Source organism: Bombina bombina, chromosome 5, assembly GCF_027579735.1.
Source record: "Bombina bombina isolate aBomBom1 chromosome 5, aBomBom1.pri, whole genome shotgun sequence".
In the NCBI taxonomy this organism is placed as follows: Eukaryota; Metazoa; Chordata; class Amphibia; order Anura; family Bombinatoridae; genus Bombina; species Bombina bombina.
The window spans coordinates 1124611119-1124755297 of NC_069503.1; the positions used below are offsets into that span (position 1 = coordinate 1124611119).

At 39.3% G+C, this 144179-nt stretch overlaps 1 protein-coding gene across 1 annotated transcript; it reads right to left on the minus strand.

The window, feature by feature from the left end:
• Positions 1 to 6355: 6355 nt before the first annotated feature.
• LOC128661738 (uncharacterized) lies at positions 6356 to 89033 on the minus strand. The gene is made up of 4 exons (XM_053715957.1): positions 88848 to 89033; positions 85421 to 88096; positions 32406 to 32491; positions 6356 to 8779 (listed from the first exon to the last, which is right to left on the minus strand). Exons 1-4 carry the CDS (start codon positions 88906 to 88908, stop codon positions 8678 to 8680), a joined length of 2925 nt encoding a protein of 974 aa, XP_053571932.1. The 5' UTR covers positions 88909 to 89033; the 3' UTR covers positions 6356 to 8677.
• Between the last annotated feature and the right edge of the window lie 55146 nt (positions 89034 to 144179).

Sequence of the window (144179 nt, forward strand, 5' to 3'; positions counted from 1 at the left end):
ATCCTACACAACCAACACGTTTAATACTTCAAAATTCATTTAACACGCCACCTAGTGACTAGAAATTGCACACCACATTGGTTCTTTATCCATTTATATATATATATATATATATATATATATATATATATATATATATATATATATATATATATATATATATATATATATATATATATATATACACAGAGGAAAAGCTATATTAAAGAAAAACAGATGTATCATAATCCTTATTCATCCTATTAGGTTTGAGTGCATTTAATGTTGATATTCAATATAACTCCCTTCTCTTAAGCAATAACTCTCTGTTAGCTCCCCTCCTTGGTCTTTTTACTTGATCTATTATCTGCCATCTTAACTCACTAACAGAATAATTAGCCTATAAGAAATGAGAAGATGCAGGTGCTTCTCTATTCCCACATCTAATATTATACTTACGTTCCCTTATATAATCACTGGCTTTCCTTGTAGTCTCTCCAATGTACATTTTGGAAAACTGCACTTGATTGAATAAATAACATAACTACAGCTACATGTTAAATAATCTGTAATCTTGTATATTTTACAGAGTCTTGGGTGTATAAAAGCACCTTTGACCATGGAATTGCAACTTGAGCAACCAAATCAGGGATAACACCCTATATTCTTATCAGTTATGTAAACCCCTTCCTGTTTTCTTATTGCCCCCGTTGTCTGTCTGTACAAGTAATCCTTTAGGGTATGATTCCTATTTAAATTCCATCATTGGAAGCTGATGAAAACTAGTAATATTGGGATTTTACTCTCAAAATATACCAATGTCTGTTGATTATTTTTCTAAATTCCTTACTGTGATGGCCATACTTTGAGACTAACAACAACCAGTTATCTTTAGGTCTTAGCTTATCTTTAGCGCTGCAGAATCTGTTGGCGCTCTACAAATAACCGATAATAATAATAATAATCTTTGCTAAGCAAAGCTACCCTTGGGATCCTGTTCACCTCCTCAATTTCCCTAGTTACTAAAGTTTTAGGATAAGCAATTTCTTCTCCTGATTCACAATTCTTTTGACTCGTATTAACTGTCTCCTGGGTAAAGAATGTAATAACCTTTCAGAATGAAAACTATCATAATGAAGCAAATTATTTGTATCAGTGGCCTTAGTGTGAATATAACATACTAAATGGTTGCCTTCTCTTACCACCCTACTATCCAGAAAAAATACAGATGTTTCATGCCAAGTCAAAGTAAATTTAACACTGCTTGTGGCCTTATTTCATTCAGTCACAAATTTATGAAGAGAGTCAATGCTGTCCCCTCCCAAAGACAAACACATTGTCAATAACGCGCCACCATGTGGCACCAAACTGCATATACAACTGGTTCTCCTAAACAAATTTCTCCTTAAAGTTCCCCATGGAGATGTTGGCATAAGATGGGACATTATTTGACCTTTTGTAGTTCCTTGCTTTTGAATATACCAGGTGTCCTCAAACAAAAAGTAGTTATTAAACAAAACCAATCTAAGTAATTCCTCCAAAAATCCAATCTGTTGAGGATTATATTTTCCAATGTTGCATAATATGTTCATGTGTGTGTATGTGTGTGTGTGTGGTGTGTATATACTGTATATGTGTGTGTGTATGTACATGTGTGTGTATGTGTGTGTGTGGTGTGTATATACTGTATATGTGTGTGTGTATGTACATGTGTGTGTATGTGTGTGTGTGTGGTGTGTATATACTGTATATGTGTGTGTGTATGTACATGTGTGTGTATGTGTGTGTGTGGTGTGTATATACTGTATATGTGTGTGTGTATGTACATGTGTGTGTATGTGTGTGTGTGTGGTGTGTATATACTGTATATGTGTGTGTGTATGTACATGTGTGTGTATGTGTGTGTGTGGTGTGTATATACTGTATATATGTGTGTGTATGTACATGTGTGTGTATGTGTGTGTGTGGTGTGTATATAATGTATATGTGTGTGTATGTACATGTGTGTGTATGTGTGTGTGTGTGGTGTGTATATACTGTATATGTGTGTGTGTATGTACATGTGTGTGTATGTGTGTGTGTGGTGTGTATATACTGTATATGTGTGTGTGTATGTACATGTGTGTGTATGTGTGTGTGTGTGGTGTGTATATACTGTATATGTGTGTGTGTATGTACATGTGTGTGTATGTGTGTGTGTGTGTGTGTGTGTGTGGTGTATATACTGTATATGTGTGTGTGTATGTACATGTGTGTGTATGTGTGTGTGTGGTGTGTATATACTGTATATGTGTGTGTGTATGTACATGTGTGTGTATGTGTGTGTGTGGTGTGTATATACTGTATATGTGTGTGTGTATGTACATGTGTGTGTATGTGTGTGTGTGGTGTGTATATACTGTATATGTGTGTGTGTATGTACATGTGTGTGTATGTGTGTGTGTGGTGTGTATATACTGTATATGTGTGTGTGTATGTACATGTGTGTGTATGTGTGTGTGTGGTGTGTATATACTGTATATGTTTGTGTGTGTATGTACATGTGTGTGTATGTGTGTGTGTGGTGTGTATATACTGTATATGTGTGTGTGTATGTACATGTGTGTGTATGTGTGTGTGTGGTGTGTATATACTGTATATGTGTGTGTGTATGTACATGTGTGTGTATGTGTGTGTGTGGTGTGTATATACTGTATATGTGTGTGTATGTACATGTGTGTGTATGTGTGTGTGTGGTGTGTATATACTGTATATGTGTGTGTGTATGTACATGTGTGTGTATGTGTGTGTGTGGTGTGTATATACTGTATATGTGTGTGTGTATGTACATGTGTGTGTATGTGTGTGTGTGGTGTGTATATACTGTATATGTGTGTATGTTCATGTGTGTGTATGTGTGTGTGTGGTGTGTATATACTGTAACTGTGTGTGTATGTACATGTGTGTGTATGTGTGTGTGGTGTGTATATACTGTATATGTGTGTGTATGTACATGTGTGTGTATGTGTGTTTGTGTGGTGTGTATATACTGTATATGTGTGTGTGTATGTTCATGTGTGTGTATGTGTGTGTGTGGTGTGTATATACTGTATATGTGTGTGTGTATGTTCATGTGTGTGTATGTGTGTGTGTGTGGTGTGTATATACTGTATATGTGTGTGTGTATGTACATGTGTGTATGTGTGTGTGTGGTGTGTATATACTGTATATGTGTGTGTATGTACATGTGTGTGTATGTGTGTGTGTGGTGTGTATATACTGTATATGTGTGTGTGTATGTACATGTGTGTGTATGTGTGTGTGTGTGGTGTGTATATACTGTATATGTGTGTGTGTATGTTCATGTGTGTGTATGTGTGTGTGTGGTGTGTATATACTGTATATGTGTGTGTGTATGTTCATGTGTGTGTATGTGTGTGTGTGGTGTGTATATACTGTATATGTGTGTGTGTATGTACATGTGTGTGTGTGTGGTGTGTATATACTGTATATGTGTGTGTGTATGTTCATGTGTGTGTATGTGTGTGTGTGTGGTGTGTATATACTGTATATGTGTGTGTGTGTGTATGTACATGTGTGTGTATGTGTGTGTGTGGTGTGTATATACTGTATATGTGTGTGTATGTACATGTGTGTGTATGTGTGTGTGTGTGTGGTGTGTATATACTGTATATGTGTGTGTGTGTATGTACATGTGTGTGTATGTGTGTGTGTGGTGTGTATATACTGTATATGTGTGTGTGTATGTTCATGTGTGTGTATGTGTGTGTGTGGTGTGTATATACTGTATATGTGTGTGTATGTACATGTGTGTGTAGGTGTGTGTGTGGTGTGTATATACTGTATATGTGTGTGTGTATGTACATGTGTGTGTATGTGTGTGTGTGGTGTGTATATACTGTATATGTGTGTGTGTATGTACATGTGTGTGTGTGGTGTGTATATAATGTATATGTGTGTGTGTATGTACATGTGTGTGTATGTGTGTGTGTGGTATGTGTATATACTGTATATGTGTGTGTGTATGTTCATGTGTGTGTATGTGTGTGTGTGGTGTGTATATACTGTATATGTGTGTGTGTATGTACATGTGTGTGTATGTGTGTGTGTGGTGTGTATATACTGTATATGTGTGTGTATGTACATGTGTGTGTATGTGTGTTTGTGTGGTGTGAATATACTGTATATGTGTGTGTGTATGTTCATGTGTGTGTATGTGTGTGTGTGTGTGGTGTGTATATACTGTATATGTGTGTGTATGTTCATGTGTGTGTATGTGTGTGTGTGGTGTGTATATACTGTGTATGTGTGTGTGTATGTACATGTGTGTGTATGTGTGTGTGTGGTGTGTATATACTGTATATGTGTGTGTATGTACATGTGTGTGTATGTGTGTGTGTGGTGTGTATATACTGTATATGTGTGTGTGTATGTACATGTGTGTGTATGTGTGTGTGTGTGTGGTGTGTATATACTGTATATGTGTGTGTGTGTATGTTCATGTGTGTGTATGTGTGTGTGTGGTGTGTATATACTGTATATGTGTGTGTATGTTCATGTGTGTGTATGTGTGTGTGTGGTGTGTATATACTGTATATGTGTGTGTGTATGTTCATGTGTGTGTATGTGTGTGTGTGGTGTGTATATACTGTATATGTGTGTGTGTATGTACATGTGTGTGTATGTGTGTGTGTGGTGTGTATATACTGTATATGTGTGTGTGTATGTACATGTGTGTGTATGTGTGTGTGTGGTGTGTATTTACTGTATATGTGTGTGTGTATGTACATGTGTGTGTATGTGTGTGTGTGGTGTGTATATACTGTATATGTGTGTGTGTATGTACATGTGTGTGTATGTGTGTGTGTGGTGTGTATATACTGTATATGTGTGTGTGTATGTACATGTGTGTGTATGTGTGTAGGTGTGCGTGTGTGTATGCTTAATTGGTAGTAGAGGTTTAGATGTTGGGGTGAAGATCACAAAAGGGGAGATTTTTAGAGGGATCACTTAGATATATGAGAGTTATAGACAGGTTTTTTACTGTGAGGGGGGAATTTGTTTACTGGGGTATTTATTGTAAGGGCAATCTTGTATAATGTGGATTTATGTTTGGGGAGGTTGTTACAGTTTGTGAGTCTTGTTGACAGGTAGGGGGAACAATAAACTTGTGTTATGGGATAGGATCATGTTAGGGGGCTGGGTCAGAATAAGGTTTTGTTGGGTGGGTCCTGCTGTGACACTGGGTATGGTATGAGACAGAATAACATAGAGGAAAAGTCACAACCAGAGTTAATTATGGTTGTTTTGGTTAAATTTGGTGTCAGGGTGCCAAGATTAGCTTTATTCAGTTTGAGGGGGGTTTACACAATTTGAAGCACCCTCTCTCTTTAATATACCCCATTAAGGACTGGGCTGCATTAGTGCCATTGTGTCATTGTCCCTGCTCAGCTGCACATACTTGGTATAATCAAGATACTGACACTTTAGTGCTCTAACAGATATCCTGGAAAATATTGCGGCTCCCACTGAACCTTTCATTTTATGTCTGTTCCACCACTACTGATGTCAACAAGGCTCTTGTTATGCTGCGTTCTGTTACTATAAACAAAGTCAAGCACAGGACCTAGGTCCTACTGTTAGTGATGTATAGATTCTTATATAATTTGTTTATTTGTACGGCCTTTACCTACTTTACATCCCTTCTAGATCCTGATATCTTTTTAAACACAATTTCTACGTATATTCTGGGCACATTGCTGAATGTGTCTGCAGATAAGGAGAGCTGAAACATTACTTATGCATTGCTTTCTATTTAATGCTAAAGAGCTTTCTATCCTAAATCTATATTCTGGATCTTAGGTTATTTTCTTAAAATATGAATTCAAATTTAGTTTTTAAGGAGGGAAAAAGTAATTCAATCTTTTTAATTATGTTCATTAACTTTACATTCTATATTTTGCAGCCTTCAAATTTCATTTCAACAGAATAATAAGCTCGAAAAAGATGTGTATAATGTCTCTCACTGCTGTATATATGCTCTGCCAAACTGCAAAGGAATTCCTAGAGAATTCAATAATGCGCTTTATGTGTTCCATTCATCTGTATGCTAATAACAAAAATCATTTTAATTTTTTTTGTCTCAGTCACTGACTAGTGTGTAATCAAATGAAACCTGAACAAATTCCATTAAAATTTAGAGGAAGGGTGTGATGGTTTATGTTTTAAGAGTTAACCTTTACTAAAACAAAATATGATTGAAAAAAAAGAATGAAAAAAAACTACAAAGTGCACCTCTGCAGCAAGCCCACACAGAATGTAATACAACAGAGAATGTTCAGCAATTAGCAAAATGACAGAAAGAATGCCAAACACATTTCAGAGTCTTTGGAGTTCTGTGGATTTTATATAAACACCAGTTTAATACAAATTTAGGAAGCCCAGCATTTTGTGTGTAGGGAAGATCAGTAATACAACAGCGCCATCTAGTGCAAGTTAATTATACAGAAATTAGACAAAGGTTTTCTTTCTCTGAGTTAACCTATTGGCTACAAATAGGAGGCTGCATAAAATATCTATGGATGTGAGAGGGAATTTTATTCTATTTTAAAAACGTTCTGGGTATCTGTCTCATATATTTGTTTCAATAACCCTGAGTCATTCATCTTCTGGGTTGATGTTGCCTGGACCTACAATTTATATCAGTTTTTTCTCTGTAACCTCTTCCCTGGTATCCAGTTCTTGCTCCATTTCCTCTATTCTCTTTCTTTCTTTCTTTCTTTCTTTCTTTCTCTCTCTCTTTCTCTCTCTCTGTCTCTTTCTTCTTACTATAAGTATTTCACATTCCAATGTTCTGTACATGCATTTAAAAAATAGATATTCATATATATATATATATATATATATATATATATATATATATATATATATATATATATATATATATATATATATATATATGTGTGTGTGTGTGTGTGTGTGTGTGTATCTATACCTATATATAAATAGATGTAGATAGATAGATAGATAGATAGATAGATAGATAGATAGATGATAGATATTATAGATATATTGTACCAAAATACCATCAGATATATGTAAAAAAAAGTGTATTTATGAATAAATAGAACAGATTCTTGTATGTGAAGAACATTTGAATCTGAAATATTCTTATTTTCATGTTTGGTTAGCGCCCATGAGAATATGCAATTGGGGTTTTTTTCTACTTATTTCTCCATTGACTTTTATAGGGGAATACGTGAAAGTGCATGCGATATTCTTTTCATCTTTTTGCTCTCGTCAGGTTAACAGTTTACTATTAACTCATAATACGAGCAAACTCGATAAATGCAAATAGCTTACTTCTAGGGCAATAAACAAGCATTAATTTGCTCTCCACTTGTAATTTGGCCCTAAATATCTACAAATATCTCTGAAATACCTTAGTACAAATGAATATCTATCATCTCTGCTGGATAGTGATTTAACCCTTTTTGTTAGTGTGTGTTTCATCATTAATAAAGTTCTGTCCTACTAATGTCTATATTTACTTTAGGGTAAATATAATTGCACGCATTGTATATTAAAATATAATCTACTGAACAACATTTAATGTGCAGGTCATGTGACCAAACCATTACGCTATAAATTCTAGCTTATAAGAATCTCAATACAGCTTAAACCCATACAATTATTGGCAATTACAACATCTAGGCGTTTCCCCAGAAGTACTCTGTATACATTGTTACCAAAGCACCAGAGGATCCTGGGTAAGATATGCAAAGCCATCATAGCTTAAAAGAATATGGCTTACAAAATGAAACCAATCATCTGTGTATACATTATAATAGTTTAGCTACCTGCTGCCAGACATTAAAGGGACATTAAACACTTTGAGATGGTAATATAAAATGATAAATTGTATATAATAAAACAACTCTGCAATATACTTTCATTATTTATTTTGTCCTCTTTGCCTGTAATTCCATTCTGAAATTGTGAGCTTTTCAGTTCCTGTTAGAAATGTAAGTGCAGAACACTGTTAAATCCAGCACAACCATTGGCTGCACACTCTAGTGACCTATGTATAACTGATCCTAATTGGCCACAGCAGAGAAGGTAACACAAGTTACAACATGGCAGCTCCCACTTTACACTTATTTTGTCAACTAATGAACTTTAAAAAATACATCTACATGTTACTCATGGACTAATCTTTTCTTTGAATGCATCATTCTATCTAGCATGTATTTAGTGTTTAATGTCCCTTTAAGCGCAGCTTCCTAGTTGGCTTTCAATTAAAGCTGTTAAACCTAAATAACTTTACATCTTTGATTCACCTAATTTGATTGGGTTTAAAAGGAGACTTCTTATTTTACTATCATGTATGTGAAAGAGCCCTGTTCTACAGATCATGCCAGTCTGTTTAGTAAAGTGATTCAAGCATTTTATTTTATTTGAATCTTTTGAAAATAATTTGTTGTTTTGATCGCGTAGAGTGCAACTAACTCACTCATTTTGCTGCCTCGTGCCTACATACCTGTATTCTGTTGAAAGTAGAACTTAAGCAAATAGATTTGTTTAGAGAAATGGGATAACAAAAAAATAGGCAGAGGCACAGGCGGATAAATTGGATGTTTTGAGGGGGGGTAGTTATGATTCTGAATCTTGTTATAAATACTTAGACACTTTTTCTTCTTTAAATCAGTGGAAGAGAGGAACAGTTTATTGTAGATCGACGTTCTCCCCAGGTCAGTTTCACATCTTGAATGTGAAGTTTTAAATGCAAGAAAGAACAAGTCTAGGAAACAAAATAATTTTAGAGATATTAAGAGAGAATGGATAGACCAGCATGGAAGACTTTAAAATACACAGTAGGTTATTAGTTGAAATGGTATTTAGTTGAAATGATTTTTATTGAGTGTAAAACATCACAACAGGATAAATATACATGGAACAAATCTGGGCCACCAGTGACCCAACCCACACCGGGTTGACAATGTGTGATAACATAGAAAGATTTGAACAAAAGTAAGAGATCCAGTACGCAGCTGGGTCCTCGGCAGTCCAGTTGCACATTTCTTTTCCTCTTTTTTTTTGTGAAAAACAATACAAAAATAAGACAATGGAATGTAAAAATAACAAAAATAAAAGCATGTGTAATTTTAACATTAATAACAATAAACCTGTCAGAATGCTATATGTTTAATTTTCGACCTTTTGTTTCTCGTCATCTCAGACGTATCTTTGTTTGTGTTATGCTTTATGTCTGTTGCTCCCCCTCAACCCCACCCTGTTGTATAGATTGGCAGGGATTCCCATCATCTCCCCCCATTATCCAGTAAAACCAGATTTTCCCAAAAGTGTCCATCTTGTTTTGTAGGTGGGCAGCTGTCTCATGCATAGCGTACACACCAGCCATTTTGTTGGTTACCTCCGACCATGTCGGTACCCCTGTCTTCCAGTGTTTGGCTATTGTGGTCCTAACTGTAGTGAAGATTATTCTAAGGAAAGTGTTTATGTGGGAATTGTACCCCTGGGTTCTAGTATTTAATAAAGCTTGGGAGGCACTGATGGTTATTCGGTCTCCAAGAAGGTTAGACAAGAGGTCTGAGGTCTGATCCCATATGTTTTTAACCTTGGGACATTCCCACCACATATGTATGTATGTACCTTTGGTCTTACACCCTCTATAACAGAGACTGGAGTTCCCCTTTACCGAGTATGCTACTCTCTCCGGAGTTAAGTACCACCGAAACACTGATTTCAGGCTATTTTCTCTGAGGTCTGCGCTCAATAAACCCCTACTTGCCTCAAATGTCAGGGTGTACCAATCTTCTGTGGTTAGATGTATGTTCAAGTCTCTCTCCCATCTATTAATGATGGGTGGTCTGTATTTTGTTTTGGCTGATTGTATCGCGTGGTACATATGTGAGATAGCTTGTTTGGGTCTGTGATGTGCGCTACACTGCTTCCCAAGTGTTGTGGAGCGACCTTCCCTCCTATCATAGGTGTAAGAATGGACAGCTGAGGAAATCTGCAAATACACAAACCATTGTAAGGAACTTGGTTCAAATCTTTCCTGCAGTTGTGTGAATGTGATCATAGAGCCTTGTTGTAGGAAATCTGCTACTCTATATAGGCCTTTGTTCTCCCATTTGTCTATATGTATATGGCAGTCTCTTGGGATTATATATTTTAGTGGTTTTTCAAGAGCGTATTGTGATATCAACTTGTGAGAGTGTATTGATTTGTGCCATTGTCGGCAAGAGATCAATAGAGCACGTGGTTTGAAACCTTTTGTGGTCGTCAGTGATTCTCTCCTCCACAATATGTCTTCTGGCGAGCTGAGTCCCCCCATGGTGGCTTCTAAAGCCGGCCATATAATATCACAGTTTCGTCTCCCTAATGTCGCTGTCTGGGTCAGTCTGGCAGCTTGGTAATAGTCTCTTAAATTAGGGAGGCCCACTCCTCCCAACTGTCTATGTCTCGTGAGTATGATTTCGGGTATTCTAGCATGTTTACCTCCTCTTAGATAAGAGATCAATTTGGATTGGATAGTATCTAAATCTTTGTTGGGGACCTCAATTGGCAATGTTCTAAAGAGGTAGAGGAGTCTGGGTAAGATATTCATTTTGATCGATGATAATCGTCCATACCATGAAAAGCTATGCTGTTGCCATCTCGTGATATCGTGTTTTATAGTTTTGTATAAAGGAAGGTAATTAGTTTGGTAAAGTTTATCAAATTCTGGTGTCAGCTTGACCCCCAAATACTTCACATGGTCTTGTACCCAGGAAAAATCAAAATTTATCTCCAGTAGCTTGATAGTGGGCTTAGGGACTGCTATGGGGAGGGCCTCACATTTATCCACATTAATTTTATATCCCGAGATCTTGGAGAATTTATCTAGGATGTCATAGACAATGGGTAGGGAGCTGGTTGGCTTCGTCAGGGTAAGGAGGACATCGTCCGCGAATAGTGTCAATTTATGGGATTTTCCCCCTATCTCAAGACCCTCGACCCCTGTTTCTCCCCGGATGAACTCTGCTAGCGGCTCTATGCATATTGCAAAAAGCAGGGGCGACAGTGGGCATCCCTGTCGGGTGCCATTTAGAATGCTGAAAGTATTAGATTGGTGGCCGATCGCCCTTACATATGCTGTGGGGTTGGAGTACAGTGTGTTTATTGCAGAGATGAAGGATCCCCTGAAGCCCATTTTTTTTAGTACTGCCCCCATGTATCCCCAATCCACCCTGTCGAATGCCTTCTCTGCATCCAGGGATAGGAGCAGAGAAGGCACTCCATGACTAGTAAGATAGTCCATTACCGACACCATCCTTCTGATGTTGTCCGGGGCTTCCCTCTCTTTAATGAAGCCAACCTGATCTGGGTGTATTATAGTGGGAAGAATATGTTTTAACCTATTAGCTAAGATTTTTGTGATTATTTTAACATCTTGGTTAATGAGGGATATTGGCCTATAGCTGGCACAGAATTTAGGGTCTTTCCCTTGTTTGGGGATGACTACTATTTTAGCTTGTAGTAAGTCTTTAGGTAGCTCCTTGCCCTCCAGCACGTGATTTGCTAATTGTGTAAGATGTGGGGTTAAGAGGCCAGCAAACATCTTATAGTATTCGCTCGGTAAGCCATCAGGCCCCGGGGCTTTGCCTGGTTTAAGTTCTTTAATGACCTGTGCTACTTCTATTGTGGTAATTTTGGAATTGAGGGAGTCTCTATCTGTCTCTGTAATTGTCTTCAGATTTGCTTTGGTGAGAAAGTTATTGAGTAAGGTTTCAGTGGACCTGCATTGGTCAACTTTTTTGCCATTATATAACTCCTGATAAAATGAGGCAAAGGCATCCACAATCTCCTGGGGATGCCCAGTCTCTCCGCCCCCTTCCTTACAAATGAGGGGTATAGACACCACCGTATAGTTATCTCTGATCTTTTTGGCTAAGTATTTGTCTGGCTTGTTGGCATAAAGAAAGTATTGTGTCTTCAGTCTATGGGCATATTTTATTGACTGGTTATTGAGGATCTCGTTAAGCTGGTTTCGTTTTTGGTTTAATTGTTTCAGGATGGACCCGGATAGTGTTAATTTGTGTTCCCTCTCTAGGTTTCCAATGTCCTTAGTCAGTTTCTCCATAGCTAGATTTGCTGCCTTTTTAATCTGTGCTTTTTCTTTTATTAACATGCCCCTAATTACAGTTTTATGGGCGGCCCAAACTGATGTTGGATTGTATGTAGAGTTCTGGTTAAGAGTCCAGTACTCTTCCATTGCTCGGGTCAGTTTTTCTTTTGTCAGTGGGTTTTGAAGGCATGATGGGTCAAATGTCCAGGTCTGTGTCCTATTGGGATTTTTTATACCTTGGAGTGATATCTGTGTGATTGAACGGTCTGACCAGGTGCACGGGTGGATTTTAGCTGACAAGAGTAATGGGTTTAATATTTGGCTGATCATAATGTAGTCTAGTTTGGAGTAAGTATTGTGTGCTGTCGAGTAGAATGTTGTGTCTGTTGTGACCCCATATAAAGATTTCCAAGAGTCCACTAGGGTGTGTGGGGATAACGAGTTTAAAACTGTGTCGGCTACCTTTCTTAGGTGATTTAATTTTTTAGAAGAGTGTGGGGCCCCAACATATCTGAGCGCCTGAAGGTCAATATTGAAATCCCCCGCTAGGACTATTCTAATTTGTGACCAACCCGTTAGTAGTCTTGTAATTTCCTTGAAAAAAGCATCCTGCTTCTCGTTTGGGGCATATATATTGCAAAACAGGACTTCTACTCCCTGAATCTGGCCTCTCACCAACAAATACCTCCCCTCTCTGTCAGTAGTCGAGTCTATGTGTACGAAGTGTAGTGAGGAATGGAGTAGTATCGACACCCCTCTTTTTTTCTCCCCTGCAGTAGAATGATAGTGTTGATGAAAGCCACTAGACCAATATTTGGGAAGTTGTGGTTTAGTGAAATGTGTCTCCTGTAAAAAGATCACATTTGCTCGGAGGCGTTTGTAGTGATTAAATGCTGTGCGTCTTTTAGTGTCTGAGTTTAGTCCTCTCACATTGTGTGAGACTAGATTAATTGTTGGTAGGGCCATTAAAGTTTTCTAGGGTGTGTGTGTGACCTAACACCTGGAGGCCATAGAAGGCGTGAGTGTGAAGGGGGCACACATGAGGGCCTTAGGTCTGGGCAGGAAGTGGTCATTATAAGGTTTGCATTAGACAGGTTAGAGATGACTCTTCTATCGCATCTGACAGTTGCATAAAAACAGGTTAGCAGTAGATAAAACAAAAATTTAACTCTAAATTGAATAGAAATAACATTATAAACATTATAGTAACTAAGCATGTGTCTATTAGTAACAACGGGTTGTGCAGTAGTTCTAATGGAAACATGTCTAGAGCTTACAGATTATAGATATGGGTAATACAAGCATTTATTAGAACGGTTATCTAGGGTGGGCTCGTAAACCCGCTCCTGGATAAGCAATAGGCAGAGATTGTGACAATATTACCTAGCAGTCCAGTTCATGGTTTCACTTTTTTCTTCTTCGCCACTCTGGACCACCTGGATCTATTTGCCGGGGTCCGTGGCTCTTTACCTGTAGCGTGTAGTGATGAGACAGGTTCCTCGGGGAGTACTGGAGTCTCTACATTTAAATATTGGCATATTTCTGGAATGTCCTGTGCTGATTTAATGGTGAGCATCTTTTGGTTGTGGGAGATGTGTAGTGCAAAAGGATAACCCCACCTGTATGAAATATTTTGCTTCCGCAACAAAGATGTCAGGGGGCGAAGGGCATATCTTCTTTGTAGGGTGCGGGCACAAAGGTCTTGAAAAAATTGAATAATTTGACCTTGAAACTTGAAAGGTTGGTGTTTCCTGGCCGCCGACATGATGCTTTCTCTGTCAGGGAACTGCAGCATTCTGACTATGACATCTCTGGGTGGGAGTCCCTCTTTTGGTCTTGGTTTCAGGGCTCTGTGAGCTCTCTCCATCACAAAGTTTGTTTCACCCTCTCCGCCTGTGACAGCTTTGAAAAGGCGTAGTAGGCATGAGGGTAGATCTGTGGCTTCTACTGTCTCTGGGATCCCTTTTAGCCTGATGTTGTTCCTTCTGTTTCTATTTTCTAGATCATCCATTTTGTCTTGGAGGTCTAGAAGCTGTTGTTGGTGGGATGTAATAGATTCAGAGTTGGATGTTATATTTTCAGTCAGAGATTCATATTCAGTCTCTACCGCCTCCACTCTATCTCCCAGCTCAGATAAATCTTGCTTTATCTCTGCTAAGCTGTTCGTGACTGAGGAGTGCAAACTATCAATTTTGTTCATCAGTTTCTCCAGGCCCACAGCCTTTGGAGACCAGGGTGTGGAGATCAGCTTTTGTCATGCTCCCACCTTCCCTTGGAGGTTCCATTATGTTTAATGTGTGTGTCTGGTGTCCCTCTTCTGTTTCATCATCAATCTCCCCTGTAACCAGATTTTTAGTAGATCTTAGGTAATTGTCCAGTGCAGTGGATTTTAGGTTTTTATCAGATTTGTTAGGCTTTTTAGCTGTCATAGTGGCACAGTTCTGGTTGGCAATATGAGGCCTTTGTTAACACACTAGCAGCCTGGGTTGTTATGTAGGAAGCTCTCGCAAACCCCAGTAAAGGTGGCAGGCTTATTTTCAATTCAAAGGCCCCCCTGTTTACTTGGCAATAAGGATTATAACAGTCTGAGATCAAGCCTGTGGCGGTATTAATGTGGGGCCTTTTTGGTTCTTTAAAGTCATGTGCACTGTTTTCTCGGGCGTTATGTGCGGCCTGGAGGTTAATGCCTAGTATTTACATACCCCTTCTATCAGGCGTTGCGATCGCTGTTACCGATGGAGCTGCAGGGGAGGTAGTGGCCTCCTAGTCGCTTCCACTTTCACCCACTGATCGACTGGAGCTTAATGGCGGCTGTGAGTGCGGCCGGAATATGGCCGTTTGCCAGGCCTTACTGTGTGCTGCTTTATTCTCTGCTTTCCGGTCTCCTCTGAGTATCGTGGCGGGAGGTCTCGGCTACCGCTCACCAGTTGGCCCACATAGAGCAGGTAATGGGTTCTGGTCTGGGTCACAGGCAGTCTCCTTGCTCCCTTGTTTCGTGATGGCGTGTGTGCTGTGGCGCGGTAATGGGAGATTGTGTGCCGCGGTTCTCAGTCTGGATTGTTGTCTTCTCTGCCAATATTTTTGACGGCACTCTGCCAGAAGTATCTGCTTGCTTTAGTAATCATCCATGGATACTTTTAGACTTTGTTTGAAGTCTCCAGACATGCTTTTCTTCCTCATAGCTTTTATTACTGCAGGGAGCTGCCAAGTTATGCTGCCATCTTAGAGCTTGGCTAAACTCCGCCCCCTGAAATGGTATTTAAAGGGACATGAAACCCCAAATGTTTCTTTCATGATTAAGGTAGATCATACAATTTTAAACTAATTTTCATTTACTTCTATTATTCTATTTGCTTTACTTTCTTTTGTATCCTTTGATGAAGGAGCAGAATTGCTCTATTGGGAGCTACCTTTACACATTGGGTGAGTCAATGATATGAGGCATATATGTGCAGCCACCAATTAGCAACTAATTCCCAGTATTGCATATCTGCTCTATTACCTAGTTATGCTTTTCAACAAATAATACCAAGATAAGGAAGCAAACCAGATAATAAAAGTAAGTTTTTTTTAAATGTCTTGTTCTAACTGAATCGTGAATGTTTAATTTTGATTATACTGTCTCTTTAACTATGGAAATAGAAGACAAGCAATGTTTTTGTGTCTTCATACAACAACCAGTTTTGTCACTATACTGACAGAGCAGTAAAAAAACAGGTTTTGCAGAACATATTTCACTATCATTTTATGTGCAAAAATGTTGAATAAGCATGTTAAGATGTATGGATATATATAAGACAAAATTATTAGTGACATTTAAAACAAAATGTATGCTTACCTGATAACAATGTTTTTTTTCATGGTGATGAGAGTCCATGAGCCATTTCTCCTGGGACTCAAATATTAGAAACAGGAGATAGGAATAGAAAGGAATGCATCCAAATTAAACATTGACAAAACTTTTCCCTGTTGTATAAGGGGTAGAATTTCCCAGATTGTTATTTTCTTTCATGTAATTAGCAAGAGTCCATGAGCTAGTGACGTATGGGATATACATTCCTACCAGGAGGGGCAAAGTTTCCCAAACCTTAAAATGCCTATAAATACACCCCTCACCACACCCACAATTCAGTTTTACAAACTTTGCCTCCCATGGAGGTGGTGAAGTAAGTTTGTGCTTAGATTCTACGTTGATATGCGCTTCGCAACAGGTTGAAGCCCGGTTTTCCTCTCAGAGTGCAGCGAATGTCAGAGGGATGTGAGGAGAGTATTGCCTATTCGAGAACAATGGTCTTCCTCTAGGGGATCTATTTCATAGGTTCTCTGTTATCGGTCGTAGAGATTTCTTCTCCTACCTCTCTTTTCAGATCGACGATATACTCTTATATACCGTTATCTCTACTGATTCTCGTTTCAGTACTGGTTTGGCTATCTGCTTTATGTAGAGGAGTGTCCTGGGGTAAGTAAGTCTTATTTTTTGTGACACTCTAAGCTATGGTTGGGCACTTTATATGTAAAGTTCTAAATATATGTCTATAAACTTATATTTGCCTTGATTCAGGATAAACGGTATTCCTTATTTTCAGACTGTCAGTTTCATTATTGGGATAATGCATTTAATTATTTTTTCTTACCTTGAAAAATTTTCATTTGGCCATTTTTCCTGCGTGCTGTTAAGCTTGCGGGGGCGGGAAATTTTTCTTTTTATTTCGTTATTTTTTGGCACGTTCTTTTTTTGGCGCTAAAAATTTAGTCACTTCCGGCGTGGTAATTTTTCACCGGAAGTTGTATTATATTACGCATGCGTATTCAGACATTTTTTTGCGCCAAAAAAATGGGGCGTCTCTTTTACTCACATTATTTAAACATTTCTCTTCATTGCTTCTGGTTGCTAGAAGCTTATTATTTTGCATTCTTTCCCATTCCTGAAACTGTCATTTAAGGAATTTGATAATTTTGCTTTATATGTTGTTTTTTCTATTACATATTGCAAGATGTCTCATCCCGACCCTGGATCAAAATCCACTAATGAACAGACGCTGCCTGATGCTGGTTCTACCAAAGTTAAGTGCATATGTTTTAAACTTGTGGTAACTGTTCCTCCAGCTGTAGTTTGTGAAAGCTGTCATGATAAACTTTCCAATGCTGATTGTGTCTCCATTAGTAATAATCCTTTACCTGTTGTTGTTCCTTCAACATCTAACGTTCAGGATGTTCCTGTTAATGTAAAAGAATTTGTTTCTAATTCTATTAGGAAGGCTCTGTCTGTTATTCCTCCTTCCAGTAAACGTAAAAGGTCTTTCAAAACTTCTCACATTTCAGATGAATTTTTAGGTGACCGTCATCATTCTGACTATTCTGATTCTGATGAGGTTTTTTTCTGGTTCAGAAGATTCTACTACAGATATTGATTCTGATAAATCCTCATATTTATTTAAAATGGAGTTTATTCGTTCATTGCTAAAAGAAGTTTTGATTGCATTAGATATGGAGGAATCCAGTCCTCCTGATACTAAAACTGCTAAACGTTTAAATTCGGTTTATAAGCCTCATGTATTAATTCCGGAAGTTTTTCTAGTTCCTGATGCTATCTCAGATGTGATTGCTAGGGAATGGGATAGTTTGGGTACTTCATTTACTCCTTCTCCAAGGTTTAAGAAATTGTACCCTGTGCCATCTGATAGATTGGAGTTTTGGGATAAAATCCCTAAGGTCGATGGAGCTATCTCTACCCTTGCTAAATGTACTGCTATTCCTACGGCAGATAGCACTTCGTTTAAAGATCCTTTGGATATAAAGATTGAATCTTTTTTAAGAAAAGCTTATTTATGTTCAGGTAATTTATTTAGACCTGCTATATCTTTGGCTGATGTTGCTGCAGCTTCAACTTTTTGGTTGGAGGCTTTAGCGCAACAAGTGACAGATCATAATGCATATAGCATTGTTAAACTTCTTCAACATGCTAATAACTTTGTCTGTGATGCCATTTTTTATATCATTAGAGTTGATGTCCGGTATATGTCTTTAGCTATTTTAGCCAGAAGAGCTTTGTGGCTTAAATCTTGGAATGTAGATATGACTTCTAAGTCAACTTTGCTTTCTCTCTCTTTCCAAGGTAATAAGTTGTTTGGTTCTTAGTTGGATTCTATAATTTCAACTGTTACTGGAGGGAAGGGAGCTTTTTTGCCCCAGGACAAAAAATCTAAAGGTAATTTTAGGGCTACTAATCGTTTTCGTTCCTTTCGTCAAAATAGAGAGCAGAAGCCCGACCCTTCTCCTAAAGGAACGGTTTCCGGTTGGAAACCTAATCCAGTCTGGAATAAATCCAAGCCTTCCAGAAAGTCAAAACCTGCTCCTAAATCCGCATGAAGGTGCGGCCCTCATTCCAGAGCAGCTGGTAGGGGGCAGGTTATGATTTTTCAAAGATGTTTGGATCAATTCGATTCACAATCTTTGGATTCAGAACATTGTTTCACTAGGGTACAGAATAGGTTTCAAGGTAAGGCCACCTGTGAGAAGATTTTTTCTCTCACGCATTCCAGTAAATCCAGTGAAGGCTCAGGCATTTCTGAAATGTGTTTCAGACCTAGAGTTAGCTGGGGTAATTATGCCAGTTCCAGTTCTGGAACGGGGTCTGGGGTTTTATTCAAATCTATTCATTGTGCCAAAGAAAGAGAATTCTTTCAGACCAGTTCTGAATCTAAAAATATTGAATCGTTATGTAAGGATACCAACATTCAAAATGGTGACTATAAGAACTATTCTGCCTTTTGTTCAGCAAGGGCATTATATGTCTACAATAGACTTACAGGATGCATACCTGCATATTCCTATTCACTCAGATCACTATCAGTTTCTGATATTCTCTTTTCTAGACAAGCATTACCAGTTTATTGCTCTTCCATTTTTTCTAGCAACTGCGCCAAGGATCTTTTCAAAGGTTCTAGGTGTCCCTCTCTCTGTAATCAGAGAACAGGGTATTGCGGTATTTCCTTATTTGGACGATATTTTGGTACTTGCTCAGTCTTTACATTCTGCAGAATCTTACACAAATCAACTTGTGTTGTTTCTTCAAAGACATGGTTGGAGGATCAATTTACCAAAAAGTTCTTTGATTCCTCAGACAAGAGTAACCTTTTTAGGTTTCCAAATAGATTCAGTGTCCATGACTTTGTCTCTGACAGAAAAGAGACGTCTGAAATTGGTTTCGGCCTGTCGAAACCTTCAGTCTCAATTGTTCCCTTCGGTAGCATTATGCATGGAGATTTTAGGTCTCATGACTGCTGCTTCGGACGCGATCCCTTTTGCTCGTTTTCACACGAGACCACTTCAGCTTTGTATGCTGAACCAGTGGTGCAGGGATTATACAAGGATATCACAAATAATATCCTTAAATCCCAATGTTCGATCATCTCTAACTTGGTGGATGGATCACCATCGTTTAATTCAAGGGGCCTCTTTTGTTCGTCCAACCTGGACTGTGATCTCAACAGATGCGAGTCTTTCAGGTTGGGGAGCTGTATGGGGATCTCTGACGGCGCAGGGGGTTTGGGAATCTCAGGAGGCGAGATTACCAATCAACATTTTGGAACTCTGTGCGATTTTCAGAGCTCTTCATTTCTGGCCTCTTCTAAAGAGAGAATTGTTAATTTGTTTTCAAACAGACAATGTCACGACCGTGGCATATGTCAATCATCAAGGTGGGACTCACAGTCCTCAAGCTATGAAAGAAGTATCTCGGATACTTGTATGGGCGGAATCCAGCTCCTGTCTAATTTCTGCGGTTCACATCCCAGGTGTAGACAATTGGGAAGCGGATTATCTCAATCGCCAGAAGTTACATCCGGGCAAATGGTCTCTTCCTCCAGAGGTTTTTCTACAGATTGTACAAATCTGGGGTCTTCCAGAAATAGATCTGATGGCCTCTCATCTGAGCAAGTAACTTCCCAGGTATCTATCCAGATCCTGGGATCCTCAGGCGGAAGCAGTGGATGCGTTGTCAATTCCTTGGAATTATCATCCTGCTTATATCTTCCGCCTCTAGTTCTTCTTCCGAAAGTAATCTCCAAAATTCTAATGGAGCGCTCATGTGTACTGCTGGTGGCTCCAGCATGGCCTCACAGGTTTTGGTTTGCGGATCTCGTTTGGATGGCCAGTTGTCAACCTTGGACACTTCCGTTAAGGCCAGACCTTCTATCTCAAGGTCCTTTTTCCATCAGGATCTCAAATCATTAAATTTGAAGGTATGGAAATTGAACGCTTAATTCTTAGTCATAGAGGTTTCTCTGACTCAGTGATTAATACTATGTTACAGGCTCGAAAATCTGTCTCTAGAAAGATTTATTATCGGGTTTGGAAGACTTACATCTCTTGGTGTTCTTCTCATAAATATTCCTGGAATTCTTTCAGAATTCCTAGAATTTTACAATTTCTTCAGGATGGTTTGGATAAAGGTTTGTCTGCAAATTCCTTGAAAGGACAAATATCTGCTCTTTCTGTTCTTTTTCACAGAAAGATTGCTCATCTTCCTGATATTCGTTGTTTTGTACAGGCTTTGGTACGTATCAAACCTGTCATTAAGCCAATCTCTCCTCCTTGGAGTCTTAATTTGGTTTTCTCAGCTTTACAGGCTCCTCCGTTTGAGCCTATGCATTCTCTGGACATTAAATTACTTTCCTGGAAAGTATTGTTCCTTTTAGCTATCTCTTCTGCTAGAAGAGCTTCTGAGTTATATGCTCTTTCTTGTGAATCTCCTTTTCTGATTTTTCATCAGGATAAGGCGGTGTTGCGGACTTCATTTAAATTTTTGCCTAAGGTTGTGAATTCTAACAACATTAGTAGAGAAATTGTTGTCCCTTCATTATGTCCTAATCCTAAGAATTCTAAGGAAAGGTCGTTACATTCTTTGGATGTAGTTAGAGCTTTAAAATATTATGTTGAAGCTACTAAAGATTTTAGAAAGACTTCTAGTCTATTTGTTATCTTTTCTGGTTCCAGGAAAGGTCAGAAGGCTTCTGCCATTTCTTTGGCGTCTTGGTTAAAGTCTTTGATTCATCATGCTTATGTGGAGTCGGGTAAGTCCCCGCCTCAAAGAATTACGGCTCATTCTACTAGGTCAGTCTCTACTTCCTGGGATTTTAGGAATGAAGCTTCTGTTGATCAGATTTGCAAAGCAGAAACTTGGTCTTCTTTGCATACTTTTACTAAATTCTACCATTTTGATGTGTTTTCTTCTTCTGAAGCAGTTTTTGGTAGAAAAGTACTTCAGGCAGCTGTCTCTGTTTGATTCGTCTGCTTATAATTTCATTTTTTTTCATTATAAGATTAAAACTTTTGATTTGGGTTGTGGATTATTTTTTTCAGCGGAATTGGCTGTCTTTATTTTATCCCTCCCTCTCTAGTGACTCTTGCGTGGAAGTTCCACATCTTGGGTATCTGCTATCCCATACGTCACTAGCTCATGGACTCTTGCTAATTACATGAAAGAAAACATAATTTATGTAAGAACTTACCTGATAAATTCCTTTCTTTCATATTAGCAAGAGTCCATGAGACCCACCCTTTTTTTGTGGTGGTTATTATTTTTTTTTGTATAAAGCACAATTATTCCAATTCCTTATTTTTTTATGCTTTCGCTCCTTTTTCACCCCACTTCTTAGCTATTCATTAAACTGAATTGTGGGTGTGGTGAGGGGTGTATTTATATGCATTTTAAGGTTTGGGAAACTTTGCCCTTCCTGGTAGGAATGTATATCCCATACGTCACTAGCTCATGGACTCTTGCTAATATGAAAGAAAGGAATTTATCAGGTAAGTTCTTAAATAAATTATGTTATTTTGAAAATAAGACCTGTGAGAATATTGGTTAAAGTCATTAAGTAAATAATTTGTCCGAAATTCTCCCTTTCTTGGGAATTATGGAAAAGATAAAAAAAAATCCTTATCTTTGTTTCAAAATTTAAACTGCAGCTAGTAAAATTCAGAAAGTATTTTGGAACATTAGACAGAAGACACCTTCCTTGAGTAGGCCTTAATTTGAAACCTAATCTGTAATCCTGGGAAAAAATGTTTGGACCCAGAGATCTTGGACAGACTGCGATAGGCCTTCTAAAAAAGGCGTAAACATCCCCCTACCAGAAAAGAAACTGTATTCAGGCTGTACCATCATGCTCATTTGGAAAAGGAAAAGGCTCATAGAATGCTTAGCCTTATTTCAACTGGATTAAAAATGACTATTTGTTCTATTTTTCCCTTAGACTTCTTGTCCTGATGGAGAAAAGTTCATTTTCCTCCAGTCAATGTGAACATTATAATGTCAAGATGAGTTCCAAATACATTTTTCCTTAAAAGGAGAAATAAAAGTCTATCTTTGAACACACTGTTTGCTGACCTAAATCATAAAACCCTTGTAATCAGCACTGCAAAGGACACAACTGCTACAGAAGCAATGTTTGCTGAAAACATTCTTTCAATGAAAGATTAACTATTTCATGTCCATATAGTTCCTGAAAAATGTATTATCCTCTAAGGGAATAGTAGTGCGTTTAGCAAAATCAAATAGCGCTATCCACCACTGGAAAAGCTTCCCAAAGCTCTACATTAAAATTGGGTAAAGGAAACATCCTATTAAATTTAGAGGGCCAATTAAAAGAGAAGACCTGGTTTGGTTCACTCTCTAAACAGAAAAAAACTCTTGTGCCTTAGCAAAAGGTTTAAAACTAAAATCCAGTAATTTGGTGTGTGCTTCTCTTTCTGTATTTATTTAGTCTCCCTAAGGGAAAAGGGGAAACCAGACGTGGACTCCTTGATCAATCTGCTTAGAGGAATATGGCTGAACCTCACTGACAAGACCCAATGATGGCCGAAACGATTGCCTGGGATTGCAATGTTTCTTGCTCAGAGAGGGATTGCCTGGTATTTTGGGTCTGGATTGACCTTGCTGGGCGGAATCAGACTGATATACTTCAGAAAAGTTATTTTCTGTGAAAAGCATTATTGGGTTAAAACAAACTGCACCTAGGTGGTAAATTGCCAAAGAATAAGATAACAAGTTATTGAGCTGGTGTTCGTTCCTGAGCGTGCCCTTCTCTTTCTGTTCCTTTGCTACAGGTAAAATAGGTCACCTACAGCCATATACTTATCTATAAGCACACTGAGAGAGCTGTGCTAATCGCAAACCTTCTTCACAGAGTCCAGGGCCGTGCTAATAGGCTTTAACGCAGGCTCTGCCGCTCTAAGACACCTATTAGAGCATTTCACTCAGCGTGCTTATAGGTAAGTATAAGGCTATAGGTGAACTTTTTGACCTGGAGCAGAGGAGCATTTACATTTACACAGACACTAATTGGACAGCGCTAACTACCAAATAGGGCAAGAGTTCACAATCTATATTGTTAACCAAAACACAATCCTCCTATTGGATCAACCTATACATACACAATAGTGGTCTTATAGCTCGAATGAACCTAGACATATACTATATCTAAACTGAAAACAACAAGACATTCACATCGATAATCCACTAGCTAAAATATAAAAAGCAGATTGTTTGATAAGAACAAATACAATAAAAGCAAATAAACACAATAAAAAATGTATTGATAAAGATAATTACGAGACCTGATGCAGCTGCTTTGCCGGTGGTGTCCTGCATGCCTCCCAGAGTACAATAGAATCCAAAAATCTGTAGAAAAAAAGTGCAAACAGACTCAAGTGTAGATGTATAACATAGACACACCACACTAATGAATTGCACTTACAATGTAAAATACTTTATTGGGCGTTATAGCAAATCCTCATCATCCAAGGTAAAATATAAACAGGAATAGAAAACCGTCCATATACTGTTAAAATCACTTCTTTCCTCCAAATATGTCTCAGTGCAGTCCTCACTGCGTGATTTGTTAGTCCCTCATGAGCTTCCGTACCCGCAGCTTGAAGTGCTAATAGCCGTGCTGAAAGATAGATGCCGATGACTCTGTGTAAAGCACTATGGGTCCTCAGGGAACTGAAAATTAGCCTCAACGCGTTTCAACCGCCACCGTGCGGTCTTTTTCAAGAGGTAATGTGTGTATCTCGTCCCCGATGGATTCTGCTATATAGCAACAGATCTCTTCTCATTAGTACGAGAAGTTCAAGACGTACCTTAGGATACATGTTAGTTAGAAACAAATAACTATAAAACATACATATTTTTATCAAATGAATATGTATGTTTTATAGTTATTTGTTTTTAACTAACATGTATCCTAAGGTACGTCTTGAGCTATAACAAATTGAGGCGTAATGTCCAATTAACACTAAAGACTAACAGGCAATTCGTACCAATGAGAAGAGATCTGTTGCTATATAGCAGCATCCATCGGGAACGAGATACATACAGAATCATCGGCATCTATCTTTCAGCACGGCTATTAGCACTTCAAGCTGCGGGTAAGGAAGCTCGTGAGGGACTAACAAATCTTGCAGTGAGGACTGCACTGAGACATATTTGGAGGAAAGAAGTGATTTTAACAGTATATGGACGGTTTTCTATTCCTGTTTATATTTTACCTTGGATGATGAGGATTTGCTATAACGCCCAATAAAGTATTTTACATTGTAAGTGCAATGGGAATTGAAGGGACGCCATCTTGGATGAGGTCATTTAAAGGAACCGTCATTCAGTAAGAAGACTCCGGATGAAGAGAATGCTCTGCGTCGGATGTCTTGAAGATGGAGCCGCTCCGCGTCGCATGGATGAAGATAGAAGATGCCGTCTGGATGAAGACTTCTGCCCATCTGGAGGACCACTTCGCCCGGCTTGGATGAAGACTTCTCCCAGCTTTGTTGAAGACTTCGGCCCGGTTAGATGAAGACTTCTGCCGCTTCCTTGAGTATGGATGTCTGGTCTTCAGAACAGTAAGTCGATCTTCAGGGGGCTAGTGTTAGGTTTTTTTAAGGGTGTATTGGGTGGGTTTTATTTTTTAGATTAGGGTTTGGGCCGCAAAAGTGCTAACTGCCCTTTTAAGGGCAATGTCCATCCAAATGCCCTTTTCAGGACAATGGGGAACTTAGTTTTTTTTAGATAGTATTTTATTTGGGGAGTTGGTTGTGTGGGAGGTGAGTTTTACTGTTGGGGGTTGTTTGTATTTTTTTTTACAGGTAAAAGAGCTGATTACTTTGGGGCAATGCCCCACAAAAGGCCCTTTTAAGGGCTATTGATAGTTTAGTTTAGTTTAGGCTAGGGTTTTTTTTATTTTGGGGGGGCTTTTTTATTTTTATAGGGCTCTTAGATTAGGTGTAATTAGTTTAAAGATCTGTAATTTGTTTTTTATTTTCTGTAATATAGTGTTGTTTTTTGTGATTTAGCTAATTTAATTTATTTAATTGTTTTTAATTTAGTTAATTTATTTAATTGTAGGGTAGTGTTAGGTGTTAGTGTAACCTAGGTTAGGTTTTATTTTACAGGTAAATTTGTCTTTATTTTAGCTAGGTAGTTATTACATAGTTAATAACTATTTGGTAACTATTCTACCTAGTTAAAATAAATACAAACTTGCCTGTAAAATAAAAATAAACCCTAAACTAGATACAATGTAACTATTAGTTATATTGTAGCTAGCTTAGGGTTTATTTTATAGGTAAGTATTTAGTTTTAAATAGGAAAAATTTAGTTAATGATAGTAATTTTATTTAGATTTATTTAAATTATATTTAAGTTAGGGGGTGTTAGGGTTAGGATTAGACTTAGGTTTAGGGGTTAATAAATTTAGAATAGTGGCGGCGATGTTGGGGGTGGCAGATTAGGGGTTAATAAGTGTAGGTAGGTTGCAGCAACATTGGGTGCGGCAAATTAGGGGTTAATAAAAATAATGTAGGTGTCAGCGATGTTGGGGGCATCAGATTAGGGGTTAATAAGTATAATGTAGGTGGCGGCGATGTCCAGAGCGGAAGATTAGGGGTTAATAAATGTAGGTAGGTGGCGGCAATGTTAGGGGTTAATAATATTTAACTAGTGTTTGCGAGGCGGGAGTGCGGCGATTTAGGGGTTAAAATGTTTATTCTAGTGGCGGCGATGTCCGGAGAGGCAGATTAGGGGTTAAAAAATTTATTTTAGTGTTTGCGATGCGGGAGGGCCTCAGTTTAGGGGTTAGTAGGTAGTTTATGGGTGTTAGTGTTCTTTTTAGCACTTTAGTTATGAGTTTTATGCTACAGCGTTGTACCTTAAAACACTTAACTACTGACTTTTAAATGCGTTAGGACTCTTGACAGGGTAGGGTGTACCACTCACTTTTTGGCCTCCCAGGACAGACTCATAATACCGGCGCTATGGAAGTCCCATAGAAAAAATACTTTACAAAGTTTACGTAAGTCGTTTTGCGGTATGGCCAAAAAAGTGTGCAGTGCCTCTAAACCTGCAAGACTCGTAATACCACCGGTAGTGAAAAAGCAGCGTTAGGACCTGTTAACGCTGCTTTTTCAGCCTAACGCAAAACTCGTAATCTAGCTGATAGGCTTTCCGTTGGAGTTTTAAGGTTTTTCAGTGGAAGTAACTTGTATTTTAATGGGGAAACATTGCTGTGGGTTTCTAATATTCAAAACACTGTCCTCAATTTTAGTTATACCTATTCAGCCATATTAGTCTCGCCTAATTTTCCGTGACAAGATTTCCCAGTGTGAAAAATCTAATCAAACTGAATTTACGCATGCATATTTGTTTTTTTTTTTCGCAAACACACAGTCTATTTTGTGCAAACACACTTTAAAGATAGCCCCCCTCGCGACTTTTGCTGAAGTTGTGATCCCCACTCGTCAGTGCAATGAGGTTCAGCCCATTTTTTTTTTTTAATATATCAGAAGACCAACAGACTGTGACTCTGGTGAACCCAAACAGGCAATTTATTGTTGGTCTAATAATGTTTTGAATATCGGGGCCACAATAGCAGCTCTCAGAAGGGAAAATGGGCATCAAATCGGTTTGAGGAGCCCTTTCAGCTTTTAGAGCTTTGGGAATATGTGTGTTCTTCTAGTGGCCAGGAGTTAAATCACAGGAATAATGGCACATGAACTCTCACCACCTTATGAATGAAATTAAACTTCTCTAAATGTAGATGCCAATTAAATATACTTACTACAATAAAATGCTATTTTTATTTTTTTAGGCTAATTCTTTTGCTTCTTAATATTAAGGAAGATAATCTTGGTTACTAAATATGTAGTATAAAACAGAGGAAGAAGATAAAAGAGGAAGGTTGATAAAGAGGAGGGGGGGGGGGACTGGTGATTTTAAAGGTGTGATGGGGCAAAAACACCCAATTTATACAGTTGCACCCCAATTTTCACCTAGCTACACCAACAAAACACCTAGGCACAACCTGAGCTAGCCAGTAATGCCCACCGACCACCCATCCCTGCCAACAGAACACCCATGATTCTGCCTCTGCCTACACTGACTCTGCGAACATTCACAACAATGCCCATGGTACAACTACAAAACTGCCTACAAACATCTCTGATTAAGTCAAGATAAGTGCTTGCACTTCCAAACTAATTTATTAAAAATGCCGCTGGGCAGAGGATGAGGGGGGAGGGGGATGGAGAGGAGGAGGGGCTGGGGGTAGATAAAGGGTAAACATAGGAGGGAGATGAAGAAGAGGGAGGGAAGGGGACAGGATGAGATTGAAGAGGGGAGAGGAGAAGAAGGGGGTTATGTTAATAATCAACTCATTCTCATTTAATCCGTGAGATATAGTAATAATGACTGTGCACAGAAAATCTCTGGATCGTATTGCTGTTGTTATTCTGTATTGAGGATGAGTCACTAAACCTGGCCAGATGCTGCAATTGTTTTACCATATATTGCATCATCTTACCTAACTAGGCCTAAACAATGTAAATAATATTTTTAAAAAACTAACAATTAATTTATAAAATAATTTTCCACAATATATTTCTATACCTTTGCATGGATTTTTTTGTAAGTACTAGCCTGGTCCATGTTATTGCTGTTGTGAATGATACTATATTGCAGAGATCACAACCATTTTGTGGGAAGGTGCAAGTTTTGGATTTTTCTATTGCTACCACTTATTCCCTACTGAACCCCTCCTAGAAATGATCAGCTTATGATGAATCGCAAGTCATGGTGTGTAAAGTCCCGCCCCAAGCAATGCTGCTTTCCCCACCCCCTGGGTTCTACACCTGGCTGTACGGGTGTTGGGAGGTATGATATAACCCAATCATGAAGATGTTAAATGGGCAAAGTAAGCAACAGTACAATATATTATATTATACAATCACCAGGGCTCCTAAATGGTTAAATTGTGTTGTTTTAGAGCCAATCAGAGCCTTCCTTCATTTGCTTCCAGAATGTACAGTGTGGGAGTGCAGAAACAAAGAGGAGGCCTCTAACCGGGTATGGGATGATGTATGAGTGACACGGGGCAGTGTCTCCTAGTCTATAGAAAACTGCTAAAGAACAACAGTCACTACTAAACTTATTTAGATTAGCTAGGCTCAACCTGAAAGCAAGAAGCTGGTGTTTCCCAACCTCTGGGTTTGCAAGTCATGTAATCCACATCTGTTATAGTATGTAGAAGATTTGCCCTGCATCCCCTCCCTTCAGTGGGAGAAAGGACCACATGGTGAGATACAAGCCAGGATGAGCAGGTTGCCTTGCCAGAGGATTTAGATGGTGGGACATGTTTTATTCACTCACAATACTAGGCAGCACTTTCTACAACTCATGAAGGCCCTAAACTGCTCTGCCAATCCATGAACTGTAGAAGGCTCTGCAGTTTTCTGATGAGTTTACAGCAGAGGTTGTTGCTATGGTTATGCCATGTCTGCAGACAAGTAAGCTATACTGTTTAATTAGCCAGGCATATTTACTTATATTGCTCTTTGTCTCATATTGCATTATTTGTATTTTCATTACTACAGATTATTTCTCTATTTGTAATAAAGACATACTATGTGGCACTGTAGCTTTAATAACAATGTTATACATTAGCAAGAGCACTAGATGGCAGCAGTTTTATAACAATGTTATACATTAGCAAGAGCACTAGATGGCAGCAATTATATAACAATGTTATACATTAGCAAGAGCACTAGATAGCAGCAGTTTTATAATAATGTTATACATTAGCAAGAGCACTAGATGGCAGCAGTTTTATAACAATGTTATACATTAGCAAGAGCACTAGATGGCAGCAGTTTTAAAACAATGTTATACATTAGCAAGAGCACTAGATGGCAGCAATTATATAATAATGTTATACATTAGCAAGAGCACTAGATGGCAGCATTTTTATAATAATATTATACATTAGCAAGAGCACTAGATGGCTGCAGTTTTATAATAATGTTATACATTAGCAAGAGCACTAGAGGGCAGCAGTTTTATAACAATGTTATACATTAGCAAGAGCACTAGATGGCAGCAATTATATAACAATGTTATACATTAGCAAGAGCACTAGATGGCAGCATTTTTATAATAATATTATACATTAGCAAGAGCACTAGATGGCTGCAGTTTTATAATAATGTTATACATTAGCAAGAGCACTAGATGGCGGCAGTTTTATAATAATGTTATACATTAGCAAGAGCACTAGATGGCAGCAGTTTTATAATAATGTTACACATTAGCAGGAGAACTAGATGGCAGCAGTTTTATAATAATGTTATACATTAGCAAGAGCACTAGATGGCAGCAGTTTTATAACAATGTTATACATTAGCAAGAGCACTAAATGGCAGCAGTTTTATAACAATGTTATACATTAGCAGGAGCATTAGATGGCAGCAGTTTTATAACAATGTTATACATTAGCAAGAGCACTAGATGGCAGCAGTTTTATAATAATGTTATACATTAGCAGGAGCACTAGATGGCAGCAGTTATATAATAATGTTATACATTAGCAAGAGCACTAGATGGCAGCAGTTTTATAACAATGTTATACATTAGCAAGAGCACTAGATGGCAGCAGTTTTATAATAATGTTATACATTAGCAAGAGCACTAGAGGGCAGCAGTTTTATAACAATGTTATACATTAGCAAGAGCACTAGATGGCAGCAATTATATAACAATGTTATACATTAGCAAGAGCACTAGATGGCAGCAGTTTTATAATAATGTTATACATTAGCAAGAGCACTAGATGGCAGCAGTTTTATAATAATGTTATACATTAGCAAGAGCACTAGATGGCAGCAATTATATAACAATGTTATACATTAGCAAGAGCACTAGATGGCAGCAGTTTTATAATAATGTTATACATTAACAAGAGCACTAGATGGCAGCAGTTTTATAATAATGTTATACATTAGCAGGAGCACTAGATGGCAGCAGTTTTATAATAATGTTATACATTAGCAAGAGCAATAGATGGCAGCAGTTTTATAATAATGTTATACATTAGCAGGAGCACTAGATGGCAGCAGTTTTATAACAATGTTATACATTAGCAAGAGCACTAGATGGTAGCAGTTTTATAATAATGTTATACATTAGCAAGAGCACTAAATGGCAGCAGTTTTATAACAATGTTATACATTAGCAGGAGCACTAGATGGCAGCAGATTTATAACAATGTTATACATTAGCAAGAGCACTAGATGGCAGCAGTTTTATAATAATGTTATACATTAGCAGGAGCACTAGATGGCAGCAGTTATATAATAATGTTATACATTAGCAAGAGCACTAGATGGCAGCAGTTTTATAACAATGTTATACATTAGCAAGAGCACTAGATGGCAGCAGTTTTATAATAATGTTATACATTAGCAAGAGCACTAGAGGGCAGCAGTTTTATAACAATGTTATACATTAGCAAGAGCACTAGATGGCAGCAATTATATAACAATGTTATACATTAGCAAGAGCACTAGATGGCAGCAGTTTTATAATAATGTTATACATTAGCAAGAGCACTAGATGGCAGCAGTTTTATAATAATGTTATACATTAGCAAGAGCACTAGATGGCAGCAATTATATAACAATGTTATACATTAGCAAGAGCACTAGATGGCAGCAGTTTTATAATAATGTTATACATTAACAAGAGCACTAGATGGCAGCAGTTTTATAATAATGTTATACATTAGCAAGAGCAATAGATGGCAGCTGTTTTATAATAATGTTATACATTAGCAGGAGCACTAGATGGCAGCAGTTTTATAACAATGTTATACATTAGCAGGATTACTAGATGGCAGCAGTTTTATAACAATGTTATACATTATCAGGAGCACTAGATGGCAGCAATTTTATAACAATGTTATATATTAGTAGGAGCACTAGATGCCAGCAGTTTTATAACAATGTTATACATAAGCAAGAGCACTAGATGTCAGGAGTTTATAATAATGTTATACATTAGCAGGAGCACTAGATGGCAGCAGTTTTATAGCAATATTATACATTAGCAAGAGCACTAGATGGCAGCAGTTTTATAATAATGTTATACATTAGCAAGAGCGCTAGATTGCAGCACTATATCCTGTCATGTAGTGCCCCAGACATGTGCATGCTACCTATGTAAATATCTCTTCAACAAAGATTAACAAAGTAAATTTGATAATATTTTTTTAAAAAATGGAAGCTTTTTTAATTTGTTTTTTCTATCTTAATCATGAAAGAAAAAAAATGGGTTTCATTTTCCTTTAAGAAACCATTTAATTGACTTCTATTTACATTTGTCTTTGTTATCTTGGTATCTTTTGTTGACAAACAGGGACCTAAGCTCAGAAGTGTGCATGTGTCTGCAGCACTATATAGCAGCAGTTTTGCTAGAATGTTATCCATTTGCAAGAGCACTAGATGGCAGCATTATTCCTTCCAGGAAGTGCTCCAGACACATATATGGTTATCTCTATAGCGAATACACAATTGGAACAAAGCAAATTTAATAATGTAAGTAAACTAGAATTTGTTTTAAAGTTGTATGCTTTGTCTGTATCACAAAAGAGAATGTTTGGGTTCCATATCCCTTTAAGTTATTTCAGTATGTAGTTACTATCAAGGCTGACCATCTTCAGCAATGATGGGGAAGAAAGGGTTTACATATACTGTGAGTATATACATTTTCTTAAATTTAGTTTAAAAAAAGGCACATACATATTTGCCTCTAGGCTCGCACTTTCTTAAATAGGCCACTAGGTGTCAGCAACACCTAGGGCCCTATTTAAGACCTAATGGTTTGACCTTTTTTTTTTTTGTAAAACAAAGCAAACATGGTTTTTACATAGATGAACAAGTTAATGACTCACTGTGTTATGCAGAAAATTACCTGTTGTAAAAGTGCATCCATCGCAGGTTTAAAATTTGTGTCAATAGGAACAGAGCTTCTTATTTTATAATGCAGCACAGCAGTACCTTTTAAAAGAATGAAACGTTCATAAGGTATTATCTTTGTATTGCACAAATTATTAAAAAATTATTTAAATTAACACTTGGTTAAAAACATCTGCTATTTATATATATATATGAGGCTTTCAGAAGAGTATGCAGCTGGACTGCAAAATACAATCACCTAGATTACGAATTTTGCGTTAGAAGCTATGTGGTGCTAACGAGCAGTTTATGCTCACCGCTCACTTACAGACAGCGCTGGTATTACGGGTTTTTACAAACTCTGCGTTAACCGCAAAAAAGTGATCATAGAGCAAATTTTTTTTCCACATTTCACCTCAATACCAGCACTGCTTACGTTAGCGGTGAGCTGGGTGAATGTGCTTGTGCACGATTTCCCCATAGGAATCAATGGGGGAGAGCCGGTTAGAAAAAAACCTAACACCTGCAAAAAAGCAGCGTTTAGCTCCTAACGCAGCCCTATTGATTCCTATGGGGAAAATACATTTATGTCTACACCTAACACCCTAACATGAACCCCAAGTCTAAACACCCCTAATCTTACACTTATTAACCCATAATCTGCCACCCCCGACATCGCCGACACCTACATTATACTTATTAACCCCTAATCTACCACTTCGGACACCGCCTCCACCTATATTATACTTATGAACCCCTAATCTGCTGCCCCCAACATTGTCGAAACCTACATTATATTTATTAACCCCTAATCTGCCGTCCCTAACATCACCGACACCTACATACATTTATTAACCCCTAATCTGCTGCCCCCAACGTAGTCGCCACTATATTAAAGTTATTTACCCCTAAATCTAAGTCTAACCCTAACACCCCCCTAACTTAAATATAATTTAAATATTTTTATAATTTATAAACCGTATATAATATGTGTGGGTACAGTAAATGAGTAGGAGGATAATTACAGCTAAACACAAACATCGCATAAATGTAAAAAAAGCCCTGGTCCCAGACGGTCAACAAATGGAAAAGTGGTCTGGTCACAAAGGGGTTAATTTAGAAATATTGTAATTAGCAATGTATTGTTGTGTCAGTCACTCAGTTATGCTAAATTTCATTACAATTTAAAGGACATATACATTTTGAAGAAAAAAACGTCCACGTTATTATACAAACTAATAAAACACAAAATTGTTTTCCATCATAGGTAATAGGAATGTGCATTTTTTATATTTTATATTTTTTTATAAAGAGCCATTGATAGCATAAAATTACAGTAATATAAAAAGATTCTAAAAGTATCTCTAACCTCTCTAGTACAGATAACAACTTTTTATTCAAGTCTAATAGTTAACCAGAGCTTTAAGGTTGCGCTAAATTAAATTGTGCACGAGTGAATGCGTTTACTTTCAATGCACTATTTCCGGCACGCTCCAACAGCCCCCCAAAAAAAACGATATCATTTGCGCACAACTGTTAGTGCACCACTCGTAATCTAGCCGTTATTCTGAAATCCAAATTTTTAATTAATATTGTTTTAAAAAAATAAAGTTATCAAAAATTACTATTTTTCCCTGCCCTGTTACTGTTTAAACAAACAGATGTGTTATATTATGTAAATATTGCCTAAATGACATAAGATATTATTTTTTACACTTGGCTCCATCCCCTCTCCAAACTGTGCCATTTTAAAGATGCAAATATTCAAAATCTATTCCAAAATCCAAACCTTTTCCAGTCCCAAGCAGTTTGGATAAAGTTTTCTACCTGTATTTATGATTTATAATATGATTTCTATTGTATATAGTTCATCTTTACAATATGGCATTTGATATTGTTTTCACAATGCTAGAGATGTTCATATATACTTAAAGGGATAGTAAACCCCAACATTTTCTTTATGATTCAGGTAGAACATACAATTTTAAACAACTTTCCAATTTAATTCGATTATCACATTTTCTTCATTCTCTTGTTATCCATTGCTGAAGGGACAGCATTGCACTACTGACAGGAAGCTGAAAATATCTATTTAGCCAATCACAAGAGACAAATGTGTGCAGGCACCAATTAGCAGCAGCTTTTTAACAAGGGATACTAAGAGAACGAAAAACATTTTAAAATAGAAGTGAATTTAAAAGTGTCTTAAAATTATCTGCTCTATCTGAATCATGCAAGTTTAATTTTCACTTTCCTATCCCTTTAAAGGGACATTGTGCACTGATTTGATTTTATAGCTAAATATTTAAATGATGCTGTATTTAAATTGTTAAAATGTTTATCAGAAAGCTAAAAAGTTTGCAAGTATTACAATTTAAAATACAATGTTGCAGTTTTCATGAAGTCTTACCAATCCCATTATACGTAAATGCATACATTCATCTGCAAGATCCCCTGCACGCTCCCTCTAGCTCAGGGTTGTTTAAACCATGGGTCAGGACCCATTACTGAGTCACATCACCATGTTTACTGGTGTATTGTAGAAGAGTGTGTGTGGTGTGTGTTATATGAGAGTGTGTGTGTTATATGAGAGTGTGTGTGGTCTGTGTGTGTGTATTGTAGAAGAGTGTGTGTGGTGTGTGTTATATGAGAGTGTGTGTGTTATATGAGAGTGTGTGTGGTCTGTGTGTGTGTATTGTAGAAGAGTGTGTGTGGTGTGTGTTATATGAGAGTGAGCGTGTTCTGTATGAGAGTTTGTGATTTGTTTGTTTTATGAGAGTTTGTGGTGTGTGTGTGTTATATGAGAGTTTGTGGTGTGTGTTTGTGTTATATGAGAGTTTGTGGTGTGTGTGTGTTATATGAGAGTTTGTGGTGTGTGTTTGTGTTTTATGAGAGTTTGTGGTGTGTGTGTGTTATATGAGAGTTTGTGGTGTGTGTGTGTTATATGAGAGTTTGTGGTGTGTGTGTGTTATATGAGAGTTTGTGGTGTGTGTTTGTGTTTTATGAGAGTTTGTGGTGGTGTGTGTGTTATATGAGAGTTTGTGGTGTGTGTGTTATATGAGAGTTTGTGGTGTGTGTGTTATATGAGAGTTTGTGGTGTGTGTTTGTGTTTTATGAGAGTTTGTGGTGTGTGTGTGTGTTATATGAGAGTTTGTGGTGTGTGTTTGTGTTATATGAGAGTTTGTGGCACGTGTGTGTTATATGAGAGTTTGTGGTCGTGTGTGTGTTATATGAGAGTTTGTAGTGTGTGTGTGTGTTATATGAGAGTTTGTGGCATGTGTGTGTGTAATATGAAAGTTTGTGGTGTGTGTGTTATATGAGAGTTTGTGGTGTGTGTGTGTGGGTTATATGAGAGTTTGTGGTGTGTGTGTGTGGGTTATATGAGAGTTTGTGGTGTGTGTGTTATATGAGAGTTTGTTGTGTGTGTGTGTTATATGAAAGTTTGTGGTGTGTGTGTTTGTGTTATATGAGAGTTTGTGGTGTGTGTGTTATATGAGAGTTTGTGGCATGTGTGTGTGTGTTATATGGGAGTTTGTGGTGTGTTTGTGTGTGTTATATGAGAGTGTGTGTGTTATATGAGAGTGTGTGTGGTCTGTGTGTTTGTGTTGTAGTAGAGTGTGTGTTTTGTATGAGAGTTTGTGGTATCTAGCGTGTGTGTGTTATATGAGAGTTTGTGGTGTCCGGCGTGTGTGTATTATATGAGAGTGTGTGGTGTGTGTTATATGAGAGTGTGCGTGGTCTGTGTATGTGTGTGGTGTATAAAAGTCTGTGTGTTGTATGAAAGTTTTATGGTGTGTGTGTTTGTGTTGTAGTAGATTGTGTGTGGTGTGTGTTATATGAGAGTGTGTGTTTTTTGTATGAGAGTTTGTGGTGTGTGTGTTTGTGTTATATGAGAATTTGTGGCGTCTGGCGTGTGTGTGTTATCTGAGAGTGTGTGGTGTGTGTGTTATATGAGAGTGTGTGTGGTCTGTGTGTGTGTGGTGTATGAAAGGGTGTGTTGTATGAAAGTGTGTGTGTGGTGGTGTGTGTGTGTTTTATATGAAAATGTGTTTGGTGTGTGTTGTTTGAGAATGTGTGTGTGTGTTATATGAGAGTGTGTGTGGTCTGTGTGTGGTGTATGAGAGTGTGTGTTGTATGAAAGTTTGTGTGTGTTTTATATGAGAGTGTGTGTGGTGTGTGTTGTTTGAGAATGTGTGTGGTGTGTGTGTGTGTGTTGTATGAGAGTGTGTGTTGTATGTTTGAGAATGTGTGTGGTGTGTTTATGTGGTGTGTTATATGAGAGTGTATGTGTGTTGTTTGAGAATGTGTGTGATGTGGTGAGTGTGTGTGTGTGTTGTATCAGAGTGTGTGTGGTGTGTGTGTTGTATGAGAGAGTGTGTGGTATGTTTGAGAATGTGTGTGGTGTGTGTATGTGGTGTGTTATATGAGAGTGTGTGTGTGTTGTTTGATAATGTGTGTGGTGTGGTGAGTGTGTGTGTGTGTGTGTTGTATCAGAGTGTGTGGTGTGTGTTTTATGAGAGTGTGTGTGGTATGTTTGAGAATGTGTGTGGTGTGTGTATGTGGTGTTTTATATGAGAGTGAGTGTGGTGTGTTGAATTAGAGTATGTGTGGTGTGTGTGTTGTTTGAGAATGTGTGTTATTTTACAACACCCTAAAAGTTTGACTACAATCAGGAATAAAGTATACACACATATTAGACACTTTGCCAAAAAATGCAGCTATCTTGTTTTCTGTTACTTCACAAAGCTTCAGACCAAGCATAAAAATAGGGACGTAAAGGTATGTGTGGTATCATGGCACTGGGTCTTGGGAAAAAAGTTTGAAGAACCCTGGTCTATCTGATCTGCAGTGCGCAGTTCACAGTAGAGCTGTCAGATGGAGATGGAGTTCTACCAACTGTCATAGTTGGCAACAGTGTAGCTTTGTGCGGAGAAGCTGGAGGGGATTTGCAAGCTTTGAATTACTGCTGGCAACAGAGGAGTTTTCCTTAGCTTGTGCCAGGGTTAGTATATTAGAAAACGTTGCAGGTTACCTACAGTGTAGTGTGATCCTGTTTTGTTTTTAAAATTGATATTGGTTAGCTGATGAATTTGCTGCTTAGTGATTATTGATGTCGGATGTACTTTATGTGCTATGTTGTCTTTTTGAATTCTTAAAATCATGAATGAAAATTAATTGTAAAAAATAAAAAAAATGAATGACATTTATATATTGTATGTACCTATTGAAATTTCTAATTGGTGATTGGCGTATCAAAAAACAAATTGCTTTTTTTTTTAAAGTAATGGTAATTTTGAATTCCCTATCCGTTGTCTAAGTACTACAAAAAATGCCAGACATTCAAAACTTCACCCTGTACTGAACCTATAGAGTATGATCCACTGGAATTCTGAATTTGTCAACCTCCAGAGATGCAAGCTACTGTCCCAAGTTGGAGCTTCAAAATATAAACTGAGCAAGCAAGGTTTCTTTGTTTTTTTGTTTTTTTGCAATAATCATTACAATATTATTAAGAAATATTAATCTAGTTGCAATTAAAAAGCAGGTATCATCCTATACACGTATTTACACAAAATCAGAACATCCCACGTTTACCTGATAGCTGATAATAATAATTGTAATAATCCCACATTAAAGGACTACTGTGTGCATAAACAATACACATTGGGCCATATTATGTGTAGAGTGAAAAATAATGCGAGCACGATATTTGCGCTCCACTCAGTAATACCAGCACAAGGCAAATGTGCGCTGGTATTACAAGTAAATCGCAATGTGAACTTAATCTCGCGTTCGCATTGCAGGGAAGCTTTGTGTTCACGAGTGCACGCTTCCATAGTCTCCAATGGGAGCCTGGTTCTCATGCCGTCAGACCAGGGCTGCCATCAGGGGGTGAATAGGGTGACTCCTGTCAGGGGGCCAGTGGGCCCCATGAGGCAGGCACAACTATTATTTAAAAAATATATATATTTTTTTAATTGTTTTTACATTTTGGCAGCCACCAGAGGGCGCTACAGCAGAGTGCTATTGAGTGTGGGAAATGTCATTACAAGGAGTAAGACTTGGCACTTCAGTTTGTACAGTGTGTGCCTGAGTCAGGCGGCTGATCACTTTAATTTGCAGAGTAGGTAGGACTTACTTAGTAAATGTTTTTTATTTATTTGTGCAATTTCAGATTGTAACTTCAGTGTGGTAGTTGTGTGTTGGGGCCAGCGGTCCATAAAAACATTTTTTTAGCAGTATGCAGTAGTGTATTTATGATTATTTGACAATGCTGTAGAAATTATATATTTTAAACCATGCAGAAATTTTATCTAAGATTTTTACATCTGCATAAAATGTTATACTCTCAGGCTAAGATTGCTCAGTGTTTGAAATGAGACAAGTTAACATAACACTGTTCAGTTTACACTACAGCTGACTTGTGTGTATGTATTTTTTTTCTGTGGATCTCTCTGTGAGGGTGTGTGTGTCTGTCTTTGTGCATTTTCTGTGGATGTCTCTGTGAGGGTGTGTATGTATGTCTTTGTGATTTCTGTGGGTGTCTCTCTCTGTGGGGCCTATCTATCAAGCTCAGAATGGAGCTTGATGTTCCATGTTTCTGGCGAGCCTACAGGCTCGCCAGAAACAGCAGTTGTGAAGCAGTGGTCACAGAGACCGCTGCTCCATAACCTATCCGCCTACTCTGAGCAGGGGGACAGACATCGCCGGAAATCAACCCGATCGAGTACGATCGGGTTGATTGACACCCCCCTGCTGGAGGCCCATTGGCCACGAGTCTGCAGGGGGCGGCATTGCACCAGTTACGGACCTGTTACGCGTTGTCGGATCAGGTCCGCCAGACTATGATAAATAGAGGCCAATGTGTGTATATCTTTGTGTGTTTTCTGTGAGTGTCTGTGAGTGTGTATGTCTTTGTTTTTTTTCTGAGGCTGTCTCTGTGGGTGACTCCTTGGGTGTATGTGTGTTTGTGTTTGAGTTTGTGTGTGTGTCCATTGTCTGTTCCTTTTTAGGATATTTTGACCTTACTACTAATTATTCACATCTTTCTACAGACTTTGAGACTAATGAGACCTTTCTGGAAGTCACCAATCCACCACTTAACCTTTAAATTATTGTTTAGGCCGGGTCCTTCCTTTCAGCCACTGCATGCTGTTGTCATCATATAGTTGGCATCTTTCTTAACAAAAAAGATAATCAGAATTCCATATTTTGTCTTTGTAAATTTTTTGACAAAACTGTAGTCTACCTCATTACTTGTCAGGTCAATGTAAACACGTGCTGAGTGTCTGTGTGGGTGTCTGAGATTCTTTGTGTGTTTTTACTAGAGTGTCTATATGTGAATCATTATGTGTGTCTGTGTGTGTCTGTGTTTGTGTGTTACTACCTTTACAACATTTCCAAGTTTGACTACACTTAAAGGGACACTCAGGTTTTATTAAATTTTCATGATTCAGATACAGCATGTAATTTTAAACAACTTTCCAATTTACTTCCATTAAATAAAATGGCAACAGTCTTTTATATTTACACTTTTTTTGAGTCACCAGCTCCTACTGAGCATGTGCAAGAACTCAGACTATACGTATATGCATTTGTGATTGGCTGATTGCTGTCACATGGTACAGGGGGAGTGGAAATATACATAACTTTGAAATGTGTTAAAAAAGAATCTACTACTCATTTGAAATTCAGAGTAAATGCTATTGTATTGTCTTGTTATTTTGCATTTGTTGATTATGCAAATCTGCTGTGTTTACTGGTCCTTTAAGAATAAAGTGCATATACGTTATAGTCACTTGGTAAAAAAGTTCACATGTCCAAGGGGGGGGCTGATCAATGGTAAGTAAGGGGCCCAAAAATTTCTAGTGGCAGCCCTACATCAGGCACGTCTGAGAACCTAGTGCAGCGAAGGGGGTAAGTCGTGCATCGTTGGGCAGCAAATATTAAATATATATGTATATCAATATATACATTTACAGGGAGTGCAGAATTTTTAGGCAAGTTGTATTTTTGAGGATTAATTTTATTATTGAACAACAACCATGTTCTCAATGAACCCAAAAAACTCATTAATATCAAAGCTGAATAGTTTTGGAAGTAGTTTTTAGTTTGTTTTTAGTTATAGCTATTTTAGGGGGATATCTGTGTGTGCAGGTGACTATTACTGTGCATAATTATTAGGCAACTTAACAAAAAACAAATATATACCCATTTCAATTATTTATTTTTACCAGTGAAACCAATATAACATCTCAACATTCACAAATATACATTTCTGACATTTAAAAACAAAACAAAAACAAATCAGTGACCAATATAGCCACCTTTCTTTGCAAGGACACTCAAAAGCCTGCCATCCATGGATTCTGTCAGTGTTTTGATCTGTTCACCATCAACATTGCGTGCAGCAGCAATCACAGCCTTACAGACACTGTTCAGAGAGGTGTACTGTTTTCCCTCCTTGTAAATCTCACATTTGATGATGGACCACAGGTTCTCAATGGGGTTCAGATCAGGTGAACAAGGAGGCCATGTCATTAGATTTTCTTCTTTTATACCCTTTCTTGCCAGCCACGCTGTGGAGTACTTGGACGCGTGTGATGGAGCATTGTCCTGCATGAAAATCATGTTTTTCTTGAAGGATGCAGACTTCTTCCTGTACCACTGCTTGAGGAAGGTGTCTTCCAGAAACTGGCAGTAGGACTGGGAGTTGAGCTTGACTCCATCCTCAACCCGAAAAGGCCCCACAAGCTCATCTTTGATGATACCAGCCCAAACCAGTACTCCACCTCCACCTTGCTGGCGTCTGAGTCGGACTGGAGCTCTCTGCCCTTTACCAATCCAGCCACAGGCCCATCCATCTGGCCCATCAAGACTCATTCTCATTTCATCAGTCCATAAAACCTTAGAAAAATCAGTCTTGAGATATTTCTTGGCCCAGTCTTGACGTTTCAGCTTGTGTGTCTTGTTCAGTGGTGGTCGTCTTTCAGCCTTTCTTACCTTGGCCATGTCTCTGAGTATTGCACACCTTGTGCTTTTGGGCACTCCAGTGATGTTGCAGCTCTGAAATATGGCCAAACTGGTGGCAAGTGGCATCTTGGCAGCTGCACGCTTGACTTTTCTCAGTTCATGGGCAGTTATTTTGCGCCTTGGTTTTTCCACACGCTTCTTGCGACCCTGTTGACTATTTTGAATGAAACGCTTGATTGTTCGATGATCACGCTTCAGAAGCTTTGCAATTTTAAGAGTGCTGCATCCCTCTGCAAGATATCTCACTATTTTTTACTTTTCTGAGCCTGTCAAGTCCTTCTTTTGACCCATTTTGCCAAAGGAAAGGAAGTTGCCTAATAATTATGCACACCTTATATAGGGTGTTGATGTCATTAGACCACACCCCTTCTCATTACAGAGATGCACATCACCTAATATGCTTAATTGGTAGTAGGCTTTCGAGCCTATACAGCTTGGAGTAAGACAACATGCATAAAGAGGATGATGTGGTCAAAATACTCATTTGCCTAATAATTCTGCACTCCCTGTATATATATATATATATATATATATATATATATATATATATATATATATATATATATATATATATATATATATATATATATATATATATATATATATATATATATATATATATATATATATATATATATATATATATATATATATATGTGTGTTAATATGTGAATACAAGCATATACATATATATTCACTGGGAACACACAGTCCCCATAGACTGCAATGTAAAGGCACTTTCAGTGCTGTTTTTTTTTTTTCTAACACCCCACACCTGCTATATTTAACCCCTAAAAACTGCTTAGTGCAGTTATTTTATTAAAAAATAAAAATGCTACAATTTTCTTTATTAAAAACTACAACACACATTATTTTGGGAGCAATTGGAGCAAATAATTGTAATGGCTGGTTATTTATCATGCATCCATAAACAGGCGAATTTGCCTATTTACGGGCATGCGATAAATTAGCTCTCTACTTGTAATCTAGCCCATTATTAGAAACACTTTAAGACTACAATAAATTTCCATAATTTACCTGATTGAAATCTTTATTGTTTTGGCTGTAGATAATACATCTATTTATGTTTTTTTATATACATATATATATATATATATATATATATATATATATATATATATATATATATATATATATATATATATATATATTACATCTATATATCCATCTATTCAATTGATTCAATAGGCAGAATATATTTTTCATGATCATATATTAATTGCCTTTTTATTTAGATATATGAGAGCAATAGAATAGCAGGATTCTGATCGATATAGATTTATTAACTGATGAAGCAAAGAACCGTTGCAAAGGAAAATTGCATTATAATAATCAATATAAATACTTTTGAAAACTGTATATGCAGTGTGCTTGAAATACAACTGTAAAATAAATCTAATTAGTAAAAATCATACATAATATTATATATTTTCGGTATTGCAAGTGAATTTATGATAATTTCTTATTTTATTGTTTGCATACTAGGGAACATTCCCTGAGATTCAAGTAGGATCTAGAGCATTGTAATAGAGTTTTAAGAAATTTAATAGAAGCGGAGGCATACAAAGAATGTATTTATATTTCTATAATAATTGCTTGTCACAAAACACACGGCTGCACTTTCAATGCTATCAAAACACTGTACAAAATCTCCTTCGCACTAGTTCTTGTAAACTCATGTGCACGATCCCAGGACCCACTCTGTGTGATAGCGCATGCATCCTAGCTGTTGGCGTGCACAGCAGTTTTGCATATGGCTGCAATTAGAGGGTTACGCGTTAGCCTCAATCACGGCTCAGTACTTTCCTTGGGGAGTGCTGGCACTGTCGAGAGTAATCACAAGAGCAGGAAATTTAAACTAGTTGTAAATTGTCCTTTATTTAGTTACTGCATTTACTATCAGTATATAGACTTGTGATAGCTATATACACTGGCTCGTTAAGTCATAAAGAAATGAGCTGACTCTCTCTGTCCTGATGAGTGGCGATGTGCCTTCCATAAGAAAACAATAGCTGCCTGAACAAAAATCCAGTCCCTTTAAAAAAGTGTTAGGAAGAAGATTTAGTGTACAGGATATTAATATTTCATAGAAGACAGCAGCTGTGGGTTTGTCATTTTACCAATGTGTGTTTTTTAGCTTTGTACTATGTAAAACATATTCTTTGGAATTGACAGCTTTTTAATATTATATTTGTATAGTTGCAAGAAGCTCCCACTGTACTGAATGTGTTTTACTTCTAATATTGAGATTATTATTATTTTTTTTAAAGAAAAATTATTTATTTCTCTTAGAGACATACATATGTAGAAAAAAAAATGCGATAAACAATTGCAAGATGAAAGATACAGACGTAGTCCCCATTAGAGAAGTAGAGTCCATATAAAGCTGAAATAAGTGAGTCCATGGAAAGTTCAATAGGGAGCGAACTATATGGCTCTTTTAAATGGTGAGCAAGTAAAGTTCCATCATTGTGGGCCATACATTTTTACAATCTTTCTTTCATTTTATAACATAATAAACAAGTAACAATAAACAATAAACAGTTGTAATTGCCATGTATATTTGTTAATTCCTGGTCAAAGTATATAAGTTAGCATGTGTCTTCATCAAAGCAAACACAATGTTTGCCTATGCCTTGTGGCACCTAGTAGTAATTACATCCAAGTCTAAAGTGTGAGGGTCTATGGTAACTTGCGAGGCCTATTGTCACCTTATACAAGTAGTGGACATTGTCTTGAATAGTCTATGTATTGTGGGTCAGAGTATATAAAGGAGTCATGACATAGCTCTTAAGTGGGCCTGGAGTCCCATAGAAACACTATCTCTGCATGAGTATCTAGTTTGTTCAATAAAAGATAATGATATCTTTCTAGTTTAAGGTTTAGCCACATCGCTAATGTAGGAACTGAATCCTTTTTCCACATTCTTGGAATTAATTGATGTGCACTATTAATCATTATTTGCAATAATCTATAGTGTAATAGTGAATTGAGTTTAGGGTATTTGTAGAACAGGTATGTAATTGGGTCGTGTGGCATCGAAGTGCCAATGGTGTTCTGAATATATGGTATAATAGATGTCCAAAATGTTTGAATTTTGGGACAAGCCCACCAAATATGGAATAGCGTACCTTCTTCTCTACATAGTCTCCAGCAACGATTGGAGGAGCCAGGGAAAAGGTGTTTAAGTCTCTGTGTCGTGAGGTACCACCTGGTTAGTAGTTTTGTGTTAGTTTCTATAAGTTTAGCCGAGTGCGCTGACTTTTTTACAGCTAAGAAAATGGAATGCCAATCTGAATTTGGAATTAAAAACGGTAAATCTCTGTCCCAAGCCTTGGTAAATGATGGTAAATCGGTCTCAATTGGTGTTGTAAGAAGTTTATACGTACGGGAAATTGTGTGGGAGTTGGGAGAGGTCGAGCTACATAAAATCTCAAACTGTGTTCCTTGCCTAGTTAAATGGATTTTGTGTGATGACTGGAAGTAGTGGTTGAGTTGGTGGTACAGGAACCACATATTAAAAAACCCGTCACCTAAAAGTTCTATAGAGTGTCTAGGTAGTAAGTCACCACCTTCTGTCAGTGTATAGGCCGATAATAACAGGTGAATGTCCTTAACACCTCTGGGAGTAAAGGTGGGTCCTGGTAGAAAGCTATCATTCTGTAATATGGGCATCAAAGGGGAGGGTATTGTGGAAAGGTTAGGGTGCATTTTAACTATCTCTATCCAAGTGTTAAGAGTCTCATATATGATTGGGTTGTTAAGATACTTGGTTTTGGATCGGTTTATATCAGTCCAGCACAAGGATCCCAGCTGGGTGCAACCGGAGATTTCATGTTCTAGTTTGACCCATTGTTTGTGATGTTGCTCTTCAAACGAGCACCAATCTATAATTCTGGAAAAGAAAATAGCATTTCTATATTTGCATATATTAGCGACCCCTAGGCCTCCCTGTGTAGGTTTTCTATATAGGGTTGACCTAGCTATCCTTGGTGGCTTAGTTTTCCAAATGTAGGCATTGATGATTGATTGGAGTTTTGGAATCATGGATTTTGGGAGAGGAATGGGTACTGTCTGTAAAATATATAACACCTTAGGGAGTAGTGTCATTTTAGATGCTCCTATTCTACCAAACCAAGATATAGATTTAGGGAACCAGTTCTCAGTGTTTGAAAATATGTGTAATGTTAGAGTATCATAATTGAGTCTGATAAACTCTTCCAGAATTGGGGATAGATATATGCCTAAGTATATGAATGATTGGGAATTGAATGTAAATGGGGCGATACTTTGGAAGGTCGTTAAGTCTGTCTGAGTAACGCAAACTGGGAGGATGACTGATTTCTCATAATTAACAGACAAATTTGACATGTCTCCATAGACCTTGAGAATTGAGTGGGCAGTTGCGAGTGAGCTCACAGGGTTTGTGAGCGTCATGAGAAGATCATCAGCAAATAGGGCCAATTTATACTCTGAAGTTTTAATGTTGATGCCCTCTACTAAATTTGAGGTGCGTAGAATAGTCTCCAGAATTTCCATAGAGAGAACAAACAGCAATGGCGAAAGAGGGCAGCCTTGACGGGTGCCATTTCGAATTGGGAAGGAGTCAGACAAGAGGCCATTGACTTTGATTTTGGTCGTGGGGACAGTGTATAAAACGTTAATTTTGGATATACAAATCCAGGGTTTGAAACCCCCTGATGAGGTGCGCTCACAGAAGGAAATGAGGAATGAAATAGTCCAAAGTCGTGGCAGCTCTTCCGATGTATTCAGAGACAGAGAGGAGATCTACAGTGGAGATAAGAATGCGCCAAACAAAGGGTGATATCGTCACTACACAGCAATACGCTATGGTTGCAGACAATATACTTACAAACGAAGTGGCACTACGATGTGCCTAGTTGTGCAGACCGGGACCTGTGTAGCAGAAAAACGCGTTGCTGATTTTAAGGACATTTTAATAAATTTGTTTTTATTGTACCTCGCTGGAGTGGATCTCCTTTTTACCCTCAAATATCACACAGCAATTCCTAGTGTCTCTAGTGTTTGGCATTTCCTGCCTGTCGTCACTGCAGAACACTCTGTCTCCTTCAGAAGATTGGAAGAAGGTGTGTGACTGTGTATCTATTGGACCGTTATTGGCCAGACGAACCACGTGATTGCCGGAGGTTTGCCGTTCGCCAGTGTTTGGTCTTCCGGGCGACTGTGAGGTCCCGGTCTGCGCAACTAGGCACATCGTAGTGCCGCTTCGTTTGTAAGTATATTGTCTGCAACCATAGCGTATTGCTGTGTAGTGATGATATCACCCTATGTTTAGCGCCTTCTTATCTCCACTGTAATTTTGGATATGAATTCTTTAGGTAGGCCAAATTTGTGGAGAATGCGTGTCAAAAACGTCCAGTCTAGCCGGTCGAACGCTTTTTCGGCGTCTGTGGAAATAAAAAGGGTCGAGATTTTCTGTTTGTGTGAGTATTGAAGTAGGTGCAAAGCTTTAACTGTATTGTCCTTGGCTTCTATTTGCGGGACAAACCCTGTTTGGTCATTGTGAATCAGATATTTAAGTACTAAAATCAGATGATTAGCCAAGATCTTAGAATAGATCTTGAGGTCTACATTCAGTAGAGATATAGGTCTGCTTGGGCAAAACTGTAATAAGAGCCTCCAGCATGCTTGATGGGAATGTGTGATCTGGGCCCATGGAATTAAAGAGGTTTAAAAGGTGAGGAGAAAGGGTTTGTTTATAAGTTTTGTATTAAAGGTTGCTGAAGCCATCCATCCCGGGGCTTTTACCATTTTTAAGGGAATGGATAGCCAAATCCTACTCCCGAGGAGTAATGGCCTGGCTTAAGAGCTGGGAATGTTCCAAGTGAACCTGCGGAATTTGGATTTGGTCTAGGTATTTTTTGTATTTTTGGGAATGTTCCTCTATAGAGTGGGAAGGATGCAAATTATAAAGTTTATTGTAATAATTACGAAAATCATTAGCTATTGTTTTAGAGTTTGAAGTCGTCATGGATGCATTAACCTTTAGGGACTGTACATAAGTAGTGGATTGTTTACTTTTGATGGCTCTAGCTAGGAGTTTGCCCGGTTTGTTCCCCTGTATGAAGTATTTTTGGCATAGAAGAAAAGCAGTATTCTGAGCTTTAATATCTAGAAGGTCATTAAGTTGGAGTCTAGCCGTGTTTAACTTATTTAGGGTCTAAGTCTGTAGGGTATCATTTGTGGGAGTAGTCTAATTTATATATTTCTTGTTAGAGAGTGTGAGAGAGAGATATTTCTGTCTATTTTGTTTGTTTTTGATGATTTCTGCTTAATTAATATCCCTCTGAGGACACATTTATGCGCTTCCCATGTAATAATTGGGGTAGATACACTAGAGGCATTGATGGTAAAGTTTTCCTGGAGAGCTTTCTCTACCTCTGACGATACTATGGGGTCTGACAATAGTAAGTCATCAAGCCTCCACAGAAAAGGGTGTACTGGTATTGAGAGCCAGAAAAAGGAACTGCTAACAGCAGAGTGGTCTGTCCAGCTAATAGGAATAATACGAGAATGGCGTAGGTTTAATAGGGACAAGTTGCCGGCCATGATGTAATCAAGTCTAGAATAGGATTTTTTTTGGATTAGAAAAAAACATGTAATCCCTTCTCTGTGGATGCAAGTGTCGCCATGTGTCATGTAGGGTAATTAGTGATAGATTGTTCCAAACAGAGTGTAGAGTGGTGCCCGGGAATTTTAGAGTTTGGTTGGAACTGTCTAGCTTTGGGTCCAACGGAAGGTTAAAGTCCCCTGCCAACAACAGCGGGCCCTTTAGGTATATAAGAGTTAGTTGTGCGCTGAAAAAAGGGGGCTTGATTTGTGTTTGGGGCATAGATGTTTACAAGAGTTATTGATTTCCCATATAATAGCCCATGTAAACCTAAATATCTCCCATCCTCATCTTGGTCTTTGTGTAGAAGTTCAAATGGGACCGATTTATTTCTAAGTATACTAACTCTGTTGACTTTTTTCTTAGTGTTACTGTTATGGAAATGATTTGGGTAATGTGATGAGAAGTATTTGGGTTCGCTGCCTTGTTTAAAATGGGTTTCCTGCAGGAACAGTATGCTGCCATTTTTATGGTGGAGGTCATGAAATGCTTTGGACCTTTTGAAAGGAGAATTTAAGCTTTTGGCATTGATTGTGAGTAAAGTAAAAGGTTGGTCGGGAGTCTTTCGAGTCATTATATTATAGAATAGCTATAAGAGATGTCAAAAGAGAAGTCATGATCAAAAGAGAGGTTCATGTCATGTACTCTGTGAAGAAGTTTTGCAAGGAATAACAATGCATAATACAACAAAATAACAATAAACATGGTAACAATAAGTATAACCTTTTTGAACAAATGGTGAACAAACAGATAACCCCCGCTTATATTAGCAAGGGTAATGATTAGATAGAGAATTTGTAACCTAGCGTTACGGTTCATTTAAGTAACATAGAGTTCCTAGAAGGGGGCTAGTGGAGCCCCAGCTTATAGTGGATCAGAAGTCTGTGTAGGCACATTAATAAACTTTTAGTAAAAAGCATAATGCAACAATATTATTAAACATAAAGCTAGTTATATAAAATTGGGATTAAAGTCCCCTGAAAGTCAGGAAAAGATCATAAAACTAGTACATTGGATTGATCTCACCCGTTTTCTTTTGTGGATGCTGTAGTATTCTTCTGTCTTCTGGAAGCTGCTGTTTGCCAAAGTGCCCTTTGAGGTTTAGGGGCCGTGGAAGGAATATTATTCAGCTGCCTGGCAGTTCTTTGCAGAAATCTTTGATGTCGTCTGGAGACATGCAAGTTTTCCTCTGGCCTTCCCACATCAGTTGTATGTGGTAAGGGAAGCCCCATCTGTATGAGATATTTTGGTTTTCACTGTGGTGAGTGGAGCAAATTCCCTTCTCCTTTGCAAAGTTTTTATGGAAAAGTCAGTGTAGATAGAGAGTGCAGATCCTTCGAAGCGCAATGGTGAAGAGATCCTGACTTGCTTCATGATGTCTTCCTTTTGCTGGTAGTCTTGGAATTTTATAATTACATCTCTAGGTGGTAGGCCCTCATTGGGCTTAGGTCTCAATGCTCTGTGGTACCTGTCCAAGGTAAGAGGAGTTGAGAGTGATGAACCCTTAAGTTCCTTGAACAAATCCTGTAGATAAGTATGAAGATTTTCTGTAGTGATGGTCTCTGGTATGCCCCTAACTCTGATATTTTACTGCCGGCTTCTATTTTCAATATCTTCTAATTTATCTTGGAGTTGAGCAATTACAGTATTCTGAGCTTGTACATTCTGAATAAGGCCTGCAAGATCTGACTGCTGTGACTCAGATTCTTCTTCAAGAAATTCTACTCTATCTCCAATCTCATGCATTTGTTTACTCAATTCTGAGATTTCCTCCTTGATGCAGGATTTCACCTGAGAAATTAGATTTGTAAAGTCCTGTTTAGATGGAAGAGTTTCTAGGAATGCTTGTGTGACTTGCATAGATTCAAGAGCTTTAGCGGCCATGCCGGCCTGGAGTTGTGGTATATCTTCTGCAGAATCCGTGGCTCCTGGTGATGAGTCTGGATTTTCAAGCGGCTTAAAAAACTTGTTCACAGAAGCTGTTAAGCTATGATGACTTTTATGCACTCTATCTTGCTTTGCTTGTCTTTTTGGAGACATGTCTGAGCTGTAGAGAGTAGATTTGCTTGTATAGCTAAGGCTCAGTTGAAGTAGTGTGCAGCACGGTGATTCAAAGCAAGAAAAAATGCAGATGAAACAATATTCATTGATTGATCAGCTTTGCAATAATCAATATAAATCTGCCAAAACAACCAACAGCAAGGATTGATTTGATATATATGCCCAAGAAGTATTAAATCACCCCATATAGAAGTAGATAAGTGCTGCTAATAGCTTTCAGGTGTAAGGCATAATAAAAAGCAACAAGTCATGTGATCTGTAGTGATAAGATAAGTATAACAGGCTTCATAATCATGGCAATGTACAGCACCACACACTTATAAATTTCCTATGAATAAGTATATTAATACAGTTTCACCATCATTGCAGCCTTACTTGGTAAGATTGATTGCTTATCCTGATGATACATCACAGTGGGAGCTGATCCTGCTGAGACTTGATTAGGACAGTGAAGGCCCAGAAAAGCCTCAATTCAGTTAGATGCAAAGTCGACATTTCATTCATGAAAAAACAGCCTCAGGCATCTTGAGGAGCAGTAGTGACCTTGGATGTCGTGCTGGAATCGATGCAGGCCTTTTTTCTCCGGTTTTCAGCGATTTTTATGTTAGGCCCAAACTGAAGCCGGGGACTGTAGTAATCGGCCAGGGCCGGATCCGAACCGGAAGTGCGATTGAGTCTTTTTTTAGGCAAAATAAAGGGTCCCAAGGGTGAGGATTAGCCTTCAGATGTGTTCATCCATACCTGGAGTGGGATTATTGTGCCTCACACACCTTTTTTTAGGCTATTATTATTTTTATCAGTTATGTGAACAGCCAATAGATTCTACAGAATGTGTTATCAATATAGAACATGTTTGTTACAGTGAGGACATAATATTACAAGAATAACGAGTTCAGTACAGTGTGAACTTATAGTGGCTATACAAATTTAATATTTAAAATGCTGTCAATTCCAAAAAAACATGTTTTACTTAGGGCAAAGCTGAAAACATTGGAGCCTATGGAAGCGCACTCTTGTGAGTGCAATGTTTCCATGCATTGCAAACATAAGGTCGCGTTCGCATTGCATCTCACTTGTAATACCAGTGCATATTTACGTGCGCTGGTATTACTAAGTTTAGTGCAAATATCACTTTCGTGGAAGCAATATTTTGTGCTCAACTTTAAATATGGCCCAAAATTGGAGAAAGACTGGTGGTAGCATTTATTTAACATGCCAAACATAATGGCTGTACTTTAATAAACAAATTGTTGGCAGCATAAGAGTTATGAATATTAACCTCTACTGGACGGTCAGCAGCCCAAGAGCAATCAACTCTCCTCATTAATGTCCGTCACTCTTTCAAATCTGTCTAAACCTGGGCAATGACCGACTGACAGTTAGGGGGATATTTATCAAAGGTATGTCGGACCTGCAGATCAGGTCCGACAGAGCTTGATAGATAGGCCCCTTTGGGTGCTTATATCAGTCCACCCCATTAGGGCCCCAGATTAAATAGACAAACCACATCTTGAAATTGAAGGGACTATAACTAAGGTCCTGGACTTACAGCAGACGGGGAAAACTAGCCTGCCCTTGCCATGGAAACAAAAGCAACCTTAAAGGACCAGTAAATTAAGTAGATTTGCATAAAAAACAAACATGTGATAACAAGGCAATGCAATAGCACTTAGTCTAAATTTCAAATTAGTAGTAGATTTTTTGATGACAGATTTCAAAGTTATGCCTATTTCCACTCCCACTGTATCATGTGACACCCATCAGCCAATCACAAATGCATATACGTATATTCTGTGAATTCTTGCACATGCTCAGTAGGAGCTGGTGACTCAAAAGGTGTAAATATAAAAATAATGTGCACATTTGGTTAATGGAAGTAAATTGGAAAGTTGTTTAATATAGCATGTTCTATCTAAATAAAAGACGTTTAGTTTTGACTTGAGTGTCCCTTTAAGGAAGCTGTTAAATTACTGCAACCATCAAATCTGGGAGGGAGTGAGGGAAAACTTTCCTTGAATCCTCAGGAAACATAAAGAGGGCTTGACCTCAGGATGCACTCTCTTTATAAGCTGAGCTCAAACTGCCCCCTTTCACATGAAACATTATTGCCTATTGCCACTCTTCATGTCAGATGACAAAACCTTAGCCCTTAAGTCCACTTCAGGTTAAACTACCTTACATTACATAAGGGATTCAATGTTTTAAGCTCTGAATGAGAAAAAACCTCAAATAAACAACCATCACTCCCCCTCCCTTGCCACCCATCAGTAAGTAAATAAAAACACAGACACAGGAAATTGGAAAAAGACTGGTAGGTCGCATTTATTAAACATGCCAAACAAAAGAGCTGTACTTTGATAAACAAATTGTTTGCTGCATAAGAGTAATGAATATTAACACCTACTGAATGGTCAGCAGTCACAGAAAAAGGGGCAGAACCCAGCTACCACACCCTACAGATAAAGTTGTTATTATTGTGTTAGAGACTATTCAGCCTCAAATCACATTGGAAGAAGTACTTCAAGACCCGCACCAGGATGCATCACCCTTCCCTCATTAATGGCTGTCACTCCTTCCACTCTTTCTAAACCTGGGCAATGTCAATCACAAAAGACACTTGAATAGATAAAATCATGCATCCACCAAATGGAAGCTATCAGGGTAATACATGCTCTATTTTCCATACATGTTTCCAATTGGTACTGCCTCTATTTTATTTTTATCTTCAACAATAAAACCATGCAGCTCCCTCACAGCTTTCCACAATTCTCTTTTAACTTTTTCCTGACCCAAAAGCTACCCTGTGAATAACCATTCCATATAAGCCTAGTTATGATGTTGTCAAATAAATAATGAAAGAACACCAAACTAAGGCCACAAGCTGCAACAGAGTTCAATTTATTTGCATAGCCAAATAATCACACAGCGTGACATGTAATAGAACACCTGACGCGTTTCATGCATACACACATGCGCTTCATCGGTTGTCTCTAGACAAAGACGTTTGTCGCATGGGATATACACTCTTTACGGACTTCTCTGATTTCCGTACATGAGAGATCACATTGGGAGGACATCTGACCCTTAATTACCTCAGTATTTATAGGAGTGCCTGTACTTGACATACTCCAATACCTCAATGCATATAGTTTGTGATAGCTATGCTAAAAATGTTGTTCGACTATGAGGTATAATGTTGGGCCAAACAACTCTCACTCTGGAACCCATCAGCTTTCATTATCCTAATTAAATCAAGGGTAAGAATGGCCCCAAGGTCATTTCCCAAGGTTATTTCCCCCGAGCTGTATTACCACCACATGAGGCTTTTAAGACCCAGACATCTGATGGTGATTCTCCATGGGGGAATACAATCTTGTTACCCTCTGGTCTTCCTAGTGCTCTAATCACTGCCTAATGCAAGAGTGGCCTACAATCTAGATGTAAGTCGGGCTCTGAAGTTCATAAAAAAACCAAGCAATAACAGACACGAGATTAAGGCCATGATGATCGAAAGTGCTATGAGGCAGCGCAATTTACTATACATGCCATTGGTCAGCAATGCTGGCTTAGACAACACCCAGCATAGCCAACATATTGGCAATGTATAGTAAAGGGATCCTTTGAATATAACTGCCATCTGCGTAACCACTAATCATAATACCCCTAAACCTGAAGAACCCCATGTTTGCAAACTAACAGTAAACTAATAAACATTGAAACTGCCACTGCTAACTATTAACCCCTATTCTACCACATACCCACCACTACTATTTAACTATAAACCCCTATGCCACCACATACCCAGCGCTACTATCTATAAACCGCTATGCCACCATATACCCACAGCTACTATCTAACTATTAACACCTATGCCACCACATACCCACCGCTTCTAACTATAAACCCCCACATACATCTACTCTATTAAACATCTTAGCTATTAAACCCTTTGTCGCCATATACCACAAACTCAAGCTAGCCTAACACCTAACCTCCTTCTAAGCTAAACCCCCTAAATTAGAAAAAAACTGAAAAATATAAGCAAAAAAAATATATACCTAAACCACCAAAACCCAAACCCAATCTAACCCTACTCTACCTAAACCCACTCTCTAAACTAAACCCCTCTCTAATCTAACCCCCTAAACACACCTAAAACAAAAAATAACTAAAACTCTAACACTAAAAATAATTACAATAGCCCTTTAAATTGTTTTTTATAGGGTATTGCCCTAAAGGGATCAGCTCTCTGTAAAAATAAAAAAAAAAATACAAAAACCTCCATTTACATTAAAGTAACCCCCCATCCCCCAAAATAACAAAATCTAACTATAAAAAACCAAGGCTATAAAATAAAAGTAAAAATATAAAACCCTCTTGTTAAAAAACACCCCCAAAAGGCAAACCCCAAATGTGGTGCTCACCGTTGATGTGGAATCTGACTTCTCTTGAGCCTCTTCCCTGTGGTAAAAGCAGACTTTGGCGGCCTCTTCCGCCGCATACGCTCCACAATTTTCATCAATGATGGGGCCCACCTTATCCAGGCTCTGGGGGCCCATCTTTGCAGCGACAGAGGCATACTTCTGTGGCCTCTTCTGCTGCCTCTGCTCCACAATCAGCTCTTTTCATGGAGCCTTGCTCTTCATGCAATTGCTGCCGCACATTGTGGAGTAGAAAAGCCAAAGAAATCTGCCTCAACACCATGAAGATTGGCGCCCAGCACCTGGAGCATGGATGAAGAGGGTCCAATGTCATATCAAAAGGAGACGGATTCCACATCAACTGTGAGTACCCCTTATGGGGTTAGTTAAGGCTTTTTTGGGGTGTTTTTTTATTTTTAATAAAAAGTTTTTTTATTTTCTAGCCTAGGTTTTTTTTAGTTTGATTTTGTTATTGTGGGGGGTGGGGTGTTACTTGTATTTCAGATGGGGGGGGTTTGAATTTTCTTTTTTTTTTTTCAAAAAGAGCTGATCACTTTAGGGCAATTTATTTTAGTGTTAGAGTTTATTTATTTTTTGTGTTGGGTGGGTAACTCAGGCCTAGATTTGGAGTTTTGCGGTAGCCATGAAAACCAGCGTTAGGCTCCTAATGCTGGTTTTAGGCTACCGCCGGTATTAGGGGCAGCAGATTAGGGGTACATAGGGATAATGTAAGTAGCGGCGGTTTACGGAGCGGCAGATTAGGGGTTAATAATAATATGTAGGTGTCAGCGATAGCGGGGGCGGCAGAATAGGGGTTAATAAGTGTAAGGTTAGGGGTGTTTAGACTCGGGGTACATGTTAGAGTGTTAGGTGCAGACGTAGGAAGTGTTTCCCCATAGGAAACAATGGGGCTGCGTTAGGAGCTGAACGCGGCTTTTTTGCAGGTGTTAGGTTTTTTTTCAGCTCAAACAGCCCCAATGGGGGAATCGTGCACGAGCACGTTTTTGAGGCTGGCCGCGTCCGTAAGCAACTCTGGTATCGAGAGTTGCAGTGGCGTTAAATATACTCTACGCTCCTTTTTTGGAGCCTAACGCAGCCATTCTGTGGACTCTCAATACCAGAGTTATTTTAAAGGTGCGGCCAGAAAAAAGCCAGCGTTAGCTACGCGGGTCGTTACCGACAAAACTCTAAATCTAGCCGTCAGCTTTTTTAATTTCTTGTAACTTAGATTTTTTTTTATTTTTTTGTAACTTAGTGGGCTCAATTTAGAGGGGGTTTCAGTTTATGGGGGTTAATTTAGAGGGGGTTTATGTGTTAGTGCAGTTCTAGTTTGCGTTGGTAGGTGGCGGTTCATTTACATTTACAATTTTTCAAAACAAATATGCAATATTCTTTTAACTATTGTATAGAAATTAATATGTATTTATTTTTCTTGTGTTTTTTTATTTTAAACATAAATATATATTTTACAATTAATATTCATGTTACAAAAGGCATTAGTATTACAATTGTTTTATTACATGCCAGATATATATATTTATGTTATAGTAGTCAGTATCATTAAATTATATTTTTACATAAAAGGCATGCAGTTATATAGACCTATAATAATAATTATACTGTATTTAATTAGAAATAATTAACACAACAAGCAACATTAATTACATTTTTATGTATATGCAAATATTTAAACATTATGCATTCTACATAGCAATGCATTATTTTAAATATTAAATATTTATGTATAAGGCATTAGCTTCTACAGTTAGCTTTAGGTTATGGCAGATTAGGGGTCAATGTTTAAATTATATGCTTTGTCATGTGCAATGCATATTGTTTAATGTATTGTAGATATCTTAAAGGGATACTAAACCCAATTTTTTTTCTTTTGTGATTCAGATAGAACATGCAATTTTAAGCAACTTTCTAATTTACTCCTATTATTAATTTTTCTTCGTTCTCTTGCTATCTTTATTTGAAATAAAAGCCATCTAAGCTTTTTTGGGTTAAGAACTCTGGACAGCACTGTTTGATTGGTGGATGGATTTTTTTCCACCAATCAGCAAGGACAACCCAGGTTGTTCACCAAAATAGGCCGGCATCTAAACTTAGATTCTTGCATTTCAAAAGATACCAAGAGAATAAAGAAAATTTGATAATAGGAGTAAATTAGAAAGTTGCTTAAAAATTCATGCTCTATCTGAATCACAAATGAAAAATTTTGGGTTCAGTGTCCCTTTTAAAGGGACAAGTCAAAATAAACTTCATGATTCAGATACAGCATGCAATTTTAAACAACTTTCCAATTTACTTCCATTAACAAAATGTGCACAGTCTTTTTATATTTATACTTTTTGAGTCGCCAACTCTTACTGAGCATGTGCAAGAATTCAAAGCATATACGTATATGCATTTGTGATTGGCTGATGGCTGTCACGTGGCACAGGGGGAGTGGAAATAGACATAACTTTGCAATTTATTTAACAAAAATCTACTACTCATTTGAAGTTCAGACTAAGTGCATTGTCTTCTTATCATGCATTTGTTGATTATGCAAATCTACAGTGTTGACTGCTCCTTTAAAAGAGATTTAACGGTTGCTTAATATTATTTGAAACATAAACATATATTTTAAAATATATTTATGTTTGAAATAATAGCAAGCAACTATGAAATCCCTATTAAGTTTTTTCCAATACTTTAAATAATCTACATTGTACATGACAAAGCATATTTCGTCAAGGAGATGAAGTAAACACAGAAGGTAGCACCCCCAAACAAGTGCTATCTCCAGGTGCCTCATCATATGGCCGACAATATTCTAAAAGTCCGACTTGATTCCTTACACCCTACTCAATCAACAACCCTTTTAAGAAGTGGTGGACTGGGGCTCATTTCCAGTCTGGCGTTGAGTTCCAGGAGCCCGTGGGTCGGCCGCCAGCATTTTAACGCATCTCTGTGACATATTATTTAAACATTGATGATAACTTTAGCAACATAGCTTTATAGGTATAATAATGATAAGGTTTATTATTTATAGTATAGTTTATTATAGTGATTTACTTTTTGACTGTATGCAGTTAGCTGGGCATTCCAGGGCAATGTAGTTTAGATATTACATCAGTGTAGGTGGTATTAGGGACTTAGCTGGGCATTTTGGGAGTGTGAAGGTTAGGCGTCACATTGGTGTAGGCGGTTAGGGGGAGTTAGATGGGCGGTGCAGGGGGAGTGAAGGTTAGCTGTGACCCAGGTGTAGACAGTCAGTAGTAGGTATAGTATAGGAGCAAGGGGAGTATAGGTTAGGTATGACATAGATATAGGCATTTAGGGGAAGTTAGCAGTCACAAGATCGATGTGTTCAAAGTGCAGGTTGCAAGGAGTGTAGCGGCCATGTTTGTCTTGCTAGCTATCATTGCCTAATTTAGTGAAGGTGTAAATAAATGTATGTCCCCACAGCAATATTTAAAGTATGCCTACACAGAAACTAATTTTAGTTTTATTGAGCACACATCGAATAGGGCCCCCCTCTGTAGCAAAGTGCCAACGAGCGACGACGTCAGCGAAGTGGTTGGCGACATCATGCTCCCATTGATTTCTATGGGAGCAACTTAGCCGCTCACCGGCATTGCTGGGACATACCCCCTTTCTATAAATATTTGATGATGCTTTGAATATCGGGACCTTGTGCTAGGACTCCAAGACTATGATCACAACAACAAGAAAACCACATATCTGCTGAATGGGCAGTCAAAACTAGAATAAAAAAAGACACATTCAACCCAAACCACAATACACATTACTAGCTTTTAATACCCAACCATCCTCTTTCAAAGGCCTCACATATAGCTGATATCAATTTGATTCCCAGAACCCCATCTATCTATCGACTGTTGCCCCACTAGCTGCCCCAATCCTGAAGGAACGAGGTACAATTCTCCCAGCAGATAAACCAATATGTTCAGCAGCAGAAGCTAGTACGCTATGAAACTAATACTTGGATAAATAAACCCCAGTCTCATGCACTAAAAACTGTCTGGGACAACCAGTCCACACTTTCAAGAAATCTGCAACTGCCCTGACAAGACAGCCGTCGACCTGAGCTTGCGCAAACAAATTCACCCAATTCTCCCTTAGTTTCCTGGTCTGTTTTTGACTTTGGAATAAACAGCAAAACCACGTTCGTGTGGTTAGCCACCACTACCTTATTCAGTCCTACCAATACAATTATCCTCAAAACTGCATGATATGCCAGTTAAGATTAGTGGCACTAAACAGTGGGCTTCGTAAACAGACAAGCAAACGCTGCCAATCTTTACCAGGTAATAGGCTTCCTAGCATCCTTCTGCAATGATTCAAACCTACCGCAGCCCTTTACAATCTGTCTTACCACAAAAGAACCCATCAGTTCATAAAAAACAAAAACATTAACAAAGAAGGAATGGGTTTCTAATCTCTAACAGCATTACCTGTGAAGCTAGAGGAAGATAAACCCCTTGAGCCAGGCATTGACTCACCCTCCCACTTCAGTGGCTAACATAGGACACCCAAGTTGAAGTAACCAGAGAATACCAAATTACTGGGATAATTGAAACCCCAGCAGAAAAAGATATAATGGGCAGGGAAAACCGCTATGAGCACCCATTGAGCTAATTTTCTAAATTCCCGCCATGTAAATCTAGACAGTGCATCAGTGATCACATTCTGATCCCCAGGGATGTATCTAGTGCTGATATCAATGTTAAATTGCAAGCAGTGAAAAACAAATTGCCCCATCAAATGAATCTTTGGATGAGAAGATGCAGATAATTGGTCTATAGCACAAACCACACTCATGTTTTCTCAACAAAAAAACTACTGACCTGTCCTTTAAGCAATTGCCCCAAAGCTCAATTGCAACCAAAATTGGGAAAATTACCAGCAAAGTCAGATTCTTCATCAGCCCCATCTCTATCCAAGGCTCCAGCCATTGCCGGCACTCCCTTCCAGATATGCCCTGATACTATGAGAGCCTGCAGTGCCAGTAAAGGAATTATTTGATTCAGGGACCCAACACCACAAACAGACACCATTAAACTTGGTCAAGAAACACTCCCATATGCTTAGGATTTCCTTAATATCTAGCATCACTTAAATCTTACTATATTGACTCCCACCAACCTTTCAATTGCTCCTCCAACCTGCGATTGAAGATTTTCCTCATAGGGATCACTATACCCACAAAGTTAAGAAGCCCTAGCAACTGCTGCAAGTCTTCAGACTAATCTGAGAATCCCCAAGAAACTTTTTAACCATAACAAGCACAATCTAGACCTTGCAAACCAGCAATTGGCACTGCATGCTGTGTGTGACTTATATAATTGTTAGATACATGTGTGTGTGTCTGGTGTGTGTATGTGCAATTCTCTATCATTTTTATTTATACTGTGATTACATAAGCCTGTGCACCCTTCACTTGTTCCCAGTTTGTTGGATTGAGAGCTTGCATTGTGTGGCTGTTTTAGAGACCCAGGTTTTGAAAGGGACCTTGAAGAGGTATCTGGGCTTGTCCCATTTGGCCAAATGCGGTAACTAACCCTTCCATTTTTGCTTTTAATCTTAGCTGAGAGCTTGTAAGTGAGTGCTGGACTTTCTCTGTGTGTTGTATTAATTTGTTTTGTAATTTCCCCGATGGGCCTTGCACCCAGGCCTGTCTGGGGTTAACTACCGGTGACTCTGGGGACAGCACAGCTTCCTGTGAGTGCCAGTGAGCACCCAGGGCTGAGCATGTTGCAGGGTCATGGGATGTGTACCTAGTCCAGTTTAAGAATGCAGTCCCCTTCCATGTTTTGTATATGTCTAGGGTGATTATATAAGCCTGTGCACCCTTCACTTGTTCCCAGTTTGTTGGATTGAGAGTTTGCATTGTGTGGCTGTTTTAAGGGACCCAAATGCGGTAACTAACCCTTCCATTTTTGCTTTTAATCTTAAATGAGAGCTTGTAAGTGAGTGCTGGACTTTTTCTGTGTGTTATATATATATATTTAAGCTTGGTTTTTATTTTTATTTTTATTTATTATTACTTTTTCTTTTTTCTTTTTATTATTATCTTTATTTTTTTATTATTTGTATAATAAAGAATATGATATACTGTAACCTGTTAACTCCAATAGAGTGTTATTATTTTTTTTTTATGACATTAACTAAATGATGCAGGGGTGCTGTATATTTTATTTTGAACGTTTTGTAATTTTGGCTACATGATTTGACTTTTCTGTGTGCTTTTTGTTACTTTGATTATCGTATTGATGTATGTGCATGTAGTTTCCATTTTTATCTTTCCTTTTAGTTTTTTGTCCTAGCAGACTATCCGTAGTTATCTCTGCGCATGTGCAGTTGCACAGATGATACGCTACAGGTGATCCGCATTTGGTGTACACTGTGGAGGGTATTTCAGGGGGTAAGTTGTACTATATGTTATGTCTGTCTGAAGAAGGGGTTAACGACCCCAAAATGTCACAGTTGAAATAAAATAATTTTATATCAGAAAAAGAAACAGTTGAAATAAAAGAAGTTTATATTGGAGAGTGTGGGACCTGTTTATTTGACCTGTTTACATTTTCTACCCAGAGCACCCCGGAAGTTAGTTAGTAAGAACTTATATATATACTCTTTATGTGTATGTGTGTATGTGGGATTTATTTAAATGTCATATATGTTTTTGTGGGATTTAATAGCTATTGTACCTAGTTAAAATAAATACAAAGTTGCCTGTAAAATAAATATAAATCCTAAAATAGCTACAATATAATTATTCGTTATATTGTAGCTATATTAGGGTTTATTTTACAGGTAAGTATTTAGCTTTAAATAGGAAGACTTTAGTTAATAAGATTTAATTTATTTTGTTAGATTAAAATTATATTTAATTTAGGGGGGTGTTAGGGTTAGGGTTAGACTTAGCTTTAGGGGTTAATACATTTATTAGAGTAGCGCCGAGGTCCGGTCAGCAGATTAGGGGTTAATACTTGAAGTTAGGTGTCGGCGATGTTAGAGAGGGCAGATTAGGGGTTAATACTATTTATTATAGGGTTATTGAGGCGGGAATGCGGCGGTTTAGGGGTTAATACATTTATTATTGCGGCGGCGAGGTCCGGTCGGCAGATTAGGGGTTAATAAGTGTATGTAAGGTTGCGGCAAAGTGGGGGGTGCAGATTAGAGGTTAATAAATATACTATAGGGGTCGGCGGTGTTGTGGGCAGCAGATTAGGGGTACATAGATATAATGTAGGTTGCGGCGGTGTCTGGAGTGGCAGATTAGGGGTTAATAATAAAATGCAGGGGTCAGCGATAGCGGGGGCGGCAGATTAGAGGTTAATAAGTGTAAGATTAGGGGTGTTTAGACTCGGGGTACATGTTAGGGTGTTAGGTGCAGACTTAGAAAGTGTTTCCCCTTAGGAAACAATGGGGCTGCGTTGGGAGCTTAACGCTGCTTTTTTGCAGGTGTTAGGTTTTTTTTCATCCCAAACTGCCCCATTGTTTCCTATGGGGGAATCGTGCATGAGCACGTTTTTCCAGCTAGCCGCTAGAAAGACTGGTGAGTGGTTTTACTACCTTGCAGAAATCTTTGATGAACTTGCGGTAGTAATTTGAAAACCCCAAGAAGCATTGAAGTTCCTTTTTATTTGAGGGTTGTTTCCAATCCTTGATGGTTTGTACCTTGGTGTCTTCCATTTGTATACCGGCTGGACTAATGTGATACCCTAGGAAGGATATATTATCGGTGTGGAAAACACACTTCTCCGGTTTAGCATATAGCTGATGGGTACGGAGTCTAGAGAGTACTGATCTCACATGTATGATATGCTCTGGTAGGTTCTTGGAATAAATCAGGATGTCATCGAGGTATATGACAATACAGATGTCCAAAAGGTCTCTGAAGACATTGTTAATAAAGTACTGAAAGGTTGCAGTGGCATTACATAGCCAGAAGGGCATTACCAGATATTCATACAACCCATACCTCGTGCGGAAAGCAGTAAGCCACTCATCTCCCTTGCGGATTCTAACAAGATTGTAGGCCCCTCGCAAATCAAGTTTGGTAAACACCTTTGCTTCTTGGAGTCTTTCTATTAATTCTGGAATAAGCGGGAGTGGGTATCTGTTTTTTATTGTTTTCTTATTCAGTTCCCTGTAATCGATAATGGGTCTGAGTGTGGAGTCCTTGTTCCTAACGAAAAACATCATGAGTGATGAGTGAGTTTACCATGAGTGAGTTTACCATGTATAGGGTAGATTGTATGAATATGTGTGCACTTACTGTTTTTATTCTTCTGAAGTATCGGGCACTCTTTCACAGTATGCTTTGGGTTAGCACAGTAAATGCACAGTAGCTGTTGTCTCCTGCGATTCCGTTCTTCCGATGACAGTGGTCCTTGTATGACTCCAATCTCCATAGGTTCTGAAGAAATCTTGGGTGGTATATTGATATGACTGGAGGTGGAAGGCCTTAAGTTAAATTCCGGGGTGCCACGTTCTGACCTCCTCTCCCGAAGTCTTCAGTCTATTTGAATGACAAGTCTCATGAGAGCTTTGAGTGTGTCTGGAAGGTCAACCCGGGCCAGCTCATCTTTAATAGATTCTGACAGTCCGATTCTGAACTGGTTTTTAAGTGCTATGGCGTTACACAGTGAGTCTGTGGAATACTGTTTAAACTCCCTAATGTAATCCTCCACAGGGTGGCGTCCTTGTCTGAGGCTTCTCATGTTGCTTTCAGCGGTTAGTTTTAAGTTAGTATCCTGGTAGAGCTCATCCATAGTGGTAATGAATTGGTCTAAGGAGCTTAGTATTTTGTAGAGGGTATCTGCCCATACTCTGGGTTACCCTCTTAAGAAAGAGATCATTGTTAAGACTTTGGTGCTGTCTGAACTGTAGGTCTTTGGTTTCAGTTAGAATAATAGACTGCAAGAATTCTTGAAATGCCTGTACAACTTGCGGTTACCGTAGAAAGTCTCAGGAAGTGATACCTGTGGTTCTGGTAATAACTCTGGATGCGTGCTCTTCTTAGTGATAGTATCCTTTATAATGTCACTTAATGTTTGGTTCTCCAGTTGAAGTTCCCTAAGGCCTTGTCCCAGCTGGTCTACATGCTGTGAAAGGCTGTAGACAACTTGAGGTAGATCTACTGGTTCCATTGGTATGGCTTAGTAATATGTAATGATCACTGTAGGGTTGGAACACAGCTGTAGATTTTTTAGATTTATTTGTGTCACTAGTACCTCTGTATTCCTTATGGAGATAGGAAATACAGAAATTGGCAGAGAGTGATTTTAGTTGAGGTTGTAGTTAACAACTACCAGTCAGAATTACTGCTATAGTTGCACAGAGTGGAATAGCTTTTCAACTAACAGTAATGACAATACTATGTAAGTAAGTAGTTCTTAGAAACCAAGTACTCTTTTAATTGTATGTCCCTTTAAGAATAGGTTAAGGAGTGCGGTGGTACGTTAAGGAGATTCAGCAAGAAAGAGGCTGAAAATTATCCGCTTACACAGTTCCACTAGTGACAATGAAATGGGTTGAGATCCACAAACGGTAACATACAGTTCAGTAAAGCTGCTTAATGTTTTTTACAAGAGAGCTGCTCCTTGCCGACCGGTTCATTCAGCTTCCCTGTATCTGTGTGTGTAATCGGAGCAAGCAGCTGTTCTCACTGGCGGTTGAGAGCTGCAGTCATGTGACCGGGTACAAGCAGCTCTGTGTTACACTGTTGCGAGTGAATGCTGTGAGATAATGGAGACGGCTACAAACAGCTTGTCAGCATCAGTGGAGGCCAGTTCGGTGTACAGTTAGCCGCTGTAAGGTAACAGCTGAGTGAAAGAGATCCATATAGGAAGTATGGTGGTGTCCTGGGAGGTCATAAACTAGACACAGGAATTATCGTAGTTAGCAGCTTGCTACAGATTGCACGATTTAGCAGAGGAACAATGAATAGAATAAATCCTCTTGAAGGAAATATGGCAAAGGAATTACTTCAGCAATTGTAATCCAAATGTTAGAGAACAGTAATCAGATAACGTGCTCTGGCTCAGCTTCAGTTAGGTTAACAAACAAATTACTAAGCACTTGTTTGCAGCTGAGTGATTCCCTATAAAGGTAAAGGGGGAGGGGCCAGAGGAAATCCTGACAGCACCTCATGGCAAAGAACTCTCTGAGGATCTGAAAAAAAGAATTGTTGCTGGGGGCGGAGTTAACGCTCAAACTGAGCAGCAGCATTTTGTGGAAGCTCCACAAAGAATAAAAGAAAGATACGGCTAGATTTAGAGTTTGGCGTTAGCCGTCAAAAGCAGCGTTAAGGGGTCTTAACGCTGCTTTTGGCCGGCCGCTGGTATTTAGAGTCAGGCAGGAAAGGGTCTAATGCTCACTTCCCTACCGCGATTCCAGGCTACCGCAGATCCCCTTACGCCAATTGCGTATCCTATCTTTTCAATGGGATCTGCCTAACGCTGGTATTTGGAGTCAGGGGAGAAGTGAGCGGTAGAGCCTCTACCGACATGACTCCTAACGCCAAAAAAAGTCAGTAGTTAAGAGCTTTATGGGCTAACGCTGGAATATAAAGCTCTTAACTACTTTGCTCTAAAGTACACTAATACCAATGAATTACCTATGTACCCCTAAACTGAGGCCCCCCCCACATCGCCGCCACTCTAATAAAAAATTTTAACCCCTAATCTGCCAACCGGACATCGCTGCCACCTACATTATACTTATGAACCCCCTAATCTGCTGCCCCTAACATCACCGACCCCTATATTATATTTATTAACCCCTAATCTGCCCCCACCAATGTTGCCGCTACCTTACCTACACTTATTAACCCCTAATCTGCCGACCGTACCTCGCCGCCACTATAATAAATGTATTAACCCCTAAACCGCCGCACTCCCGCCTTGCAAACACTAGAATAAATAGTATTAACCCCTAATCTGCCCTCCCTAACATCGCCGCCACCTACCTACAATTATTAACCCCTAATCTCCCGCCCGCACCATCGCCGCTACTATAATAAAGTTATTAACCCCTACACATAACTCTAACCCTAACCCTAACACCCCCCTAACATAAATATATTTTATATTAAACGAAATAATATTCCTAAAATTAACTAAATTATTCCTATTTAAAACTAAATACTTACCTATCAAATAAACCCTAATATAGCTACAATATAATTAATAATTACATTGTAGCTATTTTAGGATTTATATTTATTTTACAGGCAACTTTGTATTTATTTTTACTAGGTACAAAAGCTATTAAATAGTTAATAACTATTTAATAGCTACCTAGTTAAAATAAATACAAAATTACATGTAAAATAAATCCTTACCTAAGTTACAATTAAACCTAACACTACACTATCATTAAATAAATTAATTAAATAAATTAGCTACAATTAAATACAATTAAATAAACTATTCTATAATACAAAAAAAACACACTAAATTACAAAAAATAAAAAATAATTACAAGCAGTTTAAACTAATTACACCTAATCTAAGCCCCCAAATAAAATAAAAAAGCCCCCAAAATAAAAAATTCCCTACCCTATTCTAAAATACAAAATTAATCAGCTCTTTTACCAGCCCTTAAAAGGGCTTTTTGTGGGGCCTTGCCCCAAAGTAATCAGCTCTTTTGCCTATCACTAACTCCCTGAAGATCCACCTACCTTGAGTCGTCTTCACCCAGCCGAGACGAATTCTTCATCCAAGTGGAGCAAGAAGAAGTCCTCCATTCGGTAGAAGTCTTGATCCAAGTGGCAAAGAAGAGGTCCTCCATCCGGGCGAAGTCTTGAACCAAGCGACAAAGAAGAGGTCTTCCATCCGGGCGATGTCTTCTTCCAAGCGGCATCTTCTATCTTCTTTCTTCCGGATCCATCTTTATCCCACCGAAGCGGAACATCCTTCTTCCCTGATGGACTAACGACGAATGAAGGTTCCTTTAAGGGACGTCATCCAAGATGGCGTCCCTTCAATTCCGATTGGCTGATAGAATTCTACCAGCCAATCGGAATTAAGGTAGAAAAAATCTGATTGGCTAATGCAATCAGCCAATCAGATTGAAGTTCAATCCGATTGGCTGATACAATCAGCCAATCATATTGAACTCGCAAGCTATTGGCTGATCGGAACAGCCAATAGAATGCGAGTTCAATAAGATTGGCTGATTGGATCAGCCAATCAGATTTTTTCTACCTTAATTCCGATTGGCTGATAGAATTCTATCAGCCAATCGAAATTGAAGGGACGCCATCTTGGATGACGTACCTTAAAGGAACCTTCATTCGTCGTTAGTCCGTCGGGGAAGAAGGATGCTCCGCGTCGGCGGGATGAAGATGGATCCGGAAGAAAGAAGATAGAAGATGCCGCTTGGAAGAAGACATCGCCCGGATGGAAGACCTCTTCTTTGCCACTTGGTTCAAGACTTCGCCCCGGATGGAGGACCTCTTCTTTGCCGCTTGGATCAAGACTTCTACCGGATGAAGGACATCTTCTTGCTCCGCTTGGATGAAGAATTCTGCTCGGCTGGGTGAAGACGACTCAAGGTAGGGAGATCTTCAGGGGGTTAGCGATAGGTTTTTTAAGGGGGGTTTGGGTGGGTTAGAGTAGGGGTATGTGGGTGGTGGGTTGTAATGTTGGGGGGTATTGTATTTTTATTTTCAGGCAAAAGAGCTGATTACTTTGGGGCAAGGCCCCGCAAAAAGCCCTTTTAAGGGCTGGTAAAAGAGCTGATTACTTTTGTATTTTAGAATAGGGTAGGGAATTTTGGGGGGCTTTTTTATTTTATTAGGGGGCTTAGATTAGGTGTAATTAGTTTAAACTGCTTGTAATTCTTTTTTATTTTTTGTAATTTAGTGTTTGTTTTTTTTGTATTATAGAATAGTTTATTTTATTGTATTTAATTGTAGGTAATTTATTTAATTAATTTAATGATAGTGTAGTGTTAGGTTTAATTGTAACTTAGGTTAGGATTTATTTTACATGTAATTTTGTATTTATTTTAACTAGGTAGCTATTAAATAGTTATTAACTATTTAATAGCTTTTGTACCTAGTAAAAATAAATACAAAGTTGCCTGTAAAATAAATATAAATCCTAAAATAGCTACAATGTAATTATTAATTATATTGTAGCTATATTAGGGTTTATTTGATAGGTAAGTATTTAGTTTTAAATAGGAATAATTTAGTTAATTTTAGGAATATTATTTTGTTTAATATAAATTATATTTATGTTAGACGGGTGTTAGGGTTACGGTTAGAGTTAATTTAACCGTAACTTTATTATAGTAGCGACGACTGTGCGGGCGATTAGGGGTTAATAATTGTAGGTAGGTGGCGGCGATGTTAGGGAGGGTAGATTAGGGGTTAATACTATTTATTCTAGTGTTTGCGAGGCGAGAGTGTGGCGGTTTAGGGGTTAATACATTTATTATAGTGGCGGCGAGGTCCGGTCGGCAGATTAGGGTTTAATAAGTATAGGTAAGGTAGCGGCAACGTTGGTGGGGGCAGATTAGGGGTTAATAAATATAATATAGGGGTCGGCGGTGTTAGGGGCAGCAGATTAGGGGTTCATAGTGATAATGTAGGTTGCGGCGGTGTCCGGATCGGAAGATTAGGGGTTAATAATAATATGCAAGGGTCAGCGATAGCGGGGGCGACAGATTAGGGGTTAATAAGTGTAAGGTTAGGGGTGTTTAGACTCGGGGTTCATGTTAGGGTGTTAGGTGCAGACTTAGAAAGTGTTTCCCAATAGGAAACAATGGCACTGCGTTAGGAGCTGAACACTGCTTTTTTGCAGGTGTTAGGTTTTTTTCCAGACAGCTCAGCACCATTGTTTCCTATGGGGATATCATGCTCGAGCACGTTTTTCCAGCTTACCGCTACTGTAAGCAATGCTGGTATTGAGGGTTGATGTTGAGCTACATTAGGCTCAACGTACCCTTTTTTGAGCCTAACGCAGCCCCTCAGACAACTCTAAATACCAGCGTTGTTGGAAGGGTGCGTTGGGAAAAAAAGCAGCGTTAGCTACGCGGGTCTTTACCTACAAAACTCTAAATCTAGCCGATAGGCTTTTCTTTAGTTTATACACACTTTGGAGCAGAGTTTAACCAGCCTCTGAAGTATTCTACAGCTACCTACTACACCTGCAGTGGGGAGTTCTCCCGTTATTCAGACTTCTAGAGAGCGCATTTGATTTTCGGCTAACGATCCGGCTGAGGCCTTTCCTGCTATCTGAGACGCACCCTTCTGCACCACTCAACGGACTTCAGTATAACACAAACAACCTGCATCACCTGCCAGCATCTCCCGGAAGGCTGGGGGTCTGCTCCGGAGCCGCCACTACCGCAAATTCAAGGAAAAAACGCTGGGGCCAGATGAAGGAGGGGATCTTTCCGTAATCAACTAGCAATTTAGAAGGACTCGACACGGGAGCCCTGAGAGACCTCTACCGCTCACTACCCAGAGCCTAGCTACTGCACCAGACCCCAGATCTACTACCTGCTGGGAGATACAATCCCCATTGCACTTACCGGACTGCCTATAGCCTGAAGACCTGGGAATTCCTTTCTCTGATTCAGTGGCGCGAATAGACGCAATTTTCCCATCCACTCCGCACTTCAGGATTCTGGCTGCAGTGCTGCACAGAAGGGACATCTGATATGCTAGCTGCACACAGGGGAGACCAGCGCGTCCCAATAGCTATTCCTCAGTAAGTTCCAAACTTAAGTTGGAGTTGTTGAGACACGGCACAGTCTGCAGAGGGAGTATAAAGACTGTTTCAGCTAAACATTGAGGCCCCAGCTCCGCAGTGTATTAGTAACATATAAGAGGCCCTAATACTCCCCAGGGTATACACTTATCCCCCAGAACAAGGATATTTTGCCTGCTCAATTATAGATACTATAACCTGGCATATGTCCAGAATCCCTCCACGTGTCTGCTCTAAAACTCCTAGACATCACAGATACAGCAGATAGCCCCACTCTGGAGGACGAGAGGGATTCCCCCTAAGTCTACACACACCCCTTACCCCCTTTGTAGTTGGAGGGTGTCTCTCTGCAAAACCTGAGCTTACAGCAGCTATATCTCACGCTGCCATTAGCCGTCTCACTTAATGATATTTCTCCACCTGTCAGGATCTAATCTAAACACATACAGTAATGGCCTGCACATAGAGGCCTATCCACTGTCACCCTACAAAATAGGATACACACACTCCTACTCTCTTACCACGTGGGTTGATTATCTTATGGGGCCCTTGGGCTCATGCACTGACTTTCTCTTTTTGGAGACAAGAGTGGTCTCTGACTTTTAAGCTGCACAAGTTTGGAGGACTAATCCCCTGGCAGGAGTCCTGCCTTACAAAGAAGTGAAAACCCATTCAGAGTACACGCTACAAGGAACACTGCAGAACCAGCAATTTACTTGAGGCCCAGGCGAAGAATTTCAGCCAGGCCTAATATTGATAGATTTCATCAGACCTATTAATAGCTCTTCCACGCCGGAGGGTTGGGGCTTCACTCCGGTGTGGGTGCATTTAATTACAATAAATAACTGTCTGGATCTAGCTGTGGATTACTGCTGTGCCACCCAGCTGACCCGAGATTAATCTCCTGCCAACACTACAGCTTAAGCAAGAGGTGCACCCCTACACAGACCTATCTGAATACTAAATAGTGGTGGACGCTCCTTCAGGATGGGACTCCTCCTTTGCCCTAACAGGCCCACTTGTCTCTGTGCAGGCTTCTAAATCTAGGGTGAAGTGCCTACTCTCTAAGGTCCCCCCAACCCCCCCTCTTGCATAAGAGATACCTGCCCACTCATTCCCTTTCTTGGCCATTACAAACCCATGCAGCCCCTAGAAAGCCGAAAGCCTCTATATCCATCAGAAAGCCCTCCTTTGTATCCCTCTCATTTCTGATGTGTCTGCTCCTCACCACCATGGGGTAAAATCCCATGTCTAGGCCGTTCTGACCCCGGGATACACTTCTCACAGGGGATGAACACAGCTACATAGTAAAGCCTACCTCTATGCAAATTCTTGGATTGTCTTTATACTCTACTATTGCAATGTCCCAAGCATTTAAAAGAAAAAAAAAGGGAGCCACCACTCTGAAATGCACAGTAGTTGAACACTTTTGCCATCAAGCAATGTCCACCCACACCTCTTCTGAAGACGACGGCTTGGATAATACCAACACTCATTGCTCCCAAAATCTCCCAGCAACAAAGAATCGATCTGAACCTCTCCATCATAGTGAACCCCTTACTGTGGACTCTATAAAAGCACTCTTGGTGAACCATCACGATTCACTCTCCAAAAAAATTGACAAGAGCCATGCAGGGCTCAAAAAGGATATTGCAGTTATTAGTGACATAATTGACACCCTTGAACGGAAACAGGAAGATCTAGCAATAGAACATGTAAGTCCCCTCAACTACTCTTAAAATGTCTAGCTACTCAGATCACTGATCTTGAGTCCAAATTAGCTGATTTAGAGGATAGATCCAGGAGGAACAATGTGAGGATCAGAGGAATACCAGAAATAATAGGCCCTCAAGAACTAAAGGACTATCTTCTGAAACTCTTTACAGCAGTGTTGGGCCCCACAAGTGACTCTGACACATTGATGGACAGGGCTCATTGAGCTCTATATCCTAGAAATATGGAAGGAGATAAGCCATGAGATGTCATTATCCACCTCCATTATTTCTCCTTCAGGGAAAAACTACTAAGGGCAGCGGCAAGAGAGGGAGCACTCACAAACATGTTTGCAGACCTTCAGATATTCCCCGATCTCTTCTCACATACCCTCCAGCTACGAAGGAACTTCCAGTTCTGCACTAGGATTTTGAGGGACAAAGGAATAAAATATATATGGGGATTTCCTGTCCAGCTGTTCATCACAAAAGACAGCCAGCAGTTTGTTGCCTCATCCATACAGCAAGCAAGGGAACTCCTGCTGAGATGGGAGCTTCTCCCAAACAATTCTGTGGCCCCTCCCACAGTGGTTCCCCCGCAGAATCTTAGAGCATCAATGGCTGAATGGTGCCCCCTCCCACAGAGACTGCTTTCATCCAACCAGAGACACTCTACTAATGAAGACCCTGCTCCATCCATACAAAAAAGATAATTGCTTACCTGTATTAACTTAGTCCAGTACCGGCTCTCTCTCTCAATTATTTTTCTCCCCTACCTCTCCCTCTTCTTTCTCTTCCTCCTCCCTGCCTCGACTTGTCTCCACTTTCCCCTTCCATCCTCCCTGGTCTCCCCTTCCCTCCCCAGGCCCTGCCCTTGCCTCCCCCCATACCTTTTTTCTCTCCTTGGGGCTTGTGGGCCCTGGACACCTCTTACTCTCTCAAGGTCTAACTGACCCAACGTGATTGGTGGAGACCTACACCCATAAGGACTGAGATTCCAGAAACTGTACACCAATGCCGTAAAGTATGTTGTTTTTGATGTTCTTATTAACATGTTATCTCTTGTCCTTCTCTGCTGTTACTAGTGATCTATCCCTCCTTATAGAAATGTTTAACTGTACCTGGGTGGGATGGGAGGTCTCCCCTAGGGCTCTGGTGGAAAGACTCATAATTGAGTTTGGAACTGTTTGAGAACCCAGAATTATTTGCCCCCCCTTATGAGTTCTCTTGGCTGAGGCTCCTTCTAACTACATCCTCCCCTTCCCCTCACTTCCCTTCCACTCTCCATATTCCCCCTCCCCCCTTGTCCTCCTCTGCCTCAACCTTTTCCCCTTCCCCCTCCCCTTCACTATCCCCCTCTCCTCCTCCCTCTCTCTCTCTCCCCCTCCCTTCCTTCCTCCCTCTCCCCCCTCCCCCTCTCCCTTCCCTTCTCTCATCTCCCTCCCTTACCATCTTGGGACTGGGGGAGGTGTCTAGTTTAGTGAGTTAATAGTTGAGCCTGATTCCCTGGACAACCTAAACTGTAAATTATTGTTTGACTGTGTTTAAATGTTTGCATTGTTAAGTTCATAATGCTATGTTCTCCCTAGCCCTCCTATGATTAAGAGGCCCAGACCCCCACTTACCCTGATGCCCCAAGGTACCCTCCTATAAGGGACACTGGCTCTATCATCCTTCTTAGAGCCTCTGAACCCCACATCTTTGAACTTGACACATGCCCGTACCATCATTCCACCTGGTGAGATACTATACTGAATCATACCAGTCCAAAGAGCAACCTAGTTTGCCCCCTCATATATAGATCCCGGGGGCTGGCAGGGCTGCGGCCCCTTATGTTAGCTCCGCCACACACATTTTGAGTTGTGACCTCTTGTTAGAACTCTAGAGGTCACTCACAAAGAAAGTGACAAATTAACACTTTCCTTTTTTGGAAACCAAAGTAGCAAGAACGCAAACGTAGCTATCTCCTGGTCTCCAGCCTACTGTACACCTTTAAACGAGGGTGACATTCTATTCACAACCTTGGACTGACCCTTTAGGAGGCATGCCGGAGTTGAAATCTTGTCCCCATGACCTGGCTCCCCTCTCTCCTATTCCCTAGCTCCTGGTGGGTGGTTGTCACGAAACCTTCTAACATGCTCCCCCTTAAGTTTGCAACACTTAATACCCAGGGCCTCAACTCCCCTACAAAGCGAAGCCTCTTGATCCGCTATCTCCTCCAGAACAAAGTTAATATGGCCTTCTTGCAGGAAACTCACTGGCAGGAGGGCACCAGATACTTTAGCAATTCATCTTATTTCCCAGTTTCTGAAATGGCTACATACAGAGAAAAAAAGTGGGGAGTGGCGGTCCTTGTACATAGAGCAGTCAAGTGTGACATAGAATACAGGGAATCTGATCCTGATGGAAGCTTCCTAATCATGGTATGCAGACTAAATGAAGTCTTGTGCACCCTGGTCTCCCTTTATGCTCCCAATACTAAACAGATCCCCTTCCTTCGCTCTGCATTAGACCGCATTGAGAAAGTTAAGAGAGGCCATCTGTCTATTGGAGGTGTTTTTAACCTGGTCTGGGACCCCTCCCTTGATAAGAGATTACCTGACAACTGTCCCCATGGCAGAGATGCTACCTCATTGTCTGTAGCTTTTCAGAAGCTCTGCTTCCAATACAGCCTCTATGATATTTGTAGATGCCTGTCTCCAAGTGAAAGAGACTTCACCCACTACTCGAGCGCCCATAACTCTTATTCCCGGATTGATTCTATCCTCTGTGATAGCTGGACCCTAGATACCTGTCTCACCTCTTGTATCAGACCCTGCCCCTGGTCGGACCACGACCTAGTGGTGGTAACATGCTCCTTTACTTCCTGCCCAGAAAACTGCTGTCATGGGAAAAACATCATACATTCACAAAATAAAGTAGCTAACTTGTTATGCACTGAAAGTCCTTTCAGGAAACTATTTAAATGTCCCATATGTCCAATGTCCTTAGAGCCTTTGCTAGGTGGATATTCAGGCCTAAAGGCCGTCATTCAGACACACCATTAACCATTTTAGGGCAGGAGCAGAGCCTTTACACAGATACTAAATTAGGGCGTAAGATTCTACCCCAGACCAATCCGGACATCCCTGCCAGCAGCAATATTATACCCGGAGCGAAAAATCCAGGCCTCAAGTGGGTCACAGTGCCAGACATACGTTACCAGCCTGAATGACGCTCCTACCCACAAACACCAGACAGCTGATGGCAGCGGCTGAGTCTGGCAAACATCTTCTAGGCTAGGGAATAGTCCGACAGTCCCCACATTCCTCAAAACAAAATGGCTCGACATCGGTAGTCCTGGTTCCCCATACACACTTTCTAGCATCAGTGCTTCAGAGTGCGCACTTGTAATGCTAAGCAGCAGTGTTGGATCTATTTTTGCAGATGAGAGATACAAAGAACTTGGTTAACATAATATATTTATGCGTTCAAATTATGTTTTTTGTAGCTTGATTCAGATCTGAAATATGACTGAAATAATCTAGAATTGTGAAGCAAGCAATTACTATATAAGTAATGTTATAGAAGTGTTTATAAGAACTAGACTGGTAAATCACTTCTGGCAGCACACTACTTAACAGCAACAATTGTTACAAGGTAAGTTACACTGTAAAGGTAATTAAGAGTGAACGTTTCTGATACGGTTAACCAATGTGTACACATAACTTAAGTCTGAATATATATCAGAGTGATAGGAATAACTGTAAGTCTGGTACTTACTTTTGATAATTTATAACTTGGAGACTTGAACAGATCGAGAGAGAGTAAGAGGAACGTTATGCTCTGGTGCTGGTCTGAGACAGAGTGGAGAGAACAGGCTGCGTGACTGCAACACAGAAAAGTAGATCCGGCAAGTATTATCAAGAAATGATATGTTGTATCCGTAATGGGAGATAAAGACACAAGAGGATAATCCACAATTCAGGAAACGGCTGGGAAAAAGAGCAGCTAGTGAATCTAGCAAGGATTCAAATTACCAAGCAATGAATTATGGGAAAGGTAAGGCTTTATAGGGAGGATGCAAGCAGGTGATCAATCTCCTTAAAGGTATATGCATGACAGCACTTCCCCTGACCTCCATCGCAGAGTAGGCCTCATCTCTTATGCTGGTATTCCAGGTAGATGTCAAGCTCTCAGGGGTTATCACCCGATCATGGGCCAGAGAAACCCCACAGCCACTGAGGGATCTATATCAGGTTGCGTTATACCTCTCAACCTAGGCATCTCTGCTCTAATTTGACTCCGGACCTCCGATGCTTGAATTTCTGAGTGGTCACGGTCCATAGAAAGTAAGAGGCAATCAAATCTAGCGCAAATCGTGCGCTCATATTCAGCCAACAGATCTTGTATGCCTACAAATATTCCCGACATGTTTAAGCTGCACAACTGTAGTGATAGTTATTGAAAGAGGAGAAGCTGCCTTATTCTCCTATCACCCGGTTGCCCGGGGGGGGGGGGGGGTGCTAAGGTTTTCCTCCACGAGGCTGCCAAACATCAACGGTCCAGTCTGGGAAACTTTTAAGCAAACAAAATTAGAATAGCTCAGTCCAGCAAAGTTTACTCTATATCATGCATCAAAATCTTGTGCTGGTTGGCTTCACAAAAAGCTAGATATCTTGGCGGAAAGCATATCCTGATGCTTGAGCTCTCAGATTAGCAGCCATCTTCTGGTAGTGCCTGGACACGCCCCTGCCTTTGCAAACTATTATCGAACCCTATACAATTTGGGAGCTCATCCTGATACCCCCAAGGTGAGCTCTGTAGAAATTCAGAACTTCCTGGACTCACTCAACCTACCACGCCTTCCCCTAGAGGCAGAGACTGATCTTACACTCCACATTCACCAGTGAGGAGATCCTCTCAGCGGTACGTTCTCTCAAGCCAGGGAAGGCCCCTGGGCCAGATGTCTTTACAGCATCGTTCTATAAGACCTATGCCCCTGAATTGATGCCAATCCTCACAAGGTTCTTCACTGAGGTAGGCAATCGAGGATCTTTAGCTGGGGAGTTCTTGGACGCTAGTATCCTCACTATACCCAAGGAAGGCAAAGACCCGACCCGATACAAAAGCTACAGGCCAATTTCGTTAATCAACATTGATTTCAAGGTGTATGCGAAAGTATTGGTTAATAGACTTGCAACTCACCTCCCATCACTGGTTCATTTCGATCAGGTGGGGTTTGTCTTGGGCTGACAAGGCTCTGATAACACACGCAGGCTCTTAAACCTATACACTGAATCAGCTGACATGGGCCTAACACTACTCACCCTGTTGATTGACGCTGAGAAGGCGTTCGATAGGGTGAGGTGGGACTATATGTTCCTGACCCTGAAAGCATTTGGCTTACTGGTGACATTCTGCAAGGCGCTTTACTCCAGCCCTTCCGCCAAGGTGAATGAAGTAGGTTTCACCTCTCCACCTGTATTGATTACAAATGGAACGAGGCAGGACTACCCGCTCTCCCCCATCCTCTATGCACTATCTTTCAAGCCCCTGGTGGCTGCCATCAGACAACAAAGGGAGATCCAGGGCCTTATAATCCACGATTTGGAGCAGAAACTTGCCCTCCTTGCGGATGATCTCACTGTTTTCCTGTCGGAACCACTGACCTCCTTGCCCCCCTCTTTGCCCTACTGGATCTTTTCAGTAGATTTTCATACTATAAAATTAATGTATCAAAGATGGAGGCATATTCCATAGGACTCCCATCTGGGGACCTTCAGACTCTACAGAGAATTTACCCCTATAAGTGGTCAACTAAGAGGATTAAGCACCTTGGGGGTCTATCTTTCCCATGATAAAAATACTATAATGACTGACAACTACTCCCCTTTATTGAAAGAGGTAGACTCCCTTCTTGGGTCAAAGAGATATGAGGAGGTTTCCTGGCTCAGTAGAGTGGCCGCTGTCAAGATGATGATTCTCCCAAAAATCACTTTTTCACTGCCTGCCTCTCCTGGTTCCCCAGACCATCCTCAACCTCTTTCAACAACTTATTTCCAACTACGTTTGGAGAGGTGAAAGGCCTAGAGTCTCAGTCCATGTCCTCCATATGCCAGTGGAGAGAGGGGGGTTGCCCTCCCAAACATCAGGCTCTATCATGAGGCAGCAATGATCACCCATGCATCAGCATGGAGTTCTGAACTCCCACAGACCAGATGGCGTGAATTGGAACAGACCTCCTTCCCAGCCCACACCAAACTTGAAGATCTTCTCTGGATGGCGAACCACGGTCTCCAGCCACTATCTTTCCCCAATCTAATTGTGAGGGACTGCAGGAAGGCATGGATGCTCTTGCACAACTGCAAGAATATCACCCCCCATCCATCCCCAATTCACCCTGTCGTGAGCCTTCTTTTAACCCTCCCCAACTTTCATATTGGGATCTGGAGAACTTCCCAACTACAAACAATTGGCGACTTTTATGACAATGATACCTTATTGAACCAGACAGACCTAATAATGAAGAGAGAACTTCCATCCAAAATTCATTTTGACTTGACCAGATTGAGATCCTTGCTTCGATGCTGGGGATTTCTCCCTGAGATAACTAGAGACCTAACTATATGGGAAACCAGATGGGCAACCAACCTTCAACTCCATAAACCCCTGTCTTCCCACTACCAGTCCCTCTTGGATGAAGATTCGACTTTCCAGACCGCTCACACACTGGCATGGGAATGAGAGTGGGGAAAGGTGTATACATCTCAACAATAGCTCTGTGCCATATCTACTACCAGGGCCTCCATACACTGTGTGACAATGTATGAACTCTTCTATAACTTCTGACACGTTGGCACCTGGTTCCCGCCAAACTACAAAAGTTCTACCCCACATGCTCTGGTTTGTGCTGGAGGGGATGCGGTGAGAGGGGTAGCCATACACACATATGGTGGGACTGCCCTCTCCTTGAGAACTACTGGTCCAAGCCGAGACATCTTTGCACTACCTTGGGCCTTCCAGACATCACCCTCCCTTCCATGGTATTACTCCACGTGGGCATCCCCCCAATTCCTCCCCAAGGTCAGTGCCTATTGATTTGAATTCTCCTCTCTTGATAGCTAGAAACTGGGGAAAAAAACAACCCCTGAGGTGGAGTGGTGTCCTTGACGTGGTTGAATATCTCAGATCTATGGAGATGGGGGTGTATCTGGCCAAGAAGCAGATGGGTGCATATGCCCTGATTTGGAAACCCTGGGAGTCCCCCTGATGACTAGCCTGCCCCCTAGCCTATGTGAGCCGGGAATGCTGTATCCCTTCCGGGCTGCTCCGGAACTATACCCTTTTTCCTGTCCTCCATGCTTGGAGACTGTGCCCCCCTCCCCCTTCCCTCTACTCTGCCCTCTGTGGGTCCTGCAATGGAGGTAGGGTACCTCCCCTCCTTTCCATATACCATCTGGGAGGTCCCCTTCCCCATAGTACAGTTGTTTGCCCTGTTGGTGTGTTTTGGACTGACCCTCCCTACTTACCCTTTTGTTCTGCTTCTCCCGCGGACACCCAGGACTTTACCCCCATGAGCTAAGGTGACCCCTGATCCCCTCCAGAAGCTGTCCTTCCTGACTATATCCTGTAATATCCTTCTACCAGACCAGGAGACCACGAGTGACCATGAGTGATCTTGTTCACTTGATAGTAAATACACAACCCTTATCGCCTTTCCGGTCCTTACTTCCATACCTATTAGTACTGAGACTTAGAGAACAACCTTTAAAGTTAGTACCTTGGATAACTGACTTTCCTCCCTTAAAGGGATAGTGGCGATATATATGTTCCCCTACAATGCTATCCCCTTATCCTACTTCCCCTCCCTTCTAGGAACCATTCCTCTTACTATACTTTTGTAAAATGATGAAAAGATGTTATATTTGCACCTCTACTCGACCGAACTCTGTAACCCCCAGGTCGGGTCCGGTGCTTTGCATTGTATTGTATTAACCAGAATTTTCGCAAAATAAAAAAAAAATCTTTTTGAAGAAAAGAAAGAATTGTTGCTCTACATAAAGATGGCCTAGGCTATAAGAAGATTACCAAGACCCTGAAACTGAGGTGCAGCATGGTGGACAAGACCATACAGCGGATTCACAGGACAGGTTACACTCAGTTCAGGCCTCGCCATGGTCGACCAAATAAGTTGAGTGCAAGTGCTCAGCGTCATATCCAGAGATTGTCTTTGGGAAATAGATGTATGAGTGCTGCCAGCATTGCTGCAGAGGTGGAAGGAGTAGGAGGTCAACCTGTCAGTGCTCAATCCATTCGCCGCACACTGCATCAGATTGGTCTGCATGGCTGTCATCCGAGAAGGAAGTCTCTTCTAAAGATGATGCACAAGAAAGCCCGCAAACAGTTTGCTGAAGACAAGCAGTCTAAGGACATGGATTACTAGAACTATGTCCTGTGTTCCAATGACACCAAGATAAACCTATTTGGTTCAGATGGTGTCAAGCGTGTGTGGCGGCAACCAGGTGAGGAGTACAAAGACAAGTGTGTCTTGACTAAAGTCAAGCATTGTGGTGGGGGTGTCATGGTCTGGGTCTCCATGAGTGCTGCCGGCACTGGGGAGCTACAGTTCATTGAGGGAACCATGAATGCCAGCATGTACTGTGACATACTGAAGCAAAGCATGATCCCCTCCCTTTGGAGACTGGGCCGCAAGACAGTATTCCAACATGATAACAATGCCAAACACACCTCCAAGACGACCACTGCCTTGCTAAAGAAGCTGAGGGTAAAGGTGATGGACTGGCCAAGCATGTCTCCAGACCTAAACCCTATTGAGAATCTGTGGGGCATCCTCAAACAGAAGGTGGGAGAGCGCAAGGTCTCTAACATCCACTAGCTCCGTTATGTTGTCATGGAGGAGTGGAAGAGGGCTCCAGTGGCAACCTGTGAAGCTCTTGTGAACTCCATGCACAAGAGGGTTAAGGCAGTGCTGGAAAATAATGGTGGCCACACAAACTATTGAAACTTTGTTCCAATTTGGACATTTTCACTTAGGGCTGTACTCACTTTTGTGGCCGATGGTTTAGACATTAATGGCTGTGTGTTGAGTTATTTTGAGGGGACAGCAAATTTACACTGTTATACAGGCTGTACACTTACTACTTTACATTGTAGCAAAGTGTCATTTCTTCAGTTTTGTCACATGAAAAGATATAATAAAATATTCATAAAAATGTGAGGGATATACTTTTGTGAAATACTGTATGTCTGTGTATATATGTGTGATTTTCTATCATTGTTTTATATATGTGTGTGTGTGTTTATATATATATATATATATATATATATATATATATATATATATATATACATTGTGTTTCTGTGTGTGTGATTTATATAATTGTTATATGTGTGTGTATGTGTGATATATATAATTGTTATAATGTGTGTGTATGTGTGTATTTGTGTTGTGTGTGTGAATTATTTAATTGTTATAAATGTGTGCATGTGTATTTGTGTTGTGTGTGTGAATTATATAATTGTTATACATTTGTTTGTTTGTGAATTATATATTTGTTATATATGTGTGCCTGTGTGTGATTTATATAGATGTTATATATGTGTGTGTGTGTGGGGTGATTTATATAATTGTTATATATATGTGTGTGTGTGGGGGGGGGTGATTTATATATTTGTTATATATGTGTGTGTGTATGATTTATATAATTGTTATAAATGTGTGTGATGTATATAATTGTTATAAATGTATAATTGTTATAAATGTTTGTGTCTGGTTTATATAACTATTATATATATATGTGTGATTTTGTGTGTGTTGTATATAATTGTTATGTGTGTGTGATTTATATAATTGTTATAAATGTGTGTGATGTATATAATTGTTATGTGTGTGTGATTATAAAATATATAATTGTTTTATATATATATATATATATATATATATATATATATATATATATATATATATATATATATATATATATATATATATATATATATATATTTATATATGTGTGTTTTTGGGGGTTAATATTTCTATGGACCTTATTTACAATTTCAATTCATGCATTCAATGAGATAAAAAATAAAATATATGTGTAAAAAAACAACATGACAGAGCTGCTTATGAAGTGGTACTTAGCCCCACAACACATGTATCTTGTATTGTCTAAAGAAAATAATAAACAAATATTGGAAGAACTCTGAAGGTTATGGTGCACAGCTACATAACTGGTGGGACTGTTGAGTTATTGAGGAGTGTTGGGACGTGGTCATTGTCCTAATGGAACAAATACTAAATTGCCTGTTAGAATGTTCCTATAACCATAGCTTGTGGGTATTAAAGGAAGTTGTTTCAAATTATGGTCAATTGTGCGAAACAACTTTTTCCACAGATGGGATACATCAAGGAAACTCTTCGATTTAAGGATGGACACAGAAAGTAAATGATATTATGTCTACCGACAAACTGCATAATCTATCACTATAGAAAGGCAAAGTCAGGCTAATCTGCTGTGACCAAATGTTATTGAAACAAAGATAAATAATTGCCTTTATATTATATATTTCCTTTATATTTCCTTTATATTAATCTGATTAAATATACATAATTTGTCTTTCCTTCAGCTTTTAATGCAATTTATTTAAGGATTTCAATCAGCATTTCTGTATACACATGCAAATAAATAAGAATGTTCACACACATACAAACAGACATACAGATACATGCACAAACACACGGACATACAAATGCACCTACATGTATACATATGTGCATATACATGTGCATTAACACACACACACAAATACTTACACACACATGCGCATACAAAATGCCCATACACACTTACAACATGCATATGTGCACACACAGGCATTACCCTCACATATACATACACATAAGCATAAATACATGCATACACATCCACGCGGACATACACACACACACACATACACATGCACACACAAAATCCACATACACACTTACACTTATAAAAACAAACACACATACACGTGCAGATACAGGCATCACCCTCACATATACATACACACATACACATAAGTATAAATACATGCACATACAGACATACACACACAAATGCACACACACACACACATGCATGCCTACATACATACACAAATACAAAGTTATGCACAAACATACACATTCAAACACACATATATACACACACACACACATACATGCAAGCAGACATACACACTGTCACACATGCATATACATACACATAATAGCACACATATACACACATACATACAAACAGACATACACACATACATAAAAGCAGATTCATATTTTCATTACTTTCTTCGCTTTATTGTTGTAATCTATTTAATTTCCATTTGTAACTGTTGCTTCATTTCATTATAAAATCAGAGAGCCAAAGAGAGAGAGAGAGAGAGGGGGGGGAGGAAGAAAATGGAAGAGATAATGAAAATGGATTTAATACTACATTCAAAGGAACATTAACCCCTTAATGACGAGGATGTACCAGGTACGTCATGCAAAAATTGTCGCTTAGTGACACTGGACGTACCTGGTACATCCTCCGGTAAAACCAGTGCTGTAAGCTATCGGTGATTGCTTCAGCTGCTCTTACAGTATTACAGTATCAATATTGAGGCATTGTGCAATACCTGCCAGAGAGTAACCGACGCAGAGAGGGCCAAACTGTGGCAGTGATGGTGCTGATCATTAGTAGTGTGGGAGGGTTAGGAGGGAGGTGGGTGGGTGGGCGTCCCATAACTGGAGGGGGTGGGGCTGCTACACTACAGAAAATACATTCTCTGAGAGTGTCAGGGAAGGGGAAGGATGGAGGGGGCAGGAGGGAGAAGGAGGGAGAGTGGTATCCTAGATGTGGAGGGGGGAATTAGAGGGTAGGAATATTATCTCGGAGGGGGAAGTAGTAAATAAGGGAGGGGGAGGTAGGGGGCAGCTATAATACATAAAAAATGTTTGTTAGTTTTTTTATTATACCTAAAATTGCAGAAATCAATTAGAGGGGGGAGGTTTAGAGAGCTGGTTGGAGGTATCAGGAAGGTTGGGGGGTAAGGGGGATCCTACACTGCAGAAAATATATATATAAATATATATATATATATATATATATATATATATATATATATATATATATATATAGTCTTATAGTGGGGTGACTACTGGGAGTTGGGGAGGGAAGAGAGCTGTTTGAGAGGGAACAGGGAGGGATCAGGGGTGGGAAGTGTCAGGTGGGAGGGAAATCTATACACTAAAGCTAAAATTAACCTTACAAGCTCCCTAATTAACCCCTTCACTGCTGGTAATAATAAAAGTGTGGTGCAAGCTGCAATTAGCGGCCTTCTAATTGCGAAAAAGCAATGCCAAAGCCATAAATGTCTGTTTTTTTCTGAACAAAGGGGATCCCAGAGAAGCATTTACAACCATTTGTGCCATGATTGCACAAGCTGTTTGTAAGTAATTTCAGTGAGAAACTTAAAGTTTGTGAAAAATGTAACAATTTATTTTTATTTGATTGTATTTGGCATTTGGCGGTAAAATGGTGGCATGAAATATACCAAAATGCGCCTAGATCAGTACTTTGGGTTGTCTACTAAAAAAAAATATATATTGTTTTGATAGGTAAATATAAAAAAGGCTATATTTCTGTTTAAATGGAGTGATAGCAAAAATGCTAAAAATGCCCTTTTCTTTTGGGGAAGTTTTAGTTTGAAATGCCAAGTCCTTTAAGGGGTTAAGGGAATAAACATTGGACATTTCTAAACTCAGGACAAAATTTAGAAACTATTTAGCATGGATGTTTTTTGGTAATTGTAGATGCGTAACAGATTTTTGGGGTCAAAGTTAGAAAAATAAACTTAGAGTGTGTTTTTGTCAATTTTTTTCATCCTATTTTATATATTTTTTTATAGTAAATTATATGATATGATAAAAATATTTGTATCTTTAGAAAATCCATTAAATGGTGAGCAAAAAGTATATAATATTGAGTAATAATGAGTAAGAGGAAAATTAAAGATAAACACAAACACTGCTAAATGTTAAAACATCCCTGGTCCTTAACGGTAAGAAAATTGAAAAACGATCTGGTCACTAATGGGTTGAAATAAAAAATGACTTACCCATAAAATGAAAAATGATGTGCAGTTTATCAAGTTTCCAGAATAATAATAATAATTATTATTATTATTGTCATTATTATTATTATTATTACTACTTTTACCTCTTAAAACTATGTTTTCTTCCATTGCCCAAAGAGGCAGAAGTGCATATATATTTAGTCCCTTAAAATGTTTTATTATTATTATTATTATTATTATTATTATTATTATTATTATCATTATCACCATATAAATAAAGGAATACTTAAATTGTGAGATAGCACCAGTCTATATACTTTGGTAAGTATAGATGGTAAACCTTTAGTAGGTATTATTCATAGGAGTTTCCAAGATTCCTCAAAGAGAAAAGAGCAAGACTCACATACTACTGAGCTACATACCAGCTCTCAAAAAATAAAGCAAAAAAATCAATCCTATGGCACAGATCAGGAACTGATAGTGACACACCCCTTGGAAAAGCTACATTTCGAGCAGTGAAACGTACGTTGGAGAGATCAAAGGTTGAACATTGAGAGGGGAAAGGAATTCTATCTGGCACATTTGTATCTGAGATCCCGCTGTTCCTCAGTTTGTTTACCTTTTATATTTTATGATATATTATTTATTGGTTTTAATAAACATTGTCACAATCAGTTCCTGATCCATGCCATAGGGGCATATTTATGATTGTGCAAGCGGACATGATCCGATATAGCGGATCATGTCAGCTGCACATCGATAAATGCCGACAGCATACGCTGTCGGCATTTATCATTGCACTGGCAGTTCTTGCTGCAATCTGCCCCCTGCAGATTTGTGGCCAATCGACCCGCTAGCAGGGGTGTCAATACACCCAATAGTATTTGATCGGGTTGATTTCTGTTGATTTCTGTTGAGCATGCTGACAGGTTATGGAGCATCGGTCTTTAGAAACACGGGGCATCAATCTCCATACGGATTGGTTTTTATGTTTTATTTTCTCAGAGCTGGAATGTAACTCTGTAGTATGTGAGTACGCCAGCCATAAGATTACGTATCCCTTACATACCTTCTGGAAGTATATGGACTTGTGTCATCTCATACTTTAAGTATTCCTTTATATTGTGATATATGGTGGTTTACTTTTTAATTTTTAATTTTGTACTTTTTTAATACTATATTATCACATTTGTATTATATTATTAACCATTATCTATATACTTTATTTTATTATTATTATTATTATGAACTGTTCTTGTGCATTGTAAAATATTTTTATAACTCACCAACTGTGGTTTCCTTTCCTGGAGATGTAAGAGCAGGTAGGTTACTTGTTTCAGTGATAATGACTTTAGCTGTAGTTTGAGTAAACAGATGGCTGCTGGTTTGAGATAACACAGATGTCTTCAGATTGGTAGTGGTATTACTGGTAGTATTAAAAGCTACTGAAGGTGTCACAGACGCTACGGTGCTAGTGATTGACTCTACCACAGTGCTGTGGGATACACTTGTTGCATTAGGTTCAACAGTAGACATTTTATAATTTGTTGTAAAAGATTTGTAATCTGTATTGTTGTAATTTTGGTCATCCATTGTAACAATTGTGCTGCTTTCGGATGTTGTGTTTGTTAGAAGGGTACTATAGCCAGTCACTGCTGATGTTGTGTTTGTTGGAAGGGTTCTATAGCCAGTCACATCTGATGTTGTGTTTGTGGGAAGGGTACTATAGCCAGTCACATCTGATGTTTTGTTTGTGGGAAGGGTACTATAGCCAGTCACATCTGATGTTGTGTTTGTGGGAAGGGTACTATAGCCAGTCCCTGCTGATGTTGTGTTTGTTGGAAGGGTTCTATAGCCAGTCACATCTGATGTTGTGTTTGTGGGAAGGGTACTATAGCCAGTCACATCTGAAGTTGTGTTTGTGGGAAGGATACTATAGCCAGTCACATCTAATGTTGTGTTTGTGGGAAGGGTACTATAGCCAGTCACATCTGATGTTGTGTTTGTGGGAAGGGTACTATAGCCAGTCACATCTGATGTTGTGTTTGTGGGAAGGGTACTATAGCCAGTCACATCTGATGTTGTGTTTGTGGGAAGGGTACTATAGCCAGTCACATCTGATGTTGTGTTTGTGGAAAGGGTACTATAGCCAGTCACATCTGATGGTGTGTTTGTTGGAAGAGTTCTATAGCCAGTCACATCTGATGTTGTGTTTGTGGGAAGGGTACTATAGCCAGTCACTGCTGATGTTGTGTTTGTTGGAAAGGTTCTATAGCCAGTCACATCTGATGTTGTGTTTGTGGGAAGGGTACTATAGCCAGTCACATCTGATGTTGTGTTTGTGGGAAGGGTACTATAGCCAGTCACTGCTGATGTTGTGTTTGTTGGAAGGGTTCTATAGCCAGTCACATCTGATGTTGTGTTTGTGGGAAGGGTACTATAGCCAGTCACATCTGATGTTGTGTTTGTGGGAAGGGTACTATAGCCAGTCACATCTGATGTTGTGTTTGTGGGAAGGGTACTATAGCCAGTCACATCTGATGTTGTGTTTGTGGGAAGGGTACTATAGCCAGTCACATCTGATGTTGTGTTTGTGGGAAGGGTACTATAGCCAGTCACATCTGATGTTGTGTTTGTGGGAAGAGTACTATAGCCAGTCACATCTGATGTTGTGTTTGTGGGAAGGGTACTATAGCCAGTCACATCTGATGTTGTGTTTGTGGGAAGGGTACTATAGCCAGTCACATCTGATGTTGTGTTTGTGGGAAGGGTACTATAGCCAGTCACATCTGATGTTGTGTTTGTGGGAAGGGTACTATAGCCAGTCACATCTGATGTTGTGTTTGTGGGAAGGGTACTATAGCCAGTCACATCTGATGTTGTGTTTGTGGGAAGGGTACTATAGCCAGTCACATCTGATGGTGTGTTTGTTGGAAGGGTTCTATAGCCAGTCACATCTGATGTTGTGTTTGTGGGAAGGGTACTATAGCCAGTCACTGCTGATGTTGTGTTTGTGGGAAGGGTACTATAGCCAGTCACATCTGATGTTGTGTTTGTGGGAAGGGTACTATAGCCAGTCACATCTGATGTTGTGTTTGTGGGAAGGGTACTATAGCCAGTCACATCTGATGTTGTGTTTGTGGGAAGGGTACTATAGCCAGTCACATCTGATGGTGTGTTTGTTGGAAGGGTTCTATAGCCAGTCACATCTGATGTTGTGTTTGTGGGAAGGGTACTATAGCCAGTCACTGCTGATGTTGTGTTTGTTGGAAGGGTTCTATAGCCAGTCACATCTGATGTTGTGTTTGTGGGAAGGGTACTATAGCCAGTCACATCTGATGTTGTGTTTGTGGGAAGGGTACTATAGCCAGTCACATCTGATGTTGTGTTTGTGGGAAGGGTACTATAGCCAGTCACATCTGATGTTGTGTTTGTGGGAAGGGTACTATAGCCAGTCACTGCTGATGATGTGTTTATTGGAAGGGTACTATAGCCAGTCACTGCTGATGATGTGTTTATTGGAAGGGTACTATAGCCAGTCACTGCTGATGATGTGTTTGCGGGAAGGTCATTATAGCCAGACACAGCATCCTCGGTGAATACTATGCTGGTTTCATTTCTTGTAGAGCTAGCATTGTTGATCATTAGTGTTGTATTTGTTGTGAAATTAGTACTACTGATAGTTTCATCCATCCTGCTTTCAGTTATTGGTGCATTTCTTGTGGACAAAGTATTGGTGCTGATTATTTCACTATTTGTTGTGGAAATAATGCTTTTGTCATTTGCTGTTGAATTTACTGGGTAAATAGAAATAGTTCCACTGCTGGATTCTTCAACATGTTTTGTTAAAAAGGTGGCACCTACAGCAGCAGAATGTGTGGGAAACAATGTACCAAAGTCGGCTGAGGTTTTTACCAAATAGGAGTCAGTTGGTGTGAACTCTGCATGCATTAGTGTCATATCTGAAATATGGAAAATAATACTTATGTTAGTTAAAATAGTTTTATTGTTCAGTTTCATGAGAGTGGAAATATATGTTGCACTATGAGTCAGTCAAATATTCATATTAAATACAATACATACAAGTGCCCCTTTCTCACACCTCTCCTTTCTTTTTATTCTTAACCATGGAGAATGAAAAACAAGCATTTTTAGTAAATGAAAAATTAGGTTTTACTGTGAATGCCATATTTACTTCAATCAAGTTTTGGTTATTATCTACTATATTATATTATGCTTGCAAAAATATAGTATAACAAGCCTGTGATGGGGGAGGGAACAAAGCTTTTTTTTTAGCAACAAATCAGGCTCCCTTGTTGCTATGATTGCTGTGATGAACTGTTCATATAAATGTTATACTAGAAATAATTGTTATACATTGTCAAAGTCTGTATATATAATAAATATACTTCATCATGTGATTCATTTATCTAAATTAATAATGTTTATGTTTAGTAGAAACCAAGCTAAGATTGTGATAATATTGACAAACATTATGTTCATTATTATTATTACAGATATAAAGGAACACAAAATAATTAAACAAACATAACAAAAAAAGTAAACTATTAGTTAGGAGTTTACCCCCTTTCCACCCCAAATACTGTAAATAAATAAATTGTCTATAAGGATTTTTTAGACTCAGTCCTGTAAACTCAAAAATAAAAAGTCTTCTTTATTTTATTCCTGGTTAGCTATATCTGAAATACTCACCATAAATCACTAGACAAATTACTATTTTCTTAACAAAATCCATTCCTCTTACGAAAGCCATGCTCAAGAGACAGATGGACAAATCCTTCAAAACTAATTGAACTAATTTATATTAAGTCTTTCTTTCTTAATCCGAGCATTACCTAAGTCAACTTAACTTCAAAGGAGCTTTTGTTAACTGAGAAATATATGGGAGGGACACTTCTTTTGGCAACATAAACTCATTCTTTATGGTGCACAAAAATAAGCAAACAAAATAAAAAATGCAGTTTACTTTCTGTTTGACCAGATAATCAGGCTGAATTCCTTTATATTTATGATTAACCTAAAGAATGTATTATGTCTGAAAATAACTTTTAGATGTTACTTGGCTTTAACCTCAAGGATATATATATATATGTTTTTAATATTTACTATCTGGACATACTATATTTTACACGTTCACTTTCTTTTGCGGCTACATGGTATCTAGTAAAGTTCCCTTGCTATAAATATTTCTTACATACCAAGCCTGGTTCCCCAGTAGGCTGCATGAGTTAACATGTGAGTGTTATAGCTGAATTAGAGCTAAATTACAAGTGGGCTCATTAATCTGTGTGCGTATTACAAATTTATTGTAAATGTGTTTGCTCAAGCGCAAACTAATTTAACACGTGCCGCGTTAGCGTGACCGAAGACCTCGCATAAAGGGTTAAGGATAAACAAAAAATTGCACCAAACACAACATAAATACATTAAAATAAACTGTAACACTATTTTATTTATACAGTGCCAACAAATTATGCATTGCTGTCCATTTCAAATAAAAAAAACATGTCCGTGTCGGGTTAGCGTACGAGCAATAAGGGTTTTTTCTTCTATGATCTCCATTGAAGTATATGGGTTGAGAAAGTTAGTGAGGTTGTGATATCCAAGGTCCTGAAGTTAGCACCCATCGGGTTTTGCTGATGAGCAAAACTTTTACTTTCAACTTGTAATACGTACGCACAAAAAGTTTACTTCTGTCAGTAACACTCAAACGAAAGATCTAAATAGCGTGCCACTTGTAATTTGGCCCTTAATATTTATACCAGCTGTGCCAAAGTAAATCTGTGTTCTAGGAATCACACACAAAACTCACACGCAAAATCTGCCTATGGAAATCCTCTAGATTAGAAGCACAACAGATAATGAGCACCGTGTTATTTTGCACTCAGACTCATGCAAACAATAACTTGCATTTGGGTATTAGAAGCTGTTTCCTAAAATGTATTTTAACAAAGCAAAATGTTTAAGCAATGCATTTTAATGCAACCCATGTACAAATAGCAAACCCTAAACTTTCTAATGGAAGAGGAAGTAACACGGTCATTGTCGTTATAAAAGCTCATTGTTTAAATGTTTGCATTTGCAAACATTCATTTACTAGTTTTAAAAAAAAAAGGTATTAAAGGTTATCACCTGTTATTGTGCATTAAAAAATAGGTGTATAACAAAGAACTTGACCAAAAACTCCAACACTTGATCGAAAGTATTGCTCTACATTGGCATAGCGCTCCAGCAATATGTGACATGAATTTTACAGCACCCCTTATAGAAAATTTATCATCTGAGATAGATTTTCTATGAGGGCTAAAAGAAAGCACCTGTGTTATCCAATATGAATATTGTAGCGCATACTAGCACACAGTACTACTGTACGCATAATATATTAAAGGAGCAGTAAATACAGTAGATTTGCAAAAACAACAAATACATGATAAAAACACCAAGAAATAGCACTTATTATCGGTCTGTCCAACATGATCCCATCAGCGGACATCATGAATGCGGACATCATACGCTGTCGCAACTTGAACTGTGAAGTAAGAACAGCACAGAGGGACCAGATTCAAGGTAGTAATTTTATTAACAGGTATGCACGACACAATACAAATCCTACTTACAAAAGGTAGGTTAAAATATGCCTTTCACAGTCTATGATGTGAACATATGCGGTCCTGAAGAAAGGAAGCCCACAGCTAGCTTGTACCTCTCACCGTCACTTCTGGGAACTGCACACAGCTAGGATCACAGCGAGAAGCTTCATCCGGTCCTTTCAAAACCCTGAGGCTAGAGATTTTACTTGCTATTCAAGGGCTCATAAATCATTATCGCGGATAGATCTTTTTTTGCTCGATGATAGGCTCTTTAAGTCTAATGTTATCGCAGAAATTTCCCCAATCACTATATCGGACCACGCGCCGATTTCTCTTTACTTCCAACCAAGCTCTATCTCTACAGGAAACATGATCTTCCGGTTTCCTCGTTATCTAGCTACCGATATCAAGTTCAAAAATTGGCTTGTAGCCAAATATCGTGAATTCGTAGAATTTAACTGTGAGTATATTACTAAACCTGCTACTTTCTGGGAGTCAGCCAAGGTGGTCCTGCGAGGTGATATTCTAGCATACACTATAGCAAAGACAAAAAAACTTAAGGTAAGAGAAAAAGAATTACTGAAATCAGTCACAAATGCTTACAACCAATATATTCTCTTGAAATCTTCCGAGAACTGGATGAGGTACACAACTGCTTTAGCAGAAAGAGACTCGTTTCTTCTTTATCAAACATCTCAGAAAGAACTTAGAATGCAGGCGAAATTATACCGCTTTGGTAGTAAAACTGGGAAGCTTCTTGCAAACCTGGTTAGCCGCGACAGGGCCTCTCCGTTAATAAATTCAATACAATATGAAGGTAAAACTCATAAAACGGCTGAGGAACTCCTCGGCATCTTTACGGATTACTATCAATCTATTTATGCACATAAGACCTCCGATCTTAAAAAACGAGAGGAATTCTGGGAGAAAATTGAATATCCAAAGATAACCTCTGAAATGTTAGATCAGATATGTGCCCCGATAACTGAGACTGAAGTATCTGCCTCAATTAAGAATCTCGCTCTTAACAAAACTCCGGGCCCGGATGCCCTTCCAAACGAATTTTATAAGATTCTAATGCCCGAAATAACACCACATCTAACCTCACTCTTTAATGATCTTTACATTAAAGGTAACACCCCTTCCTCTGATTTTGTGGCCTCATTCACTTCTCTTATTCTTAAACAAGGCAAAGATCCAGCCGAAAAAGAGTCCTACAGACCAATTTCGCTTCTCAACATGGATTACAAACTCTTATCAGCGATATTGGCGCATAGGCTTCAATCTCATCTGCCCACTATCATACATCAGGACCAAGCTGGCTTTTTGATGAAACGTAATTCTTCAGCCAAAATAAGAGAAGTGTTCCTTGCAATAGATTACTTCAAAACAGGGGAGGGGCAGCGAGAGGTAGGCAGAGAGGCTTCCTCAGATCTGGCAATTATATCAATAGACGCAGGTAAGGCATTTGACTCAGTTCACCATGACCATATAGCATTCACCTTACAACAAGTTGGGCTTTTGGGCCATTTTCTGAACTTTTTTAACAATTTATATAAGAATGCTTACACGAGAATCATAGTCAATGGTTCCCTTACCCAGGTTATAAAATTAGAGAAAGGTACAAGGCAGGGTTGTCCTCTCTCCCCGCTTCTATTTGATTTGGCCATTGAACCCTTCACAAACCAAATTCGTCAGCAGATAGAGGGGATTAAGATCAATAGAAAAGTTTTGCAAACAGCACTTTACGCTGATGATGTACTAATATACATGTCAAACACTCATAGAAATATTCCAAAGCTTCTCTCTATAATCCAAGAATTTGGGTCATTTTCAGGGTATAGTGTCAATTCAGCAAAATCAGAGCTTCTTTGGATTAAACAAACCCAGGATTCACCCACATCTATCCCCTTTAATGTTGTTCAGGACTCTTTCAAATATTTAGGCATTTGGATTTCACTCGCTGAACATACTTCCGGTTTTAGCCAGTGTTAAGGAAATGCTAAAAAATTGGCAGAATCTCCCACTCTCAATGTCGGGCCGTATAGCCTTATACAAAATGTCCCTCCTTCCTAGAATTCTCTATGTTCTTCAGAACACTCCTATGCTTCTTAGATCAAAAGATCTTAAATCATTCAACTCTGCTTTGCGAGCATTTATTTGGCAGAAGAGAAAATCGAGAATCTCGCTAGCCAGACTAGTATTACCTAGGGACCAGGGAGGGCTTTCTCTCCCCGATCTACGCTCATATAATCAAGTATTCCTGGCACGAATCACAGCAGATTGGCTTACCAATAGTAATTATATTACAAACGGGGAACTAGAGAGTAATATGGTATATCCATATTCACTGCTAGCTTTGACCCATTGTAATAGCAAAACAATTCCTAATGAAATAAAGAAGATGAGCTCCATCTATAACCCAATTTCTATCTGGAGAAAGATCGATCTTGCTCTTCATATAAACACTGAGGTCTCAGGACATGTTCCAATTTTGAATAACCCCCAGTTTTCAGCAGGGGTACAGTCAGCTTTATTCTCTAAATGGGCATCACTGGGTCTGGTAAATCTTGAACAACTCTTAGATTTTGAAAGGAGATGCATTAAGTCTTTTGATTTTCTTAGACAGGAGTTCCACATCCCAAACAAAAACTTCTTTGCCTATCTGCAGGTGAGACACTTTGCCATTAAACAGATTGCTGATTTTGGATGGGAATGGTCTCTTGGAGAGCTGGAGAAGTGGTTAATATTATTTAAAAATGGGCTGACATCAATCTCTTTTATCTATCAAACTTTGACTTCTGTCAAGGGCCCTGCTACCCTGGAGAAACTTCACTTCAAATGGTCCTCAACGCTTCGACAGGATTCCTTAGACCCAACTTTTCTTACCTTCTCGATCCAGGAGACCCTTCGAGTCACTCTCTCAGCTACCTGGAGGGAGTCACACTTAAGGCTTCTTCATATGACCTATTTCACCCCAGAAAAAGGTTCTAAATGCAGAAATGTGGGGTTCAATAAATGCCCCAAATGTTCATTTCCATCTGCTGGCCTAATGCATATGATATGGGACTGTCCAAAAATCCATAACTTTTGGTTAAAAGTCCAATTCTGGCTTAATAACATAGTCAGGGCTCTCTCTTTTACATTCACTCCCAGGAGGATAGTTTTCTTTGCTGATAATCTTACCCCTTTACAACATACTAGCAAAATTATAAGCATGGCTATATTAGCGGTCAGATATCTGATTCTAAAGAAATGGAAACTAAAAGCCACTCCGAGCTTACCTGAAGTAAAAAATTGCCTAAAGAAGCAATGTATCATTGAACAACTCGACACTAATTCATATTAAGGAATCTTGTTAGATCACAACCGTTCGATCAGGGGTAAATAAGATGAGTTCCAGGTTTTATTAGGCTATAAGGCTTCTACTTGCTAGAATCAGCGATAGATCTAACCTGGTTTGACATCTCTTCTATGTTTTTCTTTTTTATTTTTTAAGGGGAGAGCTTATTATGAAGTATTCTTAAGTTTACAAAATGACCTCGAAAAAGGTTTTGAACGTGGTTCTTTTTCTTTACTCTCACTCTTTGGAAGCTCGACTTGTAATATATCCCCTATTTTGTTAACAATGTGTTAAACCCTGTTTTTTTTCTGTACCCCGAACTGGATTACTAATAAAAGAATATAATTAAAAAAAAAAAAATTGCATTTAATTTTGACACAAGTACCATTAACCATGAACTTGTAATACCAGCACACAAATTTAAGTGGTATTACTTGCACTCCAGTGATGTTGCCAACTTTGAAATATATTGTATCTCAAAGCTATTACTCATTTGCATAATTCCAGACATCTTTGGATGTTCCATCACAGGAACTGATAAAACTTTTTACGTGCATAGATACCCTGAGCTTTGAAATGTCATGTACATACATATAAACATAACCAGTCATATATAACTATTAGCACACATTCCACTCCAACCAAGATCCTCACTCCATGATCTGAGGCTGAGCTGGTTGTGCTGGGCACTGTGACATGAAATTTCAGGCAGTGTCACTGACAAATGCAAGCAGGGAGGGAGGCTGAGAGACAGTGAAGGAATAGATACCACATTCTGGAGTTTCAGATTTTCTTCCACCATAAAAAGTATGCTGGGCCCCAGGCATGGTGTCTGCTATTCAAAGAACAGAAGCCAATGGCACTACTGGCTAATTAGTAGCAGACTCATAACAATGTTAATACCCTTATTGAGTTAGGGTTAAATTAATTGGGTAGTGGTGCTGTGTATTAGAATTAGCAGTATTGGGATGGGAAAGGGGTAGAGACCCCCTAGACAAGAATAGACTTATTAGCACTCATGAGTACATTGGAAATACATGAAAAGTATTAGCAGCAATTCTGATATGGAGGTTGGCTTGTTGGTGGTTAAAACTTAACTTTTATTAAATACAACCTAAAATTAAATAAGAACAGGGAAAAATAGATACTAAAAACACTCACTGCTACATATTGCAAGCCAAAAGCTCATTTGAGCCTTGGCTCTCTGAGTCTAAGTGGCTCTTTGATTAAAAGTGGCGAAGTTACTCACTGGAGTTAGAAACTGGAGGTGGAAACTGCAGACCAACTAGGTAAACTTAATAACTATACACCTACACAATGCTCCCTATGTCTTTTCTGCTCTCTCTCTCTGCTCTTCTACAAATCACTGCATGTCCCTATAACAACAACCCCCACACTATCCATATCTCACCCTCCCTTCTCTCATACCCTATGCTGTCCTCTCTTCCCCCTCTAACTCTCCTATGTCTAATCATAAGTGCTCCTACAAATCTCACTCTCACCTTCTGTCACTCTCACTGCTACTACTTCTTGCTGCTGGTGACGTCTCTCCTAACCCCGGTCCTGCAGCAATCACCACACTTTTCTCGCTCCGTCTCCCACTGCAAAAATTGTAGGTTATGCAATACCAACAATCTCATCTCCATTAACACACAATGCCTATCCCCTCTCTTTTCTTGTGCCATCTGGAATGCTCGCTCTGTCTGTAATAAACTTACAACTGTTCACGACCTGTTTGTTTCCAATGCTTTCAACCTTTTATCAATTACTAAAACCTAGCTATCTTCCTCTGACACTGCTTCCATTGCTGCTCTCACTCATGGTAGTCTTCACTTTATCCACACACCTAGGCCAGGTGAGAGACATGGTGGTGGTGTTGGCATCGTACTCTCTACCCCCTGCTCCTATCTGTACCTATCTCCATTTTCAGCTCTCTCCTTTTGTTCCTTTGAAGTCCACTGCATTCGCCTGTTCTCCCCCTCTCTCTCAGAGTGGCAGTTATTTATCACCACCCTGGACCAACCTCCCAATTCCATGACAACTTTGCTGCCTGGATTCCTCACTTTCTCTCTACAAATACACCTACCCTAATTCTGGGGGACTTCAACATCCCTATTGACAACCCATCTGCCCCTGCTGCCTCTAAACTCTCTCACTCACTAACTCCTTCGGCCTCTCACAATCCACCCTATTCCCTACCCACTGCAATGGACACTCGATTGATCTGGTATTTTCCTATATCTGCTCTCTCTCTGATGTTGCCTGTCGCCCATTTCCCATCTCAGACCACCATCTGCTCACCTTTAATCCTAATATAGATGCTAAACCTACTTTTCCCCCTCGCCCCCGTAGAAATCTGCACACTGTGGACCCTTCCCAACTCTCCAATCTTATTCAAATACGCCTCCCCCACACTTCCACAATATCCTGCCCTGACCTTGCTATAACCCACTATAACAATACTCTCTCTGCTGCACTTGACACTCTCGCTCTGCCCCAACTTTGCAAAGCCCCACGTCATCAGCTCCAGCCCTGGCACTCCCAACAAACATGCCACTTACAAAAATGCTCCCGCACTGCTGAACGTGCCTGGAGGAAATCCCGCTCTGAACCTGATTTCATGTACTTTAAGTTCATTCTTTACTCTTACACCTCTGCCCTTCGCTTAGCTAAGCAAACCTACTTCTCTTCTCTTATATTCACTCACTCTTCAAACCCTAAAAGACTCTTCTCCATTTTCAACACTCTCCTCTACCCACCTGCACCACCCCCCTCCCCTGCATTCAGTGCTCAAGACCTTGCTGACTACATTTTCAATAAAACACTTGCCATCCGAAAAAACATCCCAACACAAACCTGCAATCTCCCAACTTCGCTCCCAGTCACCCCCTCTGCCACTCTCTGCACCCTCCTCCCAACCACTGAGAGTGAAGTGGCTTCCCTTTTGTCTTCCTCGTACCTCACTACCTGCCCACTTGACCCTATTCCTTCACATCTAATTCCTCCTCTGTCTCCCACTCTCACTCCGGCTCTTACTCACATAATCAACCTATCCCTTCTCCCCATCTTCAAAAAATCTCCACACCCCATGTCTCTATAACTGTTAATAACTCCATCAATACCCCAACCTCATATGCCCAATTTCTTGGGGTCACACTTGACTCAGATCTTTCGTTCACTCCTCACATTCAGTCATTGGCTAAAGCCTGCTGCTTCCACCTTAAAAACATTGCTAAAATCAGACATTTCTTTACACAAGACACAACTAAGATTTTAATCCACTCTCTCATCCTTTCCCACCTCAACTACTCCAACTCCATCCTCTCTTGTCTCCCTAGCTACCGCCTAGCTCCTTTACAATCCATAATGAATGCCTCTGCCAGGCTCATCTTCCTTACACATCGCTCTTCATCTGCCGCACCTCTCTGCCAATCACTTCACTGGATTCCTCTTGCCTCCAGGATTAAACACAACATTTTTGTTCTGATTTATAAAGCCCTCAATTGCATTGCTCCCCCCTACATCTCAGACTTTGTCTCCAGATACTCTCCCTCCCGACCCCTTTGCTCCACACATGATCTCCTACTCTCCTCCTCTCTTGCTACCTCCTCACATTCCTGTTAACAAGATTTCTCCAGACTGGCTCCCATCTTATGGAACTCTTTGCCTCACTCCACAAGACTCTCCCTTAGTTTTAAAATCTTCAATTGCTCCCTGAAGACTTTCTACTATTCAGGGATGCATACAACCTACACTAACTTTACTATCTCCACTGCTATCCCCTTACACCCCATAGCATGTAAGCCTACAGGCCAAGCTGTTTGTAGTCCACCTTCATAAGAGCCGACTAAAACAGTGCAACTATCGACAGGACCCTCTACCCATTTGATCCCTGTAATTGTTTTTATATACCACCTATGTTCAATAATAATATCCCTTTCTACCAGCTCATTCCCTGCCTCCTTCAAACATGCAAAGGTCACCCCCATCCTCAAAAAACCCTCCCTTGACCCTAACTCCCCTGCAAACTACAACCCCATATCACTGCTCTTGCTAGCTTCAAAATTCCTTAAAAAACTAGTTTTCAATCGCCTAACCCAATTCCTGTCCTCCAACTCATTGCTCGACCCCCTGTAATCTGGCTTCCGTCTCCAACACTCAACTCAGACTGCCGTCACCAAGGTTACTAATGATCTCCTTTCTGCTAAAAACAAAGACTACTACTCTATACTCATCTTACTTGACCTCTTGCCTTTAACACTGTTGACCATCCCCTTCTCTACTGACTCTCAGCTCTCTTGGGCTCTGTGACACTGCCCTCTCCTGGATTCACTCTTATCTCTCTAACAGATCCTTCTCCATCTCTTTTGCTGGTGACTCCTCCTCTCTATTGCCTCTGTCTGTTGGAGTACCTCAAGGCTCTGTCCTGGGTCCTCTACTCTTATCTATTTACACTTCTTCACTGGGTAAACGTATCAAAAGCTATGGCTTCAGCTATCACCTCTATGCTGATGATACCCAGATTTACCTTTCCACCCCTGATCCTTCTGTCAATTCTCACATCAGCGACTGCTTATCTGGCATTTCCTCCTGGATGGCCTCTCACCACCTAAAAGTAAACATGTCCAAGACCGAACTACTTCTAATTTCCCTCTCTAACTCTAATTTTTCCATCACTGTTCGCGGCACCACTATCTCCCCATCACCCCAAGTCTGCTGCCTTGGAGTTAAGCTTGACTCAAATCTGTCCTTCATTCCCCACATCCAATTGTTCTCTTCATCCTGCTGCAACCACCTACGCAATATCTCCAAAATTCTTCCATTTCTGAGTGCTGAAACTACTAAACAGCTAATTCACTCCCTGGTAATTTCCCGACTTGACTACTGTAACAACTTACTAACTGGCCTCCCTCTCTCCCGCCTCTCTCCCCTCCAATCCATCCTAAATGCATCTGACAGGCTAATCCACCTCTCTCGATACTCTGTTTCTGCTACACCTCTTTGTGAGTCCCTTCACTGGCTCCCCATTCACAGCAGAGTTAAATTCAAAATCCTCACCCTGACCTACAAAGCCCTCACCAATGCTGCCCCACCCTATCTGTCCTCACTCATCAGCAAATATACTCCTGCCCGCCCCCTAAGATCCAACAATGACCTGCTTCTTACATCCTCTACCATCACCTCCTCTCATGCTAGACTACAGGACTTCTCTCGTGTGGCACCAACCCTCTGGAATGTACTTCCTCAAGCTGTCAGACTTGCCCCTAACCTCTCCTCCTTTAAACGTTCCCTAAAGACCTTTCTTTTCAGGGAAGCTTACCACCCTGACTTATTAACAAACTAACTTTACTTAACTAACAGTTGCCCTCATCTATCTCCTCACTAATGTCATTCTCACCTTTCCAGTCCCCACCTCCTGTTTCCCATCCCATCTAGATTGTAAGTTCCCACAGGAATAGGGCCCTCAATTCCCCCTGTATTTGTCTGTAAAATTTTGTCTTTTATTGTATTGTTTCTCCATTGTACTGTTATCCTTGTACCCATGGGCAGCGCTGCAGAATCTGTTGGTGCTTTATAAATAAATAAATAATAATAATAATAATAGGAGGGACTGATTGAATGCATTGTATGCAGAACTCAAACAAAGTTGTATTGCCAAGTGAGGATATCTAAGCTAAGTGGACAAATAGAGGTGCTGTGAATACACCACTCTGCAAGTAATACAAGATAAGTTTGCATAGAATAATATAACTCAAATATAATACGAGAGTCTCACATCCTACATAAAGCAAATCTTGCCTATGGTTAATAATTGGCTTTGTGTACACTGTAAATGTTTTATTGAGATAGGTGTGTGTTTGAAGCAAGGTCAAAGGGACATGAAACCCAACATGTTTCTTTGATTATTCAGATAGACAATACAATTCTAAACAACTTTCTAATTTACTTCTATTATCTAATTTGTTTCATTCTCTTGGTATCATTTGTTGAAGAAGCAGCAATGCACTACTGGTTTCTAACTGAACACTTGGGTGAGCCAATCAGAATCGATATATATATATATATATATATATATATATATGCAGGTACCAATCAGTAGCTAGAACCTAGGTTCATTACTGCTCCTGAGCTTGCCTAGATAAACCTTTCAGCAAAGGATAACAAGAGAAGGAAACAAATTAAATAATAGAAGTAAGTTGGTAAGTTGTTTGAAATTGTATTCTCTATCTGAATCATGAAAGAAAAAAATTGGGTTTCATGTTCCTTTAACTTGAAGTAATGAAACTATCAACAAGTGTTCCAGCTACTTGATACTGCAAGCAGATGACTGTAGCTGATACTATTGTGTAGCCGTATGTTAAATTATAACAGGTTTAGGAATCTTCTAATTATAAATAACATAGTCAGAATGGCAATTACAAATATAACAGCCCGAGTCACCAATTCCCTAGCAAAAGATCCCTGACATGATTCGCTGTTGCCGGTTTACTCAAAGGGTCAGAAGAAGAAAGCTGTGGGCGGAGCTTGGTGGTCATTTGTGGATGCTGTCAAACAATGATTATTTATAAGTTTCATGTAATTCTTAAACATTTATAGATATGGAACCTACTGCAAGATGCTTGTCTGTATGCAACAATAAGTGATATAGAATACAGATTGGGTCTAGACTGTCCCTTTAAGGTTACAATTAAGAGTGATGGCATCTCAGATTAGCTGCAGCTAGGTTTAAACTGACCTGGAAGTTAACTCAATGTAGATGATGATTTTTTGTATCATAGGAATTGAGTTTAATCTACCAAAAAGTGAGAGGAAAACTGCAGGATTCTGCTACTTATAGTGGAAGTTATTGGCTAGTCCCGGACAAGTACATATTTCAGTGTACCTTGAGTTGTCTAATAACTTTTCAGCCCGGACTAGTAAACTATAGTGATATTCGTCCGACCCCTGGTGATAGTTTACAGTCATTATGATGGAATAGTGTCAACCATATTGGAACTCTGACAGTTCTTAAAGGGACTGTAAACACTTTGTTTGCTGCAATTTTTTTTTCAAGGGTAAAACTCCACCCACAACTTTGCTTAAATTTAAATTTTATGATTCAAATAGGGCATGTAATTTTAAATAACTTTCTAATTTACTTTTATCATCAAATTTGCTTTGTTCTCTTGGTATTTTTTGTTGAACGCTAAACCGTGGTAGGTTCATATGCTAATTTCTAAGTCCTTAAAGACTTCCTCTTATCTCAGTGCAGTTTTTCACAATTAGACACGGCAAGTTCATGTGTGCCATATAGATAAAATTGTGGTCGCTCCCGTAGAAGGATCTATAAGTCAGCACTGATTGGCTAAAATGCAAGTCTGTAAAAAGAACTGAAATAAGGTGACATTCTGCAGGTAATCACAGAGGTAAAAAGTGTATTTATATAACTTTGTTGGTTGTGCAAAATTGGGGAATAGACAATAAACAATACAAATTCTGGAGTAGACTGTCCCTTTAAATTGTAGGAATGCAATCCGGACTTGAATTGTTGGAAGATTGTCATTGTCTCATTGTGTTAAAAAATCTCCATTGCTTTATTTCAGCAAAAATAAAATTAACTGAAAATCAGGAACGTATATGTGTCAAGGTTAGGCTTTGGAATTCTGTAATTTGCTCTTTCAGCTTTTAGGGCTGGAAAACACACTATTATGGGTAAATATGTATAAATAAGTGTTTTATATTACAATTTCAAAGTGTTTTCTGTCTCTTTAAGCAACTCATTTTTAAAGGGAGATAAAAAAAATAGTTGGGATAGAGACAAAATATCATAATATGTACTTTAATTACTTTACCTTAAAATGTATAATACAGTGCCTCGCCATTATCCCTTTCTTTTAAGTTTCTGAATTGTACAGCTCTAACCCCCCCCCCCCCAACACACACACATTCCCTTCTATGGCTGTATCTATATATATCATTGATTTGGTAGAATGCAGAACTAGACACTCATTATCTGCTGGAGCATGCCTAGAAAAGCAAATAAGCTGCTGTGAAATACAATGCCTGTGTTTCTGATGCTAAACACTGATAAGGGGGTGGATCTGGCTGCTCCAGGCAGCTTGGCTATGTAAGTAATTTTGTTTATTTTTGAAAATTAATTTAAAATACTTGCCAGCAATTTTTAAACATTTGTTTTATGCAAATCAGTTTTACTTAATTAGCCCTTTTAGGATATGCACAGATCTCAACATGTTTTATGGAACTTTAAGTAGATCAAGTGTGATAGCAAATTAAAATTTTGACCTTTCTATCTCTTTAAAGATCATATGTTTTAGGATGCATGATTAAACTTGTTACAAACTGCTATTTGTAACTGGCCCTTTAAATGGAAAATTGCCCTGCTTCCCTGGATTTTGGAGAAGCCTATTTGCCAGCCTCCTTCCTCATGACTATGGCCCCTGGAAGATTGTGCCCCTGAGAACATATTAACTTTTATTGGGTGTCTATGGCCCTTTAAGAACCGTCTGGGGACATATTGTGACTTTGGTGAACAATGCCCCTTTAAGACTATGTCCCCAGAACTGTAAAATAACTTGTCCCTGGCGTTCTCCCACTTGGTTCAGTAAATAGGACTTGCTGAACCGAGTGCCACGCAGGCAGAGTGTTCCACAGAAAGGGAGCACTGTTACAAAAGCATTCGTTTTCATTGTGTGCCATTAAGTGCTATGTGACAGACCCTTCGGTCAGAACTAAAGAGTTAAATTTTGTTCAGCTTCAAGAAACCTATTCTAAATACAAGTTTGCTGGGATCAGCTCTAATTAAGTTTAGTGATAAAACATTCCCATTGTCTAATCAGACTGCTAGTGATAAGGTGGACTGCATTGTTTTATTGTGTGTAATGTTATCTGCTGAAGTAATGTTGTGGCCTGTAAAAGGGCGTTGTCTCTATCTAAATGTATCAAATGTGTGATTGGGGATTTTATGCCTCCCCCTGAGAGTGTCCTGTTTGCATGTAACCTCAATAAAAACCAGGCTGTGTGTTCCAGCACATCAGACCTTTTCTGACCCTCTAACTTGCAGCTTTGACTCATGTTTGTAGGGGACAGCTATAATTACTACAGGGATTGCTATGCTCTATATACTCCCTTAGCTACTGAGCTCCTGTAAGAGCTCTTGTTCCTGATCCTGCTTCGCTGTACAGAAGGAAGAGGTTCACCTACTGGAGCCTGGTCGTAGGTCCAGGGCGCAGAGCAGATGGCGAGATACCAGCCCAGCAGTGGTGGTTCGTAGAGTCTGCATTACGTATGGTGGCTATGCAGTAGTTATAGTGTCTACGGTGCTGATGATCCTTTGGTGAGTGCTAGGAGCATCCTTTTCTACGGTCCAACTTCCAGCCAGCCTGGAGGCAACCGTAACATTTGGCGGCAGCGGTGGGATGGCGTCCTAGCGCAAGGAGCAGCACCCCAACAGCACTGGTATCGTAGGAGAGTTATTGAGGGCAACGCTAGCCACTGCGCAGCGTCCCTACCTACAGCAGCATGGAGCTGACAAGATACTGGTCAGAACCCTGTGAAGAGCACCTCAACCGGATCCGTCGCTATGAGGGCGCGGATTTCGTTCCAGAGGTAAAGAGGCGGCTAGTCCGATATGGTCCAGACCCTGCGCAGGAGGTAGTCAGTCGCATCATCCGGGAATTGGATACGGAGAACGAAGCGGCACGAGCCTTTGAGCGCCAACTGTGGAGTTTGAGGGTATGGACACCTGGTCTCTCTCCCCAGCCGCAGCATGTTCCACAGGGAGAGGAGAGCAGCGACCTCCCTCCCCAGCGGCAGTATACCGTGCAGAGGGAAGAGACAACCGGTCTCCTTCCCCAACCCCAACCAGAGATACCAGAGGCAGCAGGCCTCATAGACTGGTCCTGGGAGGACCCCCAACAGGCAGGTGGAGATGGGACCGCAGTCTCTCTACCGGCCCTACAGGGATGCTGGGCAGGCGGCCCAGATCCCCAGCAACAGACCCAGCTACAGGGAGGGGAGAGCATCGACCTCCCTCCCCAGCCGGAGTGTGCCTTCCAGGGAGAGGAGACAACCGGTCTCTCTCCCCAGCCGCAGCATGTTCCACAGGAAGCAGAGAGCATCGACCTCCCTTCCCAATGGCCGCCGAAGTATCAGGAGGAGGAGGTAAGCCAATCTCCCCCTCCCCAGCTAACTCCTAACTTGGGCCCAGGGTTAACAGTGGAGATGTTAACCCCCACTGACCCCCACGTTCCCTTTGCCACCGGGCAGGACTATGCCCCAATTCCCCCAGCAGAAGAGCTGGCATCAGGACAGAGCGCTGCTGGCCTCTGCCCTACAGACCCCCTTGTTACAGGACTGGCCTGCAAACCCCTCACCCCAGCAGAAGCGCTGGCACCAGGGCAGAGTGCCGCTGGCCTCTGCCCCCCAAGTACCACCAGCTATTTGACCATCTGCGCCAGGAAGGCCGAGGATGCTACACTTTCATCCTACAACCTGGAACCTACAGGCCAGTACTACTTATTGTGGGGGGGCTACTTTGCTGCTAATGTTTATTTGTGGGTGGGTTGCGAGACTAACTTAGGCACTGACCGACAGAAGGTCAGGTGCCTGGTTAGTCTCCCTCCAAAAGGGGAGATATGTTACAAACTGCTATTTGTAACTGGCCCTTTAAATGGAAAATTGCCCTGCTTCCCTGGATTTTGGAGAAGCCTATTTGCCAGCCTCCTTCCTCATGACTATGGCCCCTGGAAGATTGTGCCCCTGAGAACATATTAACTTTTATTGGGTGTGTATGGCCCTTTAAGAACCGCCTGGGGACATATTGTGACTTTGGTGAACAATGCCCCTTTAAGACTATGTCCCCAGACCTGTAAAATAACTTGTCCCTGGCGTTCTCCCACTTGGTTCAGTAAATAGGAATTGCTGAACCGAGTGCCACGCAGGCAGAGTGTTCCACAGAAAGGGAGCACTGTTACAAAAGCATTCGTTTTCATTGTGTGCCATTAAGTGCTATGTGACAGACCCTTCGGTCAGAACTAAAGAGTTAAATTTTGTTCAGCTTCAAGAAACCTATTCTAAATACAAGTTTGCTGGGATCAGCTCTAATTAAGTTTAGTGATAAAACATTCCCATTGTCTAATCAGACTGCTAGTGATAAGGTGGACTGCATTGTTTTATTGTGTGTTATGTTATCTGCTGAAGTAATGTTGTGGCCTGTAAAAGGGCGTTGTCTCTATCTAAATGTATCAAATGTGTGATTGGGGATTTTATGCCTCCCCCTGAGAGTGTCCTGTTTGCATGTAACCTCAATAAAAACCAGGCTGTGTGTTCCAGCACATCAGACCGTTTCTGACCCTCTAACTTGCAGCTTTGACTCATGTTTGTAGGGGACATCTATAATCACTACAGGGATTGCTATGCTCTATATACTCCCTTAGCTACTGAGCTCCTGTAAGAGCTCTTGTTCCTGATCCTGCTTCGCTGTACAGAAGGAAGAGGTTCACATACTGGAGCCTGGTCGTAGGTCCAGGGCGCAGAGCAGATGGCGAGATACCAGCCCAGCAGCGGTGGTTCGTAGAGTCTGCTTTACGTATGGTGGCTATGCAGTAGTTATAGTGTCTACGGTGCTGATGATCCTTTGGTGAGCGCTAGGAGCATCCTTTTCTACGGTCCAACTTCCAGCCAGCCTGGAGGCAACCGTAACAAAACTATTTATATTTTTAGTTTTTCACCTGATTTAAACCGTTCTTCAACTAAAATCAGCAGAGGAGATGATTAAAGCAGGTTTTTGAAATTAAAAATAAAAATTAAACATGATGATAACCATTACTTTATAGAGACTATCAAAAACTTGCCATGGGGAGGGGCGTGTCCGTACCAAGCACCTAAAAAGACAGATCTCCAAGAGCTCCGGGGGAATTTCTTTAATCCAACAATTTTTGGAACTCTTCTACAACATCCACTACAAAATTACTAATATAACAATAACTCCCTAAGCCTTCATTTGTTGTATTAATATACTCAGTGCCAAGTATCGGACAACCAAAGCATTGAGTGGTAGCTCACCCGAAGGCAGCGCCCCCCCCCCAATAATTAGGGGTGATCTGGTATTCTTGGATTCTACTCTTTATAGTGCACCCATCGCAGGGCATATATTTGAGGTCTGACAGCATCTGAGATTTCAAAGCATTTGTCTTTAATATGAATGCAACAACACAGACCGAGGACCTATTACAACGCTTGGATTGCTATTTTCTGAAACTAGAAAATATCTTCCTGAAGCTACTTGAAAAAATGCCCTCAGATTATCTGTTACATAAAATTAACAGTGTGCCCACCTTCAAGAACACCCCAACAATAAGTTCACTGTGCAGCATTATTGGAGAACAGCCCGATATGATCTGGCTGAACCTCATGCTCAAAGAACAAAACCAAGTATATCTTGATATCACTAAAGGCAACCGCTCTCTAAAACAACATATGCTTCACATTTAACAAACTGGGAAAATCTTCCACTCACCCTCTCTGGTTGGGTTGGTTTAGTGAAGATGATCTTCTTCCCTAGATTCCTTTATACCATTCAAATGCTCCCAGAACCCATACACAAGCAAGACCTCAATTCTCTAAATGAAGTTATATTAACTTTCCTCAGAATTAGTTTCTCAAAAATGACATGTGCAACAACATTGGGAGGCCTTGGACTACCAAACATTGAACATTATAACTGGGCTTCTCTAACAAAATATGTTATAGATTGGCTAATACATAAAGAACACTTCACAAACACAGGGCTGGAGAAACAGCTCATCACACCATGGTCCCTAACTATGTTACTGCACATGACACTGACACAGGCTGAGGCCATAGTGAAAGACGCTCCACTACTACACCACCCTATTAGAGCCTGGTGAAAACTATGCAAAAGACTTGGGATCACACACCACTACACTGTATACCTGCAAGGTAACTTCAACGTTCCAGCAGGGTTCAGAGAAAGGGGTGACAACGCTTTGACAAGTACTCTCCAGGGATGGGATGACCATAAGATTTTGACTTGCCCAAAACCCACTATTTTGCCTTTCTACAGATGTGACATTATGTCACAGACTCTCTAAAACACAACAGCATGCAGATAGTGATAAATATAAACTATTAGCCTTAGCAAAGGTGGAGGTGACATCTATCTCACACACGTACAATTTACTCAAAGAGCCTTCTAAAAAATCCATGACAGCGCACCTCCTGAGGATGTGGAACTCACTGCTGAACCAAGAAACACCTGAAACACACATTACACAGAGTTTTACGAAAGTGAGGAAGGCTTCCCTATCAGCTGAGATAAGGGAATCACACACACAAAGCTTCTGCACAATGCATATATCACCCCTAGGCTCTTTCACAAGTAAAAACCAGACACCCCTGGAACATGTCCAAGATGCTCACACTCCGACCCAAACATTGTCCACATGATGGTACAGTGCCAACACCTAGTAAAGTTCTGGGGCATGACACAAAAATGGCTTCAGCTCCTCAGTACCTGAGGCCATATTCTTCCTGCAAATACAACCAACCCTAGAGACAAGTCACTATTCCTATACAATTTTATTCTTCATGCCTAAAACTTATCCTTACACAATGGCTAACAGGCTCACCACCCAATCTGACACAACTAAAAGCATCCCCGCTTAAACAAATGATGTGTGAACAGACAGATACACCATGAAATATCAAACATAGAACAAAACTCTTTATAACAAAATGGGAACCCTTTCTACTAAGTCTACCCACCACCTTACAGACACAAATCATCTACCACTTCAAAGACTCAGACTACATACTTGGAGCACAAATTTGGAGAGAATGGCAGCTTGATATTAATCTCCCAGTGGAGGTTACCTAGATACATGACTCCATGGGAGACAGATGGAGAGGCTTGAGAGTGACACTCCAGACTGGACTATATGAGGGTAACAATAAAAGATTGTTGAATCATAGCATTTTTAGACTAGAGGATTAGAAGGTGATGGAAAGAGAAATGAAAAATGTGCCAGGGAGTGCCGACAACCAATTACAAAAAGGGCGTACTCCACGATTAGGACAACATTTACTCCACCCTGTTATCAATCGTGGCATATATCATGAACAAAACAGATGGACTGAAACAATTCCTGTTTGACAGTTGATACATTCAGACCTCGACTTAAATGTAAACACAGGGCATAAATGCAATGAATGATAAGGCTTCACAACAAGGACTGTTACTGAAAACAAAACCACATGAGCCCTAAACATCAACGCCCAGTAACCTAGAAGATACCTCCGTAATTGAGGATTGACCCTTTCAAGACACGCTGAAGTTAAATAAACAAAGGGTTCAGCACCCAGCACTAGATGAAGGCTCGTTAACTCTACTTAGCTTATTATAGTCTGAATAGTTAGTGCAGTGAAAAAAGGAAAAACTTCCAATGCTCATATTATCGATCTCTTTTATTTTCTCTTTTCTTTCTCTTGATTACGTTTCAAGCCGAAGTTGTGTGTTTATGCGTGCCCTGCGCGGCATGAACCTACTGGAAATATGCTCATTTACACAGTGTTGGAATAAATAAAACTTAAAAAAAAAAAATATGCTTCACAATAAAGCTCATGATTCAGTAGATATTTCAACAACACGTGAGAAGGCTGCTGTAAGAGGAAAATATGGCACCCCCTCCTATCAACCACTAACAAACCATGAACGCAACATCAATATTTCTCCCTCACAATGGATTACCCAAGGCACATGATTTCAACAATCCCATATACAGATGAAGGGGCACCAACAATAAATATCTCACCTGTATATGATCCTTATATACACATACAGAAGAACTCACCAGGGACTTACGACAAACTAATGGTACAGGTCATGTCACTGCTTATCACAAGCTCCCGAAAAAAAGCTGGCTGACTCTCCAAGAAAAAATTATACATCCCATGGTCACAATTCTATGGCCTGCTTATCTACCAAATGACTTTCTTAGTAATAACTTTATATATATTTATTGCCAACACCTAAAAAACTCTACAGCTTGTTATGGGCTAGAGAGAATTCATGATCAGTGTCTCATTGTAGCTTTAAAGTTTGAAATTTTGCATTCATGTCTAAAAAGTTTTATTATCTGCTTTATATGAAGCAAAACATAGTTTATACTGTATATTATCCATATTGTGTTAAATGTACAATTAGTAGTCTATATTTGAGATAGTTACCTATGAAGTGCTTGGATATGTGATTAGATTAATTAACTTTCGTAAGATAGGTTTATTTATCTTTAAGAAACATTCCTGGAGCAGGGCTATATATTTTTTCATATACCCTGCCCCTTCAGTGGCATTTATATAATGTAACACATTATAATCTTGTACTGAGGTCTATGGCTGAAACTGTAGTCAGATATTGGTAAACATATAAAATGGTACATAATTATATATTGTATAGGGAATTGTTTTAAGACTGATGAGTATATTCCTATGTTTTTCTATCTCGTTTATAAGACATCATTTTTATTTGCATGGCTGCTTATGGCCCATTTTACCTCACTGGTCACATAATAATAAGATCAATTTATTTTAGACCATTGGTTTTCAAACCTGTTCTTAGGCCTCCCAAACAGGCCAGATTTTCAGGATTACCTTGAAGGAGAGCAGGTAAAATAATGATGTTTACTAATCAGCTGATTATTTCACCTGTGTTCAGATATCCTCAAATGTTACCAGTTAGGGAGGCCTGAGGACAGGTTTGAAAAACAGTAGTTTAGACCCTGGTTTCTCAACAGCCGAGTCGTGGCCCAGTTCCAGGCCCTGCTGTTGGTCCAGGTCCAGACATGCCCAAGCTGCACGCTCCACACATTAGGAATACCGGGTCCTGGACACATTCGACTAACATTTACTGGGCCTTGAGGTAACTTCAGTTGAGAACCACTGGTTTACATAATACTAAGATCAATTCACCTTCTGTCTATTAGATGGAGGTATTGATATAGTAGATGGAGCAATGTTATTTACTATATAAATATACTAGTCCTAAAGCCCGTTCATACAGGCCATTTTTTGCAGTACAGTGGTCCCACTCCTTGGGTTCTCTTTTAAGCTCTCTCTCTCCCCCCTCTCTTTTGCGCTCTCTCTCCTTCCCCCCTCTCTTTTGCACTCTCTCTCTCCCCCCCTCTTTTGCGCTCTCTCTCCCTCTCTATCTCGCCTCTCTTTCTATCTTCACTCTCTCTTTCTCTCTCTCCCCTCTCTCTCCATCTCCCCTCTCTCTCTCCATCTCCCCTCTCTCTTTCTCTTATATTCTAATGTAGGTGTCTCTCCTTCACTACCAGAACCTGCTATCGGCTCGATAATCTAAAATTTGTCTACATGGTGAGAAATATTATGTAGACCTTAAAGTGATGATAAACCTGCACACATCACTTTGCATGAATAAATATATAAAATAATGCTTAACTAACCTCATTCACAAGCGTAAAAGTATTTTTAACATAACCAAACTGCAACTGCTTCTCTCTTTGTTCGCCAGCCCCCTTCATAATACTTTTTATTTTTTCCTGGTCGGTGACAGCCAATCAACAGCATTGCCATACGGCTCACTGTTTTTTCAAGTGGGCTAGACCTCACAAGAATTATTAAAGATCCATGATACCCAAATGTTGAAACACTTAAAAGTGATGCAGCATAGCTGTAAAAAGCTGACTAGAAAATATCACCTGAACATCTCCATGTAAAAAAGAAAGATATTTTACCTCAAAAGTTCCTGAGTAGCCACATCCCATTGTAAAGGACATTAAGCAGCAAATCAGTATGTCTGTCCCGGGACAGCTAAGGTAGTGAGCTTACGCGCACACTCATCTTATTTCCCTATTCAGTTTAAGGAAGTTTACTATGAAATCTCATGAGAGTTAAGTGAAATCTCATGAGATCACAGTAAAAGAGTTCATAACCTCAGCACTGCTGATGTTGATTGGCTGCTGTTCATTTCTTCATTATTTTTATTTTTTTACCTGCAACTGGGAAGCAGCTGAGAATAACTTTTTACACAGCACTTACTCTGGTGAGCTGAGGAGATTGTGAGGTAAAAGCTTTTTACAGTTATACTGCATCAGTTTCAAGTGATTTAGCATATGAGTATTATGTCCCTTTAATATAGTTTACATTTCAATGTTCTTCACATACAGAACAATGTCCTTATTTTTGTCAATACATTTTTATCTATCATCTATCTATCTATCTATCAGTATATATCAAATACTATAGATATATAGGGATAGATATCTATGTTACATTAACAGTATCAGATATTTGTAAAGAAATAGATAATTTATAACAAAAGGTACATTATTTTACATGAAGAACGTAGTAATGGAAAATATATGGAACTCGCATCGGGTCTCGCAATTTAGGACTAAAATGGTCGGGTAAGAGTACGTGAAACGTAATATATAACAATACACATATTTACACATGTACAGTATCTGTATATATCTCTATGTTAAAGCCCTTTGCATGAGTTTTTTTCTCACACCAGAGACCTCATATCTTTGAGCCCTTTAAACTTTTGAATGCAATTTCTCTAGAAATAATTTCTATCATTATTAATATGAGTGTAACATACTGTTAAATGTATTTTTGTGTTTTGCACAACTTTTTTGTCTTGTGTAACAGTTAATCAGAGCTCTGAAGCCTCGCCAATTCAATGCACGTTAAATTCGATCGTGCTCAAGTGAACGCATTTACTTTCAACTCATAATGCGCGCGCAATTTCCGTTGCGTGCAAAGAGCCGCAGAATACCCTATGTCACTTGCACGCTACAGATAGTATTCTAGCCCTAAATTAAACACATTTCTAATTATTTCTATTATCAAATTCCTTTGTTCTCTTGGTATCTTTTGTTGAAAAGCACGGGTGTAAGCTCAGGAGTGTGTACGTGTCTTGAGCACTATATAGCAGCAAGAATGTTATCTATTTGTAAGAGCACTAGATGACATCACTATTTACTGCCACCAAGTGCTCCAGGCATCTACTTAGTTATCTCTTAAACAAAGAATACCAGGGGAACAAAGCAAATTTGATAATAGAAATAAACTGGAACTTGTTTTATTTGTTTTTATGCTCTGTCTGATCTTCCTCTCTTTAAATTTGTAGCACTCACAGATTGTTTTAGGACATCTTGCCTGAGAGGACAGTGTTAGATCATTGAGCCCTCAGGGAGATAACGAGCTCTCAACCTAAAATTAGCTTTTCTAAAATTCCTTTCCGTACTGAAAAAATTTCTTGCTGGCTATGAAAATTATTTTCTGAAGATGACCGTCCCACACCTCCTTATATAGCCATCTCCTGGGACCCACCCCATTCCACCAAATATGGGACTACTCCTCCCAGGGGTCAAAAGCCCCCTCCCCTTACGTTCCTTCATGTCCGGGGGCTGGCTTGTTTGTTAGCCTTGCACAACCAGAGAGCTAAAGTGCTAAAACTTTATACTACAATATCTAAACAAGTAGTAGGGTTAAAATAAAACACCACACACACACATCTGGTTAAAGGGACATAAAACAAGTAGGGATATAGACAAAATAGAATAAATATGTACTTTACCTGTAAATTTATACTTCAGTGCCTCGCCATTAACCCTTTCTTTTAAGTTTTCGAATTGTAAAGCTCTAACTCCCCTACACATTTCCTTCTACGGCTGTATCTATATCTATCGTTATTTGGCAAAGTGTAAAAGTGCACAGTGATTATCTGCTGGAGCATGCCTAGAAGCAAATTAAGCTGCTGTGAACTCAGTTGAAATACAATACCTGTGTTTCTGATGCTAAACACTGATAAGGAGGGTGGATCAGAATCCTCCAGACAGCATGGCTATGTAACTAATTTTGCTAGCAATTTTTAAAGATTTTTTTTATGCAAACTTTTTTACTTAATTGGTCCTTTTAGGATATGCACAGATCTCAACCTGATTTATGGCACTTTAATCTGTGCATTGAATACATCTTTCTGTCTAGCATTTACTTAGTGTCTCATTAAAATATAAAACCTAATCATTGTTTCTCCAGATTCGGTAACATAATCTGTAAAAATGAGCACATATTTTCTCATTACTGCATAAAAGATGAAAAGCTTAATGTATTAAATAGATATTTATATATACAGATGTGTTATTGAATAAATAAAGGATCTGTTAATCAATACAGCTGTGGGAATTGCCTTTATCAGCTGATGTGCAATTGTTCCATAGACATGAGTTATGAGCAAACAATAAATGTGCACGGGCGAAACATTTTGTTTGGTTGAATCTTTCAGACCGAATATTCAGAAGATTTAGCGCAGGCCTATAGTGCAAGCCCCGGGATCTGCCACGCTAAGTCTCCAATTAGTGCACCCTGGGGATCTGTGAAGAAGGGTCAGGATTAGTGCGGCTCTCCGGTGCACTAGAGGTACAGATTTTTAACCCCTAAGGTAATTAAAATTAAACAAACTAATACTAACAAATTTTATCCGCATTTCTTTCTTTTCTTTAAATTTCTTGGCGCATTCATTCTGTTTTTTGAAAACAAAATCAATATCTGAGTTTTGTAAATGAATTTGTAACTAAAGGAATGCACGTGTCTAACAATAATTGACCTAAATTAAAAGTTGTGCGCTAAACCCGGTGCGTAAATCACGCTAAAAATTTAGCGGTACTGCACTTTCCATAGCGCTGCCATTACAAGTTACGAAAAAAAACTTCTTGTGTTGTGCATTATGGTCCGTTGAGCTCCATGCCTCACAAAAGCCAAGTCCTGACTTGACGTACTTGTGCACATTTTCCCCCATAGACATCAATGGAGAAAAAGTGTTAGAAAAAAAAATAACACCTGCAATTGCGGAATGGCGATCGCTATAACGCATTCCTCATTGATGTATATGGGGACAAGAATGTTTTGTTTAAATCTAACACCGTAACATAAACCCCTAGTCTAAATACTTCTAATCTGCCACCCCCCGACATTGCCGACACTAAACAAAGACATTAACCCCTAAACCGCAGCCCCCATCATCGCCAACACTAAATAAAGTTATTAACCCCTAATCCGCCACCCCCAACATTGCCAACACTAAATAAACCTAATAACCCACATCGCAAATACTAAACGTATTAACCCTTAAACCGCCGCCCCCCACATCGCAACACACTAAATTAAACTATTAACCCCTAAACCTAACACCTCCTAACTTTAAGTTAAAGTTACAATATAACTACCTACTATAAAATAAAAACTTACCTGTGAAATAAAAAAAACTTAAACTAGAAATATACCTATTTTAAAAAACTAAAATAAACTAAAAATAAAAAACCTTAATTACAAATTTAAAAAATCCTAACACTACGAAAAAACCCCAACTAAAATTACAAAAAAAACCCAAAGTCTAAAATTATGAAAAATAAAAAAAATCGTCTAGATTACGAGTTTTGCGTTATGAGGGGTGTAGTACTAACTTGCACGTTATTGTCACCGCTCACTTACCTATAGCGCTGGTATTACAGTTTTTTATAAACCCGGCAAGAAGTGAGCGTATAGCAAAATTGAGCTCCATACCGCACTCCAATAGCAGCGCTGCTTAAGTCAGCGGTGAGCTGATTGTACGTGCTCATGCACAATTTCCCCATAGACATCAATGGGGAGAGCCGGGTGAAAAAAAGCCTAACACCTGCAATAAAGCAGCGTAAAGCTCCGTAACGTATCCCCATTGATTCCTATGGGGAAACCAAATTTATGTTTACACCTAACACCCTAATATGAACCCCGAGTCTAAACACCTATAATCTTACACTTATTAACCCCTAATCTGCCGCTCCCGACATCGCCGACACCTACATTATACTTATTAACCCCTAATCTGCTGTTCCGGACATCGCCGACACCTACATTATATTTATTAACCCCAATCTGCTGCCCCCAGCATCGCCAACACCTACATTATATTTATTAACTTTATGAAAAAAACTGAACAATGTCCTTATGCTTGCATTAAAGTCTCTTGCAAGTAACAAGGGGTTAATAGGTATATTGGAAAATCTCTTGTATGTCAAGGAATGATGTGTGCTTGAGGTTGTACAGATATTTTCATGTATATAAATGATTATTTCAGTAGCAGCTGTACATCTTGTATATCACTCCCGACCTTGTTATATGATGTTGAAATGTCCCACAAAGTGTGTGTGAATTGAGACAATGTGTAACAATGTATGAAAATCCAATATGCTTAAAGGCAAAAAACATTCACTCACCCATCTTCTTATGGTACAGGGGCTGAGTATTACTTCCTTGGTAGGTACCGGCTTGGAAAAACTTTGTAGATCACAAGCGGGGAATGAGCCCTCCGGATATGTAGATCCCTGATTTTTGTTCAAAAGGGGGAATGTTTGCCTGCTGCTGGAGGCGGAAAGTGCCAGGACAAACCGCCAAACAATTTCACAGATAAAGAGCTTCCACAACAGTGGAAAAATCCAGCATGGAATGGACCGAGAGAGGTAGAAGGTAAAATGTAAACTTTATTAGGTATGCATTAAGAAACCTGTGAGTATTCACAGTGAATCAGCCAATATCACAGCGTAGATAGAGTCAGCCTAGTAGCCCAACATTACACACTCCAACATGTTTCGTGCTGCAACAGCACTTCGTCAGGGATAGTAAGGGGTTAACTGCTCAGCCGAGAGGAAGAATGAGGCAGGCACAACTTGAAAAGCCGCTTTAGATTCAAAACAGAAGGTGCTTTATTCGTATTCCATATAAAAGTTATACATGCAGACAGGCTAGGTGGACAAAAAGGTCTAACATGTTTCGCACCACCAGGGGTGCTTACTCATGTCTCATGTCTATGAGTAAGCACCCCTGGTGGTGCGAAACATGTTAGACCTTTTTGTCCACCTAGCCTGTCTGCATGTATAACTTTTATATGGAATACGAATAAAGCACCTTCTGTTTTGAATCTAAAGCGGCTTTTCAAGTTGTGCCTGCCTCATTCTTCCTCTCTGTATTGTTTTGCGGTTTTGATCCGCCGCAATTGGCTACGGCACACCAGCTTGTCAGGTTGAGTCCACTCTGTGTTTTGGACTTCCGGCGCCAACACTGCTTGTTCCGGTTGCGGTCATTTCTTCTTTCACGTTAACTGCTCAGCCGTTATACACATTTTTTGTCCAATCAGATGCATGCACAAAATTTCAAAACCAATCGTGATACCTTAGGAAAGGCTGTCATGTTGACTATTCAAGTTGATTGGTTCATTCGCATTTATCTGATTTTACTTTGGTTGTGTGCAACAGGTGAGCAGAATAAAAACACAATCATTTGTAAAAAGACACCAAATAAAACATTGGAATACTTAACTACAGATACTTATTTATAAATGGATGAAATAGTTCTGATAAAAAATACAGTTATACCGTAAGGATTGGAAAAGAATTTGTGTAAATAAAATGTATAATATACACCTGCCACTGCTGTCTTTTTTTATGTGTTGAGATCTTTCTGATAATGTGTCAAAAGACCTTTTCATGTATACATCAAAACACATACATAGTGGCTAAGTTGATTACAGGATATAATTTCATACTTCTAGGGTACGCTAACCGTGTTATTTAGTATACAAACTGTATCAATAGTTAAAAGCCGGTAGCGGACCCCTTCTATGCATTACTATTCCAAAACCACAGTACAGAAGATCTTTTTTGTAAAATTCTTTTGTGAATATACATTAAGATATGACCTGTTGGTAATCTGCAAGGTTAAAAACAACAACTTGGAAATAATTTTGGTAAGCGAATGTGTTTGCAGAACATATGTATGATCTGTCCTTTGTTACTGACCTGATAGGGATAAAGTTCACTAGTGAGTTCCCGTATTGGTTATTATCGAAATTGAACTAGGGAGATATATTGAGATAGTTGCCCTAACAAGCATATAATTGAATTATAAAAAAGACTAGGGACCTCCAGAAATAAAGACTCTTTATCTGTACCAGAAGGAATGTCATACAATACAGCACAAAATGAAAATGATAACAATGAGATTAATGTAGTGAATTTATCCAACACACACTTGTCATCACTAGATATAAAGGTGTTATCCAAAGGTTTATCATTTGCCCCAACAACTGATTTTTCATTATTTGACACATTGCTAGATGTAAATAGGTTCATGCGGAACCTAACCCTGAAAAGATACTTTAGTTTAGACACAAATTTGGAATGTAATGCCCTTGATGACACTAATAATAGAACTAAGTCTATGACATATAGCAATGTTTCAAATTTTGAAGAACAATGCAGTCTCATTGATTTAACAAGTCTCAACAGTGAAAGCATTAGACATGACACTAGCTCTCATATCATTCCAACAATTAAGGTAAAATCCAAAAATGAAAAATTTTACCCTATACAAATGAGAGGTGATCTAATAGAGGCATTCCACACTATAGTTGAGAAGGAATTAATTGAACTGCATCAAACTGTAAATAAAAAGAAGAAAGCTAATAAAATTAAAGGTGATAACCTGACTAAATTGGAAAGAATTGCTCTTAATAAACTTAAGAACAATGACAATCTGGTGATAACTAACTCTGACAAGGGTGGTGCTGTAGTGGTACAAAGTAAAGATAACTATATTAAGGAAGCTTTAAAACAACTAGAAGATGTACAAACCTACTTTAAACTTAGTTTCAATCCCACTCAAAAATTTCAGCAGGATCTTGAAAAACTTTTAGATCATTCAGTACATAGAGGTTTTATTACAACTGCCACTGCAGAGAAACTGACAGTCACTCATCCACAAATTTCTATCTTTAAGTATATACCTAAGATACATAAGCACCTAACGTCCCCCCCCCCCCAGGCAGGCCAATTGTCTCTGGCATTGGCACTCTGGGGGAGAGGCTAGGAGCTTTTGTGGATGAGCATTTACAACCCATTGTTACTTCTACCTCTGGACATGTCAGGGATACAAAGCACTTATTGAACATGTTGGAAGAGACAACTTTGGATGAGGATTGTATGCTTGTCTCTATTGATGTATCTTCCCTATATTCTTGCATTCCTCACAATCAAGGATTGTTTGCACTCTATCAAATGTTGAGAAGATACACCAGTTATGACATTGAATACATTGAGTTTCTTATTGAAACTGTTGGTTACCTCTTAACTCATAATTATTTTTTGTTTTTAGGACAATACTATTTACAAAAGTGCGGCACAGCGATGGGGGCAAAATTTGCCCCCTCCTATGCGAATCTGTACTTAAGTTATTTTGAGTTAATAAAAATATACACCAATGAAAATCCATTTAGATCTTGTATAAAAGCATATTTTAGGTACATAGATGACCTGTTGGTAATTTGGAAAGGGACGGATATACAATTGCAATCCTTTCGTGAATACATAAATGACAATGATATGAACTTAAAATTTACACATGACAGTTCAAGAATTGAGTTAGCTTTTTTGGATGTGTTACTGAAAGTCTCTAATAACAAAATAGAGACAGTGACCTATCGGAAACCCATAGCAGGAAACACTATCCTTAGAGCTAATTCACACCATCCAGAACATCTAAAACGTGGTATCCCCAAGGGCCAATACATGCGCCTTCGCAGAAACTGCACTGACACACAGCAGTACAAACAACAAGCTGAAGAGCTCACGTCTAGACTCATAGCTAGAGGATATAAAAAGAATGCATTAATCAAAATATCTGATGAGGTGCTTCTAATGGATAGAAATAACCTTCTAGCAAATAAGTCTAAACCACAAACAAACCAATTTTCAGGATCAACAGTAGTATTCTCCACAAAATATAGCAAACAGTTTCAAGTAATCTGTACAATCATTAAGAAAAACCTAGCAATACTTGAGAAAGATAAGCTTTTAGATCCTGGTGTCATTAACAACATAAAATTTGTGTCTAGGAAAGCAAGGAACATTGGAAATAATTTTAAGAGAGATTTTGACAAAAAAACAAATAACACACAGAGAACATGGTTAGAGCCACGATTAGGGTTCTTTAAATGTGGGACAAATCCATGTAAGTCATGTGAATTTGCAGAAGTAGGGTCCTCTTTTGTTTCCAGCCATACAGGTGAGACATATAAAATTAAATATAATCTTACCTGTAATTTAATTTTCATAGTGTTCATAGTGTACCTAAATTTTGTAAAAAGCAATATACAGGACGTACTTCCCGCATGCTCAAAGATAGAATTAGGGAACATCTGCTTTCTTTATTAGAAAAAGAACCAAAGACTCCTGTAGCTAAACATTTTAGGTCACACTGTGAAAAACCCTCTAAATATTTTTCATTGAAAGCTATTGATCATATTCCTAAACTGAACACAGGTGGGAATAGATTTGACAAATTAAATAAGCTAGAGGCTTTTTGGATATTCACATTACAAACTGGAGCACCAATGGGCATAAATGAGAAATCTGATATAAAATTGTTTATTGGATAGAAAGGTTAATGTAATATATCACATTATTTATACATGTTTTATAAAAATGTTTTACCTACCAGTAACATTACTTCTTTACACATCTTTATACACTCTATGCCAACAACACTGATTATTTACATAACTTCACATATTTTATGCTGTGTAACACTAATGTCTTTATTAATATAGTATTCAAACGATATTTATCATCGATATTTGGTTGTTGACATTCGGTTTTCACAGCATGTAATATAACCACTATTTTCATCATTATCACAATTCACAATACAATTCGCTCACTCATTCATTATTTTTCACATTTTTATGAGCACTTTTTGTTTAGCTTTGGCTTTATACATGTATGTTTCGGGGTATTAGATTGAGTTATGCCACCGTTTATTTTCCTTTTACCATTATTATGTTTTTAGACACTTAGGTTATATTTATAAATTCCTATTTATCATCACATTTCACGCACTTATCCTAAAATGTAACTAAATGACATTTACCTATTTAGTTAAGCTCCACATGGTATGCCGTGACTAATTTAATTGTTTATTTTTATTTGTATATAAACCATGCCGCACTGTGCAATGAGGGTGCATGTAAATGAAGGTCCATATAGTTACTAGGTTGGTTTGGTTAGAACTCTTTCCGTCAACAATGTTGTCCCTACCCGGTCAGAATTAGCAGGACACTATATCCAGTACAATGTTATTCTCTTTTTTATAATTTAATTATATGCTTGTTAGGGCAACTATCTCAATATATCTCCCTAGTTCAATTTCGATAATAACCAATACGGGAGATCACTAGTGAACTTTATCCCTATCAGGTCAGTAACAAAGGACAGATCATACATATGTTCTGCAAACACATTTGCTTACCAAAATTATTTCCAAGTTGTTGTTTTTAACCTTGCAGATCACCAACAGGTCATATCTTAATGTATATTCACAAAAGAATTTTACAAAAAAGATCTTCTGTACTGTGGTTTTGGAATAGTAATGCATAGAAGGGGTCCGCTACCGGCTTTTAACTATTGATACAGTTTGTATACTAAATAACACGGTTAGCATACCCTAGAAGTATGAAATTATATCCTGTAATCAACTTAGCCACTATGTATGTGTTTTGATGTATACATGAAAAGGTCTTTTGACACATTATCAGAAAGATCTCAACACATAAAAAAGACAGCAGTGGCAGGTGTATATTATACATTTTATTTACACAAATTCTTTTCCAATCCTTACGGTATAACTGTATTTTTTATCAGAACTATTTAATCCATTTATAAATAAGTATCTGTAGTTAAGTATTCCAATGTTTTATTTGGTGTCTTTTTACAAATGATTGTGTTTTTATTCTGCTCACCTGTTGCACACAACCAAAGTAAAATCAGATAAATGCGAATGAACCAATCAACTTGAATAGTCAACATGACAGCCTTTCCTGAGGTATCACGATTGGTTTTGAAATTTTGTGCATGCATCTGATTGGACAAAAAATGTGTATAACGGCTGAGCAGTTAACCCCTTACTATCCCTGACGAAGTGCTGTTGCAGCACGAAACATGTTGGAGTGTGTAATGTTGGGCTACTAGGCTGACTCTATCTATGCTGTGATATTGGCTGATTCACTGTGAACACTCACAGGTTTCTTAATGCATACCTAATAAAGTTTATATTTTACCTTCTACCTCTCTCAGTCCATTCCATGCTGGATTTTTCCACTGTTGTGGAAGCTCTTTATCTGTTATATTTATTAACCCCTAATCTTCCTCCCCCAATGTCGCCGCAACCTACCTACATTTATTAACCCCTAATCTGCCGCCCCCAATGTCGCCGCCACTATAATAAACATATTAACCCCTAAACCACCGCATTGCAAACATTAGTTAAATATTATTAACCCCTAATCTGCCGTCCCTAACATCGCCGCCACCTACCTACATTTATTAACCCCTAATCTGCTGCCCCAACGTCGCCGCCACTATATTATATTTATTAACCCCTAAACCTAAGTAAGTCTAACCCTAACACTCCCTAACTTAAATATAACTAAAATAAATCTAATTAAAACCTACAATTAGTAATATAATATAATAACTAAATAATTCCTATTTAAAACTAAATACTTACCTATAAAATAAACCCTAAGCTAGCTACAATATAACTAATAGTTACATTGTTTCTAGCTTAGGGTTTATTTTTATTTTACAGGCAAGTTTGTATTTATTTTAACTAGGTAGAATAGTTGCTAAATAGTTATTAACTATTTACTAACTACCTAGCTAAAATAAATACAAATTTACCTGAGAAATAAAACCTAACCTGAGTTACACTAACACCTAACACTACACTGCAATTAAATAAATTACCTAAATTAAATACAATTAAATAAATTAAATACAATTACCTAAATTACAAACCCCCCCACAAAATTACACAAAATAAAAAACAAATTACAAGATATTTAAACTAATTACACCTAATCTAATAACCCTATCAAAATAAAAAAGCCCCCCCAAAATAAAGAAAACCCTAGCCTAAACTAAACTGCCAATAGCCCTTAAAAGGGGCTTTTGCGGGGCATTGCCCCAAAGAAATCATTTTTTTTACCTGAAAAAAATACAAACAACCCACCCAACAATAAAACCCTAACTAAAAAAACCTAAGCTCCCCATTGCCCTGAAAGGGGAATTTGGATGGGCATTGTCCTTAAAAGGGCATTTAGCTCTATTGCAGCCCAAAGCCCTACCCTAAAATAAAACCCACCCAATAAACCCTTAAAAAAACTAACACTAACCCCCTGAAGATCCACTTACAGTTTTGAAGATCCAACATCCATCCTCAACGAAGCCGGGAGAAGTCCTCATCGAAGCGGCAAGAAGTCCTCAACGAAGTTGGGAGAAGTCTTCATCCAAGCCGGGAGTAGTGGTCCTCCAGTCAGGCAGAAGTTTTCATCCAGATGGCATCTTCTATCTTCATCCATCCGACATGGAGCGGGTCCATCTTCAAGACATCCGGCGAGGAGCATCCTCTTCGAACGAAGTCTTCTTCCCGAATGAAGGTTCCTTTATATGACGTCATCCAAGATGGCGTCCCTTAGATTCTGATTGGCTGATAGAATTCTATCAGCCAATCAGAATTAAGCTTGAAAAAATTCATATATACATATCAGTTTGGACTTAAATTCATATATATATATATATCAGTTTGGACTTAAATCCAAGATATACATAATAATTGCTAAATTCACTTAATTATTTTTGTTTGCACTATTCAAATCCAAAGATACAAGTTTATCAGTCATAAGCTATTGTAAAATTTACTGGATTATTTTTTATTATATAACTTCTATTTGTATATTTGGTCTATTTAGTGATTTTTTTGTTTATTAAATTCATATCATGGTTTCAATAGCGGTTTGAGAGCTTGAACCTAACATTTGCCTGGATTACGAGTTGTGCGTTAGGAGGGGTGCGTTAGTTACGTGTATTTTATTTCCTTTGCGCACTTTTCTTAACGTAGGTATTACGAGTCTCAAAACAACCTCATAACACGTCGCGGTAACACGACTACCGCGTTTATTTTATACGCGTTATCACGGCAGCATTAAACATTCTCCCATAGAGATCAATGATAAATCAAAGAAGCATGCATTTTTCAGCTAACACTCGATCTCGCAAGAAATACACACTGCTCTGTCATATTACGTATACAACATGATGCACAACAAAAACACAGCTCAAATGTACTAACAACAATCACGCAACATAGCACATACACATTCACAGTCGGAAAAGAAAAATAATAAACATGATTTACACTAAACGAGGAATACAGAAATACCTTATGATCTTGCAACACGGAACAAAACAACACGAAAAAAGATTTGCACACTCATACACAAACAAAACATTTGCATTCAAGATTACCGAACATTAGTACAAAGAAACATTTACACCACTTCACAAATATGACACCATCACAAATATGGATTTACATTTACAGATAATTTTTTGGGACAATGTTATGCAAAACGATCACTATGACATCTTCACATTATACACATGCCACAAATACTACTCAACTTCAGTAGTTTCGGCCCTTGAGTAGGGCCTTTGAAAAGTCTTGAAAAAGGCCCTACTCAAGGGCCGAAATGCGTAGATGATCCAGGATGGATTATAAAGCTCATATACTATCAGGACCATGGCAATTTGGGTAAGCCTACTACCAATAGATCTTATCCCATAGGCCTTTTTGTGAGTGCATTCTCTTGTTTTTTCCTTAGGATATCGATTATATCATTAGGATATCATTATACACTAGGACATCGGATCATCACCAATACAGGATTATTTCATTGATTCAGGATTTTTAGACTTTTTTCTTATTGGACACACATTTTTCTTATTTGGACTCACTTTGGGAACATTGTTCAATTAATTGTTTGTTTACCTTTATGGTCAAATATTTGATTATTTGATTGATGTATTGTTTATTATTTGTTTTTCATGTTCATTTTATATCATGGTTTATTGCAAAGTGCCCTAAGGCTTATCATTTAATCACTGTGTTATTTAACCACTGTGGTAATTTTTTCACAACACTAGATTGTTTACAACGTTTGCTTATTTTCTACTTTTTTGCATTGATCATACCGGTATTTGATCTTTTATACACCTTCACGGTATTTTTTTCACACATAACTTTTCACACTTTTTTCACATTTTTAGAGGGTTGTGGATTGCAGTTTCTATCATTCTTTACCCTCACCTTACACTTGTGAATAACTGATTTAAATGTTTCTATCTGTTATTCTCGCTCTCAGTTTTGGGTTATCACATTAGTGCTTGATTCATAAGTACTATATAATATTATTCATATGTATTATACAATATGTAAAATTGGTTAACTTCTTTGATAAGCAAGAGGATTACCCACTATTAGTAAGTTTTGATATATTAATAGACATTTGTCTAGGTGATTTTTATTTTTATTTTTATCCTAATATTTTTATTGTATTAATTATACTTCTAGTATTGATGTCTGATAGTCAATAGTTTTTTTTTAATAGTTTTTTAATAGTTTTTATGTATTAATGATTTCATGTATATTTGAATAAAACACTTAAAATTATACCCATTGTTGGTAAAAATATTTGAACACACCTTTAGGATACTAGTGGTGTTGTAGGTATATTAACCTGTTGTTTGCCTTAGCCTTTGGCGCTCCTATACAAACAATTCACATGAGATAGTAAGTTAGTTAGTTAGTTAGTGGTAGTGTGAGATAGTGAGAGAGCGGTAGTGAGTGAGAGTTTGTTTGGGTGAGTGTGCAAGTGGTTTTTCTGAATACTTAACACATTTATACACAAACACATTCAATACATACATACACTTATCAATAACACTATATACACTCCATAACCCATCCCCTCTCATACTACACTCCATACCCCATTCCCTTTCATCCCATTCCCTTTCATCCCATTCCCTTTTATCCCATACCCATCCCATAGTTAGATTTTATTTACATACCCTCATTTTAGTCTTTTTCTACATTTTTGTCTGTTTAATACTCCTTACCCTCTTTTATTTATATTCCTTTCACACTTTGAGCACTTTTTTTTCTTCCATTTTTATTATTTATTTTGACCCCCTTTTATTTGGGCACATTCACTTTTTGTTGGAGTATGTCGGGAGGTTGGGATAGGGGTCAGATTAGCCTGCAGCTATTAGAGCTGATTAGGCAGGAGTTTAGAGAGGAGATTGTAGAGGAGGTTAGGCAGGAGAGGGTAAGGGGGAGAGGGAGAGGAACAGGACAGGAAGGGGGACAGGAAGGGGGGGAGGAAGCAGTGGGTGGACCCAGCCACTTTGTTTAAGATGATCAAGTGGCTGCGCCCAGTGGCGGGCAGCGTAGTGCTTCACAGTCCGGGAAACAGAGGCTCACATCACAGGGGAAAGCCAAGCTGACTAGGGAGGCGAGCTATACTATGGAGGAGAAGGAGGCCCTCATAGAGGCTTATATGGAGAGGGCTAGGAGGCTGCAGGCATCACCCCTAGGGAGAAGAGGAAGCTATGGCTGGAGATCAGGGATGCCTTTAATGCAGTGGGGGTCCAGAACAGGGATGATACAGCATCGCTACCGGGACTGCAAAATGGAACTCAAAAGAAAGCTCTCGAGGGAGAACCAATATCTAACAGGGACCGGTGGCAGTCCTGAAATGATTGTGGAGTATTTCCGATGGGAGGAAATGTTGCGTCCCAGCATCTCCGAGGTGGCCATAGTCGGTATCGGAGGAGTCGATACCGGGAACCTGCCACTCTCATCTGCTGGTAAGCTGATTTAATAATCTCTTTACATCAAAAATAATTAATGTATTTAAGGATATGATTAACGTTATTAAGCTTTTTTAGACATTATTACCTAAACGCATACACATTTACCTTGCCAAAGTTGCATTTCACGAAAAGCCATCACATTAGTATCTAGGCTACAGCTTGACCATATAGATATCAGAAACATGGTTTGGAAAATGTGGAAATCGTATTGATTCTTGTATATGAAAGTGTATTAATGAGGCTGCCTTTGTAATTCTATTGCAAGCAAAAGCATTTACATCTTTATTTGGAAATGTGCTAATATCTCAATTTCTTTCTTTTTACAATATACAGAGTCTGAGCCCGGGGACGAGGCAGCACAGCACCCACAGGCTCCTCCTTCACCCAGGTATGAGAGTGGTGGAGATGACTCGCCACCTAGGGGAGACATGGAAGACATCCCTCTATCCTCATCCTCAGAAGAAGCCCCCACTGCAGAAGAGATCCCTGCAGCAGCCCCTCCTGCACCAGCAGCCCACCGTGCACCAGCAGCCCCTCAGGAGGAGACAGCAAAGGTGCAGATATTAAGAGATTTTCTGTAAGAGATGCGTGCCTCCCAGAGGGAAAATGTGGAAAGCAGAATCCAGCTGACAGAAGCAATTAATGCCATTCGACAAGACCAAAGAGAGGTTATCCAAGACCAAAGAGAGCTTATCCAAGACCAAAGAGAGCTTATCCAAGACCAAAGAGAGCTTCGCCAAGACCAAAGAGAGATCTTGCATACTCTGAGAGATATATTGCAGGTCCTCCGGGAGGCGCATAACACGCCATCTGCTGTTGGGCTATCTGCTGTTAAGCCATCTGCTGTTGGGCCATCTGATCCTGGGCCATCTACTGCTGGACCATCTGCTCCTGGCCCTCCTCCATCTCCTCCTCCATCTCTTCCTCCATCTCTTACTCAGCTGGGTGATCCCAGTACTCCTCCTTCCCCTCTTCTCCAAACATCTCTGATGAGAACTCGTCGGAGGGGGCAGTTGCCCCCCCCAGAGCCTCAGTCTCGTGGGAAGAGGGGAAGGAACAGGAAGTAAGTATTTTTTGTTTTTTTATATATATATATATATATATATATATATATATATATATATTCATCAAGAAGAAAACGGCACTCACTGGGTCTTATCCATAGCAGTTTAATACATATAACGTTTCGGGGTCTCCCACTTTATCAAATATACAGACAGATAACCAGAAAAGTGAACTTACCCCCTCCTTATGTACAGACATACAAACATTGTGAGCGTGCGGCGCTGCCGACAGCATCCGGAAGTGTCTCCTCCCCCAGCCAGGGTTGCGCTACATAATTTTCGTAGCCATAGCAACCATGACGCTTGTTCAGCAGCGTCTGCGAGTGAGATAAAACAAAACAGAATATGGCTGAATAAAGCATACTTTGACCAAGTTAGACAATATGCTGTATTATAGAAAGTCATCCTCATCTTTCAGACTCATATGTGGGAATACTGTCATGCATTAGCAACAGCACAGGTACATTATCAACATTGTAAAACTCACAATAGGAATGTACTACACAGTAATACTAGTATACATTACGTTTCCAAGGGATATACTTGAACACAAAATCTATCTGTTCCAGAGTGTATATAGACACCTGTCATAAGAGTCATTCATGCAGTAATTCCTCATTAACAAAAATGATTATTATAGAACTAACTTGTACACTATGCTGCATAGAAAAAATTGGTGCATAGAAAAATTGGCTTATGTATTGGGGTACTAACACATACCAATACAGGGACGACTGTAAATAATTATAGATATTCATTGCAGGGATACATCCCTTTGCAATATTGGTATATGCTAGATCTCCAAGACATTCACACAAATTATTACATTAGATCTCAAGAAACATCTATTCTGAGGAATAAAATAATTGAAAAAGATTTTACTAGAAAAAATTATTATTAGAAAAAATTCCTTCAGAAAAAATAAATAAAAATAAAAATAGTAATAAAAATAAATAAAATAAAAATAAAAATAATTGTCCCAAAAGGACTGCCCAAAACCAAGGTAAAAGAATTTTTGAAAAAAATTAGAAAAAGTTTTTTTGAGATTCAGGAACTTGTTTTGGATAATTCATTAGTGTTCAAAAATTAGAAGTACGTTCCAACCGTTGTTATATAAACAGTTCACAAAAAACAGTGCCAATCCAAATTGATGTTAAGTCCCTGGGTGGTCATTGTACCCAACATATGTATCCATCTTGCTTCGCGTTGGAGCAGTAGCTTGCCTCTATCTCCTCCCCGTGTTAGGGGTGGTATATGGTCGATTATAATATCCTTTAGATCTTTGATGGTGTGTTTGGCCTGTGCGAAATGCCTAGCCACCGGCTGGTCCGAGTCTCCTCTTTCTATAGCCTTCTTGATTGCGGACCGGTGGTTGGCCATTCTGGTCTTGAGATCATCTACCGTCTTCCCGACATAGAAAAGACCACAGATACAGTGTAAGAGATAGACGTGCACTATACTGCATAGAAAAAATTGGTGCATAGAAAAATTGGCTTATGTATTGGGGTACTAACACATACCAATACAGTGACGACTGTAAATAATTATAGATATTCATCGCAGGGATACATCCCTTTGCAATATTGGTATATGCTAGATCTCCAAGACATTCACACAAATTATTACATTAGATCTCAAGAAACATCTATTCTGTGGAATAAAATAATTGAAAAAGTTTTTACTAGAAAAAAGTCTGAAAGATGAGGATGACTTTCTATAATGCAGCATATTGTCTAACTTGGTCAAAGTATGCTTTATTCAGCCATATTCTGTTTTGTTTTATCTCACTCGCAGACGCTGCTGAACAAGCGTCATGGTTGCTATGGCTACGGAAATTACGTAGCGCAACCCTGGCTGGGGGAGGGGACACTTCCGGACGCTGTCGGAAGCTACGCGCGCTCACAATGTTTTATGTCTGTACATAAGGAGGGGGTAAGTTCACTTTACTGGTTATCTGTCTGTATATTTGATAAAGGGGGAGACCCCGAAACGTTATATGTATTAAACTGCTATGGATAAGACCCAGTGAGTGCCGTTTTCTTCTTGATGAATATATACACAATTACTGAGCACCCTGGGCATTGAGATATTCTAAAGGGATACCTGGAGTGCTTTATCGATCTTTGATGTCTATATGTTTTACTGTTTAGCACCCGGCCTAGGATTAACACAGACATTGTTTCTAAGGGAGCACGCTTTAACACTGGTTTGCACTATTATTTCACTAAGGTTAGTTGTATTCACATTCCAATACACTACCTTATTTTCTTACAAAGATGATAATGTCCACAGCACTCCAAATGACAAATTTCTTTTATGTCCTGAAATAAAAGAAATTTGTCATTTGGAGTGCTGTGGACATTATCATCTTTGTGACTTCTAATAGGTGAATAGGCAGTTCACCGGTCTACACGAGCACCCACTATATAGAAAGTGCTGTTCCACTCAACTTGTTTTCTGCAATACCTTATTTTCTTATGGCTGACAATATGGAGGAGGAGGTCATGGAAGACACTGAAATTAAAGGGGCTGAAGAATTCTTTTATACTGAAGAAGATGCCTCAAGAATCAGATTTGCTGCTATCCCTCAAAAGGCATTAATTGTGCAAACCACACAACTTTATGCAAAACTGGCAAAATTAAAGAAAAAAGAGCAAGACTTGATTTTGCATGGATCCTTCATATCAGAGTACCACCGTAAGAAATTTATACCTAGATGATTCAGGATAAGGAATACCCCCACAATAGGGAGGAGTAATCCTGGATTCTGTACTAAATGGTGTTACATTTTAAACAAATGTTCTCTGGATCTATTACTGTTAGTAATAGAAGAAGTGACAAGATTACTAGAAATTAATAAAGCAGAGATACAAAAGTTTGAAGAACTACACCTGGATACACTGCGTGCTGAAGCAGATAGAAATTGGATCAACAAACTAAAAGAGGAAGTGGACAAATATGAATCAGAGCTTATTGCATTTAAAAATAAAAAACTCGAGGATGTCACCAATGATTACAAGAACAAAACAATATACAGATGGTTACTGAGTCCTGAAGAACGGATTCAGTACCGTGCGAATAGACCTTGGAGACAGAGGTACAATAGGAGAAAGCCTACGGGTACCGTGGATACATCGGGCAATAGCTCAGATTCTGATAATGCACAGACAACCTCCAATACCCAAGAAATTAACCAACAAGTAATGGTGACCCGTTCAAAAAATGGGGAAGGCCGAGGCAGTACACCAGGAGGGGGGTTTCGGCAGACCATCAATAATGCACCGGAGGGGGAACAGAACACAAATCTAATTATAAACCTCAGTGACCACATCCTCACCATAGATGAGACTAATGTGTTGAACAAAGGACTTTCGTTCGTACCCTCTACAAGGGCAAATGATTTTGATATATGTGGACACACAAAAATTTACCAGAAAGCTAAGACTTAAGGAATTCTTTAAAGAAGCTACTGAACCTGATGAGGAAAGGGGTCTCAGAAAACAGGGATCTTTTGATCCCCAGAGTAACAACGCCTCAATAAAAACCTTTAACCGCCTCATGATTCAAAAATCCACTGAGATCACATAACGAAATACACCATACAGGAATAACCTTTCCAGAGGTGAAAGGACAGCACTAAAGTCTTTACAAGAGGATACCAACATTGTACTGTGTGAAGCAGATAAAGGAGGTGCCGTGGTGTTGATGAATTATAGAGACTATAGGGAGGAAGTATTACGTCAACTTGGAGACCGGACCACATATAAATGTCTGAATGGGGACCCGGTAATACAATTCAAGAAACAGGTTGATGAGCTTACCAGTGATCTATTAGCAAGTAACTGCATCGATAAAAATCTAAGGGAATACATGGTCACCGACCACCCTAGGACACCAGTATTGTACATGCTCCCCAAAGTTCATAAAAGCCTGGAGAAACCACCTGGCCGACCCATAGTCTCGGCCATCAACTCTATTCTACAACCCATAGCAACATACCTGGATAAGATCTTACAACCACTTGTACGCAACATGGCATCATTCCTTCAGGATTCCTCAAGTATGATTCGACTCTTGCTCCAGCAACCAGAAATAGAGGAAGATACTTTACTGGTGACCTTGGATGTTACTTCACTCTACACGGTGATCCCTCACGAGGAAGGGATCAGGGCAGTGAGAAACCATCTACATGATTACCCGTATATAGGACCCAGTATTGATGCCTTGACTGAGCTGCTTAAAGTCTGCCTAGAACTCAACTATTTCCGTTTCGAAAAGGATTTCTATCTTCAGATTGCTGGAACAGTCATGGGGTCCAATGTGGCCCCATGTTAGGCAAATTTGTTCCTGGCAGAATTGGAAACAAAAAAGACAGATCTTTTCAGGGATGCAAGAATATCCACATTCCGTAGATACATAGATGATCTGTTTTTTCTATGGCATGGATCGGAGGTTGAGTTGCTGCAGTGGACTGAACAATTGAATGATGTTCACCCTACAGTAAAATTTAAAATAGCACACAGTAAGAATACAGTGGATTTCCTGGATCTGCGGATTTATAAGAAAGAGGGCAAAATATGTACAACACTCTACTCGAAGGATACTGACAAAAATTCGATATTACATACGACTAGCTGTCATCCACCAAGCCTAAAAAAAGCACTGCCAGTATCACAATATAAAAGAACCATAAGAAACAACACAGACCCATTGCTTAAAACTCAACAACTGGGGGAAATGGAAGCCAAATTTATACTGAGAGGTTATCAAAAAGAAGTATTGAAGGAATGCAAAGACTTACGGCTAGATTTAGAGTGTAGCTAACGCCGGCTTATTTCTGGCCGCACCATAAAAATAACTCTGGTATTGAGAGTCCACATAAAGGCATAAAGGCTGCGTTAGGCTGCAAAAAAGGAGCGTAGAGCATATTTAATGCAGCTTCAACTCTCGATACCAGAGTTGCTTACGGACGCGGCCAGCCTCAAAAATGTGCTTGTGCACGATTCCCCCATAGGAAACAATGGGGCTGTTTGAGCTGAAAAAAAACCTAACACCTGCAAAAAAGCAGCGTTCAGCTCCTAACGCAGCCCCATTGTTTGCTATGCGGAAACACTTCCTACGTCTGCACCTAACACCCTAACATGTACCCCGAGTCTAAACACCCCTAACCTTACACTTATTAACCCCTAATCTGCCGCCCCCGCTATCGCTGACCGCTCCATATTATTATTAACCCCTAATCTGCCGCTCCGTAAACCGCCGCTACTTACATTATCCCTATGTACCCCTAATCTGCTGCCCTAACATCGCCGACCCCTATATTATATTTATTAACCCCTAATCTGCCCCCGACAACGTCGCCTCCACCTGCCTACACTTATTAACCCCTAATCTGCTGAGTGGACCTGAGCACTACTATAATAAAGTTAATAACCCCTAATCCGCCTCACTAACCCTATAATAAATAGTATTAACCCCTAATCTGCCCTCCCTAACATCGCCGACACCTAACTTCAATTATTAACCCCTAATCTGCCGACTGGAGCTCACCGCTATTCTAATAAATGTATTAACCCCTAAAGCTAAGTCTAACCCTAACACTAACACCCCCCTAAGTTAAATATAATTTACATCTAACGAAATTAATTATCTCTTAATTTATTTAAAGCTAAATACTTACCTGTAAAATAAATCCTAATATAGCTACACTATAAATTATAATTATATTATAGCTATTTTAGGATTAATATTTATTTTACAGGTAACTTTGTAATTATTTTAACCAGGTACAATAGCTTTTAAATAGTTAAGAACTATTTAATAGTTACCTAGTTAAAATAATAACAAAATTACCTGTAAAATAAATCCTAACCTAAGTTACAATTAAACCTAACACTACACTATCATTAAATTAATTAAATAAAATATCTACAATTACCTACAATTAAACCTAACACTACACTATCAATACATTAATTAAATACAATATCTACAAATAACTACAATGAAATAAACTAACTAAAGTACAAAAAATAAAAAAGAACTAAGTTACAAAAAATAAAAAAATATTTACAAACATAAGGAAAATCTTACAACAATTTTAAACTAATTACACCTACTCTAAGCCCCCTAATAAAATAACAAAGCCCCCCAAAATAAAAAATGCCCTACCCTATTCTAAATTACTAAAGTTCAAAGCTCTTTTACCTTACCAGCCCTGAACAGGGCCCTTTGCGGGGCATGCCCCAAGAAGTTCAGCTCTTTTGCCTGTAAAAAAAACATACAATACCCCCCCCCCAACATTACAACCCACCACCCACATACCCCTAATCTAACCCAAACCCCCCTTAAATAAACCTAACACTAAGCCCCTGAAGATCATCCTACCTTGTCTTCACCTCACCGGGTATCACACCGATCCGTCCTGGCTCCGATATCTTCATCCAACCCAAGCGGGGGCTAGATATCCACTGAAGAAGTCCAGAAGAGGGTCCAAAGTCTTCATCCTATCCAGGAAGAAGAGTAGATCCGGACCGGCAACCATCTTCTTCCAAGCGGCATCTTCTATCTTCATCCGATGAGGACCGGCTCCATCCTGAAGACCTCCACCGCGGACCCATCTTCATCCGGCGACGTCCAACTGAAGAATGACGGTTCCTTTAAGGGACATCCTCCAAGATGGCGTCCCTCAAATTCCGATTGGCTGATAGGATTCTATCAGCCAATCGGAATTAAGGTAGGAATATTCTGATTGGCTGATGGAATCAGCCAATCAGAATCAAGTTCAATCCGATTGGCTGATCCAATCAGCCAATCAGATTGAGCTTGCATTCTATTGGCTGTTCCGATCAGCTATTGTACCTGGTTAAAATAAATACAAAGTTACCTGTAAAATAAATATTAATCCTAAAATAGCTATAATATAATTATAATTTATAGTGTAGCTATATTAGGATTTATTTTACAGGTAAATATTTAGCTTTAAATAGGAATAATTTATTTAATAAGAGTGAATTAATTTCGTTAGATTAAAATTATATTTAATTTAGGGGGGTGTTAGTGTTAGGGTTAGACTTAGCTTTAGGGGTTAATACATTTATTAGAATAGCGGCGAGATTCGGTCGGCAGATTAGGGGTTAATAATGGAAGTTAGGTGTTGGCGATGTTAGGGAGGGCAGATTAGGGGTTAATAAATATAATATAGGGGTCGGCGGTGTTAGGGGCAGCAGATTAGGGGTACATAGCTATAATGTAGCTGGCGGCTCTTTGCGGTCAGCAGATTAGGGGTTAATTATTGTAGGTAGGTGGCGGCGACGTTGTGGGGGGCAGGTTAGGGGTTAATAAATATAATATAGGGGTTGGCGATGTTAGGGCAGCAGATTAGGGGTACATAGGGATAATGTAGCTGGCGGCGGCATGCAGACGGCAGATTAGGGGTTAATAAGTGTAGGTAGCTGGCGGCGACGTTCTGGGGGGCAGATTAGGGGTTAATAAATATAATATAGGGGTCGGCGGTGTTAGGGGCAGCAGATTAGGGGTACATAAGGATAACGTAGGTGGCGGTCGGCAGATTAGGGGTTAAAAAAATTTAATCGAGTTGCGGCGATGTGGGGGGACCTCGCTTTAGGGGTACATAGGTAGTTTATGGGTGTTAGTGTACTTTAGAGCACAGTAGTTAAGAGCTTTATGAACCGGCGTTAGCCCAGAAAGCTCTTAACTACTGACTTTTTTCTGCGGCTGGAGTTTAGTCGTTAGAATTCTAACGCTCACTTCAGACACGACTCTAAATACCGGAGTTAGAAAAATCCCATTGAAAAGATAGGATACGCAATTTACGTAAGGGGATCTGCGGTATGGAAAAGTCGCGGCTGAAAAGTGAGCGTTAGACCCTTTTTTGAGTGACTCCAAATACCGGAGGTAGCCTAAAACCAGCGTTAGGAGCCTCTAACGCTGGTTTTCACGGCTACCGCCAAACTCTAAATCTAGGCCAGAGTCTCTAATTTGACTCAACAAGATGCTCTGGGAATCCAACAGTACAACAAAGAAGAAGAAAAGAGGACCTTTATCACTACATTCACCTTGGGAAGAATGTCTTTGTGCAGAAATGAAGAGAGAACTGGTCACTACTATCGTCGGATAAGGAATTACCCTTCCAGAAGATGGACCCTCCTCAAGTGGGATACCGGAGGGCCCAGTCCCTAAGGGATAGATTGATAAAAACAGACCCAAGAAACTGTTATACAAATGACACATGGCTATGGAACAAAGCAGGCTGTTTCAGATGTTTGGGCTGCACAACCTGCAATGGGTTGACTACAGGCAGCACATTCAATCATCCTTACCAAACTAAGAAATTTCCAATAAAATTTAGAGTAACCTGTACCACCAAATTCGTTGTCTATCTCTTACACTGTATCTGTGGTCTTTTCTATGTCGGGAAGACGGTAGATGATCTCAGGACCAGAATGGCCAACCACCGGTCCGCAATCAAGAAGGCTATAGAAAGAGGAGACTCGGACCAGCCGGTGGCTAGGCATTTCGCACAGGCCAAACACACCATCAAAGATCTAAAGTATATTATAATCGACCATATACCACCCCTAACACGGGGAGGAGATAGAGGCAAGCTACTGCTCCAACGCGAAGCAAGATGGATACATATGTTGGGTACAATGACCCCCCAGGGACTTAACATCAATTTGGATTGGCACTGTTTTTTGTGAACTGTTTATATAACAACGGTTGGAACGTACTTCTAATTTTTGAACACTAATGAATTATCCAAAACAAGTTCCTGAATCTCAAAAAAACTTTTTCTAATTTTTTTCAAAAATTCTTTGACCTTGGTTTTGGGCAGTCCTTTTGGGACAATTATTTTTATTTTTATTTTATTTATTTTTATTACTATTTTTATTTTTATTTATTTTTCTGAAGGAATTTTTTCTAATAATAATTTTTTCTAGTAAAAACTTTTTCAATTATTTTATTCCTTAGAATAGATGTTTCTTGAGATCTAATGTAATAATTTGTGTGAATGTCTTGGAGATCTAGCATATACCAATATTGCAAAGGGATGTATCCCTGCGATGAATATCTATAATTATTTACAGTCGTCACTGTATTGGTATGTGTTAGCACCCCAATACATAAGCCAATTTTTCTATGCACCAATTTTTTCTATGCAGCATAGTGTACAAGTTAGTTCTATAATAATAATTTTTGTTAATGAGGAATTACTGCATGAATAACTCTTATGACAGGTGTCTATATACACTCTGGAACAGATAGATTTTGTGTTCAAGTATATCCCTTGGAAACGTAATGTATACTAGTATTACTGTGTAGTACATTCCTATTGTGAGTTTTACAATGTTGATAATGAACCTGTGCTGTTGCTAATGCATGACAGTATTCCCACATATGAGTCTGAAAGATGAGGATGACTTTCTATAATGCAGCATATTGTCTAACTTGGTCAAAGTATGCTTTATTCAGCCATATTCTGTTTTGTTTTATCTCACTCACAGACGCTGCTGAACAAGCGTCATGGTTGCTATGGCTATGGAAATTACGTAGCGCAACCCTGGCTGGGGGAGGAGACACTTCCGGACGCTGTTGGCAGCACCACGCGCTCACAATGTTTGTATGTCTGTACATAAGGAGGGGGTAAGTTCACTTTTCTGGTTATCTGTCTGTATATTTGATAAAGGGGGAGACCCCGAAAAGTAATATGTATTAAACTGCTATGGATAAGACCCAGTGAGTGCCGTTTTCTTCTTGATGAATATATACACAATTACTGAGCACCCTGGGCATTGAGATATTCTAAAGGGATACCTGGAGTGCTTTACCGATCTTTGATGTCTATATATATATATATATATATATATATATATATATATATATATATATATATATATTTATTTAATGTGTAATGGATAGGTGTGTGATGATGTGGTCTTCTTACACTTGTGGAGCACACTCTGTATATAATCTGCTTCTATGGGACTGGGTCCATGGAGGCAGATTGTTTGCAGAGTGTGTTTTACAAGTGTGTGGACACCACATCATCGCATACCTATCCTTGTTCATTACAGATTGGTTTCTGTGATGTGATGTCCAAACTGTTTCCCTAATCTCAAACAAAATGACCATTACAATTATACATGATGATATATCACTGTTTTGATGCCAACAACACAGCTTAAAGGGACAGTCATAACATTAATTATTGTTGGTTACAAAGAAAACACTTTATTACAAATTATCAAGTTAGTTGGAAATACACGTTTTACTTCTGTGAATAACCTTGTATATATGCCTATGAAAAATGAACACTTATTTCACTTCTTTTGACAGACCGCCATTTCAGCCAATCACTGATTAATCCAGGGTAACTATACTGCATGAGCTCTATGTTTTCTTTATGAAACACAAAAAAATATTGCCCTCTAGTGGTCAAAATGCATTCAGATTAGATGCACTCTTCAAGGTCTAAGAAATGAGCAGATGAACCTCCTAGGTTTAACTATCAACTAAGAATACCAAGAGAAATAAGAAAAATTGGTGATAAACGTTTGAGATATATTTTATACAAATTGCATTTTTGGAGATTAAAATCATTACTGTTTTGCTTTACTTGACTGTCCCTTTAAATAAGAAAATATGCTAGCATATACGAATCCTTAGGGATTGTTGGTATATCTACATGTACTTGTTAAAACAAGAAAATATTTGAATAGGATACTAAGCCTGTATGCCATATTTCTATCAACGTTTTAAATAAAGTCTATTTTCTTAAAGATACATTATTGTGTTTTAATTATTTAAGAAAGACATTTAATTTAGAAGGAATCTGGTTTCATGTCCTTTTAAGAGTTACATTAGAAATATATGCTCACAGTAATATATTTGGAGATTAACAATGTGGAACTCATACATGACACAATACTGAGCATTTACATTAAAGGGACAGTATACACTTATTTTCAGAGAACTGCATGTAATAGACACTACTATAAAGAACAAGATGCCCACATACTGATATAAAAATCCATGATAAAACGGTTTAAAGACTTACTTAGAAACTCTCACTTTAGCTATGTTGAAAAGTTAGCTGGAAAGCCCATTGCAAGTGGGAAATAAGACACTTCCCACTCCCCCTTCTTTTGCATATGAAAAGACCCTTTACACAAACAGGAGCAAGCTGGAGAAGGTAGCTGATGGTACTCACATCAAACTTTGAGGCTTGGTTAGGAGTCAGAAAATCACAGCAATGGTATTTAAACAAGCAAAACTAGACATTTAAAAGAAATAATGACTATATAAATAGATCATCTACAAAACATATATGCTAAGAATAAATGAGTGTATAATGTCCCTTTAAGAAAAAATAACATGACATAACATCTAGAATAAGTAGGCATCTCATATATTTAGCATATGATAAAGGTCAATGCATATTGATAACTTGATTCAAATACAATAGCGCATCTTTAGGAATTAGATATGTAGAAAATTCAACACAAAACAGTAATTTTTTATAAAAAGAAAAATATTGTTGACAAACATATTAAACAAGATGGACTATATGCATGGATTTGCACTTGCCTCAGAATATATTATGCATGAAAACATATTGCCTTCATTTGTTTCTTCAACGAGACAGCCATCAAAAGAGATTTTTGTGTTCTTTATCAGCTATGGTTCAACAATGTACATGATTGACACAATCCATACTCGCCATGGTTTTAAACTTCTCATTTGCAAACGTGGTTTACGTGCAAAATCAAATATTGTGGGACAACGTAAGCAAATCAGACGGATTTAACACCTTGGTATGTGACGTCTTAAGCAATATGACGCATCCGAGGTTGCTTAAAAACATCAGCCAATCCAAGGCGCATCCAAGGTTGCGTAAAAACGTCAGCCAATCCTTGAAATTTTACAGCTTGGCATGTGATGTCTTAACCAACATGGTGCATCTGAGATTGCGTAAAAATGCCAGCCAATCCAAGGCGCATCCGAGGTTGCATAAAAACGTCAGTCAATCCTTGAAATTTTACAGCTTGGCATGTGACGTCTTAACCAACATGGCGCATCCGAGATCGCGTAGAAACATCATCCAATACTTGGACTCCTTTCACAGCTTTGCATGTCAATAAGAAACGTATTTATATTTTAAAAACTCCTATGTGCTATATGGTTATCTATGAATGTCACGCTAGATAACGTAATACTGTGATATATGAAATAGAATCCATTCTTGGTAACAAGGATATATTTCATTAGAATAGGAGGATCATTAACTATTTATGAAGCAGCAGGGTTTAAATGGACATAAAACACACATTTTCTGTTCCACTATTATGTACGAGATTGAAATTTGAACTACTTTTTAAAATTTAAGTATATTATTTAAATTTGCTTCTTTTTCTTGTTGTCTTTTGATGACATGTGTTTAGAGGTAATCTCAGGAGCAGAAAAATAAGATGTTCTAACTGCTGATTGGTGGCTACATAAATATACTGATTGTCATTGGTTCACCTAGGTGTTCATTTAGAGACCAGTAATGCCCTGCTGCTCCTTAAACCAATGATACAAAGAGACTTATGACAATTTTAGAAGTTATGTAAATAAAAATTCTAAATAATCGTATGTTAGACATAAATGAGAAATAATGCTACATATATATATGAAAATAGGGATTGGTTATACATAGATATATTATGAAAATAGGGATTGGTTATACTCTATATGTTACCTATAGCTATGGTGTCCATCTTTACGCTTTAAAAAGGGACACAAGAAATACATGTCAGGGATGTTTTCAGATATGTTTGAAGATTTATTTTGAATAAGAATAATGACACATGTATTTATCATATGTGTCACTTGTTCAAGTTGAAATATGGTCAGCCTACCTTATAGCATTATCTCGTTGGATAATTAAAGAGAAACAATAATAAAAGAAAGATTTTAATCAGCTAAAATATGCACATTACACACAGTGATTGCTTTTGTTGGACTACTAAAATAAGATTTACGTGAAATTGGAATACATGTGCTGTCAACATTCAAAAAATAGTCTTTTTAAAAATTAATATATCTCTATGTTGATGTCAAAAGGACCAAAAACATTTATAAATGCATATCCATTCATAAAGAATTGTGGTCAGCATCACTTAAAGGGACATGAAATACAAAGAATTACATTCAGGATTCACAGAGAGGATACTATTGCCATCAAATACATAATTTACATCGATTATCTCAGTTTAATAAACTTGGGATCATTTTTTAAAGGTGCATCAATTCACAAATTATTTAGAAATGAACACATGGATGAGCCATCAACAACTAATATATATATATACACAAACAAAAATCAACATCTAGAACCTCACTTCTCTGATAATCATGAATGATCTTGCAAAGATAAACCGTTCTATGAAGTATATCAAGAAAATGAAGCATATTAAACAAGAGATGTAAATAATATATTTATTGAAAAATTGATTATATATCTGATTCATGTAAGACTATTTTTTGGTTTAATGTCCCTTTAAGGATTAACCACATAAAATATAGATTTTAATCAGGGACATGAATAAACAGGACAAATAATATCTTAATGACATTTATTTGATTATGATGTCATAAAAAAGAAAGAAAGAAGATAACTTTACAAGAAGTCATATTGATAAATCAGCCCCTTTGGAGCCATCTGAAGAGGTGAAAGAGTGCACCACAGTCCTTGGAGAGAGTTGACAAGGGCTAACACAGCCCCATTGGAGCCATCTGACAAGGTGAAAGAGTGCATCACAGTTCTTGGAGGGAGTTGAAAAGGGCCAACACAGCCCCATTGGAGCCATCTGACAAGGTGAAAGAGTGCTTCACAGTCCTTGGAGGGAGTTGACAAGGGCCAACACAGCCCCATTTGAGCCATCTGACAAGGTGAAAGAGTGCATCACAGTTCTTGGAGGGAGTTGACAAGGGCCAACACAGCCCCATTGGAGCCATTTGACAAGGTGACATAGTGCATCACAGTCCTTGGAGGGAGTTGACAAGGGCCAACACAGCCCCATTGGAGCCATCTGACAAGGTGAAAGAGTGCATCACAGTCATTGGAGGGAGTTGACAAGGGCCAACACAGCCCCATTTGAGCCATCTGACAAGGTGAAAGAGTGCATCACAGTTCTTGGAGGGAGTTGACAAGGGCTAACACAGCACCATTGGAGCCATCTGACAAGGTGAAAGAGTGCATCACAATCCTTTGCGGGAGTTGACAAGGGCCAACACAGCCCCATTGGAGCCATCTTCCAAGGTGAAATAGTGCATCACAGTCCTTGGAGGGAGTTGACAAGGGCCAACACAGCCCCATTTGAGCCATCTGACAAGGTGAAAGAGTGCATCACAGTTCTTGGAGGGAGTTGACAAGGGCTAACACAGCCCCATTGGAGCCATCTGACAAGGTGAAAGAGTGCATCACAGTCCTTGGAGGGAGTTGACAAGGGCCAACACAGCCCCATTGGAGTCATTTGACAAGGTGCCGTAGTGCATCACAGTCCTTGGAGGGAGTTGACAAGGGCCAACACAGCCCCATTGGAGCCATCTGACAAGGTGAAAGAGTGCATCACAGTCCTTGGAGGGAGTTGACAAGGGCCAACACAGCCCCATTGGAGCCATCTGACAAGGTGAAAGAGTGCATCACAGTCCTTGGAGGGAGTTGACAAGGGCCAACACAGCCCCATTGGAGCCATTTGACAAGGTGACATAGTGCATCACAGTCCTTGGAGGGAGTTGACAAGGGCCAACACAGCCCCATTGGAGCCATCTGACAAGGTGAAAGAGTGCATCACAGTCCTTGGAAGGAGTTGACAAGGGCCAACACAGCCCCATTGGAGCCATCTGACAAGGTGAAAGAGTGCATCACAGTCCTTGGAGGGAGTTGACAAGGGCCAACACAGCCCCATTGGAGCCATTTGACAAGGTGACATAGTGCATCACAGTCCTTGGAGGGAGTTGACAAGGGCCAACACAGCCCCATTGGAGCCATCTGACAAGGTGAAAGAGTGCATCACAGTCCTTGGAGGGAGTTGACAAGGGCCAACACAGCCCCATTTGAGCCATCTGACAAGGTGAAATAGTGCATCACAGTTCTTGTAGGGAGTTGACAAGGGCTAACACAGCACCATTGGAGCCATCTGACAAGGTGAAAGAGTGCATCACAATCCTTGGAGGGAGTTGAAAAGGGCCAACACAGCCCCATTGGAGCCATCTTTCAAGGTGAAATAGTGCATCACAGTTCTTGGAGGGAGTTGACAAGGGCCAACACAGCCCCATTTGAGCCATCTGACAAGGTGAAAGAGTGCATCACAGTTCTTGGAGGGAGTTGACAAGGGCTAACACAGCCCCATTGGAGCCATTTGACAAGGTGAAAGAGTGCATCACAGTCCTTGGAGGGAGTTGACAAGGGCCAACACAGCCCCATTGGAGCCATTTGACAATGTGCCATAGTGCATTACAGTCCTTGGAGGGAGTTGACAAGGGCCAACACAACCCCATTGGAGCCATCTTACAAGGTGAAAGAGTGTATCACAGTCCTTGGAGGTAGTTGAAAAGGGCCAACACAGCCCCATTTGAGCCATCTGACAAGGTGAAAGAGTGCATCACATTCCTTGGAGGGAGTTGACAAGGGGCAACACAGCCCCATTGGAGCCATCTGACAAGGTGAAAGAGTGCATCACAGTCCTTGGAGGGAGTTGACAAGGGCCAACACAGCCCCATTGGAGCCATTTGACAAGGTGCCATAGTGCATCACAGTTCTTGGAGGGATTTGACAAGGGCCAACACAGACCTATTGGAGCCATTTGACAAGGTGAAAGAGTGCATCACAGTCCTTGGAGGAAGTTGACAAGGGCCAACACAGCCCCATTGGAGCCGTCTGACAAGGTGCCATAGTGCATCACAGTCCTTGGAGGAAGTTGACAAGGGCTAACACAGCCCCATTGGAGCCACCTGACAAGGTAAAAGAGTGCAACAGGCACAACAAAAAAAAAGAAAAAGGCCAAATGTCAACAATAACTGGAACAAAGGTAACATGTGGATGGAAGATTCGTATCTGCGCCCTCGGAGCATCTCTGGATCCTCCACTTATTGGGCATCAGCATCACCCTCATCGTCCTGTGCATTTCCAGCTGCGGATTCATGCATTGACTCTAAATGCATCATACGTTGTACAGTCAAGCACTGAATCCGTAGCTGGGCATGCATGGTGTCATGCATCCTTCCCAGAAACAGACTGTTCCTCAGCATGGTCTGCTCTATACATGCTAGAGCTTCTAGCAATTAACCATGCTGAGTCACAACCTAAAATAAAGAAAATAACGAAAATATTGATAATTACAGAACATAATAAAAAGAGACACATTGTAATAATAAAGACAAATCATTATTAAAATTAAATATTATTAATAGAAGATTTACAGATTAAATATGTTCTTCATACATAAACCATTAAAGGGACAGTTTACTCAAAAATGTTCTCCCCTTTAATTGGTTCACAATGATCCACTTTACCTGCTTGAGTGTATTAAGTTGTTTATAATTATTTCCATTGTCCTTACATTGGCATTTGAAATAGTTTATTTAGCCTGTGGTATCTACACCTATCCTTAAACCTTTTGGCCTTGAGGCCAAGCTGTATAAACACAGCAAGCAGAAGAAATTACACTCCCAGTGGGTTATAGAAGAGATAAGGTACCAGAAAGTTAATTTTCTATTGTTCTATCCAAGTAGTGGTGATTGGTATATGGAGTTATATGAGATAAAGTATGATATAATGTGGATTTCGAATGATACTTACATCTGTGGCTGGGAAGGACAATCCGACACCCAGGACAATGAAGGTGGGGACTGGGGGGAAAGTCTGGCTGGGGAGTGAAGGGGGGAGGGATGGGATTGGGTTGCCGCTCTGGGGTAGCCCGTACAGCTGGGGAGTCAGGGGCATGGTGAGTTGGGGGCTGGGCAGGTGGGGGAGCTGTATGAGCAGAAATACGGGGAGAACGGCAAGGTGGGGCAAAGGGGCATTTTTTGGGAGGGACAGGACAGGAGGAATGGGAATTGCCGGGAGTGGCTTCTGTCTGGGGAGGGGCCTGTGGAGGGGCTTCTGTCTG

Bases quoted from the DNA above. Each gene is read 5' to 3' on its own strand.
- LOC128661738 (XM_053715957.1), bottom strand. From the start codon at position 88,908: ATGGCTTTCGTAAGAGGAATGGATTTTGTTAAGAAAATAGTAATTTGT. The intron at 88,097-88,847 runs GTGAGTATTTCA...TCCATATTTCAG, and splicing joins AATTTGTCTAGTGATTTATG to ATATGACACTAATGCATGCA. The intron at 32,492-85,420 runs GTGAGTTATAAA...TTCTTTTAAAAG, and splicing joins AGGAAAGGAAACCACAGTTG to GTACTGCTGTGCTGCATTAT.